The sequence below is a fragment of the Equus asinus genome, chromosome 17 (genome assembly GCF_041296235.1).
Source record: "Equus asinus isolate D_3611 breed Donkey chromosome 17, EquAss-T2T_v2, whole genome shotgun sequence".
In the NCBI taxonomy this organism is placed as follows: Eukaryota; Metazoa; Chordata; class Mammalia; order Perissodactyla; family Equidae; genus Equus; species Equus asinus.
Genome location: NC_091806.1, coordinates 48,391,702 through 48,507,292, shown reverse-complemented (window position 1 = coordinate 48,507,292; position 115,591 = coordinate 48,391,702). Strand labels below are relative to the sequence as shown.

The 115,591-nt window shown below is 59.6% G+C and overlaps 6 protein-coding genes across 28 annotated transcripts in view; 1 reads left to right on the top strand and 5 right to left on the bottom strand.

Annotated features, from left to right (window-relative positions):
• Positions 1–11,289: 11,289 nt before the first annotated feature.
• MRPL23 (mitochondrial ribosomal protein L23) lies at positions 11,290–20,589 on the bottom strand. 7 transcript variants are annotated; one of them, XM_070488401.1, is made up of 5 exons: positions 20,531–20,589; positions 16,663–16,785; positions 15,626–15,708; positions 14,883–14,956; positions 11,290–11,508 (listed from the first exon to the last, which is right to left on the bottom strand). In XM_070488401.1, the coding sequence occupies exons 2-5, from the start codon at positions 16,665–16,667 to the stop codon at positions 11,341–11,343; spliced, it is 330 nt and encodes a 109-aa protein (XP_070344502.1). In that variant the 5' UTR covers positions 16,668–16,785; positions 20,531–20,589; the 3' UTR covers positions 11,290–11,340. The 7 variants fall into 7 exon arrangements, with proteins under 7 accessions (XP_070344502.1, XP_070344499.1, XP_070344501.1 ...); XM_070488398.1 differs by lacking the exon at positions 20,531–20,589 and adding an exon at positions 20,082–20,365; XM_070488400.1 differs by lacking the exon at positions 20,531–20,589 and adding an exon at positions 19,821–19,922.
• A 17,973-nt stretch (positions 20,590–38,562) lies between these two features.
• Positions 38,563–57,766, bottom strand: TNNT3 (troponin T3, fast skeletal type). Of its 8 annotated transcripts, none has more exons than XR_011495226.1 (18): positions 57,665–57,764; positions 54,412–54,444; positions 54,243–54,256; positions 53,656–53,673; positions 51,944–51,961; positions 51,745–51,777; positions 50,591–50,611; positions 50,346–50,360; positions 47,253–47,271; positions 44,505–44,550; positions 43,530–43,646; positions 43,354–43,431; positions 42,948–43,061; positions 42,712–42,821; positions 42,415–42,505; positions 40,521–40,561; positions 39,708–39,846; positions 38,563–38,769 (listed from the first exon to the last, which is right to left on the bottom strand). XR_011495226.1 is itself a non-coding variant. In XM_014830195.3 (18 exons), the coding sequence occupies exons 2-18, from the start codon at positions 54,426–54,428 to the stop codon at positions 38,715–38,717; spliced, it is 840 nt and encodes a 279-aa protein (XP_014685681.1). In that variant the 5' UTR covers positions 54,429–54,444; positions 57,665–57,766; the 3' UTR covers positions 38,563–38,714. The 8 variants fall into 8 exon arrangements, 5 of the variants coding, with proteins under 5 accessions (XP_014685681.1, XP_014685690.1, XP_044605734.1 ...); XM_014830195.3 differs by lacking the exon at positions 39,708–39,846 and adding an exon at positions 47,937–47,969 and having other exon boundaries at positions 57,665–57,766; XR_011495227.1 differs by lacking the exon at positions 50,591–50,611.
• A 1,982-nt stretch (positions 57,767–59,748) lies between these two features.
• Positions 59,749–66,482, top strand: PRR33 (proline rich 33). 2 transcript variants are annotated; one of them, XM_044749795.2, is made up of 2 exons: positions 59,749–59,881; positions 63,730–66,482. In XM_044749795.2, the coding sequence occupies exon 2, from the start codon at positions 63,739–63,741 to the stop codon at positions 65,269–65,271; it is 1,533 nt and encodes a 510-aa protein (XP_044605730.2). In that variant the 5' UTR covers positions 59,749–59,881; positions 63,730–63,738; the 3' UTR covers positions 65,272–66,482. The 2 variants fall into 2 exon arrangements, with proteins under 2 accessions (XP_044605730.2, XP_044605729.2); XM_044749794.2 differs by lacking the exon at positions 59,749–59,881 and adding an exon at positions 62,582–62,892.
• On the bottom strand, positions 62,215–103,010 carry LSP1 (lymphocyte specific protein 1). Of its 8 annotated transcripts, XM_070488394.1 has the most exons (12): positions 75,006–75,101; positions 74,143–74,267; positions 73,799–73,936; positions 71,958–72,125; positions 70,075–70,246; positions 69,607–69,699; positions 69,322–69,365; positions 69,070–69,151; positions 67,651–67,785; positions 67,264–67,341; positions 67,008–67,110; positions 62,215–62,657 (listed from the first exon to the last, which is right to left on the bottom strand). In XM_070488394.1, the coding sequence occupies exons 1-11, from the start codon at positions 75,084–75,086 to the stop codon at positions 67,021–67,023; spliced, it is 1,206 nt and encodes a 401-aa protein (XP_070344495.1). In that variant the 5' UTR covers positions 75,087–75,101; the 3' UTR covers positions 62,215–62,657; positions 67,008–67,020. The 8 variants fall into 8 exon arrangements, with proteins under 8 accessions (XP_070344495.1, XP_014685674.1, XP_014685675.1 ...); XM_014830188.3 differs by lacking the exons at positions 74,143–74,267; positions 75,006–75,101 and adding an exon at positions 102,682–103,010; XM_014830189.2 differs by lacking the exons at positions 74,143–74,267; positions 75,006–75,101 and adding an exon at positions 88,010–88,502.
• A 9,275-nt stretch (positions 103,011–112,285) lies between these two features.
• TNNI2 (troponin I2, fast skeletal type) lies at positions 112,286–113,544 on the bottom strand. Its single transcript, XM_014830245.3, has 5 exons — positions 113,408–113,544; positions 113,194–113,322; positions 112,959–113,048; positions 112,681–112,857; positions 112,286–112,517 (listed from the first exon to the last, which is right to left on the bottom strand). The coding sequence occupies exons 2-5, from the start codon at positions 113,314–113,316 to the stop codon at positions 112,422–112,424; spliced, it is 486 nt and encodes a 161-aa protein (XP_014685731.2). The 5' UTR covers positions 113,317–113,322; positions 113,408–113,544; the 3' UTR covers positions 112,286–112,421.
• Positions 113,545–114,078: 534 nt separating this feature from the next.
• SYT8 (synaptotagmin 8) overlaps positions 114,079–115,591 on the bottom strand; it is an 8,159-nt gene continuing 6,646 nt past the window's right edge. For both annotated transcript variants that reach the window (XR_011495224.1, XR_011495225.1), the window contains exon 8: positions 114,079–114,187. The gene's annotated coding sequence lies outside the window, so the exon portion shown is untranslated. The remainder of the gene's footprint in view (positions 114,188–115,591) is intronic.

The window sequence follows — 115,591 nt, the reverse complement described above, 5'->3', positions numbered from 1 at the left end:
GAACAAAGAACCCAAACAATCAGTGCTGGACTTGGTTTCCCCTAGTGACGCAGACAAAACTAGCTGGTCCCCAACAGTCCCCACCTGGAACAAAGCCTCTGCCTCAGGCCTTAGAGCACACCCGGACCCCGTGCCTGAGCCCCTCCATCCCCCCCGCCCAGGGCCACTGCCTGGGTCACTGCTCCAGAGGGGAGCAGGCCCCAGGAAGGTGGGCTGGGGCCCCTCGGTGTGTGAGTCCAGACCCAGGGTTCCGGGACGACATTCCGGGGGAGGGGGGGTGGGAAGGCGCCTTGCGGAACGAATGGGCCTGGCTTGGGGGCAGGGGGCCCCCAGACTGCAGAATGCCGGCGGCTGCCCTCTCACCACGGGACACTACTGCCCCCGTCAGGCGGCTGCCCTCGGGGCCCACCCTGGTGACCCTGCCCAGCCCTGCCCTGAGTGGTCCCGGGACCCCGGCATCCTGAGGGGTAGGGACAGCTGCAGGAGGCTCACTGGGTCCCTGTTCTAACAGGAGACGGAGATCTCCTGGAGTCGGGGGTCTCGCTGGTCCTGTGCTCTGATGGCCTAAGAGCTCCCTCTCTCAACAAACCCCCAACATCCTGGGGGACCTTGAACCTGGGGCGGGTGGTGCCTGGCCACTCTGCCCCAGCCCCTGCCCCTGGGCATCTGCCCCTGCGTGGCATCCTGGCTCGGGGTTGGGAGGGGCAGGGACGGGACAGGGGCGCACACGTCCCAGGGCAGGGCTGGAGTGAGGCCAGCCTGTGAGCCCCTTCTCCCAAACTTGGCAGTGTCTCTCCACGGCTGTCACACCCGCAGTGTCACACCCCCTCGAGGGACGACCAGGAGTCAGGGGGCACTCTGTTGTGGGCTGTTACTGGCCCCTCCTAGAGTTGCTGTGGTAACAACACGGGGTGGCCGGGAGCCATGCCTCAGAGGTGACTAAGTGGGCCAGGCTGCCCGTTATAGTGCCCTGCACCCCCCGGACTCTCACCTCGCCCCCGTCCCCAGCCCCTGGCAAGAATGTTCCATGAGCCCAACGGGCAAGCATGTGGCTCAGCATGCCAGGCCCAGTGCGCGGGGCGGTGCCGGTACTCCAGAGCTCCCCCTCCCACCCAGGGTGTCCTATGGCCACCCTGCCCCTCTCGGGGTCTCTTCCTCATTGCTCTCAGGTCCCGGCTTCCTGGTGTGATAAGCTTCCTGCATTTCCGTCTGGTCCCTGTGACCAGACCGTTGGCGACGGGTGCTCTTCCTGTCCTGCACCCCACCCGCCCCAGCACTGCGCCCCCTACTCCATGGTCACTCTGTGACCTCGGTCCCCCAGCCACCCCAGTAGTCCCAACCTCGATGCTTAGGGGGCAGGGGTGTGACTGACCACCGCTTCTGCCCCGGACACATGCCCAGCACCCCAGCCTGCAGAAAGGGGACCAGGGGCAGGGAGGCAAATCCAGGAGGAAGTCGGCAAACATTAGAACGAGAGGCAGAGACGGCAGCAAGTGTCTTCGAGTGACTAGTGCAGCCCCTTCCAGTCCCTCTCCTGGGGGGCTCTTGGGGGGCCTTGCAGCCTCCCTGGTCTGGGGGTCCAGGGGCCCTTGGTCAGCAGCCCCTGGAAAAGCAGAGGTCAACGGAGTTCAGAAACTGCCATGCTGGCGGGGGTCATCTTGACGGATGTGCACAGCTGAGTCCCACCGCCCGAAGCTATTTCGGTTTCAGCAGGAGTCAGGCAGGGCTGGCACGCGGGCTTCCCGGCATCCAGGCGGGCAATACGATATTTTCAGATAAAGGGCATTCCTGGCGTCCCTCGTCACCCTCCTGGGGCAGCTGTCGGCTCCCCTTACCCCTGAGCCCCAAAGGAGGCTCGGAACACATAGTTTTCCCGTTTTGTACCAGCTGAGGGGCCAAGGCGGATTTATCCGGGGGGTGAGGCTGCAGGACGGGGTGAGCAGGGGATGTTCTGGGAGGTGAGGACAGGCAGGGACGGGATGGCAGCTGGTCCTAATCCCACTGGGCCTCCTTCAGGACCAGCCCTGCAGGGCCTCATGCCTGGTTTTTATTTTTAGGAGGCACCTTCTAGAACTTGTGCTGCCTCCACGCAGGGGCACAGGGACAAGCTCAGCATGGTCACGCGCCGGGCCACCCCAGGATCCAGGAGAGACCTGGGTGGGTCCCCCAGCCTGGTGTCTGGGCTCTGGGGACAAGCAACCCAGAACCTCGGGTGCTGGAGTTCTGAGTGTGTTTGCCCCCGACACCCTCAGCCACACCTGCACCCCAGCAAGGGCCGGGGGGGCCTCTCTTGAAGCCCCTCAAGGCCCAGCCCAGCCAGGCCAGGCGGCTCACTGCCCCTTTTTGCACACACCGCTCATCAGAAGCCCTGTGAGCACCCCTGGGGGCCGCCCGCAGAGCAAGGGGAGGGAGCCATTCAGAGCCCAGACTGTGACAGACACTTCCCCAAGTCCCCGTTAGCAGGGCCTCCGAGGGTTGAGAGGGGACATGAATTAGGAAGGAATCAAGTGACGGATGGCAGGGCTTGTTTTCTTAAACGGAAAGAAAAACAGCAGCAGGAAGGCCCCGAGGTCAGCCAACCTCCTGAAACCGGACGGGGGACCTGGGCGGTACCCTGAGCCCACGGAGCGGAGCCGGGACGGGGTGCTGAGCACGCGGGGCCCCGTGCAGGGACACACAGGCGCTGCCGGCACCCAGGGCCTCCTTTCCAGGGACCGGCAGGGCAGCAGGAGGCAGTGAGCGCATGGGGCTGGGCACGCGAGGCTGTCAGGTACATTAGGATGCTCTTTAAGAGCCGGATTGCCCAGGGCCTCGCTAGACGTCACACTTGAGGAGCAAAAAAGCCCTGGAATTGCTATGACAATCACCTGGCTCTGGAGTGACGAGGAACCTGGTGACGGGACGGCTCGCCATGGTCCCTGGGGTCCGGGGCCAGCACCAGGCGAAGTTTCCTGGGCCAGCAGGACCCATGGCCCTTCCGAGGCTGTGGCCGGATTTGGGGCCGCACAGGGCGGCCGCTGTGGGGGTTGCTACAGGGTGTGTGGTGCCCACCTCCGGCACTACCTCCCGAGCTTGGACAGTCTCCTACAGGGGTAGACGCCCCCGAGCCTCCCACAACTTGACTGTGTGACCAGGACTTCCAGCAGCCCCTGCTTCACGAGCTCTGCCACACCATGGCCATGTGAGGGAGCTCATCCCCAATCAGGGGCACCGTGCCCACCAGGGACACACGATGTGGCGGGATAGACGATGTGGCAGGCCACTTGGGCCGGTGGGGAGCGGGGATGGGCAGCCATGGGGACAGAGACCCAGGCTGGGCAGGAGGGCTCCAGGCCCTGCATGATTCCAGGACACACCTGGGTGGAGAAGAGGGCCCAGCATCAGGAGGACAGAGGTCCCAGGAGCCGGCCCCGATGACAGCCTTGTAGAGGGCATTCAGGGCACCTTCTGCCAGCCTGGTACTCTGTCTCCTCCTCGGCCAGCACTGTCATCCTCACACTTTAGACCAAGATGAGGCTGCAGCTAAGGCCCTCATGGTTCCCGGCTGCTCAGAGCGGGGACCAGGACACCAAGCCCTCGTGGCCCCACAGCCCTCCCTCCCTTTTGGAAGCCTCCACTGAGCCTGTCCTGTGTCCCTACAGCTTGTCCATGTGCCCAGGGCAGTGAGAACCCTCCTGCCCGGGTGGCGGCTCTTGTCTGCTTGCCACCAGGAGCTAGGTGGGGGAAGCACGCACCCTGGCCCCTAGAAGGCCTCACCCACATGTCACCCAAAACGCTCAGATGGGCCCCTCACCGTCAAGGTCCCCATGGCCTGCCGTCAGTCGGTGCTCTGGCCTTCTCAGAAACTGCAGGATTGCCTTGGAAGCCAGAATGGCAGGAATCTGGCAGGCCACCTTGCCCACCATGGCCTAGGCCCCACGGGTGACTTGTGGTGGGAGCACGAGGCTCCTAGGGGAGTTGGCGCATTAACAGCAGACCTCACCTATGCGCCTGGCCTACCTGCTCCCCCAGGCCTCCCTAATGAGCTTGTGTTCCCAGGCCCCTTTGATCTGGCCTTTAATGACCACCCCCTGCGGAAGAGCCCGTCAGTGGCCCGCTCCCACCCGGTGCCCTCGGAGCTCACTCAGGGGCTTACGGTGCTGACCCCCTGGCCCTGAGCTGGGGGCAGCAGGGCACTCGCTTCCATTCAGGGGGTAAGAGGACATTCTTTTCAGTGGTCTGGGTGGGGCGTGGCCAGGCCAGGCTGTCCAGGGTCCCCTGGGCACCTCCCAGGCCTGATGTTGGGGGTAATGAGGAGCCAGAAGGAGGGAGTCCCCCACCATTTCATCACAACGTGGAGACAACCAAGAGATATGCACCTGACCCCGCCCACTTGACCCGGGGAGTAGAACTCTCTCTGACATGGTTGGGGCCACGTGTGAACAGGTGGCTGGGATGTGCCCTCCTCTGGCACCTTCACCTTCTCTGAGCACCTACACTCGGCAGCCACTCTGGTCAGCGGTGCCTGGTCACCCAGCCTCCAGGTCCACGCGCCTGTCCAGTGGGGAGGGGCTGCTCCTTCGGCCGGCCCCTCTGTCCGTCGAAGATGTCCAGCCACATGAGGCCTGGGACTTCTCTTCCAGCTGTCGCCGTAGTTCACGAGTCAGGGAGTGGGGTGTGGGGTGGAGGGTGCACCGCAGGGGCTCAGTGGAGCCATGGAACGAGGCAGGAGCCCTCGGAGCTGCAGGAGCCCCGCTGTTTGGGGTCTCCCCTCCCCCCAGGACACTCCTCACTCACACATGTGCACACACACACACGTGCACACATGTGCGTGCACACACACCAGCGGGAAATGAGGCCTCTGCAGAGGGGCTCGCACCGCCCCCTCTCTGGCAGCGGGCGTGGGGTTTTATTAGTGCTACAAATCAGATATCACACAGTTTGGGGCTGACATGGTTTTTATAAGAATTATTTAGGGCCCTGGCCGCTGGTGAAGTCCCAGGGAGAACCTGGCAAGAAACACCCAGCTGTTTGGGCGTTGGAATTCCAAACAGTTCGTAAAGTGAAGGTATGAAAGGCCAGCACCTTGTTCTGTTTAAAGGGATGCTTCACCCCTGCCCTGGGCCTGCCGCAAAGGCTTCTGGGAGGCACCTCCCTCACCAGCAGGAAGGCGGCCGCCTGGAGCTACAGTCCCCGGGGGAATGCTGAGGCCCAGTCCCTCCCAGTCCTCTTTCACACTCCCCCCAGAGTCTCTTCAAGCTTCCCTCTCCTGGTGGTCAGTGGGTGTACCCCCTGCTCCCCGATGCTTGTCACCCAGTGTCCATGACCAGTCAGTTCAGCTGGCCACAGCAGCTGCTCTGCTCCAGGGCCAGGTGGCTGGCTCAGGGGCCACCCTCGGGTTGCCCCCTGCTGCCATGCGGAATGGCATGGGCCTAGAGAAGGACGGCGACGTGGATGGCGCAGGACCCAAACCTCCATACCCAGAAAAGCCGCTCATGTGCATGCCCGTCGGCGAGGGGGCAGAGAGAGCACAGGCCATGGGCTGGTTCTGTCCCATGAATGCCATGAGTGTTGATTCTGAGGACCCTGGAGCACTTCCTCCATTATCCCAACAGCACCATCTCCCCATAACATCGGAGTGTGCACCGTCCTGTTGCCATTAGCATTAGCACCCACGAGGGCCCTGCACAGGCCCCCGGCATGGGGACATAGGGCCAGTGATGTGAGGAGCCTCCCAGGACCCCAGCTGGCAGGGTTGAAGCGATGGGGGCAGTGGGGGAGTGGGTCAGAGGAAAGAGGGGCCAACCTCTGCCTGCAGGGCAGCCCGCTGGGCACCCTGACCGGCACTCACCTCCGGGATGCTCTCTGGGGAGCCCAGAGAGCTGTACAAAGGTGCGCCCCGAGTTCTGGTGCCTGCACAGAGGTGCACTGCCCAACGGAAGGAGAGGATCCGAGGGGAGCTCCTATTGGAACCAACTGGCCAACGGTCACCCAGCCTCGAGCTCCCCAGGGGAGTGAGCTGCGGACCCCTATCCATGCAGGGGGCGGGCAGACAGGGGACCCTCCTCCCTTGACTTCCTCTGAATTCCATGCGGAAGGGCCAGGGGGAGCTTTGGGAATCTTCCCCGTCTGAAGCCTCAGTGAGGTGGGATGGCAAGGATTCCAGAGGGAAGAATGAAATGGCCCACTCTGGGGGCCAGCCCAGCGGCGCAGCTGTTAAGTTCGCACGTTCCGCTTCGGCGGCCCGGGGTTCACTGGTTCAGATCCCGGGTGAGGAGATGGCACTGCTTGGCAAGCCATGCTATAGCAGGCATCCCACATATAAAGCAGAGGAAGATGGGCAAGGATGTTAGCTCAGAGCCAGTCTTCCTCAGCAAAAAGAGGATTGGCAGCAGATGTTAGCTCAGGGCTAATCTTCCTCAAAAAAAGAAAGAAAGAAAGAAAGAAATGGCCCGCTCTGTCCTGGGGGGTGAGGGACACCATCAAGGCGAAACGTACGACGTGTGCATCTGCTGGGGACCCCAGCGGAGGCCTTACAGAAAAGGGGAGAATGGAGCCATGGGGGGAGCCCCCCAGGGCCCCAAGTCTAAAAAGGCGGAACCAGGGACCCACCCCACAGAGCTGAGCCAGGCAGGGAGTGCAGATGTGTGGGGAGAGGCCTGGGGCTCTCCCCCGCCCCCCGAGGCCGGGCCTTGTGTGGAGGGAGAGCAGGCCGCTCTTTCTTCCCTCTGTCATAACGTCAGGGCTCTAGCATTCATCCGAGGAGGCTGAGGCCAATCGAAGCCAGATGTGGGAACAACAAAAAAAATGCTGATTATTTTGACTAGGAAAAGCCCTATTTACAAAGAAATAATGAAGTGATTTGGGGGGATTGTTGCTGGGGATGGCCTCAGTCGGGAAGAAGTAAACGCAGATGCTAAACAGGTTGCCCGTGGGCCATGTGGGGAACGGTCCTGGGCCGGCTGCTGCCAAGGCCGGAGGCCCTGGGTCCCCGCGGGAGGGGGCTCGGGGGTCTGGGGCTGAGCCCTATGGCGTGCAGCTCCCTCTGGGCAAAGGTGGGTGGAAACCTTGAGAGAGGTTCCTGGAAAGGAGACCCAGCCCCCTGAATGCCTTTGCCCTTTGGCCCGGGAAGCCTGGGCATCGCAGGGGCTGCTGGCAGAAATGGAGGGGGCTTCCCTGCCGTGTGTGCATCTGTCTGCCATGGGGGGAGTCCCAGCTCAGCCCTGTGAGAGCGTGGAAATGTGCAAAGAGGAGGATTCCCTGTCCCGAAGGGACTTCAGTCAGTTGCAAAGATGGGATGGTCACCCGCATGCACGGTGACTCAGGGATCGGCCTGAGGCCCCCTGACATGTGGGAGCAGTGCACATTGTGCACGGCCACACACGCGTCCTTTCACGGACGATCGGATGCACAAAATGTGGTCCATACACATGTGGAATATTACTCAGCCTTAAAAAGGAAATTCTGACACCCGCCACCACATGAACGGACCTGGAGGGCATTACGCTGAGTGAAAGAGGCCATCACAAGAGACCACACGCTGCAGATTCCATCTCTATGAAACGTCCGGAAGAGGCAAATCCACACAGACGGAAAGCAGACTCGCTTGGCGGGGTCTGGGGGTGGGGGGATGGCGGCGTGCCTGAGAAAGGGAGCTGCGTGCTTCCGGGCAACGTGCAAATGTTTTAACATCGATCACAGAGAGAGATACACAACTGGGAACAAACTAAGGGACGTTGAGAGAGCCCCTTTCAATGGGTGGAATGTAGGGTATATGAACTATATCTCAATAAATCTGCTTGAAACTAAGAAAAGAACTTCCCACGCCCAGCCCTTCCTGCCCTGTGTGGTGGGAGGGAGGCGACTGCGTCACGACAGCCGGAAGTCAGATGTGGCAGCCTCCAGCTTCCGTGGAAACAGGGATCGGTGGCAGAGGTGCCCAGCCAGGCACGTCACCCAGGCCTGACCCAAAGCTCGGACTCCCAGGGACAGGCCGGCGGGGTCTCCTGTCTGGTCGAGCTGACTTGCTGAATGCATTCACTCACGTACTCACTCACGTACTCATTCATTCATTCATTCATTCATTCCTTCACTAACAGAGTTTAGCATCACATGAAAGTCGGAAGGTGGGAGGGGAACCCCAAGATCAGGTCACACCAGAGTCACCTTCCAGGGACGTGATTTCTTCAGTTTCCTCTGCATTTTAAGACCTGGGGGTGTGGGACAAGAGGAACTCCTGTGCTCGTGGGCTTGGGTCCCCTGCTAGGGGCTGGGGGCCCTGTCGGGGCTGGGGAGGGCTCACAGAGGCCAGAAGACGGGGAGCCCCGGGTGGGCAGACGTCCTCTAATTCGACTTGGGCTCCAGGCTGCAGAAGCCCTGTGGGCTCTTCCCGGCAGAGGGGCCAGGCTGGGCGGGTGGGGTGGGGGCCACCTCCCCAGCTCGTGGGCTGTCACCTGCAGTCAGTTACTTAAGCGATGCCTTTGGAGCTGGGATGACAACGTGATGCAGCCTCGGGGAGGACTAGCGGGTCCTTGAAGAGGAAAACCAGACGCTGACAGAGAGACTGTGGCCAGATGGGTTTCCGCTCCATCCCGGTGGCCCTGGGCGGCTGGGCCTCACCTGGAGCTGCTGGGGGGTCTGGGACCGTCCCTGCGGGCCACCGAGCGGGGCCCGCTGCAGCCATAACTCATCAGCACAGAGCAGGAACGAGGCCGTCCGGCTCCAGCAGAGCCCGGTGCAGCCCCGAGGGGGCCAGGCAGGGGGCCCCTGCCCCTGCAGCCCCTTCCTCTGCCTGCTGCAACCTGAGTTGCCTGGGTCTTGCATTCCCCCTTGCAAAGTAAACAGAGCCCCCTCCTACACGGCACAAATGAACAAGGCAGGTGAGGGGGCGTGGGGGTGGCAGCGGGCAGCCCTGTGGGCTCTCACTTGCCTCCTTTGTCTGTTTACTTTCCCCCAGGAGCTGGCCCAGGGGCTCCTAGCGGGACCATCCACACAAGACGGGGAGCCCCCAGACCCACTGGGTCAGGGCCCCTCTCCCTTTCCTGGCCCCACGTGAGGATGTCCAGCAAAAGTGGGTCTACTCCAGTTCCCTCTGCAGGAGCTGACAAGCTGTTTGTGTCACAAGGGGGGTCTTCCCCAGGCGTCAGTGGGAGGATGATGCCCGCGCTAGGGGGCCCCTGGGAGACCCTCCTCTGGTCCCCAGGCGGGGGGAATCACTATGGGGTGAGGCTGCTGGGACCAGAAGTCTGGACTGCCATCTCCCAGCTGTTTGAGAAAAGGGGAAATGGAGTCACGGAGAAGCCAACCATGGGGCCCATTGTCTCCGGGGCAGAGACAGATCGCCCAAGACACTGGTCCTCTCCCTCCCCAAGCCTCAAGTCAGGGAGCGGCCCGGGAGACCGGGCAGCCTCTAGCCAGCCCCCTCTAAATGCTCTGTGCCTGGGCATGGGGGTGCAGTAGCCCCCCCAGTTGAAGGCCCCTTCCTGGATTCCTGGGCGTCCTGCACGGCAGCCCCCGACCCCATACTCCCTGTCCACCCGGCACTCCCTCCACTTTCCGCCCAGCCCTGTCCCATAGCGCCTTCCTTTCCCCCTGCCTCCTTTCCACCCTCACACCCACAAGGCGCTGGCGCTGGGCAGAGAAGGGGTTCTGCTGGCCCTTGGGGTGCTGCGGAGACCGGGACGCTGAGGCTCGAGGCCCCTTCCTGTTCCCCTGGCAAGAAGAGCAGCCGCAGCGGATGCCCAGGCCTACGGGGGGACGTTGGGAGCACAGCGAGGACAGCAGAGCCTTGGGTGGGCTGCGGGGAGGGTCTGCAGGCTGAGGCCAGCTGGAGGAGCTGGGGCTGTGTCCGGGGGTGCGCGGCGCGGTCAGCGCCGGGCGTGCAGTGGATGAAGGATGGGCTTCCTCTCCCAGCCTCGAGTTGGGGTCCTCAGGGCCGCAGGGCCCCATGAATTATTTCTCTAAGGAAAATACCGTTGACTCCGTCCTCCAGTCTCCTTCCGGACCTTCCCCGTCACTTTAAATCAACACTGAAGGGTGGCGTCTGCCCGGACCTTCACCCTCCAGGCGGAGGGGAGCTGCGAGGCCTACGTGACGGCGCTGACCCGCTGTCCTCGCTCTCCGGGTGTCCCTCGGGGTGGAGGGGGTGGCTGAGCTAGCTCCCCACTTCCGTCTCTCCCTGCGAGGCCCCCGGAGGCAGCCCCTGGCGGCGGAGGGAAGAGCCGGGGCTTGGCTCAGACCACAGCAGGGAGCACTCCAGAATGGGGTTCTGGGGAGCCCTGAGGCCTCGTGGCATCCGTGTCCCACCCCGGGGGGGATGTGGTCTGATTCTCCCCAGCACGTCAACAACCCTTTCTTGCTTGCTCCCCAAATCTCTAGGTCCAATCTCTCTCTTAGCAGCAAACCGACAGGCAGACTCCTTCACAAACTGTACTAACAAACCATATGGCTTTCACTCCTTCTACACACATTCACGGAGCAGCCGCCATGTGCTGGCATCTCCGGGGGCGCCCAGTGGGGCTTTTAATGCAAAGCTCGATTAAAAAAAACAAAGTAAGAGCGGCAGACAGATCTTAGGGACCTGAGATGCAGGGAACCAGGCCGCCTGGACACCACGGGACACGGCCATCTCAAACCCCACCTGCCACGGGCCTCTGGACGCCCTCTCCTTCCCCACCTCATCCGCTCCCACGGTGCTGATGACCACTGACCATGCTCCTGTGTTCGAGCCTTCGGACCCGGCACTTCCCAGATCTGGGCCTCCCAGCCTCCAACCTACGGCCCTCAGCTCCACGGATTAATGCTCTCTCCTCAAAACCACTTCCTGTGGTCCCGCCCCGATCAGAGACCTACCGATCGTGCCTAACTGGAACCTCCGTCTGGACAGGCTCCCTCCTACAGCCAGCACACGCACCCTGCCCTCTGCCCTTGACACGCACGCTCACCCCTCCTCACAACAGAATCTCAAGTGGAGCCGCTCACAATTACTTTCTGGGTGCTTTTCACGGGTGTGTCTCATTACCCCTACTGGAACAGGGTTCCTGGCCTGCCTGTCTGTCTTCGGGGGTCCCGGTCTTGCCTTAGGTTCACGGGAGCAGAGCCAGAGACATGGTGGTGCGAGCCCAACGGTCACCAGGGTCCCAGGGCCCACCCACTGCCCGTGTGCTGAGTGTACAGTGGCTTCCAGGGGGAGCTCGGCCAGGCTGCCACCGGCGCTCGGGTGGGGGGGGGTGGTGGGAGCCCCCACGACCAGCAGGCGAGGCCTCAGGCCTGCTGTGGGGAGATGGGGAACAGAGGGAACAGAGCCAGTGGTCGTCTCTCCACAAGCGAGATTTTTATTAGAGCTGTCAGAGCTGGGGCCCGTCACAGGCCAAACCAGTTGGGGACGCCCCCGCGCCGAGGGTCGTGCCTCTGCCTCTCCCTCTGCTCTTCCAGGAACTTGTCCTGGATGTCCTCGTCCACAGCGGTGCTGCCCTCACTCTGCTTCTTCTCAGGAAACAGATCTGGGAATGTGAAGGTCTGTCCGTGTGCCTAGGGAGAGAGGGCACATGCTCCAGCAGGGCCGAGCGCGGCCGCCATGCTTTCCGAGACGAGGGCTGGACAGACCTGCCCGCCCCCGTGCTGCTCCTGACCCACGCCCCACGCCCGCAGGACAGACAAGCAGCCAGCATCTCTGGAGCAATGTCCCTGCCTGGAAAATAAACATCTCGGCCGGCCCTGGGGCCCCTGGCTTTTATCTAGCAGCGGGAAACCATTACTCTGGGACAATGCCCCTTTTCATAGACATTATCTCCTTATGGAGTGGAGTCTGCACCGGGCTGGGGGCCTCATTAACAGCAGCCCAGCAAAGCACCCATCCACCGGCGCGGGGCAGCCTGGGCAGACCAGGGGCAGGAGCGGGCACAGGAAAATCACGTCTGGTGCCACGCTGGAACTTCTTCCATGCAAAATACCTAAAGGCCTTTACCCACATGAAACACCAGGCCTCCTCCCGCTCAGGGCTTGGCAAATAAAACGCATGTAACGTACAAAGAAATGTACAGATGCAGAGTCTATAAATCAAGACCGGCTTTGCAAGTTAACTGGTTTTACATCTTTCACTAAAAGTTCAGAGTGTGTCACTGTCGGCCAAATCCCAACCCGGACCCCTGAGCACATGGGCCGGGGTACCAGCCTGGCCCCCTAGTTCGTGTGGAGGAGGATCGCTTGCTCTCTGGGGACTTAAGCAACCATGAGGGGCCGTTTCAACTATTTGCTGACTCTCACGAAGCAGCTCGGAAGATAAGGGTGGGGAGGGCGGGCGCCGGGCGCTCTCAGGGCCGCGTCTGGAAACAGACACCGGGAAGGAGGACGGAGGGCGGCCTCCGTATCTGGAAAATTTTAATAAGTAGAATCAGTAAAGCGGGCTGGGTTCTTGCAGACCCTTGTTTTGTAAAGAAATTTGGATTTGGGCAGGCGGCCAAGCATGATCTGAAACAGCCCACGTCCTCCGCCCCGGGAACGAACGGGAGGTTTATAAACTCTGATTGCGGCTCGGGGTGCAGGCCCCGAGTGACGAAAAGCAGTGCCGGTGCGCGCGGTAGTCGGCCTGCAGGGGGTTATCTTCCACATTGCAAAACTCTTTTTTTTTTGTTGTTTTTTAAAATACCAGAGGGCAACGGTTTACATGCAGGGCTGACTGCCCAGAACGGGGGATTTATGTTTCATATATGGACGTGACTCTGCTAGATTTCTGAGGTGGGGGAACGTAAAATGACATTTTAAGACATAAATACAAAGCGGCGACTTGCAATAACTTGAGAAAAAACGGAGGAAGCCGGGGAGAGAAATGCTTCATTTCTCCCCCAAGACGAGAGCCACTGGTGGGTGTCGACTGAAGCTTCCCGGGGTCAGGCCCCGCTTCCCGGGGGGGCCCCTTTCTAGAGAACCCACCTAGTACTCTCACAAGTAAAACCCTCAGCCTTTCGAGAGAGGAGTGAGCGAGCTGACTGGCAGAAAGAACAGAAAAGGGGAAAAATGTCACGGTGAACAGCGAGGAAGCCGGCGGGGCCAGGCAGCCCTGAGAGCCCTTAGCCACTGTCTGCGCCCCAGGCGGTAGGGCCGCGCCGTCCGCCGGGCAGCAGCGTCAGCATGTGCTCCGGCCGCAGGTCAAGGCTTTTTCTGTCGTGTTGGGGACCGGGCGCCCGCGAGGGCCCGGGGACTCAGGGCCAAAGGGATGTTTATCAGGTTGTAGGGAAAAATGTGGATCTCCCACCATGCGGGCCGGGTTCTCCGCAGCAGCCAACTCAAAATAAATTCGGTAATTTAATTTGTCTTTCTGCTGGAGTCTCTGTGTGCTTTACAATTAGCTTTGTTGTTAGAAGCCCCAGGACAGGCCCAAAGGGACACATCGAGGGGAGGACGGTCTCAGTAGACGCGGGACAGAGAAGGGACGTCTTCAGAGGGGCAGGCACCTGCCCAGGGGGGCACACCCTGCTCCCAGCTGTGCCGCCTCAGCCCGCCCACCTCGATTTCAGAGGAAGAACCGACGTGGCGCAGCTGCAGATAGCAGGTCTGAGGGCTGCCGAGCTCGGGTGTCACGAGTGGGGTGGGGCCCGGGGAAAAATGCGAGGGCTCAGATGACTCAAAAGCCACTTGTAACGACGGCTTGCCTGCTGTAGGGCCTCGTGGTGAATGCCGATATATGGGATGTCAGCCCGCATGCCACGGCAAAGACAGATGGCCCGGTCTAGCACGGAGGACACGGGTGTCTTTATAAGGCCGGGCAGCTCTCTCCACCTGGATTGGCGCATTTTACGCACAGCAAATATCAGGCCAAATAATGACGGGAGCCCCTGTTCAGAACAACGGGGCCTGTTTTTCAGAAAAACTGCCCCACTGACTTGGTCTTTCGACAAACTGCCTCCTGACGCACAGAATAGGGCTGTGGCCGGGCTGTGTCCGCAATAACGCTACTGCCACCTAGTGGCCGGGCCAGCCGCCACCGGGCTCAGCGCAGGCTGTTGACAGGTTATCAGAAGAAATCAGAGGAAGCCCCCCACGGTTGCAAACAGCGGGGGGGGCTGTCAATGGGCCCTGTGGGCAGCTGTCCCTGGAGGGTCTCCACAGAGGCCACCCTGCCTGCAGACCACGACCTTGATGCCCACGCCAGCACCGGCGGCCCGTTCTCGGTTGAGAGCCAGTCTGAGAAGGCATATCTGGGGTCCCACCACACACGGGAAAGGAAGAGCCTGAAACAGGGCTTTGCAAATATGTGCCCTACTCTCCGCAGCTCTGGGTTTGGTCAGTAAAGGCTCAGAAGGGGTCCTGGCCCCTGTTCCCAGAGCCCCTGGCCAGGCAGGAGGCACAGTGAAGAGGACCTGGCAGAATGTGCTGGAGTCCCACAATGCAGTCCAGAGGGGAGGGGGCTCAGCCAGGACTCCAGGGCCCAGCAAACCGTCTGGGCTCTGAGACCGAGGCCCTGCGGCAACTTCTATCTCACAGCACTAAGGGCCTCCCGTCCGGGCCTGTCCAAGGACAGGCTCTCCAGGGCAGGAGCCTGAGATGGTCGGCAGGGTCTGGTTTCTGTCTGAGCCCAAACCCCCGAGGCCTGGGTGGGCTGGCCTCTGCCCACAGCACATTCAAGTCCAAAGGCACCACGCAGCCGGCCACCCAGAAGTTCCAAAATGCCCCATGCCCGTCTCCTCCCACGAGATGAAGTGTGCTTTGAACCCCAGCTCCTTTTGGGGTTCACGGTGGACTAGAACCAAGGGCAGGCTCTGCCCCAGCTGTGGACCTTGAGATCCTGCCTCTCGAGGCCTCCTGGGCCCCTCGGCAGCAGCTGATGCAGAAGCATGTCCTCCACCAAGGTCAGGGGAGTGACAACTTAGCCCGGGGCTCAGGACTCTGCCCCAGAGCTCACTCACCAGCTGCACATAGGCCACCTTGTAGTCTGGCTTTTTGATCCTGACGTTTCTGTGATCCCTCTTCCTGTTGGAACCTGTGGAGGGCGGGGGGGGGTGCTTTACTCCCAGCACGAAACTTTCAGTCCATCTAACCCAAAAACCCACTTTCTCAAGAGGGGAACATATAGGAGCCAGTGGGTCTCCCACAGACGACAGCACGTCACACCCTGAATGTGCCCGTTTCCAATGCACACACCACACTTGCAGAACAGGCACCAGGGCTGGAGACCTCGGCTCTGCTAGGAGCCCGCGTGTCTAAAATAACTCAGGAAACTGATCTCTCCTGTCTGTCGGGGCAGGGCCCTTGCTGGCCGTCCTCACTTCAGACTGAAGGTCGTCAGATTTACAACGCAGGGGGACAGGGTCAACAGGAAGGAGGGAGAACCGGTTGGGGGAATGAAGAAAGCACTCTGCTGACCCGACCTCCCTCCGCGGTAGAGGGGAAGCGGCTGCGTGGGGCTGGCGGGCTGGTGGGCGGGCTGGGGGCCCAAGGTCCTGGGCAGTGCTCAGAGCAGCCTGTGGGGCCGGCCCACCCGGGTTCCAGTCCCAGATGTGCCCTGGGGAGAGTGACCCCAGAAGGTCACCTCAACCCCTGGGCCTCAGTTTCCTCTTGTGCCAAGAACCAGACCCCAAGAAGTGGCTGCAAGGAGGACGCGGGACAGCCACATAGGGCAGCCTGGGGGAGAGCCCACCCCAGCACGCACCGTGCTGCACCCTCGTCCGCACGGCGGCCACGGGCACGTTGTAAATACGCTCTAGATAATTCCTGAGGTCCACCCTGGTCATCCTGCACATAGGAAAAGAAGGCTGAGATAAAAAGCAGCCCGCCAACGGGGGAAGAGGTGCCAGGCTGCGGGCCGAGGGTGGGAGGTAGGGGCACAGCCTCACCCCTGCGTTGGGGGGAGCCGGGGCTGAGGCCACTGGTCCCCGCCCAGCACTCTCCCGTCCTCAACACATCATGTGGGGTGACGGAGGGACCGGGTCCCCAGTTCCATTCACCCTCCCGCTGGCCCACGCTCATGGGGGCCAAGCTCCCAGACACTGCTCTCTCAAACACTGCTCTCCCAGGGGCAGGAACGGTCTGTGAGTGCCCCTGGCTGCCAGGAGGCCAGCCTGCTACAGCCAGTCCTGTCTGTAGCTGCCCGCCTGCCTGGCACGAGGTCCTCTCCTAGAAATGATGGTTGAGGCATTGGTGCATTCGGTCCCTGTTCCCTCCACACCTTAAAGGGCATCAAAAGGGGCCCGCGGCTCCTCCTGCCCCCTCCTCTGAAGGCTGAGAGCAGGCCCTTGGCTGACACAGAAGCTCGAGCCAACCCCCCGGGCCCCTGGCCTGGGACAGTCACATCCTAAGACTTCAGAGCAGCACCCTGCAGCGTGGGTGACAGGGCCATGTGTCGCTTTGTAACTGGGGGCCTTTGTGAAGAACCACCTGGAGGACAGAGGTTTGGGAAGTTGAGGGGAGCAGCTCTGAAGTCACGGCCCAGCCTCCGGAGAGAGCAGCCAGGCTCAGGCCTCGGCTAGACTAGGCCGCCTCAGGTGCAGGGAGCGGGGAGGCAAGCCGGTGCAGGCTCCTCCAAGGCTCTGTGAACACCAGGCCCTCAGTCAATATTTGCAGAGCCCGGAGCTGCCTGAAGGATTTTCAGAGCGGGAAGACGCCCCGCTTGTGAGCCGGGTTCTGTGACATGGCCAGAACTGCAGGCCCTTGGGGGTGCTCCCCAGCCCGGATTCCTGGGGGGCTTACTCCATGGGGATCCGGAACTGCACGGTGTCCTCAGGCTGGGCCGTGCCGGGCCGCACCAGCCGAACGAAGAAGTTGGTGCGGAAGACTCGTAGCTGGGGGTTGCCCAGCTGGTACAGTGGGTACCTGTGAGGGAGATGTGTGTCTGCATCACACTCAGAACACGGGACACCCCCAAAGACCCCCATCTGTTCACCCATGTCAACAGGGGCAGGAAGCAAACAGGGGCCGCTGTCCCAGGCCACTGCCCCGAGGTCCCTGCAGCCCCCTTTGCTCAGCACATAGTTCAACCCCGCGTGGGCGGCCAGTTCCCCCAACCCCAGCATCGACTCAGGGTACAGCGGGCCGTTGACCCCCAAGGCCGGCCTTTGGAAAAGGCCGATGAACGATTCAAAAAACAAACAGAGGCCAGCAGAGCGTGTGCCCACCCCAGCCCTCCAGACAGGCTGGCGGCACGGCTCAGAGACGTGTTTGTTCAAAGTGATGGACAAGGCACGCGGCCCCCGCATGGCTATCACCCTTCCCAGGCCGGAGCCCCACAGGGGGCAGGCCTGCAGACGGCACCAATCACCGCCACTCCCTTCTGCTCAGGTGAGGTGGAACCACACAGAACCAGCTCGCTGCTGACGTGAGCTTAACCCCGCAGCAGACCGGGGTCACTGCACTCTCTCCCCGAGGGTGGGGGAGCGCCACCTCCTCCCCCCGCCCTGGGGGAGTGAGGAATGCAGGACAAGAGGCTCAGGAAGATGGTGTTTGCAGTCACCAACCGCACTACCTCCCCCACCCCAAAAAGCCCCAAGCGAGCAGAGGCAGCTAGGAAGGTGCAAGTGGCCACCATCTGCAGCTCCGACCCACTGCCACCACCAAAGGGACCAGTGCTCTGGGTTGGGCTGGGGAACAAGGAGGACACATTGCCAAGTGCACCCACCCGGGCCTCGGGGCTGGGGTAAGGGAGGGGCCTGAGGCCTACAGGGTCTGAGAAGTGTCTGCCAAGAGCCCAGGGGGTGGATCTTGGTGGAGGGTGGGTGCAGGAACACAGGGTGCCATCAAGGGTCTCATGTGTAGCCCTGGTGACCGACGCCTGGCACTGCACATGGCCCCTGGTCTTGGGGGGCACCCAGCACTATGGCAGGGGTTCACTGAGGCCAAATCTCAGGCCGGCTCTCAGCCTCAACAGTGTGGGGAGGTTACGGGGGGCCGGGGCTCAGAGGGCCTGGGGGCACGCCCTGGAGGAAGCAGGGCTGCGTGGGAGCCTGAGGGGTTTGGACAGCACTGTTCAGCCTCCTGGGGAAGGAGCGGCCGGGGCTCTCTGAGGGCAGGGCTCGGGCCCCCTGGCACAGGCCGGGTCACCGGTAGCACCTGGGCCTGACGAACTGAATGGCTGGGTAACATCTGCCTGGGGTCTGCGGGGACCAAGGCAGCAGACGGCTGTCCCAGCAGAACCTCCTTGGGCGCAGTGTGACCACAGAGCTGGCCCTTCCGGGGCCCCGGGGGCATAGAGCCTACCTGGCTTTCCTCTCGTGGGAGTCTGGGCCACCCAGGGGGCTCCCTTATTCCTCTGGGGACCAGCTGCGGCACTGAAAAGGGGCAAAGACTAGGGCCCACTGGGTAACTGTGGAAATGGGGCCCTGGCTCAGACCCCTCGATCTCCCCGAGCCTGAGCAGTGCGCTCAGCTCGGGTGGAGAGAGGCCCAGTGTGTGGGGTTGAGTCTTGCTATTGCTCTCGAGTCCAGGGTCTCCCAAATCCTCTGTCGTGCCCCCAGGCTGAGCATCAGCCCCATCCCAAGGCCCTGCCTGAGGCCTGGACCCGTCCGCACTGAACAACCAGTGCAGCTGACAACCCTCCCTGGGTTCCAGAACGTGGCTCTCCTGGGCCTCTGGCCCACATCCCACTCCCCCATCCCATTCCAGAGGCCAGTACCATGTCAAGCACCTCAACTTCACAGATCTCAAGCAGACTCTGATTTCTCCTCCCTCCTCCAAACACAACCACCTGGCCCGCTGCCCCCAGCCCACCTCCCTGTGGCCCCGAGGGTGACTCACCCCTGATCCCACCCTCTCCCTCACCCCACCCGTCCCTCCGCCAGCGAGTCCTGTAAGCTCTCCTGCCAGCTCCCCTCCCACCTCCCTGGCCAGTGAGTGTCCACGTGGCCTCATGGCCCAGCGCTGTCCTGCTTTCTCTCCCCATCGCATGGGCCCCTGGCCTCGGGATGGCCTCACTTGGAGCCGGGTTCCTCGAAGATGAAGGGCGTGGGTCTCAGTGGAGGCCGGGCCTCACGCGCCCCACATCTCCCTCGTGCTGAGGGAAGCAGTGTTCCCGTCCACCCGTCCCTGCACGCAGGCCCGTGTGGCTGCGGCCTTTGCCCTCCTCAAATCCACACCCGGGCCCATACTCGCTCTCCAGGGGCACCTGCACGGGATGCACCGGCTCAGCGCGGCCACAACACGTCGCTGCCCCCAGACCCCCCCGGGGGCCAAAGTGCATCCACTCATTCATTCATTCATTCCTTCCTTCACGGGGTCATTGGTGTTCACCGGGGAGCATGAGTGTTTCCTGCCTAAATTTGGGGCGGACAGGCGGCGGGGGGCGAACGCAGCGCGGGACAGGGCCGGTAGGGGGCTGGGGGAGACGTCGGCACGGGGCCTGCACCCCTCAACACGACATGACCGAGGGTGGCCGTTCCTGTGCGGGGGGACCCAGGGACGTCTGCGGAAGCAGCCAAGTGGGGCGGGGACGAAGCTGCCGGGACGCCAGGCTCAGACCGCACGCACCCGCTCTGGGGCCCGGGGTCCCCGCGTGACCGTGACCGCGCCCCGCACCCCGACTCACAGCACGTTCCGCGCCATCGCCGCTTCCGGGGCCGCGGGCGGAAGGAGGGGCACGCACGGCCCGCGCGGCCCCGGGCACAGCGCCCCCTCGCTCCCGGGAGGACGCGCGCAGGCCCCCGCCCGGCCTGCACCTGCCCGCACCTGACGCCCACCTGACACCCACCTGGCCGGCACCTGACCCCTACCGCCCCGCCCTGCGTACCTGAGCCGCACCTGACCGCCACCTGGTCGGCGCCCACCCCCACCGCCCCGCCCCAGCACCTGAGCCGCACCTGACCGCCACCTGGCCGGCGCCTGACACTCCGCCCGCCCCACCGCCGCGCCCTGCGCACCTGACTGCACCTGAGCCGCGGACGTGACCGTCCACCGTGCCTGGCCCCCACCCGGCCCGCGCCGGCCCACAACCCAGTCTGCGTTTCTGGCCCGCATCCCCGCCCCGCACCCCACCCGCACACTTCCGGCCCTTCACTCCGGGTCCCGCACACCCCGGAAGCGTCCAGAACTCCCCACGCCCCGCCCGTGTCCCGCAGCAACCCCCGCAGTCCCGCGTGTCCCCCTCCCTCCCCCCAGGGCCCAGCACCCCGCGTCTGTACCCCTTCACGCCCCGCACGCCGGTGCCCAGTGCCCACACGCTGTAGGTCCCTGGGCCGGAGCCTGCCGCCCTCCGGGCTGGCTGCTGGCTGAACTGGGAGGCTGAGGAAGGCAGGGGGGAAGGGAGGGGAGTTTTCCTATCTCTGGTCTGAGGCCCCTCTTGCCACCTGGCCGCGTTCCTTTTTCCCTCCCTGGTCTGGAACCCCAGGCTCCCCTCCCAGCCCTTCTGGCCAGCCAGGTTGGGTTCCCTGTGCTGGGCCACTCTCCCCATCCCCTGCCACCCCTCCCAGGCTACCCCAGCCAGGCTCCTCCAGTGAGGCCACTGGCCTGTCCTAGCCTTGCTGCCCACTCCACCCCACCTCCAGCCTCCCCACAGCCCCCACTCAGGGGACCCCCTCTGTAGAGCCCAATTTGGAGCCCCCTGCTGCTCCCCCACAAACAGCAGGCCCACCTGCAGAAGGAGAGAGCTGCAACCTCCCCACTCCCGGGCCCCACTCTTCCTGGGTTTCCTCTACTCCCTGGCTTCCGGCCTCTCCTCAAATCCCTTTAGCTGCCTCTCCCGCACCAGACTGGCTTGTTCCTCTCTGCACTCCACAGTGCCTCAAATGCTCTTCAGAGCAGGGGGGACAGTGAAGAAGCACCTTAAGCAAGCTGCAGGGAGAGGAGGGACCCCCCCCCCGGAAGCAGGGGAAGGGTCTCTGCACTACAGGGTCTCTGCACTGCAGAGAGGCAGGGGGGCTGGCCTCTAGCGTGGGGATGGGAGCCCGGGTAGGGCGGCAAGGAGGCTGCAGCTGGTGGCTGCCCCAGGCTGAGAAAAGGGGGAACGTGAGGAGGGGCCGGTCCTGTGTTCCTGAGGAGCTGGCATGGGGATGGGCTGGGTGCCCTCCTTCTTGGTGTGTTTGATGACGGAAATGACATAAGTAGGTTCACCGAGGATGAAGGTCCTGAAGATGAGGAGTGGGCACTGGGGACAGGTTAGCTGTGACAGTAGGGGAAAGCCTGTCTGCTGGGGAAGGAATAGGGGAGAGCAGGGCTGTCCCCTGCTGTTCTCCAGGCCCTCTGTGGGGTGGAGGTGGTCCATGCTCGGCTTGGAGGGGGTCCATGGCTCAGTGTGGAGGAGGACCTGGTGGAGGGGACAGAGCTGCACAAGGGTGTGCCGGGGCCCATTGAGCCTGGCAGGTGACCTTGGCTGGGCCCAAGGAGAGGGACTGCAGGGGGGTGGGGAGAGAGATGGAGCTGGAGAATGGGGGTCTCCAGGGTTGGAGGCCAGTAGGCTGCTTCTTCCCTGAAGGTGTGAGGTTGCACTCAGAGATGTGGCCGAAAGTTGCGTTGAAAGTTGTGTGTGGCTGATGGGAGAGGGCAGTCGGTGGACTCTGTGCTGGTTTTGGTGGGCGCTGCCGCTCCAAGGGGAGGGGGAGGGTTCTGAGCAGGGACCTGAGGTCCTCAGTGAGGGTGGGGGCAGGGATGCGGTCTCAACTGTGCAGACCCACTCAACACTCAGTCCCTGCCTCTCTGATTATCTGCCAACTGGATTCCTCCCCATCAGGCCTGGGATTTCTGAGTGCCGAGGTGGGTCCCATGCTGAGGCTGTGACGCCTGGGGAACAGCATGTGGCCCTTCTCTCTTCTTCTTTCCCCTGCGTCATCAGATCCACCCCCATCACAGCTTTGCTTGCCCCAGTCCTGAAATCAACAGCGTGGCTCCACAGGGCTGGGCTTACCAGATAAAGTGGAGGATGCCCAGTTAAACTTGAAGCTCTGATAAAGGACTGTTTTTCTGTTTTTTAATAGGCTTGGCTTTTTAGAGGAATTTTATAGAAAAATTGCGCAGAAAGAACAGAGTTCCCAAATACACCCCCCTCCGCAGTCTCCGGGAAAATTAACATCTTGCCCTGGTGTCGCACATCTGTTACAACTGATGGTTCTATAGCAATACATTATTATTTTTTTGATGGAGGTAACTGGTTTATAACGTATAGATTTCACGTGTCCATCATTAGCTTTGGACTTCTGTATAGACTACATTGTGTTTGCCACCAAAAGTCTAGTTTCCCTGATACATTGTGATGAGCTAAAGTGCACAGTTTACCTTAGGGTTCACTCTCGGTGGTGTACATTCTATCGGTTTGGACACACGGATAATGACAATATCCATCATTCCAGTGTCACACAGAGTATTTCACTGCCCTGAGAGTCCTGTGTGCTCCACCTTTTCACCTCTCCCTCTCCTCTAACCCCTGGCAACCCCTGATCTCTTCACTGTCTCCATAGTTTTGCCTTTTCCAGAAAGTCATAGAGTTGGAATCATATAGTCTGTAGCCTTTTCAGATTGGCTTCTTTCACTTAGTCATAGGTGAAGGTCTCGGTCTCCACGGAGCACATGTTCCCGAGGGAGACAAATGGAACCTAAGTAAATAAGTGAGATACATCAGAGATACATACAGGGAAGGGTAACGGGAGGTGGGAGGGAGCTGCAATTTTAAATGAGGCAGTCAGAGGAGCCTCACTGAGAAGAGGGCATTTCAAGTGCAAGGGGACAGCATGTGCAAAGGCCCTGTGGTGAGCAGGCTTATGTGCTAGAGGGGTGCAAGGGAGCCCATGTGGTGCAGCACACTAGCCCTTGGCCCTCACAGGCCCCTGGCCACCCTGGGTGAAGGGCGCTTTTCCCTCTGCCACCTCCTCTTCATGGAAGGTCTCCCTAAGGGCAGAAGTGGTGAGCGGGGACTGGGATTGAGAAGGGGATCCTGGAGGGGCCATGGCACTGGCTAGCCCTGGGTTACCAGAAGCATGAGGGCTGGGCAGGGAGATGCCCGCAGACCAGTCTCTGGCGGCTCTGGGGAACCAGGGAACCAGGTTGGCAAGGGAAGAGGGAGCTGGGGAGCTGGAAGGGTGTGGGGGGCAACTGAAAAGCTCCCCCTTATCTTTATTGATAACTATGACTGATTCTGAACAGCTTTGTAAGAACAGCACAGCTATTGCTCCTGGCTCCCTACTTTGACTTCGGTTTGCACTGGGCTGCAAAAACCTGCATAACTATGTACGTATACCTGCCACGTATACGGTAGGTGTGCCCTGTGCGTGGGCAGGAGGCGGCACTGGACACAGACAGAGGCTCAGGGGCACTTTTATTTGCATACACGTGCCTGGAAATCTGCCTCCTCACATTGAAACCCCTGTGAGACTGTAAGAAACAAAGAATATTCTAGAAGGGGATGGGGTGATTCTCGGCACCTATAAGGGTTCTGATCATCACATTCTGATACGGGGAGAAGGTCTTCCCACACCAAGCAAGTCTCGGACACCAGCTGGGTGTCCTGCAGTTCAGCTCAGCTCTGACACTGTCAGATCCCACAGGTGAAGGGCTCGGTCCTACAAGCCTCACCCTGGTTTCAGACTCCAGCCGCGAGTCCGGGTTGTCATCTGTACTTCTGACCGAGTGGCTGTGAAGCCGAGGTTCCCACAGCCCCCTCCTCGGGTTCAGTTAAGTTGCTAGAGCGGCTCCCGAAACTCAGAGACATTTACTTGCTAGATCACTGGTTCATTATAAAACGAGGTAACTTGCAACAGCCAGATGAAGCGTGCACAGGGCGAGGTGTGGGGAAAGTGTGCTGTCGACTGAAATAAAGAGTCGGGTAAAGATTAATTAAAGGAGGTTATTTGATGATCAAGGCGAGGAACTCAAGGGCAGAGAAATAACTCCATGGGTGTTCTGAGGAGCTGCTCCGAGGTCTACAGGTCTGAGGGCAGTTTTTATTCTTTTTAACAAAGCAATGTTCATGCTTAGTTGAAAGGAAAGAAGTTGCACGTCGAATAGTCATCTGCTTCAAGGACAACAAGACCAAGAGCTTTCTGGCATACGTCAGCAAGGCTTGTGATGTTGGTGTTATCTGTGTGTGGAGGGAGGCAAGGACCGGGGTCCTCACGCTTCCCCTCAAATCTCTAAGAAATGCAGCTGGGAGATGTGGGAGCGAGGTACCCGTTATCTCTTCCTGCTGTGGGTCTGTCCAGCTGGTGTCTTCAGTCACGAGATGCGGGGTTGCAAGGTCACTCTAACAGGCCTGCACGGCTGCTCCCAGCACGGCCCGGATTTCTGTGCTGACTTTAAGCCTGTGCAGCTGGCTTGCTAGATATGCCTGTTAGAGCGGGGAGAGGGGTTCCATGCCCTCTCCGAACGCCGCTCTCCCCAAATCTGCCCATGTTCACCAGCCGGGAGCTCTGCCAATCTGGCCCTCTCGGGTTTTTATGGAGGCCTCATCACACAGACGCGATTGATTAAATCATTGGCCATTGGTGATGGATTGGCCCTCCAGCCTTGCTCCCCTCCTCAGAGGTGCAGGGGCGGCTGAAAGTTCCCACCCTCCGATCACAATTTTTTCCCCCAAAAACCAGTCCCCATCCTTATGGGGTTTCCAAAAGTCACCTCATTAACAGAAACCCAGTTGTGGTGGAAAGGGGGCTTGTAGGAGGAACAAGAGACCCTTGTCACCATCAGGGGTCTGAAGTAATTTCAGCAACTGAGGACGACAGACCAAATGTTCTAACTAAAGATGCTCCCATTGCTCTTATCACTCAGGAAATTCCAAGGGTTTTAAGAGCTGCGAGCCAGAAACTATGGACGGAGACCAAATATATATTTCTTACAAATCGCAATATCGCAGGCTGTTTTTGCAACATGGGAGATACCAAACATTTCTCCCAGGCAGCCCCTCCCGCCAGCCACTCCTGCCTGGGGCCTCCTTGCTTCTCACGGGAGAATTGCCTCTCCCTGCCACGGGTCCCCGGCCCCTCACCCCTTCCCCGGGCTGGGGCCCCCACTCCCCTGCATAAAACTCACTCGGCCTTTCCCAGGGGGGGTTGGGACCCAGGGCAGGCCACCCCCAAATATCCCACAATAGCTTACTGATTATTTTGAATTACTGTCAGTTGAGAAGCGAAAAGGGCATTCTGCCCCCCTGTCTCTGGTCCCCGTGCATGCAGGAAATAAATCTCCATGTGAAAGGTGCTCCCTGCATCCTTATCGCCAGAGCGAGGAGGAATTCAGGGCTGAGAAGCTGCATAAACAAACTTTGCTAATTTACTGCCTCAAGCCTCAACTCTGCTTAAATTCCTCCCTAATTACGTGCCTTGAATCTAAGTTTCTTTGTCCTGTCAATTCCCCACAAATTTATTGTTTCTTTGTGTAAAAGATATATATGCTGCCGGCTTTGTTCCCTCTCCCAGCATCATGTCTCTATGATCTCTAATACGTACGCATTCAACTGGGTGTTTCTCCTATTAATCTGGTTTTGCGTCAATTTTATTCTTAGCCCAGCCATAAGGACGCGAGAAGGGTGGAAAGGACATTCTCCCCCCAGCTCTGGACAGAGGTCATGCCCTGCACAACCCCCTCCCCTCCCCTCCTGCCTCTCTCTTCCTGGCTCCACTGGGCCTGGTTCCCTCCACCAGCTTTGTGGTTCTCACTGTCTGGGTCACGTATGTTCCCTCCGCCAGCTCTGTGTTCTCACCGTCTGGGTCACGTATACCCCTTCTTAGGGTAGGCGCCCTGGGTTTCTTGTTCCAGAGGACTGGGACAGTGAGCCAGCCCTCAGGGCCCGGGTCCCTGTGACCCTGAGTTTCGCTGGTGACCGTCCTGCCTCAGTGCCTCCCGCATGGCTGGGGTGGTTCCTTTCTGAATGGAAGGCTCGATAAATGTCAGGTGATCCTGCATGTGGCTGCTGGTCAGATTGGTCAGGCTGGCACTGGAACAGACAGGCCAGCCTAGGCTAGGGCCACAGGCTGGGAGGGTCCACTCACCCCTCCCCAGCACCTCGCCGGGTCCCCGTCCTGGAGGTCCCCACACGCCCAGAGCTGAGGTTGCCTGACTAGTACAATGGGACCAGAGTGGCTGGACATGCTGAAGGGGTGTCTGCCATTCATGTCCAGACCAAGCCCCCATGGGATCTGCCTGCCCTCGTGGTCCAGCTTGAGGATGCCACCCCGTGGGCTCCTTGGTTCCCTCCCCAGGGGCTCCTGGCACCTGCTTGGTACTGGATCCTGGCTTCCCTGAGGCACTGCTGGTCCCTGGAGGGTGAGAGGGCTCATCTCCAGCCAGGCTCTGACACTTGAGAGCAAATGGTCAGCACACTGTGAGCGGCCCATAAACCCAGGGGTCGATATGGTGTCTCATTGTGTTTATACTTATCTGGTTACAAGGGTTTGCACTTTCTTTTACATTTATTGGTCATTTGTATTTCTGATTCTGTAACTTCTCTATGTTTTTTACCCATTTTTTTCCTTTGAGGGTGTCTGATGGGCTGAACTGTGTCTCCCCAAATTCATTTACTGAAATCCTGACCCCTAGCACCACAGAATGTGATTTAGCGATGGGGCCTTTAAAAAGGTGATTAAGGTAGAGTGAGGTCACTAAGATGGGCCCTGATCCAGTGTGACTGGGGTCCTTATAAGAAGAGGAGATGAGGACACAGACACGCACAGAGGGACGACCCTGTGAGGACACAGGGAGGGGACAGCCATCTACACACCAAGGAGAGAGGCCTCAGGGGGAACCAGCCCTGCCCACACCTTGACCGTCCAGCCTCCAGGACCAGGAGACAATCAAAACCTGTGGTTTAAGCCGCCCGGTCTGGGAGACTTTGTTATGGCGGCCCTGGCAAGCTAACTAGGGTGTTAATGTTTTCCTTATGGATTTCCAAGTGCATTTGATGTATTAATATATTACCCCTTTGTCTGTCCTATTTGACTCAAAACATTCTCCTAGTTTGTCATTCGCCTTTTAATTTTTTAAAAAATGGCTCGAGTTGATGGCTTATGATAAACCGCACATCTAAAGGAGAGAGTCTGGTCAATTCTGACATACGTAGACACGGAGAAACCATCACCACCGTGAGGATGGTGAACTCACCCGTCACCCCCAGGAGTGTTCTGGGGCCCTTGCCATCCCTTCTCCCATCCCTCCTTGCCCCCCAGTTCCCAAGCAACCAATGACCTGCTTAGTTTGCATTTTCTAGAGTTTTCTATACATATACATGGAAGCATATAGTATGTACTCCTCTCTGCCTGGCTTCTTTCTCCCAGCATTGCTATTTTGAGACGCGTCCGTGCTGTTGCGTGCGTCGGCCATGCATTCCTTCTGATCGCACGATATGGATACAGCCGAATTTGTTTATCCATTCATCTGTTGTTGGACTTTTGGGTTGTTTCCAGTTTTTGACAATTAAAAATAAAGCTGTTATTTACATCTATGTGAAAGCCTTCGTAAGGACAAACATTTCCTTTCCTCATGGGGAAATTCTACAAGGAGAATGGCTAGGTCACATGGCAGGTGCATGTTTAACTTTTTGAAAATCAAGATACTGCCAAACTATCATTTTATATTTCCACCGGCGACGTGGAGTTCCTCCACATTCTGGCCAGCATCGGGTCTCAACAGTCTTTCTCATTTTAGCCGTTCTTGTAAATTTAGTGGTATCCTGTGATTTTGTATTGTGTTTCCCCGTGACGAATGGTATTGTGCATCTTCTCATGGACTGACGTCTGTTCATTTATCTTGTTTAGTCAACTGCCTGTTCTAATCTTTTGCCCAGATTTAAAAATTGGGTTGTTTGTCTTCTTATTAGTGAGTTTTAAGAGTTCTTTGTACAGTATTTTCTGGATCAGCCCTTTGTGACGCATAGACTTTGCAAAGTTTTGCTCCCAGTGCCTGTGTTATCTTTTTATTCTGTTTACAATGACTTTTGAAGAGCAAATTTTAAAGACTTTTGATGAATTTCAACGCACCCATTTGTTTTTTCAAGAGTTGTGCTTTTGGTGTTAGAAATCTTTGCCTAATCTATATTCGCAAAGACCTTCTCCAATGTTTTTGTAGTTCTGCCTTTATATTTTGGTCTATGATCCATTTTAAGTTAATTTTTGTATGTAGTATGAGGTATGCATCCAACTTCTTCTTTTTTGCAGGTGGATATCCAGTTGTTCCAGCATGATTTTTTGGAAAAGCTATCATTTCTGCCCACGTGTGGATTTATTTCTGGACTCTTTATTTTGTACCTTTCATCCGTCTGAACTTCTTTACACAAAGACCACCCTGTTTTTGTTACTCTAGTTTTATACTATTTCTTACAGTGGTAGCTCGACTTTATTCCTCTGTTCCAGGGTGCTTTGGCTTCCTTAGGCCCTTAGCATTTCCATCTGAGTGGCAGAATTAGTGTGTAAATTTCTACATAAAAAACCTGCCACGATTTTGATTGGGATCGCATTGAATCTGTAGATGAAATTTAGGGACGACTGACATCTTGACATCATTGATGGAGTCTTCCAATCCATGAATACTGCATACCTCTCCACTTGTTCAGGTCTCCTTTCATATCTCTCAGCAATGTTTTGTATTTTTCAATGTGCAGCTCTTCCATACCCTTTGTCAGATTTATCCTTATTTTTTGATACTCTTAGAAAGTGGTGTTTTTTAAATGTCAACATCTGATTGTTCATTGCCATGTTACGGAAATACCATCGACTTTGTATATCGATCTTGCGTCCTGAAACCTTGCTAAACTCACTTACTAGTTCTTGCAGCTTTTCCTGTAGATTCCATTGGGTTGGAGGATCAGGTTGTTTGCTAATAAAGCCCTTTTCCTTCTTTCTCTCCAATCTGTTATGACTTTTTCTCACCTAATTGCACCAGCGAGGACCTCAGCACACTGTTGAGTGGAAGTCTTGAGAGCAGACATCCTTGTCTTGTTCCAGTTCTCAGCGAGAAAACCTCATCTCTCACCATTAGATGCCCTTTATTAGGTGGAGGAAATTCTACTCCTAGTTTACTGAGAGCATTTTTTTCTTTTAATCAGGAATGAGTGTTGAATTTTCTCAAATGCTTTTTCTGTACCAGTTGAGATGATCCTGTGTTTTTTCTGTTTTAGTTTGTTAATATGGTGAATTACTCTGATTGATTTCCCAACGTTGTACCAGCCCTACATTCCTGGGAGAAACCACACTTGTCATGATGTATTATCCACTTTATATATTGCTGAATTCTATTTGCTAAACTTGTGTTTAGAAGTTTTGCATCTCTGTTTATGAGGGCTAGTGCCCTGTAGGTTTCTTCTGCTGACTTTGGCTTTGGTATCAAGGTCATGCTGGCTTCCTAGAATGAACTGGAAAGTATGCCCTCTTCTTCAATTTTTGGAGGAATTTGTATATAATTGCTATTATTTCATCCTTAAATGTTCAGTAGAATCTACCAGTGAAGCCCTCTGCCCCTGGGGCTTTTCCTGCGGGAAAGTTTTTAACTATCGTTTCAACCCTTTCATAGGTGTACGGTTATTCAGATTATGTATTGTTTCTTGACTGAGCTTTGGTGTTTTGTGTTTTTCAAGAAACTTCTCTATTTTGTCTAACGTTTCACATTTATTGACATGAAGTTGTTCATGATATTACCTTATTCTTTTACTATCTATACAGCCTGTAGTTATGTCACTTCCCTCATTCCTGATATTGGTAATTTTTTTTTCTCCATCTTTTCCCCATCAGATTGGTTAGAGATTTATCAATTTTTATTGATATTCTCAAAGAACCTAGTTTTGGGTTGATTTTCTTGATTTTTCTACTGTTTTTCTGTTTTCTATTTCATCGACTTCTGCTTGATCTTTATTATTCCCTTCCTGGTGCTTACTTTGGGCTTAATTTGTGTTTCTTTTCCTATGTTCCTTAAGGTGGAAGCCGAGGGCGTCAGTTTGGGCCCCTTCTTATTTTGTGACATAGGCACAGATTCTCCCCTAAGTTCACCCCAAGTCCTGCTGAGCTGCACTCTGTAAGTTCCCATGTGTTGAGTTCTCATTTTCTTTCTGTTGAAAATACTTCCTAATTTCCTTTTGATTTTTCTTTGACTCATGGATTATTTAGAAGCGTGTTATTTAGATCCCATAGATTTGAGAATTTTCCAAATATCTTTCTGTTATGATTTATTCTTTAATTCCATTTTGGTCAAAGAACATAATTTATGTGACTTAAATCCTTCTTAACTGATTGTCCTGTTTTATGACCCAGAACATGGTCTATATCGGTAAATGTTCCATGTGTCCTTGGAAAGAATGTGTCTTTGACTGGAATGCTCTATAAATGTCAACCAAGTCAAGTCGGTTGGCAGTATTGTTCACGTCTCCTACATCCTTGCTGATTTTCTGCCCACTTGTCCAATTCATTATGGAGAGAGAGAGATTGGCATCTCTGCCTATAGTTGTGGATTTGTCTATTTCTCCTTTCAGTTGTATCATTTTTTTTTCCCAGATGTATGTTTCGAAGCTCTGTTACTCCTTTTAACCTATTTGTGTCTTTATATTTAAAAAGTGTTTCTCCTAGGCAGCACCTCGTTGGGTCTTGCTTTTCAATCCAATCTGACCATCTCTGCCTCTAGAGTGGGCTGTTTAGACCCTTGGACAATTAACGGACTTACCGGCGTGTTCAGGAGCGACTCCATCATCTCATCCCCCGCTTTCTTCATGTCCCATCTCTTCTTTCCCCCCCTTTCCTCTTCTTCCGCCTTCTTTTGCACTAATCAAGAGTTTTATTTATTCCATTTTGTCTTTGTTGGCTTCTTAGCTATCACTCTGTTTTGTTATTTTAGTGGTTGCTTTAAGGGTTTTGGTTCGCAGCATTAACTTATCACAGTTGGTTTTGATTGATTGATATTTCTCCTCCTTATGAATCACATTTTCCTGCTCCTTCGCCTGTTTGATAATTTTTGTTCGGATGCCAGACACTGTAAATTTTCCCTTAGTGGGTGCGGGATATTTTTATATTTCTATAAATATTCCAGAGCTTTGATCTGGGATGCAGTTAAGCTATCTGGACGCAGTTTGATCCCTTCAGGTCTTGTTTTGCTGATTTGTAAGGAGGGTCTGTTGCAGAGTTCCATTCAGCCTTCATTATTCCCACTGCCGCCGCGGGAACTTTCCCAGTACCCGATGCCCCGTGAATTATCTGCTTTTCTAGTCCGCTGGGTGGGCACAGACCCTCTTCCCAGCCCTGTGTGAGCAGCAGGCCTTGGTTCCTCCAAGCCTTTCCAGTGGTTCTCTTCGGAGCCCTGGACAGTTCCCTTCCAGGCGCTGCTGCCCCGCTCGGTGCCCAGCAATCTGTGGGCCTCCAGGTTCGCCCCTGGGCTCGCTCTCCTCTCTGGTGCTCTGTCCTGTGAACTCTGTTGCCTGGTTTCCTTAGACCCCCAGCTCTCTTTCCTCAACTCAGGGATTCTGTTGGACTCCCCTCAGTTCCTTCTTCCTGCGCTGAGGCCTGGAAAGTCTCTAAAGGAAGCAAACAGAGCAATTGTAAGACTCAACCTGATTGTTTCCCATCTCCCGGGGACCATTGTTCCCTGCCTGATGGCCACTGTCTTGAAAAATACATTGTTTCAGGTATTTTTACCTGTTTTCTGTTTTTTAGGTTGTTTCAGGCCGGAGAATAAATCTGGTCCCTGTTGCCCCATCTTGGCCAGAAGTGGATGTCTCCCTTTTAATTGTGATAAATATTTTTTGATACACAGAAAAGTAAAATTTTAAGGAATGGCATTTAGTGAGCTTTCCCTTTCCACGATGCTTCCTTTGTTTGTAAGCTTAGAAAATTTTCCCCAGCACGAAAGCACATAAATGTGCAAGTACTTTTTTCCCTAGTTTTATTTCGAACAACTTTTTTTTTTCACATTGAACTCTCTAATTCTCCTGGCATGTATTTTTGTATTTGGCGTGGAGTGAAAATCTCATTGCCTTTCTCTCCTGCTCCATACATATCTGGTTTTCTTGACGTCCTTTCTTAAACATCCCAACCCCATGCCCCTTTCCCCCATTGAGATGCTCCCAGAGGCTTATGTTTACACGATATCGTGCTGATAAATATTGTAGAAGTGGAATAAATGTTACAATGTCAGAGTGGCATATGCAGAGTAACAAGGCATGATCTGTAGTTGATTCTGTGGCTTCGTAGCTATGTGACTTTGAGACCTTGCTTAACTCTGAGCTTCGCTTGGCTTTTCTGGAAAACGCAAACGCAGATGAAGCAGCTTCCCCTGATGGTTGGTCTGCGGGGAGCCCTCAACGTGCAGCAGCTCGATTACCTTCACTTCTGAAATCTGCTCTTAATTTTCAAAAATTTTTTGCTATTCCTATTTTTCCTTCTATATGAATTTCTAGATTCATCTTGCCAACTACGTCCCCACCCCGGCCCACCCCTCACCCTCCAATAAGTGCTATTAGAATTTCGGTTGAAAATCTGGCAAACCTACGCATTAATTTGGGAAGCACTGATTTTTGTAAACTCCCTCCCCAAGAACATGATATGTTTTTCCTTTGTTTCTTTTTTTTTTTCAAATTTCGTTTTTATGTTTCTCATTAAAGTTTGTTTTCTTCCTACAGACCCTGAACATTTCTTAAGAGGGTTACGAGGAAGCATTTTTAATGCCTTCTTTTTTTGTTTTCTTTTGTTTGAGAATGACATTTTTAAAATTCTACTTTATCTTCTAACCGGTCATTGCTAGAAAATAATAAAAAATGTTGATTTGAAATATGTGTTTTGCATCTGGCCACTTTCCTGAATCCTCTCATTTATTCTGAAAGCCCTTCCGTTGACTCTCTGGGGGCTCCCAGGAATGTGGTATTTTGGTCTCCTCCTTTCCAGAAGTTGTACATCTCATTTCCGTCTAACATCTTTCTCATTGTCTTCAGTTTCCAGCCCAGGGTTGAACATAATGGTAAAAGCAGGCACCCTGGCCTGGTTCCTGTCTCCGACAAGAATGTCTTCATGTCCCACAGCGTGCGGAGATAAAGGAAGTGCTTATTTATAGTTTTCTATAGTTTCATGAGCTTTGTTTTGTTGTGTTCTCAGAAAGAAAGATCAACTTTCAGCAAATGTCCTTTCCCTGGTGTTTAACGATTGTAAACTCTTCAAGATACCCAGAAGGCAATAAATAAAAATAGGAAGAAATTGCATCTACCCGCCCACCACTTGGCTTAAGAAATTCACCACAGTGACCCCGTCTCGTGCCCTGGGTAACTTTGCAATGGAACCCCCCGCCCTCCCGAAGGGGACCATTCATCCAAAATGGGTATTTCTCACATCCAGGTGTATATAATTTATTTTCATATTTGAAGAAATTTTATGTAAGTAGTATCATGCTGTATTTTTTCCTTGTGCAACTTACTCAGCCCCAAGGCTGTGTTTTAGGAACTTTGCCAGCGGTCGCTTATAGCTGGAGGCCATGTGTTATAACTGCATAGAATCCATTTAGGAATACACCACCATTGGCCAATCTACTCTCCTCGAGTTGAAGGTTTGGAACTTTTCTGACTGTCGTAGATGCCGACAGTCATCGGTACCCAGCAGAGGAGCCCATCTATCTCTTCATGCTGACTCGACCTGGCTGAACCCCTCTCCCGAGAAATCCTCTCCCTGTACCTTCTCCCCACGCTGCACGCGCAGTTCCCTTGCGGTGCTGGCCGCCTTTAGACTTCATCGTGCGCCATCTGCTTCCCAGCTCCCTTCCTTCCTGAGCCTGGACAGCGAGCTGCAGACAGGAGCGTTGGTAGAGCTAGGAGCTCCTCCGCCATGACACCATGTGCCAGGGCTTCAAAGTGTGCCTTATCCCTTTTGTTTCTGATGTGATTTGCCATCAAGGCTGCTGCATTGTATTTAATTGCCATTCCCTGTAGTCTCTTTCAACCTGGAGCAGTCCACCACTATTTTTTCTTTGGCTTTTAGTAACAGCTTTGAAGCGTCTAGGCCGGTTGTCTTAAAGAGAGTCCCACCATTGGGTTTGTCAGACAGTTTCCTCAAGATTAGACTTGGGTTGAACTTTTTGGCCCGAATATCGCCTCAGTGATATTGTGTCCTCATGGGGCTCATCGGCGGACACATGGTATCTGTCGTCTTGCTATGGGCGATGCTAGGATTGGTCACTCGGTTAAGGCCCTGTCCACCAGTTTTCTCTGTTTTCAAGAAACCTTTTGCACTTTGTAAATAAGGGGCCGGTGTTACTGGGGGACTGAATAGTCAGCCTCCATTAACTTTTCCCCCAGTCATTTTAGCAGCCACTCGTGCTCCTTGCCTCAGCCCACTGTGACACTTGTGGTTGCACGTGGAGCTTTTCTAATTCTGTCCCTCCATCTGCATTTATTCGCTGGCGTTCTCTAAAGACGAGCCTTTCCTTCCCCCACCTAACGGCCTCTTGGGCTTAAATCCGATTTCCCACTTCTCCCTCTCATCCATTTGCCAACCGTGCAGGCTCCCTCTGTGTGCCCTGCGTAATGGTTCCCTCTGCCCATTTTCCCATTCAACCGCTCGCCTCTCTCCCAGCGGCATCCTGAAAGCTCCTTACACATTGAACACAATTCTTCATCGGTGACGCGTGTCACAGAGATCTCCTCCCAAGAGGCGGCTTGCATTTGCACTTGGCTTAGGGATGGTGTCTCTTGACACAGAGAATTTACGTTTTTTTCGTTTTTTCACTTCACTTTATTCTTGTTGAATTTATCAATCTCTTGTTTTCCAGTTTGTGGGTGTTGTGCATCGTTTAAGAAATGTTCCCTGTTAGGAGAGCTTTCTGACACTCTCCTAGAGTTTTTTTGCTAAAGGTTTGGATGTTTTCCTTTTCAGATTTAGTCTTTCCCCGACTAGGAACTGATCTGCGGTGGCTGATGCGAAGGAGGACAGCTCTTGTGTTTGTTCTCAGTGGCTATTGCAGCTGGCGCGGCACCATCTTTTCCGTGTTATTCCTGGCACCGCATCTGCCACTCAAGGCACCCTACGCGTGTGGGGCTGTTTCCTGTGTCTGTCGGGGAGCCAACCTCCCAGCACCTTAGGGACCCACCGCACCCGAGCGGACGGCTGGTAGCACAAATCTCCAACTGTAGTCTTCTCGCCACACTCTCTTGGTTATTCAGCCCATTTCCTTCCATATGAATTTTAGAATCAGTGTCAGTTTACATATAAAACCCCATTGGAATGTAGTGGAGTTGCCCTGAATTCATAGATTCATGTAGGGAGAACAAACGTTTTCAAGATATTGCATCTTCCTCTCATGGGACCTAGTCACCCCTGCCAGTAACTTAGATCTTCTGCCACACTTTTCCATAAAGTTATTTTACTCTCTCTGTAATCGTCTTGCGCATCATCTGTTCGATTGATTCTTATCCTATATGTTTTACGTTTCTGTTGTAAATGGTGTCTTTCACATTGTCTCCTAACTCTCGACTTTTCTATCTTGTGCTCTCGTGTACCCGGACTGAACTCATCTTAATCCCAATAATTTAGAATTGTACCTTTTCTTGGATTTCGTTTTTAGACATTTATTTGGTTGTGGAAAATGGTAGGTTTTTTTGTTTTTAAGGGACTAATAGGCAAGAAAAGATAGTTTCTTTCTTGTCTACTAGTCCCCTTTTTAAAAAGTTTCTTTTCCTGTCCCGCAGCCCTGCCTGGGACGCCTGGACCATACTCTTGCTCCCCTCTGGGTTTTAAAGGCAATCTTCTCCCATTTTCCTCTTAATCATGCTGTTTGCTCTAGGTTTTTGGCAGATGCCTTCCTTGGGTTGAGAGAATTATCTTCTATCCTTAATTTGCTACAGTTTTCCTCATACGCTATGTAGTCTTTCATCAGTTTTTTTTCTAGCCTTTGTCAACTGAGGAAAAATCACTACATTTTAAACAGCGGATATTTATTTGAGCAATTAGCATGGCACTTCGGGAGATGAGGAGTCACGTAGAAACCCAAAACATGTCCCGCCAGGGAGCAAAAGGGCGTTTTAAAGGCCAAGAAGGGAGGTTGTCTTATAAAGAATTTTAATTGGAGTCGGAGGCAGAGAACTGGTCTTGGATAAACATTGATTGACTTATTAATTTTATCTTCAAAAAGCCCCCAGTCCTGCGTCTTCGTGATCAGGATGTCCGTTCTCCTGCTGACGTCTCAGACAATGGCTTGTAAAACAGCTGATGTTTTGGCCCAGTCCGAAGTTTTGGCCCAGTCCAAGGTTCAAGACAGCGAGCACTTTCTCCGGAAAGGCAGCTCCATTGCAAAATGGCTCCACTGTGGTCAATGTCGACGTCTGTAGAGTGTTTCTGATGTGTGAATTGCCACATCAGCCATTTTTCCAAGGTAAAACTGTCTTCTCATTGGAGAGGAGCCCCTTGGTCATGACGTAATTTTTCAGAATTCTTAGTGTTTTTTGGTGGGGAGATGTTTAACTGCTGGTTCAACGTCTTTAAAACGAAATCGGTTTATTCAAGTTTCGTACTTTGCCTTGGGTCAATACAGGAAGTCATATTTTCCCCGGAAGTTGGCCATTTTATCTAGTTTTCAAGTATATCATCCCAAAGTTTGTTATGGTGTTCTTCTGTTACCAATTTCATGTCCGCAACATCTGTCACGGTGGTCCTGTTTCCCTCCTCATATCGTTTCTTTGCGTCTTCTCCTCTTTCTGCATAATTATCATGCCAGATGTTGGACCATCTTATTAGTCCTTTTGCAGAACCAATTTTTGACTTTGTAGCTCTTCTCCATTGATTTTGGGTTTTATTCTATCTTCTTCTCTCTCTTTTTTTAAAATTATTATTTCCATGTTGCTCTTTTTCTTGGTTTTAGTTTTGGGTTCATTTTTCTAGTTTCTTGAATTCCAAGTTTAGCTCATTAAAACTTTGGGTCTTTCCCCTGCTTTCCTAAGACAAGCCTCCGGGCCCCAGAATTTCCCTGCAGGTCGTGTCTCGGCTGCGCCCAGGTTTCCTCGGGTCCCTGGCCTTGGTGTTCAGCTCTGAAGTGCTTCCTGCTTTCCGCTCCGATTTCCTCTCTGACCCACGGACAGTCGGCGTGTGTTTGCATTTCTAAACGTGTGCCCATAAGCTCCCTTCCTTAGGTTGACTTGGCTGCAGAGGGCTGACAGTCGGCTGGGACGCTCCTGTTAGAAGCTGGAAACTTGCTCCGAGTCCCAGTGTATGGTCAGCTTCTGTAACATTTCACACACTCTCTAGTTTGGAGGACAAGCATCCCGTCACCGTCCGTCAACATCCGTCGGCCAAGCCTAATTGTTTTGTCGGAATCTCACGCACCTGCCCCAACGCCCTGAGCATCCCGACCTATCAGGGCCTATGAAACGTGTTCTGCAGTCTCCACCCAGATCCCGGACTTGTTCATTTTCCTTGTTCTATTAAACTCCACTTGCTGTTAAACTCACATCACTGTGAATTTGCACAACTCTCAGTGAACTGAATCTCCCACCCGTGCGTGCAGACTCTCTCCCCCCAGGGCAGCTTCTGCCTCTGTCGATTCTGTGCTATTCAGTTGCCTTGTGAGAACAAGGCGATGCTGCGGGAAGGTGATATGGGGTCCCTGGATCCCAGGATTTGCTGCGTTAAGGTGCTTGTCCTGCGTTACTGCAATGAGGCAGATGGAGCTCACCGGCATGTTTATGCTGACTGTGCTGGGCTCTTTCGTGTGGAGTGGGAGTGCATGCACGGGGGGGGCATCTGTGTGCTTCTCTGTACGTGGGCGGGGGGCACGTGTGTGCTTGTGTATTTGTGGGGTATGTTGGAGGTGAGCCCCCACACAGGAAGCTGTGTTTGTGAGGGGCAGGGATATGTGCGTGTACGTTGGGGTGCACACATATGTGCACGTGCTCTCTGGGGGCCTGACTTTGTTGTCGGGCTGCCGGCACCCCGTGGTAGACCGGATGAGGACGCTCCCCATTTCCCTCGCTCTGCAGAGCCTTCCCGAGGGGTGGTTCCGGGCTGGAGAGCTTCCTCCGTGAATACCCTGCTGTGCAGGGCTCGACGTCTTGGTCCAATTTTTGTGATTTATATTTTCCATAATTCTACTTGGTCGGGAGTTTCGAGTGTGTTACACAGTTGGGCACTGTTCTCTCCTAGTATAGAAAGCACTCTGTTTGCCGGCCCGCCGCCCCTGCGATGGGCCTCTGCTCCTCTCCTCTGTGCGCGCAAGGCCTCAGAGGGGGCTCGAGGGGCGCACCCGGCTCTGCTGCGGCCCCCACATTTCCGGGGGGCGTTGGTGGAGTCTGCCCTTGGGCGCCAGGCCCCTCCTGCCGGACCCCCTCCAAAGGCAAAACTCTTCTGCCCCAAACCAGCTTCAGAGCTGATCGCGGTGGGGGGTGGGGGGGGCGCTTCTCGTGTGGAGTGAAGACCCCGGCTGACGTGGAGGACTGAGGGGTGTGTGGGCTTGAGGGGCAAAGAACAGAGGGGCTTCTAAGGGTGAAAGCCCGTGGACAGAAGTAGAAGGTGCTGATAGAGACCGGGTGGGGGTCCTGGGCCCCGCGCCCGTGGATGGCACTGTTGGGCCACAGCTGGGGCATCTCCCGTGACCCCTGACCCCTGAGATGAACATCCAGTGTCGCCTGGGCCCTGGAGGTAGAGAGCAGCCACCTCGATGTCCAGCCTGCCCGGTTCAGCCCCCTCCTTCAGCACCCCTCACCACTCCAGGGGCCCCATCCACGAGCCAGCGCACACCTGGTGGAGGGGAGTCTGCTAGCTTTATTCACAGACCCCAGGGCATGGGGGCAGCAGGGACAGAGACAAGGGCGGTGCTCAGGCCTGGCGTCCGGAAGCTGCCATGTGGGCTGCGCGGGCCAGGGGTCTCTGTCCTGGGGGGCCTTTTGGGCTGCTTTATTTCCAGCGCCCGCCGACCTTGCCCTTGGCGGTGGCACCGGCCTTCTTGCTGCTGTAAATGGGAAGCAAATTGGTCTTGAGCGTCAGGGTGTCCAGGACCCTGGCTGAGCCTACTCCCTGGACCCTGGCAGACCCCCAGCCTGACAGCTTTGCCCACCCAGGCTGCTGTCAGGGCGAGGGGCCCGGCCTGGCTCCCAAAGCCCCCGGCACGCATTCCAGCTCCAGTCCTATCAGTGGCGACTCACCTGTACCTTGCCCGGCTGGGCCTGGGCGGCTCTGTGCCAAGGCAGTTAGTGTGGTTAGGAGAGGGGCTGGCGCAGCGAGCCTGGGCACCCTTCCCCCTCCCTCCATTCCCTGCCCGAGGGACTCAGGGCACAGGCCACAGCAGACTTGAGGGGCCCGATTTGGGAAGACCCCTAGCAGCTGGGAAAGCTGTCTCTGCAGATGGCTATCATCTTCCCAGCTAATTTGGCCTCGTAAGAGTTTGTAGCACCCGCCTCCACCCCCCCCCCACCCCCACCCCCCCGCCCCGGGTTACAGCCTCCTGGAGGAGGAGAGGCTGGGGGCAGTGGGCTATTCTGGTCCTTCACTCCAGGTCGGCAGTCCCCGCCCGATGGACTCGGGACCTGGGAGGCCTTGGTCTTGCTCCAGAGTCGTGGCCTCTCGGCCACGGATCAGAGTTGGACCCCAGGGTCAGAAGGTCTTAACCCCGAGGGTTGGTGGTCCTCAGGAACCTGCCCCATCTGTCTGAGGTCCTTGGCACACCAGTGAGCCAGGAGGGAGCTGGGAACTGGGTTAGGGTGAGGTGGGTGGCCCTTTTTGGACAGCTTCTGGGTGCAGAAGGCCATGCGGTTCCCAAGGTTGGCTTCAGGACAAGGCCTGGTGCTGGTGGCCGTGCACGTGGCCCGTGTCCTTCTGCAGGAACCAGCTTGAGAATCTGACATGCATGCACACGCACACACACACACACACATTCGTACATGTGCACACCTTGTCGAATGGCCCACTCTCCAAGGGGACTGAGTCACCCTCTGCTCTGCACAGCACAGCCCAGGGAGGAGGGGGGTGTCACCCCCCTAACCTCTCCCCTCCAGGGAGGAGGAGGCTGGGAGCAGCAAGGAGGCAGGGGCTGGTGGAAAAGGGAGGAAAATCCCACTAAACTCCCCAACTCCAAGCAGTCCTGGGGACCCTGTGCTCCTTGGAGTGTGAGCCAGCCCTGCGACTGGCCAGGCTCAGAGACAGATCCCAGGGCAGGCGGCACAGAGCCCAGGCCATTGGGGTGGGTGAGGCACAGGCTGCTCTGGGCCCTTCTGGGCAACTGCCGCTGTGTGTCCCATGGACCCCGGGGGATGATCTTACAGACAGAGGGCTCACCGCCCTGAAGAACCAGTGATTCCAGCCAGGGTCTCAGAGGGGCTGGTGACAAAGCCCAGGCCTCCTGATTCGCTGTTCCAGGTCAGCTTTGTGGTGACATACTGCTAGATGTCCAGCCTGGCTTTGCCAGGCCACTCTGAAGGCTGCCCAGAGCCACCCACACCCTGGGGCCTCCTGCGGGGCCTGCCCCCAATCTGCCATCCTCCTGGGCTCTGGGGTAGGGGGAGAAAGGAGGCTGTGCGTCTGGGGGCACAGCGCCCCAACATGCTGGCACGAGTGGCTGGCTGGTTAGTCTTGTTACAGCTCTGCTGAGGGCCGGCTGCCACTGGGACTGGCTAAAATCATTGAGCACCCCCGGTGGGGCAGTGGCAGCCGTCCCCATGGGGCTGTGTGCCCGGTGCAGAGCATGGGACAGGCTGGGCTACTCACTGCTTCTGGGCCTGGTCGATGCGGCTCCTGAGGTTGATGATCTGCAAACAACACAGTTGACTTACCGTGGCTGGTCCGAGCAGTGCCAGGCGGGGCGTGGGCCGGCACGCCCTCCACAGAAGGCCTCAGTGCCTCACAAGGGCCACTCACTCCCTTACTGTGTCCTGGCTCCTCTGGATGGAGGCCACCGTCCCTTTTGGCTGGTGACTCTGACCTTTGGTGGCCTGCACTGGAGACCTGAGCCATGACACACAGCAGCTCTGGAGCTGGCCACTTACCTTCCAGCCCGCGGCAGGATGCGGGCAGCGGGCACGGGGCAGGAGGTGAGGCTGGCAAACAGAGCCACAGATTCTCCAGTGGCCTCTGAGCTCAGAGCCCTGAGGCCTCTCGCTTCTTGACCCACCTGCTCCCTCGTTCCGACCGCCCGGACGGGAGGCTGGGGGAAGGCCAGGCCCTTCCCCGCCTGCCCACAATGACAGCAGGTGGCCTCAGAAGCCATCGGGCTGTAGGCAGGAGGGAGGAGGCAGGAAGGCTCCTGTCATGTCCGTGCCTGCCGCTGCAGCATCCTCAGTGGCCCAGGGTTTTGCCATGCGAGAGGCTGGCCGTGCACCGTGCCCCACGAGCCTGGCCCAGGGCGGACCCTGGCTACTTACAACTTGGCCAGCATCTCCACTCTGGCCCGCATGTTCATGATCTAGAAAGACCAAGATGGTTACGGGGCTAGGGGCGTGGGCTAAGGTTTTGGGGCCCTGCTGTGTGCTGGGCTGGCCCCCAGGGGCCCTCTGTGGGCTGTCCACAGAGGTATCAGGAGACAGTGGCCCTAACTCAGCTCCGCAGACACGAATGGGGCCTGTCTGGCCTCTGTATGGGTGAAGCCCATTGCTGCAGGCCGGCCTTCCCAGGGAGCATTGAGAGAACAGCACTGTCGCCCATGCCTGGACCCTGCCCGCCTGCAGAGAGGCCTGTGCTCCTGGGGGCAGCCCTGGGAGGGGATGATGGTCTTCCTTCTGTTGGAGGCGAGGAAACTGAGGCACAGAAGGACCAGGCAACTTGACTAAGAGCGCAGGGTTCCTGAAAAGGAGCCAGGATTCTCCCAGCTGTCGATCCCAGTGCCCCGGGCACCCTCTGTCTCGGTGGCTGGCAGGGACGGCAGTGAGAGAGGCCCTGCGAGTGTAAACTGTCTTCCTTTGGGGACCCTGGAGGAGAGCAAGGGGCAGGACCCACGTCTCTGATGGCAAAGCTGGAGGTGTCTGCGTTTGCATGGAGCAGGTTGGTGGCCAGGACCGGTACTCCCTTCCAAGGTCCCATGTGGACCTCCCGGGGGACATGATCAGCATGTGCTGTTTGGAGTTGCAAGTCCCTCTCAGGCAACTCCAGGCAGCCACCCCCGGGGGAGCAAAGTCACAGACCCCAGCAAGCCCAGCCAGAACCCCTTTCCCAGCTACAGGGTTGGGGTGAGGAGGTAAGGATTAGGGGACCCAGGTGAGGCCCCCAGGGGCTCTAAGGAAACAGATGTCTTGGGCCAGCATGGCTGGGACGTGGGTTTGCAGAGAAGGCTGTGAGGGGAGGACGGCTCAGTGCCAGAGGAGGTTAGTGCCACCCTGGGGTGACCTCGTGACACTGGGGACTTTCTACAAGCCCCAGGCGCCTCAGACACTGGACCCCACGGCCACTCCGCCCTGCTGCTCCTTCTTGCCGGCCCCCAGAGCAGGGGGCTGATTGCTCATGGGCAGAGACCAGCCCAGAGGATGGCCCCAACTGTGGTCCCAGCAGGAGAGTGTCCTCGGCCAAGGGTCCATGGGGACAACCCGCATGGAATTCTCTGGGGCCCGGTCAGTGGGACTTGGGGAGGTGGCCGCCCCAGCAGGCCACGAGCTGTGGGGTCTGCACTCACATCGTATTTCTGGCGCTTCAGCTTCTCCCCATACTCAAACTTGTCAGTCTCCAGTTTGTACAGGGTGTCCCACAGCTCCTTGGCCTTGTCCCTGGGAAGATGGCAAAAATGAGTCGTGGCCGGATAAACCCTGGAAGGCAGGGCCCAGGCCACCCGCTCTCCTCCTCAGCCACCACCAAGAACGGGCCCCCGTGGCCTCACAGAGCGCCACGAGGCTGGTGGATTCAAGAATGCTCCTCCAGCGCCATTGGGCCATCGGGCCGCCGGGCCCCCTTCCGGGGTGACGCCCTCCCTCACCTGAGCTTCTCATCGCTGAGATGGTCGATGTTCAGCGGCTTGCGTCTCTCGGCCAAAACCTTCTTCTTCATCTCCCGGGCTGTCTGCTTCTTGCCTCTCTTCTGGTCAGCCTGAGGGGACATGGCAGACGGGCCTGGCCTCAGGAGGGAGACGCTCCACTGCCCAGCCCGAAGGCGGGTGGCTGGGGATGCACACAGATGTCAGGCAGTCCCCAGGCTCTGAGCCCCCGCACTCACCTTGGCCAGGTAGCTGCTGTAGTTGGCGCCCATGGATGACAGAGCCTTCTTCTTCTTCAGGTCGTCCTCAGCTCTCCTCTTAGCCTCCTCCTCCTCCCTCCGTGCCTTCTCCTCCTGTGGAGACCCCCATCCCCAAGACCTTCAGGGGTGGGCCAGGGCTGCCTTCTCTGGGTAGGCTTCAAGGACCTGCCCTGGGCTCGGAACTTTCTGGAAGCTCCAGGTTCTGGTCAGGGTCTGCCCTCTTGCAGGGGTTCTGCGGGACATGGGGAACTTAGCCAGTGGCTCTGGTCACTGGCCAGTGTCAGGGGGAAGCTCAGGAGAAGGAGTGTCAGAGACCCTGGCATTTCTCTGGGCCTGCGGTCATTGGCTCGGGGCCTGGAGTGGGGAAGGGGCGCCCGGGCCTCACCGCCAGTCTGTTCTGGCGCTCCCTCTCCTTCTCAGCGCGGATCCTCTGCTGTTCAGCTCTCTCCGCACGGCGCTTCTCCTGCGGCGGGAGGAGTGGGTCAGCCCAGCCTTGCCAACCCCGGGCTCCCTGAGAGTGACCATCAGCCCCTGCCTGCTCCTGGAACCGCCTGGACTCACAATTCTCTCCTTGAGGGCGACCAGCTCCTCTTCCTCCTTCTTCCGTGCTTCAAAGTGGCTGTCGATGAGAGCCTGCAGCTCCATGAGGTCTTTGTTCTGGCGCTTCTTCTGGATGTCCTGCAGGTGGGAGAGGACCATCAGTTCCCACTCCTCCTCTCGAACCTCGGCCCTGCCTGGCCCCCCTTACAGCAAGCAGCTCCTTCCCCTGCTCCAGCAGAGAGGCCCTGACTCCTCGGGCCACCAGGAAAGCTGAGAGTGGCAAGGACCCTTTGACCTCACCATGTCCCCATGGCCCCTGCCCTTCTGGGAGCCCAGGGGCTGCCTGATCCCTGAGCCACAGGACAGGAACAGTGCCCCCTCCACCGCACGGGTGAGTCCAGGTCCTGCTCAGCCTTAAGGTCATCAGCGCCTTGGTCTTACTTAAGGTCAACAACACTGACTCTGACTTGGCCCTGTCATCCTCCTCAGGGATGCCCTGCATGTGCCAGGCAGAGAGGAAACTGGTGAGTGAGATACTCTGTTGGATAGACAGATGGGTGGATGGGTAGATGGACAGATGGATGGATAGATAGAAGCATGGGTGAGTGGATGAGTAGATGGATAGGTGGATGGAAGGATGGATAGAGAGATGGTGTGCTTTGGCAGGTGGATGGATTATGGATGAAGAGATGGATGTGTGGGTGAATGGATGATGAATGGGTGGAGAAATGGATAGATGGATGAGTGCATGAACTGGTCACTGAATGAATGGATGGATGATGGATAGAAGGACGGATCGGGGGAGGAGGGAAGAGAGATGTCTATTACTGGAGGAATTTCCTCTGGTCCAGGAATGAATTAAAGCAGAATTGTCTGGAACCAGGAAACCCTAGCTCTGGCTTCTTGAGAGGAGATGACCTTGAGAAACCTTCTTCGGCTGGAGCCTGAAGGTTAGGGGTGGGGTGGAGGCTGTGTTGATGGGTCCCATAAACTTACATCGAAGTCTACTTTCTCCCCCTCCGGGATCTTAGGAGCAGTGAGTCTGAAGAAGAGAGAGAGGCTCATTAGCAGGGACAAGTGGAGACCCCACCTGGAGAGTTGGCCTGGCCCCAGGCGGACTCCCCCCCACCCCCCAGCCCTCTCGCCCTGCCACCTGGCACAGGGCGCTTTCCTTGGCCTTTGTTCCAATCTGATGTGTAACCCACCATCCCCAGAGGGGCTTGACCCCCTTGAGGAGGTTTCAACCTCTTAGTGTCCCTCTGTTTTACCAACTTTTGGACATCGCAAGGGCTGTTTCAGCCCCATCTGTCCAGGAAGGTCACCCTCGTTTTCTTTCTCAAACAAGCGAATGCGGCTAGGTCAGACCAGAAGGCTGGGTGGTCACCTCAGGCCCTCCCGGGGTGGGGGTGGGGCATTTGCCTTTGCATTTCTCTGGCACCTCTTTAATCTTTCTTTCTGGGGACCCAAAGGAAGGGGGAGGTTGGGCAGAAAAGCAGTTTGAAGAAGAAAAGAGGTCCCCTCTTGAATCCGGCTGTAACCATCCATCAGGGCTGCGCCCTCCCCCCAGCACATTCCAGATGGAGCCAAGAGGGAAAATAACAACAAGGATTTTTTAAAACAAGTCCTAGAAGAGAGTGGGACTGAATATCGATCAAAATGCTGGAGCGGGAAAGGATTTTCTAAACTCAGAAGGTCCCGCGAAGGGAAAGATGGCCAGATGACGCTACGCAAATGAAAAACTTATGTATGTGAAGAAAGGCAAAAATTGAAAGGGGGGTGAAAAACCCAGACTAGAAAAATATTTTCAGCAAATACAGAGAAGACTTATATCCTTATGCAAACCGATGATTAAGAAAACAGAGAAACGCCTCCGTGAGATAAATGGGCAGAGGGCATAAGCTACCAATTCTCAAAGAAGAAAGAGGAGCAGTTCACACACGAGGGAAGGCTCCCCTGGAGCAATCAGAGGAATGCAAATGAAAACAGCCCCGAGAGGCCTTTTCCCATCCATCAGTGGCCGAGGTGAAAGCCCGTGGCTGTGCTCGGGAAGACGGGTGTGGGGCGCGGAGCCGCTCACGTCCACGTAGGAGACCGCGCTGGCAGGGCTTGCGCGGAAAGCAATTTGGCAGTGGATGTCAAAAACTTCAGAACGTTCATAGTCTTTGACCCAGTAATTCCAGTTCTGGGAATGTGGCCTAGGGAAATAACCCCAAAGACAGAAACTGCTTTCCACCCAGCATTATTTATGATAGTAAAATATTGAGGCAAGTCTTAATGTCCCGCACCAGAGGAATGGTTAGGAAAATGACGGCTTGTCCAATGGACGGAATATTATGTGGCCATTCAAAATATTTAAGAAGACTATGTAAAAACATGGAAAAATACTTATGAATAGTGCTAAATTCTAAAAAAGCAGAATTCAAGTTTGTATAGACAGTACGATGCTTGAAAAACAGCTCGGAGCTTAAATCTGTTTTTCCGAGCCCGATGCATGGAAAAAGAGAAGGAAGAAATAAGCCTTTTTATTTCTTTCTCCTCTTCTCTGCAGTCTGGCTGGCTGGGTGGGAGAGTTATGGATGATTTTTTTTTTTTCTTCGTTGGACTTTTACGTATTTTCCAAATTTTCTTTAATGAAGTGTTTTATTTTCATAATGAAAACACAAACTTTTTTTTTTTTTTAGCTAGAAAATATCTTGTGATGGGGTAGCTTTATTTAAAATCGTTGAACTATAAAGTAAACGGGTAGAAATATGCCGGCCATGCCCATCCACGGTTCGGTCTCCTTCGGAGAATTGCGGACGGCTCCCGCCAGGGGCAAGGGCTGGCGCGTGCGCCCGCTGGTATCTTGGCCCCGGGCGAAGCGAGGTGCGGGCGAGACCGCACAGAGGGATAAGGGGTGAATCGCCGACAGGGCTTGTGTTTACTCATCAAAAACAGAAAAGTCGGAATCCCCGGATTAAAAAAAAAAATCTCTGAAATGCTCACAAGTAAGTAAAAGGAGAGAAAGATCCCTCCCCACAAGGATTCTGGTCCCCCAGAGGGGCTCCGAGGCCCCGGCGCCGTGAAAGAGGGTGGATCCTGGAATCCGTCGATTCAGGGACTGTTCTGAAGTGGGTTTTGTCTCCCGCCTGCCCCACCTTCACCTGTGTCTCACTTGGAGGGTCCTGGGAGACCCCCTCACAGCATGGCCGGGCTGGCAGGGTCCAGAGGGGGCAAGAGGGAGCTCCATGGTGCCTCCGTCTCTCAACCCCATCTCCCCTGCTCCTGTACCCTGTCCTTCCTGGGCCTGTAGCCTCCTCCTGCAGGAAGTCATCCTTGCCTACACTGGGTGACCCCGGGCAGAACCACACCCTACTGACCCTCCAGAGCCCTTTTCTGCCCTTCCCTGGAGGTGACCACCCAGGTGAGGTGTTACCCCGCCTGTGGGGGAAGGCACCAGCTGGCCCCAGTAATCCCATCCTCATAATGTGCCTTCCTCGAGGATCCAGAACTTCCAACACCAAAACCGGGAGCAAAGAAGAGGCTACTTTCTCCAGGGGTTTGGGTCCCAGTTCACCCCTCACTGAGCCTAAATGCATGGTCTTCCTCTGGGGGCACCCAGTCCCAGCCCTTTGGGACGTCGCTTCCCCAGGTGACCTTGGTCCCCATCCAGCCTGCACACTCTGGCTTTTCCTCCAGGCTCACCTCCCAGCCCTGTGCTCACCCCCCGACTCCACATCTGGCCTTACCCCGACCCATACTCACCTGGGTCTTGGCTTCTCCTCTGGTCACCGCAGCACCGGCATGGGGAGAGGGAGAGAGAAACGGGGTGAAACTCGGCGCCCACTCCTGCTGATGGCCCCTGGGGGCCACCCAGCCGGGGGCTTCCTGGGCTGCAGCCAGCAGGGCCACCCGCCTCTCCAGCTGAGCTCACCACCCACCCACACGACCCAGCAGGGAGAAGACGGTCTTGTCCCCACTCTGGACCTGAGAAAGTCCCTGTGGGATCTGAGAAGGAGAGCTCAGAGTGTGGGGACCAGGCCACTGGGAGGGAGAAGGGGTGAAGGGAAGGAGGAAGGAAGCCAGAAGTATGCATCCTCAGGGGACAGGGAAAGCGAGGACTGGGGTCGGGGGAGGACAGAAAGAGCCAAAGGAGGGTCTGATGGGGAGAGTGGAGGAAGCAACCCCTGCCGTCCTGGTCTGCTGGCCGCCCCCACTGACCACCCGCTGCGTGCTGGCAGAAGCTCGGGAGCAGGAGGGCACCTGCACAGCCCTGGAAATGCACGCCACCGCCACCGCCCTGAAAAGTAGCGAGGGAGCAGAGGAGGAGGACAGACAGACAGACAGGCAGACTGAGGGAGAGGGATGGAGAGCCAGCAAGGCAGACACCAGGAGGGTGGGTCCTGTCTGTCTCAGGGTCACTGCGGCTGGGGACCTGCGGATCCTTACCTTCCTCTTCCTCTCGCTCTTCCTCCGCGGTGTCTTCAGGGCGTAAGCGCACATGCAAGAGAAAAGCCGGCGAGGCTGCAGGGCAGCATGGGGGGCGCGAGCCGGGGGCGCAGGCATGGGGCCACAGGGGGCAGCGCCTGGACCCCCCCTCCCCTGGGCGCGTGTTGGCCTGGACCCCTTTAGTGCCCTGAGCTGGGGGCCAGAGATGTGCTGTCTGGGGACGGGATGGAGGGCTGGTGCCACCTCACTGTGGAGCGGGAGGGCCTGGGGGATACCACCCGACCCAGGAGGCCTGGCAGTGAGTCGAGGGACCTCAGCAAGCCTGCGGGTGCTGGCTGCTGGCTTCTGTGAGTCTTTCCCCTGGGGGTCGCCAGGTCCCACTTGGAAAACTGAGACCCTCCCCAACACTGGAGCCTTGGAGCTGGAGGCAGGCAAGGGAACCCTCAGGCCGAGCCCCCAGCAGCGGGCCGTGGAGCCTAGGCTGGCTCACCCTGGGTAGGGGGTGGGGGATGGCTCCTGACCTCCCTAGGCAGCCTAATCTCTGACTCTTAAGAGGTTCCTCTTCCAGAGGTGGGATGGGCTCCCCCCCAACCTCTCCCTGGGCCGCCTCCAGGTCTGCCTTGTGGTGGGTGGCCTGAGGTCCCTGCTGGAACCTCCAGACCCAAGACCAGGCCTTGACCAGCCCTGGATGACCTGGCCACCTTCACGTGGGGGCTGCTTCCTTTGACCATCCCTATCCCCCCGGTGCCCTGGGGTGGTCCTGGCTGGCCTGGACACAGCCCGGGGTCTGCAGCTGGTCTGGCCGGGCCTTGCCCTCCTGTCCCTCAGTCCTGCTCTGGACCCTTTGATGATGATGACAAGACCATCCACACTTCTTATGGCCCTCAGCTTGTCTGAACCCAAGGAGGCCCGGTGAGGAAGTGTCTTTGAGCCCCAGGCCCTGTCCAGGGGGAAGGGGGTCCAGCCTCATCTTCTCCCTGGCACCTCCCTCAGCTTTAGATCCCTCACTTGCTCAGGAACCTGTCACCCTCCCGCAGACAGCCCCCCACCCCCCTACTGGCTCTGCTCAACTTTGCAGGTGGGCCTGGGCCTGAGGTCGCCCTCTCCCCGCATGCCCTGGGGCGGGAGCTGCATGCTCTGGGATGCTGGGCGGCCATGGGGCACTTTAGGAGCAGGAATCTGGCCCAGGGGCAGAAGGAAGGGTTTGGTGATGGAGAAGAGGGGCTGCTGAGGTGACCCAGCCTTCTTCAGGGACCTCGCTGGAGGGGTACCTGGTGGGGCCGCCAGGCCAGGGAGGGCAGAGGGCGAGGGGCAGGCGAGAGCTGGAGGAGAGGGGGCCATGCAGCAAAGCCCCCCAGGCAGCTGGCTAGCGGGGGGGCGGGGGGGGGGGGCGGCCTCGAATCCCCCACCTCCTGTCTGTCTGTCACTCGGCTTCAGGGCTGGTTCCAGGGTGACCTGGTGACCTTGTAGCCCCTCCAGGGCTCCTCCTGGTTCCCTGTTCCCTGGACGCCTGCTGCCTGTGCAGCCCAGCATCCTCCACCCAACCCTCGGGCCGGCATGTCCCTTGTCTTACTGCGGCCTCGCTGAGGCCAGGGAAGGGAGGACAGACAGCTCCGGGGCTGTGCTCAGGGTTCAGGCCCAGCTGGGAGGCGTCGTGTGTGTGGAGGGGCTGAGAAGAGCTCCCCCACTCAGGCCCCTGACTTGAACCGCATTTCCTCACCTCCACCCCCAACCCCGGGGGCGGCCAGCCCTGCTGTGGGGAGGTCAGGCCCACCCAGGGGGCCTCCTCTCGACCGGGTGTGTCTGGCTCTGGCCCAGGCGATGGGTGGGATGCTGGGACCTGACTGATTGCTCGTTTGCACGCAAGGCCCCTGGCTGTTCCGGATCCCCGCCGTCCCCACCTCGGGCCTCAGCCTGACTTTCTGCTTCACCCCACTCGCCCCTCCACCCTCCCTTCAGCCTTACCCCCCTTACTTTCCCCTCTCTGGCTTGCTATCTGGGGCAAGGCAGAGGCCTCCTGCCCTGCCTCTCCTCCTCTGCTCTTCTCCACTCCACTCTGGTGGATCCGGAGGGTCCCAGTGGACCCCAGCAACATCCTCCCCCAAGGCCTGCACCCCTTTCAAGTCCTACACTGGGCTCTGCATTTGGCTTCAAGGCTGGCTGCCCCTGTCTTCCTGCTGGTGGCCCAGGAAGGGCCTCATCCCCCCACCCCTGAATGCCCTCTGTCAGGGGGCCCAGGAGGAAGCCTGCACCCCTGCAGCCAGGCCTGCGTGAGCCAACACTCTAGGTCTAACCTGTCCCCAGTCCACAGAGGTGGTGGCTAGAGTCACGCAGGGAGGGAGGGAAGGAGGAGGAGAGGACGGGAGGAGGAAGCAGGGGCTCTGGCCTTGGGGTGGGGGGTGGCCATACCTTCCTGGACCTCCTCTGCAGAAGCAGCGCCGTGGTGGAGAGAGGGGAGAGAGAAGCAACTGTGAGTCTCGGAGCCGAGACCGAGGACAGGGGCGGCGGGAGGGGCAGGGCGGTGGTCCGAGCAGGCCTGCCCGGTCAGTGGGTTACACAGCCCTCTTGTTCCCTGTGGCCCAGGGCTGCTGCTCACACCACACACGGCCGTGTGTGCACATGCATCCACACAGGACTGCAGTCATGGCACATACCTTGTACATGAACTTCATGGACTAGGATGGCCATGGAACAAGAGGCAATACCGCGGGTCAGAGGTCAGAGGAGAAAGGATCCGAGGTTAATGGAAACAGCCGGGTCACCACTCGGGAGGGTCAGTGGCCGAGGCCGAGGGGTGAGGAGTGTGCGGGAAGCGAGCGAGACACGGTCAGTGTTGGCCTGGGGCGCTATCACCCCCAAGTCCTGTCCTTGCCTTGCAGATGGGGAGGCTGAGGCTCAGGGGTGGAGCTTGCTTTGTGGTGACATCACTGCTCTGGTCATGAGGACATCAGGGCCCATGCCTTTCCTGCCACCTCCCCTGTTCCTGCCTGTCCTCAGGCCTCTGGAAGGACTTCCTTATAGGGGCTTATGGCTTCTGGCCTGGGCACAGAGGCCCATTCGTGGGGCTGTGGCCCCGTGGCATGGCACCAGAGACCCTAATGGGTGGGGCCTGTAGCCCAGAGGACAACCAACTTCCTGCCACCTGACAGCAGGGCACCCACCCCCTTTGGATCTTTCCCAGCCTCCAGGGGAGTGGGGATGCCGGGCGTTGGCCCTCAGCTGCTCTGTCCACCCATTTGAGCACAGGACTCCACACCCTCCCATCCCATCGTCCACCTGGATCCTGAGGAAGGAGCCCACGGGAGCAGTTTCGAGGAGTGACCAGGGAGTGGCCAGGGCCTCAGCTTGGGGCTGATGGCCCAGGCTCGGGGTGCAGGCTGTGAGGGGTCTTCCTCCATTGCCTCATGTCACCTGAGGCTTGGCCTGGGGCCCTGACCCGATCGAGGCGTCAGACACCACCATGGGCTCCCAGTGACCCGCCCTGGGGTGGAGGGCTCATTTCAAGGGTGGAGAGGCCAGGCCACATCCCACATCTGGTCCAGTAGTCCCCCCACTGACCCACTCTCCTTCTGCTTGGGGGTGACCCCCATCTGCAGCCCAGCCCATGTTGGGAGAGTGCCCAGCCCTCGGGGTGCCCAGAGCTCTGGTGAAGCATCGGCCATGGTTAGTGGGTTATGTTGGGGCCACATGTGGGGGCCCTTTGGCTGGCTGGTGCCTCAGTGCCTCCCTGTGCTCTCCCCAACCCGTGCGTGGGCTCCAGCCAGGCCCTGGGCCCCACATGGGGACCAGAAGTCCTGTGCCCTCGTACCTTCTTCATGGACTTCTGCAGGCGGAGGGGCGGCTGGTGTGCGGGTGGCAGGGAGGAGAGAGGAGAGAGTTAGGCCGGGAGCACACTGCACATCCTTAGAGGGGGCGGGGGCACGCTGGGGTCGCTGTGAGGGTGAGAGTCAGTGGGGGCAGAGGGGCTGGAGGGTGGTCGTGGGACTGGGGTCCTGAACCCCACTCACCTTCCTCCTCCTGGGCCTCTTCAGTGGTGGGAGCAGCGGGGGGAGGAGGGAGAGAGGGAACAAGGACAATAGTTAGTGGGGCGCACTGGGGGCGGCGGGGAAAGGAGGCCGGCCCCTTGGGAGAAGAGGCAGTGGGTGCTCTAGGCCGGGCCACGGAGAGGCTCAGGCCTGCCCTGCTGGCCGGCAGCGGCCCACCACCCGCTGCCCCCCGGCGGGGAGCCTCGGGGGCCTTGGGACCCTCAGGCCTTGGGCCTGTCTCTGCAGAGCCACCTCCTCCGAGGCCCTGGGAGACACTGAGCCCCTTGCCCCCGCCAAGGCCTGGACCCAGGCTGGCCTCAGGACCGTGCCGCCTGCCCCCTACACCGTAGTGTCTGTGCCCTGAGAGTCTCGCTATGTTTTGCTCTGTGGGAGACAGAAGAGAGGCAGGGGACAAAACCCGAGTGCCACAAGAGAACCCGTGCTGCTCGGCCGAACTCCCACCCCCGGGAATGTCCATGAGGACCGGGTGGCTCTGACACTGTGTGGGTCTTGGAGGCCATGGAGGCAGGGGCCCGGCTGGCCTGCCTTGTCACCTTCCCCAGGGAAGGGGCGGCTCCCCGAGACCTCTGCTCCGCTCAGACAAGAGTCCCTCCACCTTTCCAGCAGAAAAAGAACTGCTCTGCTCATGTTGTTAGGGTAGCAATGTTTTCAAAATATTTTCAAAACATAGCACCCAGAACGCCCCACAGGAGAAAGAGCCCGCCTGGAGAAACTGCGGGAAAGCGTTCCCAAGGCTGAGCCGGTGCCAGGGATTTCGGAGGAGCTCCCGGACGGGGACCGCCTCTCCCCATGGTGCCCAGGTGCGGCGGCTCCCCCAGCTCCATGCCTGCCCAGGCACGACCCGGAGGTCCCCACGGACGCCAGGGGGGAGGGAGGGAGGGCTCGCCACGTCACCCCTGAAGGTTACTGCCCCAGAAGGGAGGGGGAGGGATGGATGCTGAGAGAGACAAAGAGACAGAGAGATGATAGAGATAGAGACAGAGACACAGAGACAAGGAGAGACAGAGACAGAGAGATGATAGAGATAGAGACAGAGACACAGAGACAAGGAGAGACAGAGAGAGACAGAGACAGAGAGATGATAGAGATAGAGAGACACAGAGGCAAAGAGAGACAGAGGGACAGAGGAAACAGAGACAGAGAGAAGAGGCAGACAGACAGAGAGATAAGGAGAGAGAAGCAGAGAGAGAGAGAGACAGAGAGACAGAGAGAGAGAGACAGAGAGATAGGGCGAGAGAAACAGAGAGACAAGGAGAGACAGAGAGACATAGAGACAGAGAGAGAGAGAGACAGGGAGAGAGAGACGCGGGCAGGGCCTGCACAATCAGGCTGTTGATATTAATGAGGGTGAGAGTCATAACGACAAATCCCAGACAACTCCACACACCACGGACACAGCGAGGATGAAGTATTAATGGACGATGATGAGTGTAAGGAGAATGAATGATTATAATGAGAATCGATTAATGTCTATTAATCAATTAAAGAGAAGTTAGCAGTGATGACCAATGGGGATTAATGATGAGGACGATGGCCATTAATTGACGAGCTCACGGAGGCCCCAAGAGGCCCATGGGCATGAGGCTGAGCGCATCGAGCAGGAGAAGGGGCCGAGTTAAGGGGGGAGGTCCGGGTTGGGGGGTAGGGGCAATTCTGGGGGCTGCCAGAGTTACCTTCCTCCTCGTACTGCTCTGCAATGGGAGGGAACAAAGGAGAGGAGCATGTTAGCAGCCACCCCAGGAGCCAGGAAGGAGAGGAGGACCAGGCCCAGCAGGTCCATCCCCAGACAGTCCCAGATGGGGACCGGGGGTCCTCAGACCCAAAGGAGGCTGCCGGGTGCTGGAAGACGACAGGCCCTGACGATGACAGCGGCTTGTGGGAGGTCTGGGGCCCCAGACGCCCAGGGCCTACTATGGGGATCACGGCAGAGAGGGGCCAGGACCGGGAGGCCCCCCCAACCCTCCAGCTCTCTCGGGGCTGTGCTGCCCTGGATAACTCAGCAGTGCAGGCTAGGGGGTGTCCAGGCAGGGTCTGGATGGGACCATGTCTCAGGGATGGACGAGGTTCAGGGGCAGGAGTGGGGAGCCCGCTTGCAGAGGGAAGTTGTTCTGATGCCCACCACCAAACGTGGAAAATCTAGGGCTTCAGGCCAGGAGTTCCCAAGGAGAAATGTGCTGTGGACAAGTCGGATGGCCCTTCCCACCTGGGAGCTTTCTGTCTAGAGGTGGGTGCAAAGGGAGAAAAGAGCTTTGACACTCACCCTCGACGTGTTCACTGTAGGGGAGAGAGAGAGAGAGAGAGAGAGAGGGGAGAGTGAGGTGGGCTTTCCCCCTTGGGTTTCTAACAAACACCAGCAGGTCCTCTAGCCTCTGGACACGGCGAGGTCCGGGGGTCCCAAGGCAGGGTGGGGTGGCTAGGCTGGTACTCACACTTCCTCGTCCGACATGGTGGGTGGGCTGTTTCTGCGGGGTGGGGGGAGACCGAGACAGGAGTTAGGAGTGTTGCCTTGGTCCAGAAGTGCTGGTATGGGGGCTGGGGTGGGCTCTCGGAGCTGGGGGTGTGAGGGGACATTGTGGACAGGGGTCGAGGGCCAACTCTCAGGCCTTGGGCGGGCCCACCCCTGTGCTTGGGGCCTCCTCCAAGGCCCGAGGCCCCCCCAGCCCTCCTGGCCCCAGCCTTGTATCCCACCCGCCCCCCTTCCTGGCCTGGCTCCAGCCTGGAGCTTGGAATGCTGGAGCTGGATGGGATGTTGGAAGCGTGGCGTCCACCCCCACCCAGGGCAGACATCCTCTCTGTAGGATCCCTGAGGAGGGTCATCCAGAATGCACGGTGCTGGTCCAGGCCTGGAGGCCCATCCAGGCTGCTCTGGAGAGTGGAGCTGTCCTGCTGATGTTAACTCAAAACGTGCCTCCTGGTGGTCTCACCCCTTGAATCTGGGGGGAGCTCTCTGAGACCCCCGAGATTACGGAGCCCAGCTCCCCTAGATGGCTAGGCTGGACCTTCCCTGGTCTTCCCGTCCCACCATCCCCACAAGAGCCCTTCCTCCTGGTATGAGCCTAGCTCCCTTCCCCGACTGATGGTTCCTGCAAGGACCCCATGTTCTCTTCTGGGGGTGCCGAAGGGTCCCCTGGGTGGCCCTCTGTAGACCCCTCCTCCAAAATCACAAGACCGCATGAGCCATTCTGTCTCCTTGTCTCCCCCTTGCTCCACCGGACGGCAGACTGAGCCCGAGCTCATGGGGAAGTGTCTGGGCTATTTCTCTGTGGCCCCCGCAGCCCGGAGCCCATGCGAGGCACCCACGCACTGCCAGAACTGGATGGACAGCCCCCTCCCTCCAGCCCCATCTTCCTCCCTCAGCCTGCTTTCCCAGGCACCGTGGATGCCTTGAATTTGTCAACGTCTGTGGGAAGCTCTGTGCTGGGGCCTAGTTGCACGTGTCCAGGTGCGGCCGGCGCCAGGCCAGCCCGCTCGGGGACCGTTTTTCTGCGAGCTGGCCACCGCACACGCCTGAGGCTGCCGGGGCCTGGGAGCGCTCCGAGCAGCTGCATCAGAATGTTGGCCCGGGGTTTTAAAAAACAAAATTCCCGACAACATGTTACAGCTAACTTGAAGACAATAGTTATGGCCCCCCTAGGGAGCTTCGTATAAGAAAAACACAAGTTCATCACCTAAAAATGCGTTTACATCGCATTGCTAAGGTGGGAACAGTTTTCCAAAGTCTCTGTCAAGAATGTTGATTTTCCCAGAGCAATTTAAGCTCCATGCAAAATTAACCAAGACAGTTCTGTAACCCTCCAGGAAGCCAGGCAGCCCTTTCCCAGCCTTGAGTCTCTTCCCGGGGTTCTGCTGCGCCCTCAAGCTCCAGCCTCCTGCCTTGTCCACAGCTGGGGTCTCACTGTTCCTCATTCTGAACCTTCCTGGTGGGCTCAGCCCCTGGCCGCTGGCCCCCCCCCCCCCACAGCCTCCTCTCCGTAGGGTGGCAGGGGCGGGGAGAACGCCGGGCCTCGCCATGCTGTGCCCACCTCTCACCCTGCTGGGGCCCGACACCTGTCAGCCGCCTCAAGAGGGGGTGGTCCTGGCCCTCGCCCAGGGGTGGGTTATTTTTAAGGAGCCAGTGGCAGCTGAGGTGTCCAGAAATAGGCACCCGAATTAGCCAAGACGTCTCTACCCAGAAACCCAAGACGGTGGGAGGGGGCTGTGCGGGCAGCTGCCGCGTGTCTTGCCAGCCCCCCCCCTCCCGGCAGATCTCCCAGGCCACCCTGTGCTCCTCCGTCCTGCCCTCCTGCCTTCCGGGCCCGGGTCCGAGGTGGGCCTCCAGGAGTAGCTCTCGCACCCCTAGGCAAGGTATCCCCGAGGCCTCTTGTGATGCGAGGCAGCGAAGGCCCGCTCTCCAAGTGGGGAAACTGAGGTCCCTCCAGGCCCCTGCTCCTCCGCCCAGTGAAGCCCTGAAGTCAACACCTCGGGGCTACTCTGTGCCCCCACCCCCATGCCCACTGGGGAGGGGCCCAGGGTGGGCTGTGCTTGGGAGCAGGGGTGGCATTTCGACAGCTGAGAAGGAGGCCAGTTGTCCACGTAATGTTCTGCTCTCAGAAGGCAAGTGTGAAAATAGCCTCTGAAGTCAGCGCTCCTTGGGGACACACACCACCCCTCCCTCCCTCCTTCCCAGGTGACAAGAGGGGGGCTGGAGGAGGCAGGAGCCCCTGCCACTCCCTTGCTGTGGGCCCCTGACCACATCCCCCCGCTCTGGCCTCCATCCCCTCTGGCCGTGGCTCTTCTCCCATCTCGTCCCAGGATGGCCGAGGGCACCTGGTCTGGGGGACATCAGGAGGGGCAGCGAGCCCTGACCCGATGGAGGCGGGGAGGCTGGAGGGGTGTCAGGCAAGGACCACAGGCTGGCCTCCTGGGTGCTCGTGATCCTCCCACTTCGGGCAGAGGTGGGACATGTTTTCTGGGCAGGCAGGACAGAGGCCCAGCTCCCCACTCCTCCCTCTGTCTTGCCCCAGCCCAGCCCTGTCCACTCCTGTCCTTGACCTCTGTGAGCTGTCTCCAGGGCTGCTTGGGTCCTAGCCACCCTTCCCCACTGACCTGCTTCTGGGGTCACCTAGACAGCTGCCTGCCTTTGTTTTCATCTATGCAAATGGCAGTGTTGGAGACAATGGCCACATGGGGCTTCTGGGAGGAGCTGGTGGTGGCACCCCTCACCATAGTAGAGCCCCCGGGGAAATGCCAAGATGGAGGGGAGGGGGCTTAGCTGGGGAACGGCAGCCCCCCACAGCAAGCGGCCCTTGGAGCTTGGGCAGCCCCTTCCTGGCCTCTTCATCCGACATCCTCATCTCCCTCCGGCTGTCTACCTTGGGTCGGCCCCCTCACCCCTGGTCTTCCAGGGACCCCCCCCCCCCACCTTTCTCCCCTCTGGCCTCCCCTGCCCCTGTGTTCTGGTTTGGAATGGCTTCATTCCAAGGTTCAGAAAGTGTCCCCTCAATGCCAGCCCCCGAGACCCTCTGGGTCCTGGGGTGGCTTCCTGAGTGCTCCGAGCCGCCACGCCTGGTGGCAAGACATCAGAAGTATGGCATGAACCTCAGCCCCTGGGACCCAGAACGCACCTCAGGCGCCAGCCGGGCCAGGCAGCCAGCACCCCGCAGGCCCCGCCCAGCCTGAGCCAGCTGCTCCGGCCATACCCACCTGTGGCTGAGTCTGGAGAGAAGGGCTGGAGCTCCCTGTGGCCAGGACCGGCTCAGGCACTGCCCGCTGGGCCTCACACCCTCATGTTATAGTGACACTTGATCTTTCCCAGAAGCCCATTGGCCGGGGGCTGAGGGGCTGGGTGGCCTGGCACGTGGGGCGGGCGGGAAGGGCTGTGCCATGCAGGCCCCTTACCAAGTATAGGAATAGCAAGGAAGGAGGCGGCCCGAGGGGGCGAGGACGGGGGACGTGTCTGGAGAAGGAGGCAGGTCCTCCCTCCTCCCCCGGGGAAGTGTCAGCCCCTATTTTTATTCCCCCGACAGCGGGCGCTTCTTGATGGGCTGAGGAGGGTGAGGGAAGGTATTGGGTGGCCCAGGGTGCAGCCGAGAGCTCTCCTTGGGCCAGGCTGATGTCGGGGTCCCCAGAGCTGGGGCCCATCTTCCCCAGCCGAGCTGCCCCTTTCCTCAATAGAGTCTGTAGGGGGTCACACTCTGCCCCTGAAGGGTGTCTGCACAGCCAGGTTGCATTCCACGTCACCCAGGCCTGCGCTGCCCGGAGTGGGCTGAGGTCCTGTGAGCCCCATGGAATGGAGGGCTCGGTGAGTCCTTGACCACTCCCCCATCACATCAGAGCCCCATTTAAGGGCCAGACCCGGTTCTCCGGGCGGATGCCATTGGGGCTTGCAGAACAAATAGGAAGGGAAATCTCCAGTCCGATGGCTAGGGGGCTGGCACCTCCCCCAGGGACTGGTGCCTCCTAAGGCCAGGGTCCCTGCTGTCAGCCCAGCAGCTACCCATTTGGGGGTTCAGACCCTGCAGACCTCTCTCTCCCTACCCCTGGGTTCAGCGTGCCACTCACAGTGGCCTCCGCCGTGTGCCCAGGAGCCCAGCTTTTGTTTCCTTGGAACTCCAGGTGGCACCATCCAACAGGCAGACATTTCACCAGGGCCTGCATGGTCCCCATGCTCGCCAGTGAGGCCATGAGCTCCGATGGCCCTGCCTCTTGGATTAGGGAAACCGAGGCACCGGGTGAGTCGAGAACAGCCTGCAGGTTCAGGACAAGGGGTCTGCTGAGCTCGGATGGTGGGGTCTGTGCAACAGCCTGATTCAGGACAACAGCTGTTGGGCTGGTGCCCAGGATGGGGCAAGGTCCCTGCCCTCCAGGGGCTTAGAGTCAAGGGTGTCAGGATGGCTGGCAGGAGGCTCCCCCAGCCCCAGCTCCACCCCGGCTCTGTGCCTGCTCCGGGTCCTCAGGAGCTTCTGGAGGCTTCCATTGGTATCTCATCCAATCCCTACAAGTTGGAACTAAGGCCACAGGGACCCGAGATAGGCAGGGGCATGCCCACAGTCACACCGCAAGGGGAAGCAGGACCCCAGGCTGCGGCTTGCAGGACCGAGCCCCTCCCTTGCCTACCTCCCCAGAGCGCCTGGCTGTGGGCAGCCCCTGGAGGCCAGAGCTGCTGGGGAGATTCCTTCCCTGCTGGTCAGAACTCTGAATTTCTCTGGCCCAGTGCCTTCCCTTCCACCTGTCTAGGTCCTCGGATGGGTAAGGGTCTGCAGGCCACACGCACCCGTATGCTTTACTGGCTCTGAACAGCATTCTCCCCAGTGGGGTCATCTGTAGAGCTACTTCTGAAAAACACTCCTGAGCGGCTCTAGGGGGGCCACCTGGCCCATCACCTCCCCCATGGTGGGGGCTGATGTCCCTTCTCAGGCTGGTTCCTCTCACTCTGGCTCTGGTAAGAGACCTGAGGACAACCACCCTGCCCCGACCCCGCACAGACATAGATGCAGGTACCCATGTGGGGACAGGAGCCTTTGGCCCTGTGTGTAGGCCTGCTGGAGCTTGCCTTGGGAAGCTCCATGCTCATCAGTCCTGTTCCGACTGTGGATGCCCTCCCCCAGGGAGCTGCTGGCTGCTCGTCGCCCACGCCCGGGGTGTTCTTAGGGGCTGTGCCTGCAGGTGGCACGGCCCCTGCAGTGGCCCTGCTTGGCCAGCAGAGGAGGGTGCCTGCCCGCTCAGCAGCCTTGGCCTCTGGCAGGTGCACTCCTGCGAGCAGACTGAGCCAGACAGCGGGCGCTGAGGTCAGAGGGACTGGGCAGGTTTTATTTTGGGTATCGGCGACCTCCCCCTCAGGTCGCCAGGCCCGTGCTGCGGCCGGACGGCATTGAGCGGGCACTGCTGGACAGGCCATCGGCTGCCGAGGGCCTGTGGCAGGTAATCCACACTCGCCAGGCTGGGCCGGGAGGAGAGGGGTCAGGGCAGGGGCTCCCCTGGGGGTTGGAGGGGGCCTGGAGATCTGGGGTGGAGGCAAGGGATGGGGTGTGCGGCTGGAGACTGAGCTCATCCCCAGGAAGAGTTTGAGAACTGACTGTGCAGGGCCTCGGCCAGGGGACCACGGCAGGGGGTGGGCTTCAGAAGTTGGCAAAGCTGAGCAGAGCTGGGGAGCAGGGAGGAGGCAGTGAGAGGGAGCCCCCCCACCCAGCGTCTTGGCTCCAGCTCTCTGCAGGGGTGGTGGGGGAGGGCAGGGGTCTCTTGATCTGGGTTTTGGCCCCAGTGTGTGTGGTTGGGGGTGGTGGGGCCCAAGGGACCTTGAACATCTTCTCGGAGCCCTGAGCTGACCTGGGCGTCCATGCTGGTTCCAGCCTGAGCTCCCAGTCGGCCCAGCTTCTCAGGCTCGGGCTCTGCCAGGCCCGAGATAGAAGCTGCTGACACAGCGCTTGGGGGATGAGCCTTTCCCAGCCCCCATGGCTGCCGCCCCACACGCCTGGGGTGCTTCTGCGTGATCTATAGTCACCGGTTTGCTCTGTCTCCTGTGTGCGGGGCTGGCATTCAGTACCCAGGGCAGGGTAACAAGGGGGTGTCAGATGGGGCCTCTCAGGCAGGCAGGACAGATGGCAGAGGGACAGTGCCTGGGCATCCCCAGCCAGGTACGCCTTGGGTAGGGGCCCCTTTGAGCCTCTCAATCTTGCGGTGGGCAGGCCCTGACCCCCCAGGCGCTGAGAGGCGGGGGCTCGCTATGGCAGTGGGCGTCAGTAGTATCCAGAGGAGACAGACCCTGTGTCCTTGTCCCCAAAGCCAGGCCAGGGTGCTGAAGATCCGAGAGGGGCTGGGGCCATCAGGGAAGCATGGCTGCCTCCTGTCCTGTCCTGCCCCACTGCCTCCTGCCCCGCAATGCTGTCCACTCTGGTCCCAGCTCACTACCCAGCCCTGGACTTTGCAGCTGCTTCTGCCTGCTGCCCTCGGCTAATGTCCCATGTAGCTGGGTGGGAAGGGAGAGAGCACCGTGTCCCCTGGAGGATGTTCCCTAACTGGCAGAGCACAGCCCCAGACGCTGCCTCAGAGGTGGGCGTGGGTGAGGACAGGTGGCCATGGCTTTGTTGAGTTTTAACACTTCTGAGCTGTCCACACTTACTCCGTCCTGTGGGAGACAGGCAGATTTGACCATGAAAACTTCAGAAAATGGAGGCTCCGAGTAGAGCCGGGCCTAGAATGCCAAGGGTCCAGGGGGCCTGCTCTTCAAAGGCTCCCCAGGCACCGAGGGCAGCAGTGCTCAATGTCAGACCCGAGTGCAGGAGCAGGGAGTGGGGGAGGGCTTGGGAGGATGGCCCGGCTCTGTCTCCCGCTTCACACTCCGTCCATTCACCCACCCTTTCATTTTCATACATCCGTCCTCAAATTACTACTTTCCCCCCTCCCTTCCATCATCCATCCATCCATGCATCCATCTACCCACTCACGTATCCACCCACCCATCCAACCATCTACCCACTGTCTTGTGCAGCATGCGTTTATCTGACCGCCTCTACTTCTCTTCTCCTGTCTCCTCACTGTACAACTGTGTTTCTGCACATCTACCTCGCATCGCTTCTGTAGATCCACCCGTCCACCTACACATCTATTCTTTATCTATCCATCCCTCAATGACTCATTCGCTTGTCTGTGTATACATCAGTCCATCCACCTGCCCAACCATCCATCCGTTCATCCATCCACCCGTTCCCTCCCTCCCTCTATCCATTCATCATCCCCCCGTCTGTCATTCATCCATCCATCCCTCCATTCATCATCCACCCATCCACCCATTCATTGTCTATCCCTCCATCCATCCATCCATCCATCCATCCATCCTTCACTCATCTGTCTACCCACTAAATGTTCACTCAGCACCTCCTGGGTGCTGGGATGGGGGATGACACCAAGGTGGGTCTTGTTCTCAGGGGATGCACAGTCTAGGGGTACAGACCAGAAGTGCACAGTGGTTTGGGTGCTGTAAAGTTTTTATCAGGCCAGTCAAGGGAGGAAGCATCCTAGATGTCCTAGAAGAGGAAGATTGGACCCCACACAATGTGTATGCCCCAACTTAGGCAACTACACCTCAGACCCCAGAGTCTGACGCTGCAGAAGCCCATGGGACAGAACACAGAGTGTCCAGATCCGGAGCCAGAGGCCTGGGTCCCACCACTGTATGAGGGGGATGGCCTTTCCAACCTGGCTGGCCTGGCTCCCACGTCCCTCCCCCAGTTAGTGAGCACCAGAGAGTCAGCACATGGGGACACACGAGGAGCTTTATTGCACAAAATGGATTGGTCTGCAAGCAGGGGGCAGAGAAGGATGCAGGGCCTAAGCATCCAGCTCAGGTGTCACTGGCTCTTGACCATGAGGTCCCCCACAGATGCCCTCTCTCTGCACAGGCTGCACCTTCCTTGGGAGTTCTTGGCTTCTCTGGGGGAGGGGGTCCCTTTAGCCAGCTGCCAGCCTGAGCTTATAAGAGGCAGAGCCAGGCTGGGGGGGCATGGTCAGACAATGGGAGGGGAGAGAAGGTGGAGGGTCCAGGAGCAAAGAGGTGGTGGTGGTGGCGGGTGTTGGAGGGGCGTGGGCAGGCCAAGCAGGTGATGGAAGCAGCTTCTTCGGCAGGCCAGGGTGGGCATCCGGCTGGACTCTCCCCTGGGAGCACGGAGGGAGCTCAGCCTGCACTGCAGCGGCGGGAAAGCTGAAACACAGGCACGGTGGGGAGTGTGACGCTGAAGTGCCAGGAAGGCCACAGCCCTGCTGCCCTCCACACCCCCTCCCACCACCGGGAGCAGCCTCCACCCTCCAGCAGCCGGAACCCTGTGTCGGCCTCCACCTGGGAAGCCTGCTAAACGACCTGAGCTCTGCTTGGGACCCGAGGTGGAGGGAGTGCCGTCCATCACCTGTTTGCCTGCTAGCCTGGCAGGCCCCCGCAGGTAGATCTGTGGTTTCTGGACCCCCAGAGGTGGGCAGCAACTGAGTGTGAGCCCCCAGCAGATCTCTTGGCCCCTCCCTAGGCAGAACTGCTCCTGCCTGACAGAGCTGGCCCCAGGGGCAGCAGCCCCCAGGCCTTCCTCCTCCCCTAAACCGGCTGGCCTCTGGCTTGGCCCAGACGCCATTTGTCAACGTCCTTGCAAGCACGTGGCGCCCAGAAACCAGGGCGGGTGGCTTGGCTGGGACCACCCCAGCCGAGATGTCTGTGGGAACATCCCATTTAGCATAGGTCAGCAAAAATTGCTCCCACCTCCCGGCAAACCTACCTCTGATGATGCGGCCTCTGCTTCCCTGAGCCTCTGGCCGCCACCCTCACCGCTGGCTTGCAGCGGACGCGCCTGCGGTCAGGCCGGCGACGGCGTGGCGCCCCTCGCCGTTAGCGGGCAGGTGCTCTTCCTGTCCCCGCGGGCGGCCCGCCCAGCACGTGCCTCCCGCTTGGAGCTTGCCTGTGGGTCTCCCAGCCCAGGCTGTGCACGCAGCGGTGCCTGGAGCCAAGTTCCAGCCCTCGTCCATCACCCGCCGAGCCACTCGGGCCCCTGTGGGCTCGTTCCCAAACCAGAGTGATGGTGGGGCCGCCTCACAGTGTTGCTGATGCAGACAGACCTGCCTAGAATGCACCTGGCAGGTGCCGAGTGCTTAGGAAACAGAGCCTCTGATGGTCAGGCTGTGCCCCTCTGGACCTTGGGTCCTCCTGCACAACAGGGGGACCATGTGCCCCCACAGGGAGGGGGAAGGGAAGTGAGGAGGGCTGGCCTGACGGCTGCCCCTCTCCACCCCAGGGTGCAGCGATGCTCATCTCAGCTGCCTCCATGGCCCCTGAGGCAGTTGGCCCGTGCCCCCAAGGCCTCCCTGGACCCCCACCACCCCTCCTGCCCAAGCCGGGGAAGGACAACCTGCGTCTGCAGAAACTTCTGAGGAAGGCAGCCCGGAAGAAGATGACTGGGGGCGGGCCCCCTGCCCCACTGGGGGCTTTCCGCATCTCCCTGTCCCCTGTGAGTGAGGCCAGCCACGACCAGGAGACCACAGCCCCACAATCTGCCGAGGCCCCACGCCCTGCCGAAGCCCGGTGCCCTGCCGAGGCCCCACGCCCTGCCGAGGCCCCACGCCCTGCCGAGGCCCCACGCCCTGCCGAGGCCCCACGCCCTGCCGAAGCCCCACGGCCTGCCGAGGCCCCACGCCCTGCCGAGGCCCCACGCCCTGCCGAGGCCCCACGGCCTGCTGAGGCCCCGCGCGTGGTGGCTGCACTACCCCGCACCCCCCACACCCCCGTCATCCACCACGTGGTGTCCCCCCTTCAGAAATCCACATTCTCCTTCAGCCTCACCCAGCGCAGGAGCCTGGCCACTCACTTTAAGGCCACGAGTCCCCAGCTGGTAACTCCGGCCCCAGAACCCACGCGGTCCCCCAGTGGCTTCGCCCAAGTCTTGGCTCCTGCAGTGGGGGCTACCCACGTCAGCCAGGTGCACATTCGGCTGACGCCGTCCCCACAGGCTGGGATCTCTGAGCACCCCCAGACAGCCCTGGATGGGGGGCCTGGCAGCCAGGACCAAGACACAGCATTGTGCCTTCCTGGGGCCCAGCCCCTGATCCCAGTGGCCCATATCCGCCCACTGCCCACTGGGGTCCAGACTGCCAGTCCCTGGCCTGAGGTGTCCCCAGTGCCCAGGCCACCCCCTGGCTTCCAGGCCTCAGTGCCCAGAGAAGTCAGCACCCGGGTTGTGGTGCCCATAGCCCCCACCTACCACTCTCCAGGACTCTCGCCTTACAGGCCAGCCTCTGTGGCCCCTGATGCTGAGTGCACGGAGGAGCCCCCAACGACTGGCCCTACTGCAGTGCCTGAGCAGGTCTCCAGCCCCCACCGGGCCTCGTCCCCGACTCCACCATCAGGTCCCCACCCTTGCCCTATCCCCAAAGTCGCACCCAAGCCTCAGCTCAGCGGCTGGATACGCCTCAAGAAGCAGCTGATGGAGGAGCCCCCATTCCCGGGGCCGGAGCCGAGCCCAGAGCGTGCGGAACAGGAGGTGACCGTCCCCACCAGTCCAGTACCCCGGCCTCCTGTCTCCCGGGCCTCCAGAATGTGGGACGCAGTGCTGTACCGCATGTCGGTGGCTGAGTCCCGTGGCAGCCCGGCGGGGCCCAGGGACGGGGCGTGCACCCTGGCCGGCCTCGGCCGCCTACCCTTCCTCTGTCGGCCTCGCTTCAATGCCCGGAAGCTGCAGGAGGTGGCCACCAGGCCCCCTCCCATGAGCCGCCCTGTCCTGGAGTTGAGCCCCCAGCCCAGGAACTTCAACAGGACGGCGGCGGGCTGGAGGCTGCAGTGAATGGCTGGGGCAGCCCCAGGGCCCAGGACCATGGGGGTGAATACAAGAGGGACTGACGGTCTAGCTGGGAAGCTGTGGCCACTGAAGAGGGCACCAGGGCCAGATGGGGGCTGAGGGAACCTGGGGGTGCTGGGGTGCCAGGAGGGGCAGGTTGGCTGGATGGGGGCGTGAAGGTCCGTGGTGGGAGGTGGGACGAGGCTGGGAGCAGGTGGGGTTGAGGAGGAGGCGTGCCTCGGTGGTGTGGAGGGGTCTGCATGCGGTAGAGTGTGGGGGCTTTCGGGGTGAAGCCTCTGGAGAGATGGGAAGCACCCAAGTCTGTATGAGGCAGGGGGTTGGGTTGACTTGCAGGGCCGGGCCGGCCTGAATCTCGCACGGGGCGGAGGGCAAGGAGGTATAGGGAGGCGGCAGCAGCCCGCAGTCTGCATGGAGCACCTGCCTGGGTCTCTGGGGAAGCCTGGAGCCCCCGAGGGCTGCAGGTGGTGAGCAGTGAGGGCCGGACTCAGCCCAAGGGTGCTCTGCTCAGTGAACTCAGAGGCTGGACAGGACGGGGGCATTCTGGGGCCGGGCTTTGCGGTCCCCCTCCCTTCTGCCGTGAGAGATTCTGGGGATGGGTTTACAATTGCTCTGTGGAGCCAGAGGGGTCAGGGTGATCCAGTCACCCGCACTGTTAGCTGCATCCCAATGCTGGAGCCCTGACAGATGTGGGGAGCTGAGCCCCAGGCTCGGTGGGAGCTGGCCCTGCACCACTGTCCCTTTAGCTGCCCATCTCTGCTTCCCCACCTGGGGCCAGAGCTTGAGGGGTGCTCGCTGCTGGGAGAGAGAGGGGCAGGGCCTCAGCATCAGTCAGGACCGGGCTTCGATGGCCGGATGGGGCCTATCCTCAGACCTGGGGCTCGGAGAACAGCCCAGCAGAGTGGTTGAGGAGGGGCTACAGCCCAGCTAGGGGCGGTGAATGGGACCTCAGGCCTCATGCTGCTTTGGGGGCCGCTAGGCTGCAATGAGCTGGGGTCTGACTCAGGGCAAGTGCCAAGGCTCTGATGGGGGCCGGTTGCAATGGGAGAGGATCCGGAAGGACCTGGGGAAAACTCTAGCCCCAGCTCCTGGGAGCTGGACTCAGGAGGGGGAACAGCAGTCGGTAGGGGCCAGGATGTCACGGGTGCTATAAATGGATCCTGGGACCCAGGCCACTAATAAAAGTGTGTCTAACCACAGCAGCAGGTCACCCTTCTGACTCTTTGCCAGGTGATGGGAGGGCGGTAGAAAGTGAAGCGGTCCCCCCCGGGGGCAGGAGGGTAAGACCAAGGTTCTAGTCTCTTTCAGACCCTCAGTTTACCACCAGGTGGGGACCCCAGCTCCTGGGGCTCCATCCCATCCACTTCTTCCAACATAAGCTCTGCAGGGGCCATGACGACCTCACTGCCTAATGAGCCCAGTCGGGACATTGTGGCCCCCCCAGAGGGAGGTTTGAGCTTCCCCATGGAGAATGGCTGAGCAGGGTGCAGCCAGGAAAGTGACCAAATGTTTGCGTCCTGTGTAAGATGGGGGTGAGGGGTGAGAGTCTGCAGGGGGCTGGGAGGCCCAGTGGGGTCTGGGTTCTGGCTGACTCTGGGGCTGGGCATTTGGCCCTCAGAGGCTGCCCTGACAGCCGGTGATACGGACAAGCAGGCCCGCCACATTCCCAGAACGGCACATTTCATGCACAGCAAATCATGCTCCGGCCGCTGCCCTGGACTCACCGAGAAGGGCGGCCTAGGGTGCCGAGCCCTCGTCTACGAGCACCTTCTCATATTTCCCGTGTCCGGTGGCCACAAACTTGTACCTCTTCCCAGACGGGGTGCTCTGTTGGGGAAGGAGACCGAGAGCAAAGGTGAGAGCCGCAGTAGGGAGATGGTGCTGCCTCTGGGAAGCCCTCCCAGATGCACTGAAGACAAGCCCCTCTTGGCTCTCACCTGCCAGACCCTCCCTCCCCTCATCAGCCTATTTAGACCCTACCTTAACTGTTGACGACGTCTTGGAGCCACTTGTCTGCTCCCAGAGGCTTTTCTTGCTCATGTCTCCAGCTACAATATCCTGGGGGAAGAAGGAAGGACACGTCACAGGTACAGACCCCTGACCGGGCTCTCAGAGCCCTGGGCCCTTCTCTCCTGCCTGGTCAGGGGCCCAAGGCCTGCCCACCCGCCTCCTTGTGGGACAGCCCAGGGGAAGAGGCAGGAAAGGAAGGTGGCCCTGTCCACCTTCACTTACCCAACCAGCCTTCTGCACACAGCTTTCCACCCCTGGGCAGCCTGGCGACCCCAGCTCCCTCAGATGCCCCACTGCTGTCTGCTCAGACTTCAGCCTTGACGGTCTCCCCCTTCCTTACTGAGGAGGGGGTCCTACCTTGCAGGAGGGGGCCTTGGCGGCGGACTGAGCCTGCACCTCTCCCGTCTCCCACCGGCTCTTGGTACTCGCCACGGCCATACTGGGCAGCTCAATGGAGGGCTGGCGGGCTAGCTTGGGGGTCCGGCCAGCAGTCTGCAGAGGAGATAGAGCCCAGAACTGCTTTAGTGAACGGCCACATGGGCCATGTCAGAGAGGCGTGGTGAGACCCTCCAGCACACGGGCAACATCCTCTGTATCTTCACATTTCCCTGGGAGTGCTGTCACAACGCAGGGCCCAAGCAAGGCACTCTGAAAAGATGTGCATTTCCCTGTTGGTGTACTTGTGAAATCCCCTTGTTCTGGAGAGCACAGGTGATATGATGGGATACGAGACAGATGTGGGGCTATCCTCATGCTACCTATGGCATTAGGGCTGGAGGAGCATGGGTTGCACCGAAGGGAGTTGGTTGGATGGAAGAGTGATGGTTGTACGGAAGGGTATTGGTTAGATGGAAGGGTGTTGGTTGTATGGTGGGGAGTTGGTTGAATGGAGGGGCATTGGTTGTATGGAGGGGTATTGGTTGTATGGAGGATCATTGGTTGAATAGAATAGTGTTGGTTAAATGGAGGGGTGTTGATTAGATGGAGGGGAGTTGGTTGAATGGAAGAGTCTTGGTTGGAAGGAGAGACATTGGTTGGGTGGAGAAGCGTTGGTTGGATAGAGGGGTGTTGGATGGAGGGACATTGATTGGATAGAGTGGTGTTTGTTGAATGGAGTGGTATTGGATGGATAAATGGACACTGGTTGGATGGAGGGCTGTTGGGGGGATTGAGGGGTGTTGGCTGGATGCAGGGACATTGGTTGGATGGAAGAGTGTTTGTTGGATGGAGGGATATTGGCTGCAGGGAGGGCTATTGGTTGCATGGAGGTTGTTTGTTGGATAGAGTGGTGTTGGTTGGATGAAGAAAGGTTGGTTGGATGGAAGAGGATTGGTTATATGAAAGAGTGTTGGTTGAATGGAGGGACATTGGTTGGATGAAGTGGTGTTGGCTGGGTGGAGGGGTATTGATTGGATGGTGGTGTGTTGGTTGGATGGAGGGGTATTTGTTGAATGGAGGAGTGTTGGTTGAATGGAAGGACCTTGTTTGGATGGAGTGGTGGTGGTTGAATGGAAGGGTGCTGGTTGGATAGAGGAGTGTTGGTTGGATAGAGAGGTGTTGGTTGGATGGAATGGTATTGGTTGGATAGAGTGGTGCTGATTGGACGATGGAGTGATGGTTGGATGGAGCAATATGGATTAGATGGAGGAGTATCAGTTGGATCGAAGAGTGTAGGTTGGATGAGGCATTGGTTAGATGGAGGGACGTTGGTTGGATAGAGAAATGGGTGCATGAATGGAGGAGGGATCCAGTAGAAGAGGAGGAGTCTGATCATACCTCGATGGCTTGGGTGTACTGCTCCAGCCGCTCATCAATCTTGGAGATGGGCAGGGCTGGCTGGGACTTCTTCACACTGTTACTGAAGGACAGGAGAAGGGTCATGACTCAGGCCCCTCACTCAGCTTCTATATCCCACTCTGAGGCCCTGCCAGAGTTCTCTCAGGCCCCCGGATCTCAGCCCCTAGGCCCCTCTCTTTCAGCCCCTCTTGGAGAACCCGTTGTCCCAGGCTGGAAAGCAGTCAGACATACCTCTTCTTGATGGAGCGGTTCAGGGACTCGGTTCTGTCACTGAGCTGTGGAAGGTGGGCAGAGCCGTGAGGCTTCAGAGCCAGAGCAAGGCCCGCTCTCTATCCCCAAGCCGCTCCCATCCACCAATCCAACCGCCCATTGGTTTCTTTCTCAAAGATTTGCTGAGAGCAGGGCACAGGGGATAGCGGAGAGCAGGAGCGGATGTGTGGCTGCCTCTCCGGGGCTGTCATTTGCCCAGGAGTCTGGGAGAGAGGAAAAGGCGGCAGGCTTGGGGGCTTGACCTACTTTGATGCTGGGGCTCAGGGGAGGTGAGCCCTGTTCGGTCGTCTCCTCCAGGACCAAGGGGCTGGGTGCCCTGGGCTGCTGACATTTCTGGTGCTGGGAACAGAATATGAAGTTATGGGACTGGATGACCACCACCTGCTTTGCATCTTTCTTGCCCTCTGCCCTGCCCCCGCCCCACCCCCGGGAGCTCCTTCCCCTCCCTGGGCCTCAGGTCCTCTCCGGCCCTGACATGCTCAAGTTCTGGAATTGTCAGCAACAGGGACTGATGAGTCCAGGGAGTTATCACTCCATCACTCAGGGTCACCAAGCCCCACCATCCTCTGAATGTGGGAGCTACAAAGCCTACGGGTAGAGGGAGCTGGCTCCCTCTGGGCTGGTCCCATGAGGCTCAGAGAACATGCAGGCAGCAGAGACAGACCCAGCCCAGGGGTCGGAGTGTGCCCTGACCCCAAGGGGAGCCCCTGTCACCTGCTCCTCTGCCTCCTCAGCCTCTGCCAGGCCTTGGCTGGTCCCCTCTGGGCCTCTGGGCTCTGTCTCGTCCTGGGGATCTGACCCATGGCTCAGGCGCAACTCCTCCAGGCTGACCCCAGCTGGGCTCAGCTTGTCACCATCCTCGTTCCCGGGACCATGCTGGTGGGGCCTGCGGGCAGGAAGAGGGAGGCAATCAGATTGAATGCTATCTGATTGCTTGGTTCAAGTCCCTTCCCGTTTCCAAACCTCAGTTTCCCCATCTGTAAGACGGGGGTGGTCACACCAGTTGAGTGGCAAGGAAACCCGAGACCCCAACTTGTTTGGGGAAATGAGCCTAAGGACCTCAGAGCCGGCCCTCTGTCCCTGGGCCCCCTTGGAGAACAGTGCCCGCTGCTCCATCGCTGCTGGGCAGGCCTCTCTTGACTGAAGGGCACCCTCCCGCTGAGGGTAGACCCTGTCCCCAGGCTCTCTGCACGAGCCCCAGCCTCGTGTCCTGCTTGTCCCTGTCCTCTGTGGGCAGCCTGCTCCTGCCCTGCTCTGCATGGGGGCAAGTGGGAGTGAGGTGGGGTCTGTTGGGGGGGTTTGGGGGCCGGTCAGCTGGAGGACAGGCAAGGGCAGGGTCACAGCTGGGACCACATCTCCCAGGAGAGGGGCTGACCGCGGTGGCACTGGGGAGGGGAGGCCAGCCTGCTGGCAGCTGCGTGGCTCTGCATTTGAGTGGGACCGAACCTGGAGAAGAGGATGGGAAATTCTCGCATTTTCCATGATTTCAGGCCTCTTGGTGTTTGTGCCAGCCAAGACCCAGACCCACCGCCCAAGGTGGGCCGGGGTCTGAGCCAGCGGCAGACACACAGAGGCCCATTCAGCTGCTAGGGTGCGGGCCAGGCAGGTGCGGGGGGCAGGGAGGGGGCCGGCTCTGAGGATCATTCCGGCAAGATTCAGCCGAAGAGCGTAAGTGCCCCCTGCTGTTGGACAGTGGGGCCTGCAGCTGGCTGAGGAGGAAGGAGCAGCGGCCGGCGGGGCTGCGCCCACCCATGTCAACCCCAGCCCCAGCTCAGAAATGCAGACTGTGCCCTGACTCCCAAAGGCAGATGGGGAAACTGAGGCTTGGAGAGGGTAGTTAGTGGGCAGAGGGCTAAGCCAGGACCAGGCCCCAGCTAGGCAGCTGGCTCCTGGGGTGTGGGAGCCTGCTTGTGGGATGGAAAAGCGGTGGTTAAACAAGAGGAGGGGTCTGAGTGAGAGCTCAATGCTGCTTCAGGGTCTCGAAGGGGCTGAGAGGTGGCCCAGAGAGGGGAGAGACTCAAGTCTGGTGACAATTGAGGCAAAGAGCTCCTGAGCAGAGCGAGAACCCTGACTACAGTGGGCCCTGGGACACAGCCTGCAGGGTCCTGAGAGCAGCTCAGACCCCTGACTTGGGGTGGGTGAGGCTCTGGGAGCAGCCCCCCAACCCTGGGCCCCCCGGGTGCTTTGGCTCCCACCCCACCCGGGTTCAGACCGGCAAACACGTCTGCACATCTGGAAAGCTTGTCCCCCCAAGGCCGGCTCGAAGGCCGCACATCTGGAAATACCTGCTCCCCTCCGTGGGAATGGAGATCAGCCAGCCCCGAGGGAGGAAGGGAGGGCGGGTGGCGGGGGCGCAGAGCCTCCATTACGTAAGTGGGCTGCAGATGTGTGCTGATGTGGCAACACCCCGGCCTGAGGCCACAGCTGGGCTGGATGGGGCCCAGGGGCCCAGGGGAGCCCAGGAATGAGATTTCCTCCCCGCCCTCCCACAGCCCCTTCCCCGACCGCCATGCCGTCTTGCCCTCTTCCTCTCTTCTCCCCTCTCACAGCCACGGGGACATTTGGAGGGGCTGGCTGGGAAGGGGACCCCCACTTGCCTGTCCTCCTCCTGCTCCCCCTCCGGACTCTCAGCCCGAGGGGGCGCCCCGCCATCCACAGGCTCCCCAGCTCCGGAGTGCTGCTGCCGCTGCTCCGGCTTCTGCGACCAGTCACCGAAACCCTCATCCTCGTCCAGTTCGGGGGCCTCGGAGGGCTTCAGGCTGAGGCTGGAAGAGCAGCTCAGGGGGCTCAGGACTGGGCACCCCCGCACCTCCTCCCCTCTCAGACCCTGGGCTTCAAGTGGCAGCACCCCATGGCTGGGCTGAGTCTCCCCATTGTCAGAGAATCCTTGAGGACAGCACTATGTCCCTCCATGGCCTGGAGGAGCCTGAGGCCAAGGTTGTGTCTCACACCATTAAGCCAGGGCTCCCCTGTCAGTCTAGGGCTCCCAGAGAGCCGGACTGTGCCTCCCCCATCAGTCTAGGGCTCCCCGAGAGTTGGGCTGTGCCTCCCCTGTCAGTCTAGGGCTCCCCGAGAGCCGGGCTGTGCCTCCCCCGTCAGTCTAGGGCTCCCCGAGAGCCGGACTGTGCCTCCCCCGTCAGTCTAGGGCTCCCCGAGAGCTGGGCTGTGCCTCCCCCGTCACTCTAGGGCTCCCCGAGAGCCGGGCTGTGCCTCCTCCATCAGTCTAGGGCTCTCTGAGAGTTGGGCTGTGCCTCCCCCGTCAGTCTAGGGCTCCCCGAGAGCCGGGCTGTGCCTCCCCCGTCAGTCTAGGGCTCCCCAAGAGCCGGACTGTGCCTCCCCCATCAGTCTAGGGCTCCCCGAGAGCCGGACTATGCCTCCCCCATCAGTCTAGGGCTCCCCGAGAGTTGGGCTGTGCCTCCCCCATCAGTCTAGGGCTCCCCGAGATTTGGGCTGTGCCTCCCCCGTCAGTCTACGGCTCTCTGAGAGTTGGGCTGTGCCTCCCCCATCAGTCTAGGGCTCCTCGAGAGCTGGACTGTGCCTCCCCCTTCAGTCTAGGGCTCCCCGAGAGCCGGGCTGTGCCTCCCCCATCAGTCTACAGCTCTCTGAGAGCTGGACTGTGCCTCCCCCGTCAGTCTACAGCTCTCTGAGAGCTGGGCTGTGCCTCCCCCGTCAGTCTAGGGCTCCCTGAGAGCTGAACTGTGCCTCCCCCGTCAGCCTGGGGTCCCTGCGTGCGGGTGACAGCTCTCTCTGCTCTCCCAGCTGGGCCCCCAGGGCCCTCGCCCGTAGGCTCCTTCCCTGGACGGTAGGGTGAGCCCTGCCTTCTGTCCCCCACTGCAGGCCTGCGACCCTGGCCCCGGTGGGCTCCCCGCCTGCTCCCCAGCCCCTGCCTGGTAGGCCCAGGACCTGGCCTGAGAGGCCACGACCGCTACAGCACCCCACCCCGCCCAGAGCTGCTGACTAGGAGAAAATGCAGCAAGACAGGGCTGGAGGAGGGGGTACGATTGGGAAAACAGCCCAGCCCCTCCGCGGGGCCTCCGTGCAGGAGGAAACGAGCCGGCCCACGGCCCGCCAAGTTGGATGCGGCCTCCCTGAGTCACCGGCAGCGAGGAGCTTGGGCGGGGGGCTTGGAGGCCAGGGCCTCGCAGCTGGGGTCAGAGTCGGTCCAAGCAAGGGCCGGGACCACGCGGTGCGGCCAGGGCCTGAGTCAGCGCCCCCGGGAGGCTCACCGGGAGGGGTGGCCGCACATGTCTCTGGCAGGCTCCACTGGCACCCGCGCTTCGACCCTCACCCTGAGAACCCCTCTGTCTCCTGCCCCTGCTCCAGGGCTGGGCTCCTCCTTGGTGTCATCTGCTCTGGGAACCCCGGCTCAGGGCCCGACCACCAGTGTCCTCCTCTGCCCGGGGGTGCAGGACCAGGCAAGCTGGCTGGAGCTGCTTACAGTTTCTCCTGCTCTGGCTGTTCCGGGGACTGGCCATCTCCGTCCTCGTCCTGGGCCCGCAGCTGCCTGTCCCTCTCTCTCCGGCGCCTCTCCCTCGCGGCCTCTTCTTCATCTTCCACGCTCCACTGAGTGGTGAGCCTGGGGGCCACAGAGACAGTCACGCCACGGCCCGCATCCTGCCTCTCCCATGCAAGCCGGCCTCGAGGGGGCCACGTGGTGAGAAGGCTGAACCAGCCCCTGCCCTCTCTGTGCCTCAGTTTCCCCATCTTTATAGCCGAGGTCACTTGAGATGGTCATGAAGGTGCCCCTGGGTATGGGGTGAAGTCCTGGGGCTGTGTGGGCACCTGGATAGCACGTGCCCCCTGGCAGGAGGCTCCCTGGAGGGGGCTCCCGTGTCCAGACAGGCATGGAGAAAGCCGAGGATGGGATCAGATCCTCCGTTCTCTTCCACCAGTCTGGCTCCCTGGACCTAATCAGAGGCAAGACATAGGCCAGTGCGGCTTTGGCCCCTAGCAGGGAGAAGAGGTCCCTGGATGGGTGGAGAGCTGGCTGTGGCCACGCATCCCACCTGAGTCAAGTGGCTGTAGCTTCGGCCAATCGGGGACTGCCAGGCCGGGCTGGGGTCATGCCAGGAACAGACCCAACTAGGCAGCCACCTGCCTACCCCAACGACCCCAGCAGTGATGCTCCTTCCTGGTCCCTAAGAACACAGCACATTGGGAGAAGGTGACCCAGCAAGAGGGCCGGGGGCCCAGAGAAGAGGCCGCCTCCAGCCTGGCCCTGACCCCACAAATGGGGCGTCCTGCAGGGTCAGCTCACCCAACGCTGCTGCCCACCCTCTCAGAGCACTCTGTGCAGTTTCTCTGGGTTGTTTCAAAGATGGGGAAACTGAGTCCCACCGCATAGCCATGACCAGGAGAGCTTCTTCCCACAGCATGCTGACAGCCATGCTTGCTCCAGGTCCCTCCCTCTGAACTGCACAGGTCTGCCTGGGACGGGGGTCCAGAGCCTATGCACTCTGGCCCTGGCCCAGCAGATGTCGGACCACTGGTGTCCAGTGGGCACCACAGGCCTCGTCTGGCCGGCATGGCCCTGCCTCCCCCAGTTCCGCCGGAGCCAGAGAGAGAGCCCCCGGTCTCTGCTTCTACGGGGTTCACTGCCCCAAGCCAGGGTCTCAGTTCCTTCCTGCCCGTGTCCGCTGCCTGACCCCGCAGCCCGCTCCTTCTGGGCCTCCGTCCCCTGGCCGGGCTGGGCTGGCCCCGTGGTCTCGGCAGCCCTGCCAGCGCATGATCTAATCTCTCCTAGGCCTCCTCGGAGCCTCTCAGACAAAAGCCAGGCCCCTCCACAGCCCCCGCTGCAGGCCTGCTCCCCCCGCTGCGGCCACATGGAACTCCAGCCACGCAAACCAGACGGCCTGCTCAGACCTCCGCACCCCCAGTCCGCCCACCCCGCTCCTCAGAAGTGCCTTCCACTCCCACCCCCACGGGCCCCAGGGAGCCACTTAATTCCCCACACCTGGCTCCCATCAGGCGGCAGATGAGGCCCAGCCTCCTGCTCCGGGCCGCGGCTGGGGGGCCGCGGGGCCGTGTTTGGTTGGGGAGGTAGAGCTTGGGGTGCTTTCGGGGCTGTACGGACCGGGGGTCTGGGGTCCCTCCCGGCTCGGCACACCAGCAGCCCCTCTAAATGGTGGGTGGGAGCTCAGGGCTGCGTCCTGGGCTGCGGGGTGGAGAGAAGGTGCCCTCTCCTGGGATCCCCCCGCTGCGAGGGGGACCCTGGAGGGTGAGACTGGCCACTTTGCTGCCCTCGCTCCCGCGTCCAAGCCATACATGCCCACAGACGTGTTTGCCTTGCAGGGTTTAGGGGGTTTTAGCCAACATGTGGTACATGGGGGTGTGCGTGTGCATTCCTGTGTCTTAGTCTGCAAATGCTGGTAAATGTCCACGGTCATGCATGTGCTCACGGGCCTAAACCTCAGACCCCCTCAGACCTGGTCTCAGGAACTCTCACAGGCCGCTCTCAGACAAAGCAGCCACTCCCGCCCCCCAGACCTCTCCTCCAGGTCCCCGAGACCCTTCACCAGCACAACTGGGTGCAGAGGCCACATGGTGTCTGGTCACCCCACACATAGACATGTGCAATCCCCAGGGTCGGCACATATGGTGCCCTGTCCAGGCCATGACAGCCCCACGCAAGCCTGCACTCAGCTCCCGTCCCAGGCCCCACACGGGAACCCACAGCACATAGCCACGTGGCAGGAACACACATGTGCACACATGCTTTCTCTATGAGCCCCACACTCAGGCCCATGTAGGCACACACCCATGCGCCACACGTGGGCCCGACCACCTACACCATGCACACACGTGTGCACCCACGGATGTCCATGTACACATGCACACTCAGACGTGGGAATAGCTGAGGGCAAAACACCGACTCCAGTCCCCCCGGGGCGCCCCAGCACACTGTCACGGTCTCCCTTGCCATCACCCCAACAGCCCGGGCTAGAGGCCAAGTGAGTTTTCTGAAAACATCATAGCTGAGGGGCTGGCCCCTCCGCCAGTTGCCCCCTGCCATCCACACGTGGCTCCCTGAGCCCTCACAGTCAGGGAGCTTGGGGGGTAGAGTGGGGGTGCAGGGGCTCCCAGTGTCTCCCCCAGCCCCTATGCTGGGAGAAACCGCCAGCCCCTAGCCCCTGACCCAGGGCCCAAGGACAAGGAGCTGGCTCAGCCCCTTCCCTCCTCGCCTCCTCCCTTCCCGCCTGCCCCGGGATGTGAGTAATGCGGCCCCTCCTGGCCCCCTCCCATGACCTCACCCCCTCGCTGATCCACAGCTGGGCTCCGTTCTGGGAACTGAGAGGGGGGCGGCTCTCCTGGGGTGGGGTGGGGGCCTCTGGCCTGGGAAAGGCGCCCCCCCACCCGGCCGGCGGCCCAGACCCCTTGGCACGCTCAGTGGAGCTGTCAGGACGCTGGCGACGGCCGGGCCCGCCCGTGGCCCCTGGCCCAGCCCGCGTGCAGCTGCAAGGGATTTGGTGTTCCTGCGCAAATGCAATTAGGCTATTTCCTGTGTCTGTTCTGGCTCTGTGCACGGCCCAGGCTCAGCCCGAGGGGCTGCTGAGTGGGGCTTCGCCCTTCCTTCCCCGGGGTCAGGCTCTGCTGCGGGGCCTTGCCCCACCCGGGCGCACCAGCGTGCACAGACCCCGTCGAGCCTGCACAGGCTCACGGATCCCTGTTCTGAGTGGGTGGGGGTCCCCGAGTTCAAGGGCTGCCCCTTCTGGCCATGTCCACCCGCTACAGGCCCCCGATTCAAGACGCCAGCCCCTTCCTCTCCTTCCCCCGCAGCCCCCCAGTCCCCACTGAGGGTCCGACGGTGCCAGTCCTGAGCCCAGCCCTGCCAGCTGTCCCATCTCCTTCCTCCCCTGCCCATTTGGCTGGCTCTGGAAGGGGCATCAGGCCTCGGTCCCGCCTCGATTGTGCCCCCTACAGGCGGCTCGTGGCTCTCCCCTCCTGCCTCTTGGTGCCTAAAGATCAGCTCAGAGTCTCAGGGAAAGCTTCGGGCTCCACTAGGGGTGGGGGCCAAAGGGAGGGTAGCCGGGCCGGACCTGGCCTGTCACGGAGGAACTTTTCCTTTAGGCCCACAGACGACGTTCTTGGCCACAAGTCTTCCGGACCCTACTGATGGGAGCTGGCCTGGGAAGCTGGGCCTGGTCACCCCACCAGGAGCTGGGGCACCCGTCTCCCTGCAGACCACCAAGGTCTGCAGCCCCCTCCCGTGGCTAGCATCCGCAGGGGCTTATATGCCATTGAGCGGGATGGACACTTGCAGAGTGACCGGCCCCTCCAGTGACCACAGAGCCCGTGAGTGAAAGGACAGAGTGTGGAGGGAAGTGAGCCCGCCAAGAGGCCTCTTCAGCGTGGCGTCCAGGGGTGGTGGGACATCAGTGCCTCTGATCATCGTGGTCAGAGGGCAGCTCCCAAGGCCGAGGTTGGGGCCCTGTTGGGTAGCTCAGGAGAGGAGAGCAATGGCTGGGCACCACCCACGCCCCACCACTCAGGGGGTGCCTCTCCCTGGTGGTGCAAAGCAGGCCGAGGGGAGGGGCTTGCGGCGTGGCATTGCCAGGGCACCGGCTGGCACTCCTCCTTGCAGAGAGGCAGCTGGGGTGAGCCAGGAGCACACACAGCCCATGTGAGCCGGCGGGTGGCAGTGGGGTGGCTGCTGCAGGCAGGGGTGTGGGCACAGGAACTATGGCTTCAGAGAACCGGCCCCCCCACCGCCTTGGCACTGGTCCCACTCACCTTCCCGGCCCAGCCCTCCTTCCAGCAGCACCTTTCTGGGTGTGTCCGTGCCCTGCTGGGCGTGGGGGGGAGGTGACCCATTTCCAGTGGGCCAGGCAGACAAGCCCCATTGCCCAGGGAAGCCCAGGAGGCAACTTTGGTCTGAAAGATGAGCAGGGGTTTGTGGGCCCGGGAGAGGGTGAGGCAAGAGCGAGGACCGCTCGGCATGGCTGAGGCCAGGAGGGCGTGGCTGTGGGTAGGTCACAGCGGGTCCCTGCAGCCCCTCATGGGCTGCCCTGGCAGATCCCAAGCCAGCACAGGCACCGTCAGGTTAGCATTCTGGAAGGAGGCCCAGTTGGGACGAGAAGGGGAAGACACAGGGGGATTAAGAAGGAGAAGGGACAAGCCCGGATGGTGCAGCAGACAAAGGGTTGGCAGCCTCCAGATCTCCCTGGGTGTCAGTCCTGCACCCCAAGAGGGGAGATGTAGGGACCCCAGGAGGAGGCACCCAGTTAAGTGTGGCATGGGGAGTGCCTGGGGACCCCCGGGTAGACGGTCAGTAGGAAGGGACTGCAAGTGCAAAGGGGCTCAGGCTAACCTGGGGAGAGCCCTGGGGATGAGCAAGCCCTAAGGAGTCCGGGGGCAGCACCGGAGAGGGCGCCACAGCTGGGGCATCAGGCGCCCTAGGTGACCCAGCACAGGGTGTGGTCTGGGGCTGAGCATGAGAGCTTGGGAGAGGCTGGGGGCGCCAAGACCCTCAGGGCTCCAGACCCAGGCCTCCTCTGTCTCCTTCCATCCCTCCAACATGGGGCCTCTCTCCTCCCCAAGGGCTCCTCCAGGGCCTGGTCTGCAGGGGTGCACGGGGCTCAGAGCTGAGGCCCAGCCTCGGCGGGCTCCTGGACAACAGCCTGGACCGTCACCCCACCACTGGAGGCTCAGTGTCCCTATGGGACAACGAGTGAGCTGACCCGTGCCGAGCGCTCAGCTCTGCCCTGCATGCAGGAGTGCCAGCCTTCCTGACCCCTCCATCGCTGTCACTCCCAGAGGGGCCGCACTAACGGGGCAGGACCCAGGGGCCTGGGGCCTTAGGTCTCGGGAAGATCCCCGATGTGGAGCAGCTAAGCTGGGCTGTGGGGGCTATGGAAGGTTCTGACCAGGGAGGAGAGCGCAGGGTGGGGGCAGTTGGAGGCAGGCGTTGGGGGATGGCGCCTATTGTCATCCTCGGGGTGACCGGATGAGGCCCGCAGCTGCAGGGCCTGGGATGGAAGGGAGGGCTGAGTGGGGGGGGACTACAGAGCCAGTGTCAGCCTGGCGGTCAGTCACCCCAGGCGGAGGGAGCTGCCTGAGGAGGGGCCCAAAGGGAGGCCGAAAGGGCAAGAGAAGCCTGGGAAGCATCCCAGCCCCTCCAGGGAGAAGGGAGGCTGGGACCGGGGCGGGCCTGGGGCTTTGGTCTCTGACCCCCTTCCCAGGGTGAGACCGTAGGCCCAGCCTCAAGCTCCCCGGTGCTGCCCCACTCAGCAGGGTGAGAACCGAGACCCCCGCAGGCAGGCCCAGCTCCCGCTCCCCACCAGCTGGCACTGCTGGTAGACCTGTGCCCCCAGGAAGGAGGCCGAAGCAGCACCAGGGCAGGCCTGGCACACACCCTGCCACATGTACCTCCCTCTTGGCCCTGGTGGGCAGGTCATATCTGGGAAGCCCCCCTGGAGGAGGGGACATCTGTCTGCAAAGTTGTCTTCCTCCACATCTATGGAGAGGATGGCAACCTAAAGGGCACAGGCTGGGGGTGCAGGCTGGCCCCAAGGGGTGGGGAGAGAGGGAGTCCTCAAGGGGCCAGGCCTCCAGGGCATCCTTCCCGGTGCCCCGGGAGACAAAGGCACAGCCACAGGCTCCTGGAGCCCAGAGCTGGAAGGAGAGAGGCTAGCCCTATGTGCCACATGCCCATGGCCTGAGGCCAAGGCATTGTGGTTGTGGCCCCCAGAGAGGAGGGCAGGGATGCCCTGCCCCACCCAGGCCTCCAGCTCGCTCCCAGCCCCCAGGGAGGAGGAATGCCCTGTGACCTGGGCAGGCAGCCTTGCCTCTCTCAGCCCTGCCTCAGGGAAAGTCAGAGCAGCCTGTCCACAGGGGCCATTTACACCAGCAGTGACATTAGCCCAGAGCCCCGAGTCCCCAGCCTTCTGCCCAGGCGTCGCCCCCTCCGCGGGGCCCAGGTGGGGCCTCAGTTATCACAGTGTGGTCTCTGCAGGGCCCCAGCCGGGCCTCTCAGCCCCATGCCACCTCGTCTTCCCACAGTGGGGCAGCATCTGGGGCCTCTCATCTGGGAGGACTCCTAGCTGCCTGACCCAGAACCCCCAAAACAACGAACCGCCCCTTTGCATGTCTTTCCCGGCTGGCCCCAGGAGCAGACCAGGGAGAGGCGGCCTCTGTCCTGGCCCCCCAGTTACCAGGGACCTCTCAGGCCAAGTCTTGGCCCTCGTTCCATCCCCACTGGCCCCCGGTAGTCACTTCCACCAGCTCCAGACCCCACCCAGCCTAGGACAGCCCCACCGCCAGCCTTGAGGTGCCACTCAGTTCTCATCCCACTCAATGGGGCAGTCACCCCACCTTACAGATGAGGAGTGTGGCTGGGAGGTGACAAGTGCTGGGCCTGAGGTCTCCCAATGGGAAGGAGAGGCAGGGAGCCCTCAGCCACCCCTGCCACCGTCCCCAGCCTCCCTCCCTGGGCTGGGCTCCCTGGTCTCCTCAGTGACACCCCGACGTCAGCCACCTGCTCCATAACCTCTGAGGCAATCCAGGTTTGAGTTCCACATCTCCCTCACAGCCGGCCTGTCCTCTATCATCACAATTCCTCCAAACCCGTAGCCTCCCTGAGTCTTCCCCCTCCCTCCTCTGCCCTCTCTGTCTCCCCCTACCCTCTCCCTCCCTTCCCTCTCTGGCACTTTATTTTGCCAGGTGCTAGGGACCCAAAGATGGGTGCGATTTCTTCCCTGCCCTTATAGACCTAAGAGGCTGCCAAGAGAACCGGCGCCAACCCCGTGGGGTGGTTTGGGGGCCACAGAGAAGGCCCCGATTCCAAGCTTTGTTTTGGGGGGGACTGGCTCATAGGATGTCCCTACAGGGTAGGGGTGAGGGGTGGAGACCCGTCAAGGAAGGGAGGGGCAGCACACGGACGTGCGGGCATCTAGGAGGCGTTCTGGGGGCACTGCGACCAAGGGGACGGGGCAGGGCAGGGCAAAGCAGACAGAGCGGGGCCCCCACCACAGCCCTGCCTTTCTCCTTCCAGCCTCCCGGAGCCCCCCTGTGAAGCCCATCCCCTCCTGGGTGACCCACAGACCCAGTGGGCGCACCCTCGTGTCCTGACTCTCTCACCTTGGGGGAGAGCGGGGGGGCATCTGCTGCTATCGGTTCCCTACCCCCCACAACCTGCTCCAGACCCACCCAGTCCCAAACCTGCCCCCTAGCAGGAGCTGCTCCCCTGGGCGCCTGGCGCTGCTGCCCGCTGCCTGCACCTGCGAACGGCCCACGTAGGATGAGCAAGACCCCGTTCCCGGCTCTGGGGTGGGAAGGTCGCTCCTGGATAGGCCTGCCCCCATTGCAGCACCCGGCCTCGGGATCCTGCGAAAACCTTCACCCCAGACCTGGACACGACGGCTCCCTCGGGACCCACAAAGCTCCTGGGGGACCAGGCTCTGAATGCCAGCTGGGGCGACCACAGCCCAGGCCTGCCCATCACTCCACCTTGCCCCTAAGGTGTCCAGGTCGATTGGAGGGACCCTCATTGTTCACCCAAACAGCCCGATGGCAAGGGAGCTGTGACAGGAGTGGCAGCCACTCAGGTGCCTCTGGCCTGAGGGCATCCGCGACTCCTAAACCTTCCTTATGGGGCTTCGCCCACTCACAGATCTCCTTTTACAGCTTGGCTCCACAGACCCCCGAGCCTGGGGTCCTTGAAGACCCTGCCAAGACTGGAAAGTGGACACGTGGGCCCAGAGCCCCTCTATCCCAGGCTTCCCCTCGGTCTGGAGAGGCTGGGTCAAGGACCGTCCACCTCGGCCCCAGAGTAGGGTCCAGAACCGAGCTTGACATCCCACTGGCTAGCCCGTCACCTCCCTCTGGCTGGGCGTCCTACCTCTTGTGATGTGCTCCGTGGTCAGCCTCCTCGCCCTGGCACCATGGCTCTTCTACACCTCTGCCCGCATCTGCTCTGACCAGCCTGCCCTTTCAGGCACGGGGTCAGGAGTCAAGGCCTCACCCTCCTCTGGGTTCATCCTGCCTGTTGGAGCTGGCACAACTGTGGCTGGCGCTGGCCCTCTGCCCCGTGCACTGCACACGCGGGTCTTTCCGTTCTCCTCCGAGTCACTGACCACAGCGCTGCAGGAACCTGGCCCGAGTGCCGTGGCAGCCCGGGAGACCGCCCCTCGGCTCTCAGCATCCTCTGCCGCAGCCAGCGCCCCTGCCCACTGCTACGCCTACACGCTGCTCCGCTCCAGGCCGACCTCCCGGAAACCGGACAAGCGGGCTGACCACACGGCGCCCGACTGCCTGGCAGCCCCGCTGCGTCTCTGAGTCCAGCCCAGTCTCCTCTCAGCGCTGGACGGCCCTCCGGGAGAGCCGGGCGCTCCCGAGCGGGCTGAGACTGCCTGGCACAGCTCTCAGAGCGCTCCGGAGGCCAGCTCTGGCACGTTCCGTGACACGCGACTAGGGGCTGGCACCGGCTGAAGCCTCTGCCATCCCCTTCCCCTTTCTTCCTGCCCGGTGTAGCCAGCTCCACCTCACACCCTGAAGGCCCCACGTACGCTCTGTGCCCCGGGATTGCCGAAATGACTCTGGTCCTGTCGAGTCCTGGGGTCTGCACGTCGTTCCAGACTTGGCTGCCCACCTGGGCGGGAGCCGCAGCCTGACACCCGACCACCTGTCCGTCCGCTCCCGGCTCTGGCCCCCAAGCGCACGCGCTGCCGGACCCTCTGTCTGATGCCTCAGGCGGTTTCTGCCGCCCGGGCTCTGCATGCCCTTCTTGGCCCCCAGCCCCTTCTCTGAGGGCTCCTTGACCCCCAACCCCTCAGGACTGATCATTCCAGGAGGCGCTGGGGGGCACAGCAGAACAGAAGGAGCCGGTCTGTGCCACTGGACTGGCCCTAATTCAGCCTCCGTTGTGCCACCCCCTGGCTGTGGGTCCTCTGCAGACCCCTGCTGCTGGCGCCCAGAGCAGTGGGCAAGACCCCAAGCCTCCCTGGGCCTCAGCTTCCTTATCCACACAGACCGGGACGGGGCAGCCTCAGTGGGCCCGCAAAACTCACGTGAACGTCTGGGAGTCTCACCAGCTGAGATCAGGCACGACCTGCCCTGGGCCTCTGCCCCTGGGGTCCCAGCCAGGAGCTGGGGGCTCTGCCGGTACAGCCCCCTTTAAAGGGGCAAAGTGACCTGTCCACAGCCAGCACATGGCTCCTCGTGGCCATCCTCTCGTCACCCCATTACAGACGAGGAAACTGAGGCTGAGAGGTGCAGATTCTCACGGGGGCCACCCATAGCCCCCGAGGGCGGGTGTGGAGACCAGGCATGGCGGGAGCCCATTCAGGGGTCCTGATCCCTCCCCTTGTGGGCTTCTCCCCTTCTCCCTGTTCCCTTCTGCTGTTGCACTTGCTGGGCCTCACCTGGTCTGCCCTGCTCCCCTCTCCTTTGCCTGCCTGCCCCATCCTGTCTGCCCGGAGGGTCAGGAGTAGACGTTGGATGCTGCTGCAATGTCTCCCGGATTCGGCACCGCACCCAGGCCCTCGGCGTCCTCCCCGTCTGCTGCACGGGGACCTCGGCGGATGGTGAGCATCCTCATCTCCTGCCTCCTCTGTCCCTTCTCTTTTCTGCTTTCACTCTGCCCCTCCTCCGCTGGACCACCGTGCCCGCCGGTCCCCACTCTCCCTCTCTCTGCCTTCGTGAGGGTCCTGCGGCTCTCGCCTTCTCTCCGCTCTCTTTTCCTCACCTCTGTTTTCTCTCTCAGTCCTCCACTCCTTCTCTTTTCTCTCTTTTCTTCTCCTTCCTCCTCCCACCACCTGGTAGGACACATCCTGGGGTCAGGAGAGTCTCACAGCCCACAGGGCCCATGGTTCCCTAGCCCCCAGCCTCAGCTCCACAAGCCTCACCTCAGGCCCGCCTCTGGACCTCCCCTTGCCCGTCCAGCAGCTGTCCCTCACGGCCACACTCTCACCTTTCCAGGTGGGTCAGGGTCTGATCCCACTCAGTGCCCAGGGCTGGGGCCCTGCATCCTTCTCCCTGACGCCCAGGGGCCACCAAGAAATTCTCACGCCCCAGCGCCCACGTGCAGTGGGTGCCGGCCTGGCCCCTGGATACTTGTGTGGGTCGGCCTGTGGCCACCAACCTGTGCTGAGCCGTTCTGAGCCTGGCGAGGTGTTCCTGGGGGCTATACCCCCTCCAGCCATCCCTTGGGGCCCAGGAACCCCGGGGTGCTCTCTCAGGGCTCTGGCAGGGGCGTGGGGGTTGAGCCCCCAGGTGCCCGGTGCACCCCAGCCGTGGCTTGCTTGCCGCTCTGTCCTGCTCTGGTTCTCGGGCTGGGGCTGGAGCCCGGCCTGAACCTCAGCGCTCTGGGCTCCGGCCCTGACACCCTGCCCAGGGGGCTGGGCCACTCGGTCCCTGTACCCCCTGCTGCCGGCTCTCCCAGGCTCCTGGGGCAGCACCGGCTCTGGCCGACAGACCACCTGGTCCCGCACTGGCGCCACCCACCAGGCATGGGTGCTGCCAGGGCTTGGGTCACCCCACCCACCGGATCTGGGCCTTGGGTGGGCCCGAGGCAGCCACGCCCCTTTGGACACTGTGGTTTGGAGGCTTGGCTTCCGCCACCCCCCCCAGGCCAGCCCAGCAGGCTGCCGGTCCCATCCCTTGCCCTGCTGGTCACCCCGGGGTCCCCAGAGGCCTCCTGGGCCTGGCTGCCCAAGGGTGGGAGAGCCACGGAGAGCGCCATCCTCTCCTCGGAGGGCGTACACCTAGAGTGGCGGCAGAGGGGCTCTCAGCAACCCTCCTCCAGCTTCCAGAGCCTCCCCTGGGGGCCGGGAGCCCGAATGCTGACGAGGACCCAGCCAGGGTGACCCGGCCAGCCCCTTTGCTCTGTGCCAGCCTGGGCCTCACCTCACAAAGCCAGGCTCCCAAGGACTGTGGGACCAGGAAAGTGGCCGAGAGTCCAGGTGACCTCTGGAAGTGAGCAGGCCGGGGTCCCCTCGCTGCCCCCTGACTGCCCCTACGCTGGCCTGACCCAGGGTGGGCCTGGGGAGAGCCTGAGTCACCCTAGGCTGGAGGGGCGTGGCGAGTGGCTTCCAGCCACCTGGGCAGGGGCAGAGCAGGGCACACGGGCACTGCAGGGTGGGCTGTCAGCCCTGGGGTCTGGCCCTGCAGCCTGGAGCCTCATGCTGGGCCTAGACAGACGGGGAGATACAGGCGTCCAGGTGGCCACACAGGCCCTGGATAAACCAGATTGAGACGTGGAGGAAGATGGGCAGGGCACGGATGACTTCCCAGCTGGCCCATAGGGTCATTTTTAATCCGCTTAAACTGGATTCAATTTACACCACGGCCACTGCTGGCACCCAGCATGCCTCTCTGGAGCTTGTCACAGAGAGGGGTCATGCCCTGCCCCTGACGTCCCCCTTCCCTCCTCGCCCAGGCGTCTGCAGTGAAGGTTTGGGGTGAAGTGGCAGGCTCCCCACTCCCAAGGTGACCTGGGACAAGGCATCACCTCTCTGAGCCTGGTTTTCTGTGTGTCAAACGGGGACAGGGGGCCTGTCTGCCGGGGTCGGGGGGGCCACGAGAAGTTCGATCTGTTAGATGCTGGAGAGACGCTGACAACCGCGAGGGTGGCAGGAATGTCACCTGCCTGGCAGGGCCTCACGTGTCCCTTGGGTGCGTACTGCCCAGCGCATCACTGGGTCAGGGGCCTGGAGGGTGTGTGGGCTGGTGCCTGTCTGTGAGCATCACCACGTGCGGTTCTGTCGATCCACTCACGGTGGCTGGACAGCCATGCTTCTGTTATTCCTCGCGAAGGACTCTCCCCTGCACCCCGTGGCCCCCTCCTACCGTGGACATTTTCGGGGAGTTCAAGGGACACTTCCTTCTGCGCCTGCCCCACTGGCCAGCCACCCGTAGGCCCACCTGACCCCAGCTCAGTTTCTTGGGGGCTCACCCTGAGCCTTCAGCCAAGCTGAAGCTGCACCCTCCATGCTCCACTGGGGACCCCAGCATGCCCCTGCTCCCCAGCCTGGCGCTGGTTTGAGAACGGAACCAAAGCCCCAGCCGGACGGGCGCTTGTGGCTCAGGTCCTCCTGTGACCAGGTTCACGTGTGCCCAGCCAGGCCCTGGGGCTCTGCTGTCATTCCCGGGGGGGCTGGATGGTTCCCCACTTGGGCCTCAGTTTCCCCATTTGTTAAGTGGTGCTAATGAGCCCCAGGGACTGACCCGGGCGCTCCTCCATCCCTGGGCCACAGAGCTCCCCAGTAGGGGACACTGGTGACCCCTGGGAGGACATATCTCAGCCAGGCAGGGACAAATCCCACCTGAGATGCGTGGCCCGGCATGAGGGTCTTCTGGTCAGCCGTGCCAGCTGGGCAGGCCGGGCAGAGCCAGGAAGCGACAGGTGGCACCCAGGAGATGACTCAGGGCGGGGCTGCCTTCTGAGGGGGCAGGGGTGCCGAGAGGGAGCATGCCCAGCAGAGGCCCCCTCGAACCCGGCCGCTGGTCCCGACTCTGGTGGGGCGGCCCTTGGGCCGTGCCAGGGTGAGGCTGGGAGCGGGCCGTCATCCTGTGTCTGCAGGGACCGGGCCAGCCGGAGCTAGAGGGGCTGGGACTGCTCTCAGCTCTGCTCAGATGCTGCTGAGCCCACCTGCACGCCTCCTCTCTCCCAATGTCAGGGCTTGGGTAGACCTGGGGATGCTGAGAGAGGCCTGCCCAGCGGCCCAGGAGCTTGCAGTCTGCCTGGCATGCTCCCTGCCACCACGGAGACGGGCGGTAGGCTCACCAGGCCTGGCAGAGGAGGACAGTCCTCCCCACTCGGGAGAATTCAAGACAGACTGCTTGGAGGAGGCAGCATTTCAACTGGGCCTTAGATACCTGGAAGGGCTTAGGAGGAGGAAGAGCACTGCAGGCGGCTCAGAGGGAGGCAGTGAGTGGCCGTGTCTCAGAGTAGTAGCTCTGAACCTGCCTGTGGCCAAGCTCTGTAGAGCCTCTGGCCCTTTGCCTCTGCTTTCTTCACAACCCTGCGAGGCAGGTACCACCATACCACTACTTCATGGAGGAGGAAACTGAGGCTCAGAAAGGATAGGGCACTGGCCCGAGGCGTGACAACGCAGGAGCCAGGCTTCCAGCCCCAGAAGATCTGACTCTGAGGCCTGAGCACTCACAACGGTGCCACAGGGCCGCCATGCGGGGCTGGTGCTCTAAGGGCAGTGTGGAAGAGGTGACTGCAAAGTGCAGTTTCATCATCGTAAGGGGTGACTGGATGGTCCCCGAGGGTCGGCGGGACCAGAGGTGAGGCCCGGAAGCCGCTCTTGACTCTGGGCACGTGAGCCAGGGCGGGGCCTGCGGGGCCAGAGAGGGGTCTTCGAGCAGAGAGTGGCGCTGCCCAAGGCTGACGGTGCCGATGGGAGAGCAGGAGGTGGACGCGCTGCCAGGTGCAGGGAGGAGACCCAGCCCGCGGGCACGCACCCACACGGGTGTGCACACAGCGCAGCAGGCCTGGCGCACCCCTCATCCTGCCACGGCGCAGGGGCTGTGGGGCCACCGGGGCTGGGCCGGCCTCCTGCGAAAGGCTCGGGGAGCCTCACGCCCAGGGCCGGCCTGGCGGAGCCGCGCCAGCCCTGGCTCAGCGGGTGCCAGGCGTCTGTGGGTGGCGCTGGCACGGGCACCCCGCCCTGGCCTCCGTGCCCAGCCTGGGCCGGGAGGGACCTACCTCAGGAGGTTCTCCAGGCCCTGTCTGCTAGCATCCCTCCTCAGGAGCGCCGAGCTGCTCATGCTGCTGGCGGCCGCCCGCCTGGCCAGCGACCTGGCCTGACCCCAGCCCTGGGGACGCTGCTGCTCGCGCTTCAAAGGCTCCTGTCCCGCCGGCCCTGTCTGCTGCCCTCCTCCTGCTCCTCCTCCTGTAACTTGGACCCCCCGCTCCCCCCTCTCTCTTTCTTTCCTTTTCTTTCTTTTTTTCCCCTCCCTTCCTCTCCTCCGCCCTCTGTCCTGTCTCTCTACCTCCGAGCTGTCTCTCCCTCTGTCTGGCGTCTGGTCTCTCTCTGGCCCTGACACCCCCTCCCCTGTCTGTTCTCTCTGTCTGCTTGTCTGTGACCTTCTGTCTGTCCGTCCTGGCCCCTCTGGCCTCGGGGGTCTCCCTGGCTGCCTCCCCTCTGGGCGCCTAGGTGCCCTCTGGCCTGTCTCTGAGCCTTGCGGCCCCTGTGGGTCTCTCGTTGGACGCTTAGCAGCTGCTTCCCTTTTGTTCCCCCCAGCCCCTACTCCGCCCCCGTGGTCTCCCCACCTCCACCTCCCCCTCCTTCTGAGACTAGTAAAAATGTCAGAGAGAAAACCCTCCCAGCCTAGCAGCCTGGGGGCTTAGCAGGACCTGGAGGCCTGTGATGGGCAGCATGTTGCTGCCTCGCTCCTCTCTCGCCTCCCCCCAACCCAGGCGGTGGCTGCTCCCTGCCTCCCTCACTCTCCTTCATCTCACCTCCCCCCACTCTCAGGGGGCCTGGTGCCCCAAACCTGCCTCTCCATCCCTGGGCCTTGCCCCCTCGGCCTGGCCTGGCCGGCCGTTCTCTGGCCCTCTTTCGCTCTCCTGTGTCTGTCTTTGGATCCTCTCTCCCCCCTGCCCTGCCCCATCCTGGGCCCTCTGGTCCTTCCTGTGTGGGCCTGGTCTGCCTCACCTGCCTCGCTGGTCTCACACTCAGCCCCTCTCTCCTCTCTCTTCCCTCTGCTGTCTCTCTCAGTCCCTATCTCTGTCTCCCTCCCTCCTTCCTCCCCCTCCTTTTCTCTCCCCTCCCTTCCTCCCCTCCCTTCCTCCTCTCCCCCTCCCTCCTGGTTCTCCATTTTCCTTTGTTCATTCCCAGTCCTCTGCTCCTGTTATCACCTCAAGGGGGAGGCCGGGGCACCCCAGGAGCCTTCTCTGCTCCCCAAATGGGGAAGCTGCTGCCGCATCCCCAGCCCCCCATTAAACTGTACTGGAAGGTCAGAGTGGGGAGACCCCAGAGAGGCAGAGACGAACACAGCCTCTGCCGTTTGGCATCCCGGAGCCATGCTCCCAAGAAGTGACCGGTGGGCACAAGGTCAGCACAGTGCCCTAGCCAGCTGGGCCCCTTGCCCCTGTCTTCTGGCCAAGGCCCGAGGAAAAGCAGCCCAGCCCTTTGTTTCTCTGGTTGGGCTCAGTCCCCATGACTCACTTGAGAACACTCGTGGCTAGTGACTGGGCGAGGGGAGGGCCGGGCCTCACATTCACAGCGAGTCGCGGAGGGCCAGCTCCGTGCCAGTGGTCTTACATCCAGTGGGTCTCCCAGCTCACCAACGCTCACAACCGCCCCGAGAGGCAGACGCCACATCCGCATGTCCCAGACGGGGAAACTGAGATCCGAGATCACAGAGCTGGGGCCTGGCAGAGCCAGAAGCACAAGCCTCATCTGCCAACTGCTGGCCCCCCCCAGCCCTGGCCTGGAGAGGCCGTGTGCCTGTGAGCTGCGGCCTTTGCTGCTGCCCTCCATCCCCACAGCCACAGAGGAATGGCTTGTCGTGATTCCCAAGCCAGTCTGACTTCTGGCTGGGCCAGGCGCTCAGGGCCGGGAGCACCTGGGGGATGTGTGAGTGGACAAAGGGTGAGGTCAGGATCAGACAGAGGAGGGAACAGACGCACAAATGAATCACTGTGTGAAGACAGCAGGTGTTGAAAGTGTCAGCAACAGTCGGAAAAACTCCATGTGGGCCTGGAGATCTGGTCTGCGGTGACTCAGGTGGTGGCTGGCCAGGGTCAGAAAGTCTGGTTCAGATTCCCCCCTACACACACGTCATCTGGGTCCCATGGCCAGCCCTGCAGGGGGCCCACAGCATCTCCCTTCCCCCAGCACAACCCAGGAGGAGCCAGAGAATGCTGGTGTGCCACAGAGGGAACTGTACCCACTGCCCATCCGCAGCATCCAGCCAGAGCTGTGGGGACCTCAGGACTCTGGTGGAATAAGGAGGAGGAGATGGGGGCCACATGGCTGGACCTCAGGGTGAGCCAGACATTCAGCAGATCACCTAGCGGAAGTAAGCTGGTGCTTCATTTCCATCTCAACCTGCCCATCTCCTTCTTGCCTCTTGCTTTTAGTTCTGGGATCCCAGTCACAGATAGCCAGGAATGAAACGTGCTGAGGCATATTTTGGTTCAAAATAAGGACAAGTATTTCCACAGGGAAGAGGGCTACCTTGGGATGGTGGGAGTTTCCTGTCACTAAGAACTTAGAATTGCATAGTTATCTGTCAGAAATGCTGATGGGTGGGAGGTGGCAAGAATAGATCTTTAAATGCAGTGACCAGGATTCCTAGTTTTACAACTAGGGCATGGCCAAACAGGGACAATAGGGCAGAGTATTTGACGTCAACTGTACCATTATTTGTCCATCCACTCATGTATCCATCCATCCATCCATCCATCCATCCGTCCGTCCATTCACCCATCCATTATCCACCCAGCCATACATCTAGCCTCAGATCATCATCCTTCCGTCCATCCATCCTCTTTGTATAGCTATCTTTATATAAATATATCTGTATGTCTTTCCATGTATCATTTATCAATCCATCAATTTCTCAATATATCTGTTGTTTCAATTATCCATATAAACACAGCATATCCTTCCATTGATCCATTCAAGCATCCATCAATACATATATATCCATGTCCCGCCCCTGCCTTTGCATTTCTTCATGAGCAAGTATCCATCCACCTATCCATCTACCCACCCACTCATCCATCCATCCATCCGTCCGTCTATCTAAATGGCTTAATACATACAAAACACTTAGAAGAAACATTCAGCTAGCCATGCATCCATTTGGAATAGAATAACCACTCAATATATGTTAATTACTTTACCTATATACTAACCGTCTATTTGTATATCTGTTTGCCCAGTGACCCAACCAGTGAACTATCTGTTTGTTCTTTAATACATCTTTCTATCTCTCCAGATATTCTTCCACCCCTACTTTCATTCATCTCTCCAAATATTTTAGTATTTATCCATCCCATTCACAGATCCATTCATATATCTGTCTGTCCATCCACCCATATGTCCACCCATCTTCCCCTCATGCATCCAGTTGTGCCTAAATACATGTTTGTCCTTCCACATACATATTTGCCATCATTTTGCCCATTAAGCCATCCAAATGAGTAAATACTTAAAATAATTGCTGGAACATAGTAAACCTTCAATAAATATTAGTTACTATTATTTTCATCCATCCATTTAGTCATCCATCTCTCATCCGACCAACGGTTCGTTCATTCATCTCTCCATTTATCTTCATATATTCATCCATCTAGTCACGTATTTTTCAACAAATTTATTGAACAGTTACTGTATTAACTTTTTAGGTGCTGGGGATTCAGCATTTACAAAGTCCCTGCTCTCAAAAGGATGACATTTAAGTGGGAGCAAAAAAACCCCAAGTAAATATATACTGTAATAAATCAGATGATGGTAAATGCTATACAAAATATAATTCAGAGTAAGAGGACATAGAGTTCTGGAGGAGATTGATGTTTTATATATGATAGTTAAAGAAAACCTCAAAAGAAGGAATAAGGCTTTCCTCGTTTGCAAAGTCTCTTGAGAAAAATGACAGCTATATACATCAGTGGGAGAAAGTGTCCTGGGAAGAGAGAACAGTGAATGCATAATTCCTGTTTTAGGTGTGCTGTTCACCAAGATATCTCTTCAATAGTTCATCCAGCATCAAGCCTTATGTCTATTTACTCACTATCTATCTAAGCTTGCGTTCATCTGTCTCTTTCTATATTTGCTTACCTTACCTGTTCATCTAAATTTCTATCCACATCCATCCATACGTCTACCTGTCTTGAGAACCTTCTATTTATCTGTCCAGTTATTTATCCATCCATCTACCCATCCACCCTTTCATCCATACTTTTACTCCATGTGTCCATCTACCCACACATCCATCTATCCACCTACCCATCCATCCATCATCCATCCACCCATTCATATTTCCATTCCATATGTCCACCCCCAATCCTTCTATTCATTCATCCATCTCTCTATCCATCCATCCACCCACCCATCTGTCATCCATCCATTATTCATCAATTCATGCACCCACCCTTCCATCCATCCATCCATCCAAATAGACATACATATCTTCTTATGTCATCTTTCTATCCACCCATCCACTCACCCATCATCCACCCATCCATCCATACTTTTACTCCATGTGTCCATCTACCCACACATCCATCTATCCACCTACCCATCCATCTACCCATCCATATATCTATCCATCCATCATCCATCCATCCATCCATCATTCATCTACCCACTCATACTTCCATTCCATGTGTCCACCCCCAATCCTTCTAGTCATTCATCTATCCCTCTATCCATCCATCCATCCACCCACCCATCCGTCTATCCATCCATCCAACATCATCCGAAAAGAGACACATATGTTCTTTTGTCTGCCCATCCACCTGCCCATCTGCCCATCCATCAATCCAAGTAGACATATGTATGTTCTTCTGTTCATTCATCCACCGATCCACCCATCCATCCATCATCCATCCATCATTCATCAATTCATGCTCCCATGCATCTGTCCATCCAAATAGACATACATATCTTCTTATGTCTATCTATCCATCTACCCATCCACCCACTCATCATCCATCCATCATCCACCCATCCATCCATCCATCCATCCATCCATCCACCTACCCATCCAAATAGAGATACATACGTTCTTTTGTTCATCCATATCCATCCATCCATCCACCCATCCATCCATCCCTCCATCCACCCAACCATTCATGTGTCCATCCACCCATAATACACATATCATCCATCCATCATTTATCCATCCACCCACCCATCCATCTATCCATCCATCCATCCACTCATCATCCATCCGTCCTCCATCCACCCATCCATCCATCTATCCATCATTAGTCCATCCATCCACCCATTCATCCATGCATTCATTCATCCAACCAGCCACCATCCATCTACCCACCCATCATCCACCCATCCATCCATCCATTCATCCATCCATCCACCCATCCATCCATTATCCATTCATCCACCCATCATCTATCCTTCGATTTATCCATCCATTCACCATCCATCATCCATCCATTCACCCACCCACCCATTCATATATTCATCCACTCATTATCCACCCATTCATCCATTCATCCATCTACTCATCCATCCATCCATCTAGCCAGGGAGCCAGCCAGCCATCATTCATCCACTCATCCATCCACCCACCCATTCACCCACCCATCCACCCATCATCCACCCATTATCCACTCATTCATCTATCCATCCATTTACACATCCATCTATCCAAATAGACATACATATGTTCTTCTGTCCATTTATCCATCCACCCACTCATCCATCAATCTATCATTCATCCACCCACGCATCCTGCAAGCCATCATTCATCCATCCATCCATCCATCCACCCACCCATCATCTGTCTATTCATTCATCCGGAATCTATCCAACCATCCATCCATCAACCATCATCCATCCATTCATCCATCCATTCACTTACCCATCCATCCATCCATGCACCCATTCATCCATCTATCCATGGATCATCCACCCATTATCCACTCATTTATCTATCCATCCATTCACATATCCATCCATCCGTCCAAAAAGACATACATATGTTCTTTTGTCCATCTATCCATCCATCCATCCATCCACCCATCATCTCCCCATCCACTCATTCATCCATTCATTCATCCATCCATCCACCCATTCATTCATCCACCCAGTCACCATCCATCCACCCTCCACCCACCTATCATCTATCCATCCATTTATAATCCAATCATCCATCATCCATCCATTCATCTATCTGTCCATCCATCATCCATCCATTCATCCATCCATCCACCTACCCATTCACTCATCTATCCATCCATCATACACCCATTATCCACTCATTTATCTATCCGTCCATTTACACATCCATCCATCCAAATAGACATATATATGTTCTTCTGTCCATCTATCCATCTGCCCGTCCACCCACCCACCCATCCATCCATCTTTTATCCATCCACCCACCCAACATCAATCCTTCATCCATCCATCACCCATCCATTCACTTATCCATCCACTCATCCATCCACTCACCCACCCATTCATCCATCCATTCACCCATCATCTACCCATTACCCACTCATTTATCTATCCATCCATTCACACATCCATCCATCCATCCAAAAAGGTACACATATGTTTCTTCTGTCCATAGTCATCCACTCATTCATCCATTCATCCAGCCATCCATCCACCCATCATCCATCCATTTATTCATCCACCCACTCATGATCCATCCACCTTCCACCCATCCATCATCCATCCATCCATCCATTCATGCAACCATCCATCCATTATCCATCCACCCACCCATTGTCTATCCATCCATCCATCCACTCACCATCCATTCATCCAACCATACACCCATCCATCCACAAATCCACTTACAAGTTCATCTAATTCATCTACCCATCCATCCATTCATCTATCCATCCATTCACACATCCATCCATGCATTCGAATAGACATGCATATGTTTTTCTGTCCATATATCCATTCAGCCATCCACTCACCCATCCATCCACCCACCACTTATCCATACATCTATCCATCCATTCATCATCCATGCATTCATCATCCATCATGCATCCACGCTTCATCCATCCATCCATCCATCCAAATAGATATACACATGTTCTCCTGTCCATCCATCCAACCACTCATCCATCCACCCATCTATCCACGCACCCATCCACCCACCCACCCATCCATCCATCCATCCACCCATCCATCTATCTACCCATCATCCATCCATCATTTATCCATCCACTCATTCATCCACCATATTCCACCCACCAGCCAGCCATCCACCATCTTCCATCCATCAGCTTTCCATCCATTCCTCCATCCATCCACCCATTCACTCATCATCCATCCATCTAGAAAGCCATCCATCCAACATCCATTCACTCATCCATCCATCCACCTATCCATCCATCCACTCATCATCCAGCCATCCAACCACCCATCATCTATGCATCATCTATCCTTCCATTCAGTTGTCCCTACTTCCTACCTTTCTTCATCTACCTTTCCTTTCATTTATCCCTTTCATTCATTCGTTAATTTATTCATTCATTTTATTCTCCATTATTGAGTTTTTTTCTTTTCTTTTTTCTGTGACTAACACATGGTTCATTAACTTGTGGCCTAAGAAGAGAAGAGAAAAGACCCTCATGGCCCAGTAAGCTCAGTGCCCCAATAGAACCTAAATAGGAGCTGGAGAAGTAGGGTTCTATCCTCTTGTTCAGACATTCTTATCACCACCACCACAACACACACACACACACACACACACACACACAAATATACGCTCACAGGAGTATCCAATGAAAGGTGCAATGAACAGTGAGAGGGCTGGTGGCCCCAGTGGCTCCTGGGTGACTCTGGGTAGAGAAATGTCTCTGACGTCAGAGAAGGCAGCCTCCAAATGCTCTGAGCATCCATCTGTCTTGTGTGTACCTCAATCCAGCAAAGGGAGAGAGCCGGGGTGGCAGTGTGGTGGGGGTACTGATGAAGGTGGGATTTGGGGTGGGGCTAGGACCAAGAGAAAGGCTGAAGGCTTCTTTCTAGAGTCCTCTGGAATCAGTGGGCTAGATCCATCTGTCCCAAGTCCCATTTCTCTTTTGAGGGGAGGATACCCTCAAAAGGAAGAGGAGAAGGCAGCCTTGGGTTACCTCAGAATTGAAACCGTCAAAGAGCAGTTTGCATCTAGGAAGGAGGGGCGCAGACACGGGTGGAATGAGGGGGCTGTGTTCTCCCCTTAGCAGGAAGGAGCAGCATCTGAGATCCCACCTACCAGGGCTGGAGCAGGGCAGCCCCCCTCTCCCTGTCCTCACCCACAGCCCCTGTGGCAGCTGGGGAAGCCAAGACTCTGTGAGGGGAAGTGGGTGTAGAAACCCCCCACCGCTACCCCCCACTATTACTGTCACCCCTCACCCCCCACTACTGTCCCTGCTGCCCTCTGCATGCCCCCCCCCACAGAGCTGCCCTTGCTCCAGGCTCATGGCCAGAGGCCTGAGGCCCTCCCACTCCTGCAGGGGGAGGTAAGCTCCTTGGAGGGGGGCACAGACATTCCCTGGGTTTCCAGACAGCCCCTCCCTGCCAGCCAGTGGGACCAGACAGTGCTTCCTCCCCCACCCCACCAACTCCCAACTTCCCAGCTTGCAGGCAGTTAGCAGACCGAGTTTAGACAGGACTGGCCTGGCCCCAGGACAGGGCCAGGGGCTTCCCTCCACCCACCGCTTATCTGTCTGTGTCTGGCACCGCAGGGCTGTGCTGGCCGGGCAGGGTTAGGAGGCTTGACTTTCCCAATCCCCTAATCTTCCACAAACCCCACACCCCACACGGGTCCCCCAGCCCCCTCTCTCCAGCTTCGTGGGTGTGGGGGAGGGACGGGCGCTGGGCTGGCTTCTCCCGTCTGGATTCCCCTTTGGCTGGGCTGCCCCCTGGCCGCATACTCCCAAGCCGCATTTTCACCTCTCAGTCCCAACTCATCCTGGGAGGAGAGGGCCTGATTCTCTCTGCCTCAGGGCACTGAGAGTCAGGAGAGGTCTGGGAACTGCCCTTGCTAGTTGCCTTGTGGTGCCAGGTCCCCAGTCTCGAGAAGAGAAGTCAGTTAGAAGTCCCTGGAAAGAGGATTCCCTGATGTGAAAGGGCTGGGGGCTGGGAACTGGATGGAGCTGGGCTGGGAGAGAAGCTGAGGGTTCCTTTCTAGACGCCTCTGGAAAGAACCAGCTCATTCTGGAAGTGCCACGTCCCATTTCTGCTTTTTGGGGAGGTCCCTGGGGGTGTCTTCTGAGCTTGGCCCACTTCTGGGTGGACCTCGGGAAGTGCTGCCCCCGCGTCGCGAGAACCTCCGGGTGCAGAGCGTTGGCAGCTCTGTGTGGGGTTATCAAACACCTATGAGGGGCAGCCCAGCCACCCCTGTGTCCCCCTGAGGCCCTGCCAGGGCCCCAGCACCCCAACCTTGAGCCCACGGGGCCACAGCTCCCCAGGGCGGGTCTCTGCTGGGAAGCAGTGTTGGGAAGCATCTGCTCTAAGCCAATGCCGCCTGCACCCCTCCAGGCCTGGCTCCCGGTCACTCAAGACGGCTGCCCTCGGGTAGAACCTTCAGCACTTTTAAGCCTCGGTTTCTCCCTGTGAGACAGGACGTCCTGGAACCTGCTTCACGGGGCTGTACAATGAGAACCTGGGTGTGAGGGTTTGGTGAAGGCTGGCACGGTGGAGTGACGTGCAGTCAGAGTAGCTATGACTGACTCCAACCTTGCAGATGGGGAAACTGAGGCCTCGGGGGGCGGGGCTTGCTCACCCCAGAAAGTGTTAGTCTGGGCGTCAGCCGCCGAGGTTGGACATGCCCCCTGGGTCTCTGTACCCCATCCTCCTCCTCCCCCGACGCTCAGAACCCAGAGCCTAGGAGAGTGAAGCCGATGTTCACGGCCCCACTCCTGCCGACCGAGGACTCCGAGGGGCCTCTTCCTGCTGCCAGGACCCTCATCTTCCCAACTGAGGGCTCACCCAGTGCTCTGGCACCCTCTGAGGGAAACTGAGGCAGAGGCAGGAGGAGGAGTGCGTTGTGGAGGAGAGAGAAGCCGCTGCACCAGCCCACGGTGCCGCCCGGCCGGGGCCTGCCTGCTCCTGGTCCCTGAGACCCTCCTGGCTCTGCCCCAGGTGGCTCCAGGATTGTTTTGTGAGGAGGCGTTTGGGGACCAGGCAGGGAGTGGGGGTGAGGGGAAGGATTTCCAGCTTCCCCAGTCAGCAGGGGTGGGGGTCTGCGATACCCCGAGTGTATGTGAGGCTTCCTCTCCCTCTCCCCCACCCAACGAGGGACCGTGAGAGGGTCCAGATGCAAGGCGGGAGGAAGCCGGCGACCTCGGCCAAGAGGAAGGCATCCATCATCTGGGCTGAGCTCAGCCTCCCCCTCCCCTGGGACATTTCCGGGCGCCAGAGACCCCTGACCTGGGGGGAGGAGAAAAGGAGGCCCCAGGGGGATCCTGAGGCCTGACCCAGCTCTGACTGCCGCCTTCAGGTCTGGACCCTGGGTGCGGCCCCCTAATTCCTCCACCCTAACAGCCTGCTGCTGGCTGGGGCCAGGGCCCGACTCTGCCCGTGTCCGCCCTCCCTCCTGAGTGGCCTCTGGCACTGCCCACTGCTCCGGGCTGAGTGCCCTGGCAGTACCAGGTGGAGTCTGGCCCTGCTGGGAAGGCAAATGTATGGGAGGGCCACCCAGGAGCCTGGCTGCAGGGGGGTTCCGACCCGTGGGGTCCCACCCCTCCCATGCCACAGGCTCCTCCCACCCTCAGCTCTCTCAGGGGGACAGGAGGATGAGGGTTCTCAGGGCGCCCAAGGCCTCCAGGCTGGCTTGGCCTTTCCCCAGCTGCCCACAGCCCGGCAGGGACCTGGGGCCTCTCTCTTGAAGACCCTGGAGCCCAGAGGGCAAGGCCGAGGGTCTGCAGGGTCAGGAGGCCAGAAAGAGACCCTGCCCAGGGTAGACCCGCAGGTGGTCCCTGCCTTTCTCCCCTCTTAGCTGGGCACACGGAGAAACAGTTGAGGCAGTGTCCCTGAACCTCCTGTGACCGGGGCCCTGCCCTGCCCAGCAGCCGAGGGGGCAGTTAGAGGCCTGGGGACAGGAGATGACCGCTCACCCGACTCCTGACCAATCAGGGTCCTCCAAGGCCGGAGTAGCCAAGCCTCTCCTGGGGGGAGGGCAGGACCAGGGCATGACCTTTTGTCTTTTTTTTTAAGAAAATGATTTATTCATTTTAAAATCAGGGAATTGACATGAAATTAGCAACAGGAATACATGATTAAAAAAGAAAGACAGGAAGAAGTGCCCTGGTAAAATTAGGCTGCTGAGTGGCAGGGAGCAGGACAGAGCACGCAGCACTTCCAGAGCCAGGAGTCTGCATGGGGTGAGGGTTCAGGGCAGCACCGGGAGTCATCCAGGACTGGCTCTAACGATGGGCAGCAGCAGATGCTAAGGGAGCCCAAGGCAGTGGCCATCTTGGGTGGGCTAGACGAGGGTTAGGAAGACTGGAGAGGGGGCGGGGTGGCTGGGTCAGGCTGGGAAAGGTCTATGCAAAGCCTGCAGTGATTCTGGCACCTTCTAGAACTGGGAAGAGCTGGGAATGCCAGACCATTGTGGGGAAGTGAGATCTGCGTGGCTGGGGCAGGACTGGAGTGGACGCCTAGGGGTGTGGCCTTGCCACTTGGTGGTGAATGGTCCCATGCATGGGAGGACAGAGTCCAATGTCTTCACGGAGAAAGAGTGTGGAGGGCTGGGGCATGGAGACCACCGAGTGAGGTCATCCCCATCAACCAGTGGGGCAGGAGGGGGCTGGGCTGTGGCAGGGGCGAGGCCCAAGGGAGCAGGGCAAGCCCATCTGCAGGTGGAGCAGCAGGACTTCTGTCATGTGGGTGGGGGCACAGGGAGGACCCAGCCCAGCCGGGTCTGGCCCTGGTGAGGGTCAGGGTGCACATGGGCCCTCCAAGGAGTTGGGGGTCCAGGATTTGGACGTGTGGAACCCAGGCTCCCTGAGGGCGTCCTCCACCTCAGTGCATTGGGTGGGGGCTCTGCCCCACCGCCCCTTGGGGTCCGAGGCCCGTTGCTCCCCACGGGGAAAGACTGGGGATGGGGCCACGTCTCACCTCTACCAGGGAAGCCCCACAGAGACGTGCCAGAGCTCATGGCCCTGGCCCCGCTCTGTGGGATCCCACAGCTGGGCAGCCAGGCAAGGAGAGAGCACCCCAACCCTGAGGGAGGGAGGGGGTGCAGCCCAGCCTGCACATGGGCAGAGAGGGGAACCAAGGCCTGTCGAGGGCCTGTTGTTTGGGGACAATCCCATCCTAGGGCCCAATGTGAGGGTGTTGGCCCAATCCTGGGGCAGTCTGAGGGAGGTGGCCCCGTCCTGGAGCAATCAGAGGGGTTGGTGCACTTGCCCAGTTGGAGGGGCAGAGGCTGCCCTGGGCCCAGCATGGGGGGTGATGTCCTGAGACCCTGACGTCCCCTGCTCCGTGGGCAGCATGTGGGGACCGGGGGGCAGTTCTCGCCTGCTCTCCTCCAGCCACTGCCGACTCTGCCGAGCCCTGGCCTTCCTCGGGGCTCCTGGCTGGGGGCTTCCCAGGCCGCAGGTCTCTCCCTGGGCGTCGGGGACTTCTCACTCACCCTGGACAGGAAAATCCCCGGTTCCCTGAGTCACCTTCTGAAATGAAAACCCCACCCGGCCTGAGGTCTCAGTTTCATTCTGAAAGGTCGGTGTCACGCACCGCATGGGCGGGTCGGGGGGTGACGTCCGCGGGGCACCCAGGCTCCAGGGGCTGGGGCTGTGTCTGGCCAGCTCTCCTGCCCGAGCTCCTGACAGACCCTGCACAGGTGCAGCCCGGCCCTGGGACAGGCACCAAGACACCCAGGGGTCGGCCGAGCGCCGGCCCACTGCCCACCCGCCTGGGCCCCTGCTGCCATGGCCGTGCCCTGCTCCCCCAACCTCTCCCTCTCCTCGGCATGTGCGACAGCTGGGAGCGGAGGTCAAGGATGGGGCCAAGGAGGGAGGCGGGGGTGCCCGACCAGGCTGCTCAAGCTGTGCCCTTCTATGGGCATGAAGCAGCTAGAGGAGCATGGGAAGCCCAGGGCTTGGACGGCGCTGACATGAGGAGTCATTTCTGAGCAGGGACACAGCTGTCCCTAGTTGCCTGCTCTGTGCACAGAGCAACCTGCCTCCCCAGGGACGTGACGATCCCCAAGGGGCACAGAGACTGGGCCATGGCCTCTCATCCCTCCTCGGCCCTCATGAGCTCATGCTGGGCGACGGGTCCCATCCAACCCCTTGAGGGGCAACATGGCTGCCATTGCTCCGGCCTGGCACGCGCACCCTGACCCGGACTCAGACCCCAGCCTGCCTAGCCGTGCTCAGCCTCCCCAGCAGCCCAGCTCCCGGGCCCCTGGAAGCCCACACCAGGGCCCCATAGGGGATTTGGCAAGGAGAAGGTGACCGTCCACCTCCCTCCCCCACGCACACATGCACACGCATGCTCACACACGCACACACACAGCAGACATTTCTCTCCTTATCAATAAAGGCGTCATCGCAGGATCAGGTATGGCTGCCACCAGCCTCCAGAAGAAGAGCCAGGGTCCAAATGCACTTTGCAAGTCATCCCTGAGGTTGTGGGGCCCTGGTGACCATACAACCCTCCCATCCCCTCCCCTCCCTGCCCTTGGTGGCTCCGTCTCTATCCTTCTGGCTCTGGGCATCTCATCCCCTCTTGCTCCAGCCGGGGGCTCCTGGTCCTTGCCTTCTGCTGGCCTGGGCAGCAGCCCCACTGTTCCCCTTCTGGGCCAGTGGTCTCCATCCCCACATGGCTCCCCAACCCCTGACTGTTAGAACATCCGTTTGCCCCTCGAAGCCTCGCCTGTCCCCAAGACCCAACTACACCCACCACTTCTGGCACCTGCACCCTGGGCAGTCAGAACCCACCCCACCCCCAGCTCAGCTTGGATGCCGCCTGCCGACAGCGTTTCCCCAGCCAGGGACCCTCCTCCTCTGCCTCCCCACAGGCCAGGCGCCCAGCACTCCATGGAGCACAGCTGCCTCCCGAGCAGGCCTGGGCCCGCAGGGTCTCTGCCCAGCTCTGGCTGTGGTGGCACGGGTGGTCCTTTTTGCTGGCAACCCACATGCAGCACCTGCCCATGTCCCCCTCACATCCCATCCCCAATGGAAAGCGCCTTCTGGTACTCAGAACAGGCACCTGCTGGGCATCCTCGGGCTCCTCCATCACCATGGGAGGGGCAGTCTAGGGGAGGCGGCCCAGCAGGGCCTCAAGCTCAGGCTTTGAGAGTCCCAAGGCCGAGCAGTCCCTCTCAGCCAGGCTTCCTGGCCCAGGGCACCCCCCCTCCAGTCCTCGCAGCTTCAGCCCTGCCTGCCTGAGGCCTGGGCTCCTCCCCAGCTATGCAGGCCACGTCCTGGGGCCCTGCATCCGGTGTCCAGCCCTCCTTGTCCTGGGTTATCATCCCACCAGCTGGAGAAGAACCCAGCCTCTCCCAGTGAGGCCCAGCTGCAGAGGCAGACGGAAGAGGCGCCCACCCCTCCGTGTGGTGACACAGGGTCCCAGGAAGGCGCCTTGCAGCCTGTGTGCCGCCCAAGTCCCCCTTGGCGCCATTGGCTCTGGGTTAAGCGTTACCCTCGTATAAATGCAAACAAAGACTCCTGCTCGCTGGGAACAGACCACCGTGACGCATGAGGCCTCCCCCATGGGCACCTACCCCGTGGCTTCTTCCACCAGCAGCTCTTCCTGCTCCTCAGAGTCGGGGTGGCTCGGAGCCTCCGCCATCGGCCTAGCGTCTGGGCCGATTTCGGCTATGCGTGTGTGCGGCCGCTCAGCGCTTCCTTGGGCGGGCGGCGGGCCGGAGCCCCCACCCCCAGCTGGGTTTCACTTCCCCCTTCCGCCTGCAGGTTGAGGTTTGGAACATATTGGGGCTTAGGTTGGGGTGTTGTTTTTTAATCTGTTGGTGCAAGAGGAGAGGAAAAAAAAAAAAAAAAAAACCCCAGCCATCAGGAAGCGTTAAGCAAGTCGAGTTGCAGGGACTGGAGTGACAGAGAGGGACGGTGTGACGGCAGAGCCGGGGCGCGGGGGCCGGCACATGGTCTGGAGTCCTGGCGCCTGCACAGGAGACCCCACACTCTGCCTGGGTCCCCCCGCAGGCCTGGCCTCCAGGTTCACTTGTGCTGGCTGCTCCCTGAGTCTGTCTGCTCTCTGAGGCTGTCCCCCATGCCTCCATGTTAAGCATCTCCACGTCTCTGGATGGAGACCTTCTGGGTGCGTCACAGAGCACGGATGCACCCTCATTGCAGGCCTTGGGGCCACATCCTCAAGCACCCCTGTCCGATCTGTGCTCCCCAGGCAGCTTCTGGGGCCCTGTGTGAAATGTCCTGCGTCCTGTAAGCAAGTCTTGTCTCCATGCTTCCTTTACTCTCCCCAGTTGTTGGGCACCCTTGGTCTCTCTGCAGCCCCTCCGTCTGCCCCTCGACTCTGCCTCCCTCACCCCCATGCTCGGAGAGCTAGGAACTGACCACGCTGACGGTGAGTGTCACCAGGCCCTGGGGGACAGGGGGCTGAGGGACTCCCCTGGGAGGCACCAGCAAAACAGAGGGGATGGATCGAGGCCGTTTCCACCCTTTATAGTCCTTGGCTGCTGAGTGTGGCCAGACCAGAGGCTCAGAAATCAGTGAGGGCTGATGGGCGGTTGTGGGGGCTGGACCCCGAAGCCGAGGGGCCTTGGGCCGTGTGCCGTTTGCCATTGGGCCGTCGAGGTGGAGGACACTTCCCTGGCAAGACATGGGCTGACTCCTGGGCCCACAAGAAGGGAAGGGAGACCTGGGCCATCTTGCTCAGCCTTGGCCCTCTGTGGGCCTGAGAAATCCAACCAGAGGGACTTGGAGGGGGCCCTGAGGAAAAGGGGGCAGGAGAGAGGCCCGGGGGTGGGGGAAGGTGGCAGAGCTCCAGAGTGTTCACCCATCAGGGTGGGGCCCAACCAAGGGGCAAGCCAGCTTGGGGAAAGGTGAGGTCCCTCATCCTTGCCCACATACGCCAAGGAGGCTTCTCGCTCACCTGGGACAGGGGGCTTGGGGAGGGGTCCTGCCCCAGCCACCATGGGGCAAGGCCTGAGCAAGGGGAACCCACAGGGCCCTGCCCCTCCGGGATCTCAGCCTGCTGCCTTCTCTGTACCCTCTATGTTTCCCAGGGGCCACTTGCTGTCCAACCATGCATGTGGTGGTTGGACGTCCATCTGAGCGGGGGCCAGGCCTCAGCATCGTGGCCAGCGTCCCCAGGGCACAAGCCCTCCAGCTCGCCGGCCCCATCTGGCGCCTCGTCAGCGGATGTGACCCCTGGTGGACCTGACTTTCAGGTCCTTCCTCTGGCCTGCGGTGAGGTCGGCCCCAACATCACAGCTGAGAAGCTTAGGTGTGTCGCTGAGACAGGGGAGAGCAGATGGAGGCTGGGCGCCCTCTACACACTGCCTCCCCAACTGCCATTCGCTGCCTGAGGCTGGACCAGCTCCCTCCTTCACGGGGCCCGGTACAAAATGAACATGTGGGGCCTCTGTTCAAAAACCACGAAGAATTTCCAGAGAAAGCCAGGGGAGCTGGCCCCACCTGAGGGTAAACTTGAAGGCCCGGCCTGACCGGCTCACACACCTTCCTTATCTCCCCTGAGACAGAAGGGCTTGTGACCCTCCAAGCTTCTGCCGGACACCAGGGCCCTCCTGAGTGTTCCTGTCTGCCCTCTGCCTGCCCGTCCTCAGAGGCCCAGAGGCAGCCTGACACCTCCTGGTGGGGTGTAACTGGGTCCCCCCAAGTTTATAGGTTAAAGTCCTGACCCCCAGCACCTCAGAATGAGACCTCATTTGGAAATAGGGTCTGCGCAGATGTCATTTGTTAAGATGAAGTCACTAGGGTGGGTCCTAGGCCAGTGTGACTGTGTCCTTGTAAAAAGGGGAAACATGGAGACAGACTTGCACGCAGGGAGGGCACCATGTGAACATGAAGGCAGAGGTCGGGAACCCCATAGATGGCCAGGAAACCACCGGCAGCTGGAGGAGGGGCCTGGGCCAGAAGTTCCCTCGCAGCCTCAGGAGGAACAGGCCCTGCTGACACCTGGATCTCTGACTTGTGGCCTCAGGACTGGGAGACAGTAAATGTCTACCGTTTAAGCCACCGAGTCCGTGGGACATTGTTATGGCCACCCCGGGACCCTAATATCCCTCCCTCCCATGGTGTGTCCAGAAAACAGGCCCCAAAGAGAGAGGAGACACCTTTTTCCAGGAGAGTCCCGAGGGACGCTCTCCCCAGTGCTCAGCTCCCCCGACCAGTTCCAGGCCATCTTGCTGTTGAACAGTCCCTCTTTCCATCCCTCCAGCCTCTCTTCCCCTGTTCATCCCATTTTATGTGCTCAAATCTCTCGCATCTTTAAAAAAAAAGATTAATAAGGAAAACACCCTGGACCCGCCAGCCTGGCTGCTGGTCCTTCTCAAGCCTCTTTCAGGGCCAGCTCTTTGCCTCCTCCATGCCTAATCTCCACTTGGCTTGGACCAGCAGGCATGCATAAGGTGAGGGCATCCCTCGGGGCCCCCAGCATCCGTCCGGGCCACCTGTGCCCTGCTGGGCGGCAGGTTGAACAGAGTGGGGTCCTTCCTCTGGAGAGCTGAGTCTCCCCGAGACGCAGACACCCCCTGGTTCCTTCCCTTGGTGTCATTCACTCAAACTCTAGGGCCGGGGTGCGTGGGGAGGGCAGAGACCTTGTCTCATCCGTCTGCGCGCCCCCAAACTCTGGTGCAGTGTCCAGCGACACAGCGAATGACCAAGTGAAGCAACGAGCTAGTCTGAGGCCAGGGCGGAGCAAGCTTTGCTGGGAAGGGTTCCGGCACCAGAGACGCTGAGCCGAGCCCTGCAGGGTGCCGAGGGGCAGGCCAGGAGGAGTCTGTGTGAGGCGGGCGGGGCAGAGGGACACAGGGGATGCGTTGACTCTGTACTGTCAGTGGGACATCAAGGCAGACTGTCCAGGAGCAGCTGGGTCCATGGACAAGGTGGCCTCAAAGACTCAGGTGGGACAGGTGCCCCAGGGAGGGCAGTGTCAGGACCACATTCTCAAGTGACACTGGGGAGGGGACGGGTGAGTGTGGGCAGAGTGAGCAAGGAGGAGAGGTCAGGAATGGGGAAGTGGTCCACACATGGAACAGGTCAAGTCAGAAGAGAACAAGGCGTGTCTGACTTGGCGACTGGCTGGGGGTGGCCGGAGGGTGGAGGGTGGCTCCAGAGGTCTGAGCACAGGTCAGCCGCTGGAGGAGGGAGTGTCACGGGCGGTCAGCATGTGGGCCCCTCAGCCACGGGAGTCCCAGGGCCTGAGGGGTGGCAGAGGGCCTGTACCTGGGGTGGGGGGATGCTGTGCCCAGGTAATCAGCAAAGGCTGGGCAGAGGGACTTGGGGGCTCACAAGAAGCCTCGGCAGGTCGTAGCGGGGGACAAAGTGAGAGGCAGACAGACCAGGGGGAGAGTGTTTTGAGGATCCAGGAGAGAGATGCTGAGGATCTGAAGAGTGACAGCATGAGGGCTGGAGAGAGACGGGCTCGGGAATGTGACGGCCTGAGATGAGTCACCTAAAAGTTCTCTGGTCCTCACTCTCAGCAGCCGTGAGCCTGACCTTATTAGGAAATAGGGTCCTTGTAGATGATCAATCAGAATGAGATCGCTAGGGTAGACCCTAATGCAGTGTGACTGGGGTCCTTATAAGAAGAGGAGATGAGCACACAGACACGCACAGAGGGACGACCCTGTGAGGACGCAGGGAGGAGACTGCATCTACACACCAAGGAGAGAGGCCTCACGGGGAACCAGCCCTGCCCACACCTGGACCTCGGCCGTCCAGCCTCCAGGACTGGGAGACAGTCGGTACTGGTGGCTTAAGCCCCGTCTGTGGTCCTTTTGCACAGCAGGCCCCGGGACACTGACACAGGGCTTGTGTTAGTCAGGGAAAAGGAGACCAGCTGCTGTAACAAACAGCCCCACACTCAGGATCTGAGCCCTGCGAGAACCTTGTTCCCACTCCCGTCCAATTCTCAGGCCATGGCAGGTGGGGAGGGCCTCTGTAGTCTGCCTGGGACCCCAGGCTCCTCCTCCCCGAGGTCCTCAGAGGCCTGGCTGGTCCTTTGTATCCAGCAGGCAGGGGAGGGATGGGGAGACCATGGGAAGGCTGGGGGGCCCACGGCCAGGCCTGGACACAAATGTCATCAAGAACTCAGTCTCATGGCCTCATCTGTCTGCAAGTGCGTGCCAGGGAAGAAAAGGGAAGCAGTGTTGTGGGTGGCCCGCCAGCTCCGGTCACAGTGACCTACGAGATTCGGGGGCAAGGGAATGAGAAGCTGGGGTGCCTCGGGCACTCTTGGGGTCCAGGTGGGGCCACCAGCAAGCAGAGGCACGAAGCAGGAGCAGGTCAGGGTGGGAGAGGATTCTGGATGGGGAGGGAAACCCAAGCCGAGGCATCCAGGGCGGCTGTGTGGTCACAGGCCAAGCTCAGAGACGCTGGGAGGGAGGTGATCAGAGCGCCACCACAGCGGGGATGGGCGGGACGTCGGCACGCAGCTTCCCCTCTCTCCCTGCAGCTTCCTGGGGTGCATCGCTCCGGGGCGTCGCCAGCGTTGTATGTGTTCTGCCTTGGGAGGAAGGCTGTGGGGTTTGCTGGTTAGCCCCGTACCCCACTCCCTGATCACAGGCCTCTGGGAAATGTGTCCTGGAGTCCTGGCGCGGGCACACGAGGAGCGTGAGGAGGAAGCCACGGGTAGGGCCTAGGGACAGATGGGGACAGGGAGTCCACAAGGGAACTGGGGGGTGGACAGGTCAGACGGATGCCAGAAGAAGATGGACGGAGGGCCAGGTGGGGAGCCAGCCACACTGAGTGGACACACTGAGAGGTCAGGTAAGATGGGAGCCGAGCGGTGGGCAGTGGGGACAGATGAGGGCAGAGCAGATGACAAAGGTGCCGTCTGGAGGGCTCGCTGTGCAGCACATGTGTCCCCTGGGGTGTGGGCAGTGCAGGGGTGGGCAGAAGAGGTTGGGTTCTGCCCTGTGGCCTCTGATTTGAGGTGAGGACGACCCAGGTTACTGGGGGGGCGGGGGGTGAAAGGTCCCAGAGGGGATCTAGGGGCCAGAGGTGGGGGTGTGGCTGGTACCGTCTGCACCTGACCTGGTCTCCTCCCCGGAAAACGGGCAGCCACAGTGAGCTGAGCCTGGAATTGCCAGAAATTCCCTCTGGAGTGAGGAGAGGGCCGCAGGGCGGGAGGCCCCCCAGGCTGGCCTTCAAGGACTCAGAGGCCGAGGGTTTGGGCTGAGGCCCAGCAGCTTGTCGAGACACCGTGAGGAGGAGTGAGTGGGGGTCCGGGGGGAGGAAGGGGGACCTCAGGAACAGACATGGAGGCCCATGGATTGTCAGTCGTCGGGGGCAGAGGCAGGCCCGGGCCCAGACAGAGCTGTTGCTTGAGGACCAAAGAGGGGACAGACTGGACAGGTCACCAGGGTGAGGCTGGGCTGGAGAGAGGCTGAGGCACTGTGGGATCACAGGCCCTGCGGGTGGGGGTCCCAGCAGGCGGACTGTCATGGAGGAACTCTGTGCCCCTCTACCTCCACCCCTGGCCCTGCTCTGGCTTCCCCTGGGCCAGGGTGGAGGTAAAGGGGGTGGGGAGGCCGCCTCTGAGTCCTGTCCCACAGATACAGGGAAGCCCCGAACTAACTCCCATCCTAGTCCTCACAGCTCCACCCACTTCCAGATGGACCGCTGACTCCTTCCTTCTTCCACCACCTGGAAGTTGGCCCTTGCCCAACCTGTCCTGTCTCCTTGGCCCACCCCCACTCACTTAACCCCCTCTGGCCTCCTCCGGAGCCTTTTCAAGACCCCCGGGAGCAGGGTGCCATGTCCTTCCGCCCCCTCAGCCTGCGCTCCCCTGTCCTCACCTGCTGGCCCTGGCCCCTCTCTCGGGCTCGGCTCCTGCCTGCCCACACCTTGAGCTGCGCCGGTCAGCTCCACTCTTTCCTGGATTCTGCTTCACCTATTTTTGTGATTGCTTAAGAATTTTATTGTTTTGACATTTAAAGAAAAGGTTAATTTGGGGGAAATGATTTCAAAAGTACAGAAAAGTTTCAAGATGAGACAAAGAACACCACACGTCACCTGCTATCAGCGTCCTGCCCATTGCGTCATCGTCAGCCTGCTCTCTCTCCCTCCCTCTTTCTGTCTCTCTATCTCCCTCTTTCTCCATCTCCCTCTCTGCTTCCTCTCCGTCTCTCTGTCTCTGTCTGTCTGCCTGTCTCTCTCTCCTGATCCCTCCACTACTCCTAAAGACCTTATCGTCTAATTCCTAAAAACAGAGATGTCCTCTCGCCTACCCACAGCAGCCTCAGTCCGTGTAACTGACACGCCGCGTGTGTCTCATGTACGTGTCTGTGTCCTTATGACCCGCCCCATCAGTCATTTTATTCTATTTCTGTTGGTTTGGCCCACTTCCTTGCTCTGTCACACCAGGACATTTGGGCCCATCTGTGTACTTGTTACCAGCCCTCCACCCCGTGCTCAGTCCGTTGTTCCTCCATGAGCCCTGGTCCCCTCGTGGGAAGACGTTGTCGGGGACCCAGGCCTGGCTGCTGTTTGCTCCTTGCCTCTTGGCCTCGCAGCAGGCAGAGCAGAGAGAGCTGGGGCACAAACCAGCCCATGCGGCGGCGCCCCCCACCTACGCTCAGCTAGCCTCGCCCACCGAGCCCTCTTTCCTCAGCCTCCAGCGGCTCCTCTGTGCTCCCCACTTCTCTCTCCACTCGCCCCACCACCCTGGAGTCGGCTGCCTCCCCAGCCCGGTCCCAGCCACAGCCCAGCAGGGGTGCCCTGGGGCTTCCTTTGGCCGCGCGCCTCCCTGACCTCCAGCAGCGGCCCCTGCACTTGCGCTGTCCTCCTCCTCCCCTGCAGGGTCCCTCCTGGGCAGCATCCAGCTCGGGACTGCAAGAGTTGGCCTCCTCTGCCTGGTCTGCCCGTTGTCGGGACATTGCTCACCACTCACTTCTGAGGACGCCCAGGCCCCACCTCCAGCCGGGACCCCTGCACCCTGCTGCCTGTGTCTCTCTTCCCTGGGAACCTCCACGGTCCCTAAACTCACCTCCCAGAGTCAGCCCCTCCCCTGCTCTGGGATGCCTCCCTGGGGAACCTCCCTCTTCCCCCTCGGCCTAGGCCTGGGCGCCCCGTCTGCCTCGTCCGCCAAGTCCTGGGGGCTCTGCCTCGTGAATGTCTCTTGTCCACCAGCTGCCTCCCTCCCAGCAGATGACTGTGGCTCCTATGCCTTCTGCCCCCTCCAGCCTCGCCTCCTTACTGCCTAATCTCCACCCTGCACAGATCTTTCTAGAATGCAGAGCCTTCACCACGTGCTAGGTGTGGGGTTACCTGCTTCCCACCAACCGCCCCGTTCGGCCCTCCCTGTGGCTGTGTGGATGCAGCCTCCCAGCTGTGGACACGAGGGTGGCCCGGGGAGGCCAGTGGCAGAGAGAGGTGGAGGGGTGGAGCCAGGCCCAGAGCGGCGCTGGGTCGGAGGTTTGCTTGTTGGTTTGGTTTGCAAAGTCCTCTTACTTCATTCATTCATTCGCTCATTCATTCATTGGAAAATGTGACCAACACCCATAAATCCGCTATCCCGCCCAGGAATTACAATGCTTTTCCAGGCCTATGTGGACTTACGTGCTTCAACCATCTGCCCCTGCACAGACCCCCACCCCCGGAATCCCTATCTAGAATTTTGTGTTTGTGAAAATGTTGTGACATTTTCTTACCTTTTAATAAAAAGGGTCATTTCCCCACATAGTGAGTCTGCTCAATCAGCTTGATGGAGTCAAGTCCTGCCTGAGGGAGCTGGCCCCCGTGTCCCTGCCACCCCACTGCCCTTGGGAGAGGTTTGCCGTCCTTTCCTGGTGGACATGGCCCCTGGACAGCTGCCCTGTTCACTTTGCTGGGTCCACCGTGAGCACAGCCTCTGTCGCTGGGGGTCCTGGCCACCAAAACCTGTTCCTTGGGTTCCCTGTCTGCCCTGCCCGCTCTCGGCCGTGTGTGGGGTACGCCTCGGCCTGGACCATCCCTTGGTCCCCTGCACCCTGCCTACAGGAGCCGCAGGCCCGGGGCCAGGGGCTTTGACAAGACTGGGCCCAGAGCTGCAGGGTCGCCCACCCGCCAAGTTGCAAGGGCCTGCAGGGAGCTGTTCAAAAGACAAACCAGCCCCCGGGGCTGGAGCGGGGCCCCCAGTGGAGGGCTTGGGGAAGGCCATCAGGGCAGGCTGACGTCGGTCAGTCCCTTGAGGCAGCCCAAGGCTGGACGCAGCTGTCCTTCCTGTCTCCAGCCCCCGGCAGATCAATCGCTTGGACTTCCTGAGGGCAAGGGCAGGGTGGACAGCCACTCCATCATGGGGCCGCGGCCTGTCCTCCCCTGGATTCCCCACCAAAGATCTGAGCAGAGGGACCTTGGCAGGTCACTATATCATCCCTCACAAAGGAAGCTGACAACCGTGGCCTTGTGGTGACAGTCCTTGGCTGGGCCTGGGGTAGGGGGGGGACATCGTCCCTTGATGTGTGAGTTAGGCTAGAGCCTTGGAGCTGAGCAAAAAGGAGATGCAGGCTCTCCTGCTGGGCCAGCGTGGGGCCAGGTTGGCCTGTCATCAGTCCCCCATGGGGAGCAAAGACCCCAGTGCAGGCAAGCCCCTGTCCCCTGAGCACAAGCCACTCTGGGAGGGCCGCATGATCCAGGATGGCCTGCACGTTCCCCCCCATGGCAGAGTCTGGGGTCTGAGGAGGAACAGGCTGGGAGGAGTGGGGGACTGGCCACATTGCACAGCAGGGCATGCTGCGACAGGCCCCTCCTGGACTTGTGTCATGCAGAGAGGGTCTCTGGGTCCTGCGGGGCCCGGAGGATGACAGTGACAACACACAAAAGATCTCATTCCGAGAACAACTGCTCAGACATGACCAGGCCATCTGTCTCCAGGCCCTGCAAGGTCGGGCATGTCCAGGGCAAGCCCTGGGGAGTTCCTGGGGACTGACCAGTGACCACTGACCACACCAAGCAGGCCAGGGTGCGGGCTGCGGGGGAGTGGTTCCAGCCCTGGATACGGCCCTCTCAGCCCTGCCTGAAATCCTGACGCCCGTGTGTGACGCCCCATAGACCCCAACCTCGGGCTTCCCCGATGCTGACAGCACTGACGTGCCACCATGTGATGGCGCCTGCCCAGAGCGTGGCGTCCCGAGGTGGCCAGGCGGCCTATGGGTAGTGAGGCTGGGGCAGGACAGACCACGCAGGTCACGGGGCTTGGAATCCTTTATTGACAACCGAGATGAACCGGGTCCTCCTAGGTGGAGTTCTATCGGCCTCCCCTCCTGCATGCTCTCCTGGGAGCTGGGAGCAACGGGCCAGGCCGTGGTGGGCAGTGGGGGGCCTAGGACTCGGTCTCGAACATCTTCTTGCGACCCTCCATGCCGGACTTCTCCTCTATGTTCTTCCTCCAATCGCCCACGTCGCGAAGGTCCCGCTCCTGAGGGTGGGGCCAGGAGAGGGTTCGGGCCCACCCACCCCACTGGGAAGTCAGGGACAGCCCTCAGCCTCAGTTTCCCTTCTGTGAATGGGCTCCCAGGGCCAGGGGAGGTGGGGAGCCACCCTGCGTGCCTGGAGCCAGCCCGTGGGGGGAGGCCGCGTACCTTCTCGGTGTCCTCCTTCTTGACCTGCTTCAGGTTGGCGCGCAGGTCCATGCACACCTTGTGCTTGGAGCCCAGCAGTGCCTTGAGCATGGCGTCGGCTGACATGCGCACCCTCCTCAGCGGGGGCCTCTTGAACTTGCCCCTCAGGTCGAACAGTTTCTGGTTCATGTCTTCCAGCTGCGGGAGGGAGGAGAGGGCTGGGTGGGACCCGGGGGCCAGGCTCCCCACCCAGTCGGGCCCCCCCCCCAGCCCCCTGGCCCTGCCCCTCGACCCCTCACCTCCTTGGTGCTCTTCTGAACCTTCATCTCCATGTCGTACTTCTCCTCCTCGGCCGCGTCGATCTTGGCATGCAGCTGTTTGCAGAGCTCCTGGGGGTGAGGGCGGCGGGTGGGTGGGCGGCCAACCTGACGCCTGACTTCCACCTGCTGTTACCAGCTGCTTGCCCTCTTGACCAATGGGGAAACCGAGGCAGCGGGCAGGATGGCTGCTGGGGGTGGGGCGGGCCTGGGGTACCTGCACCTCGGCCATGGGGCCGGGGATGTGCAGCGGGGGGCAGTGCTCTGACAGGTAGTTCTGCTTCTCCGTCTCACGGCGGCTCTCCTCTTTCTCCAGCTCCGTGGCCGCGATCTGGAGCATGACGCTCTGCGGGGTGCGGGGAGCAGGGGTGAGGGGCCATGGGGCCCGGCCACACAGACCCCCGGGTGGCCCTCCCTGAGGCGGCACCTACCTTCAGGTGCTGTCTCCGGGCCGTGATGGCCCTGTTGCGCTTCTGCAGGGCAGAGGGGAAAAGGCAGAGTCAGGGTCGGCCTGGGGGCCCACGTCCTTTCCATGCTCCCGGCTGGGCTATGGGGGTCCTGTCCAGGGGACAGCTGAGACTGGGGGGGCTCCTGAGGCCCTGGGGGGAGCTGGGCCCAGGACACGGTACTGCATGGTGACCCTTTGCCCAGGTGGCACATCAGCCTTGAAGGCGGGGGGAGAAGAGGCTGCACCCCAAGACAGTGGGGATGGGTGAGGGAGTGGGGGTGCAGTAGTCAGAAAGAAGAAGCAACTTCCCCAGTGTCCGGCCGCAGCCTCACTTCCCCTGCCCCATGAGGCATTGGCAGCCACTTCCTCTGTTTCATGGGCGTCTTGGTGGATGGGGTGGGGCACTTTCATGGGGAGGCGGAGGGCTGGGGCATCTTCCCTGGGCCTCAGGGTCTTGAAGCTCTGACCTCTGACCCCTCTGGGGGTGGGGGTCCCATCCCCTCCATGTTTCACCCTAGGCAATTACTCACCTCCTCACTGTCCCAGGAGGGCGGCGGGATTGGGGAGAGAGAAGAGAGAGGTTAGGGCCATGTGCTGGGGCCTGAGGATGGGGCAGGTGGGGACGGAGGTGACCAGGGCGGCAGGGCCTCTGCTGGGGAGAAGAGAGACCCCTGCCCCTGGTGGGGGGGGGAGGGCGGGGCGGAAGGGGCCCCGGGCTTGGGGGTGACACTTACTCCCCCATCCTGAGTCCTGGGCTTAGAGCCTGTGGGAGAGAAAGTCGAGGAGGGTCAGGACCACAGCCCGGTCCCGCGTGGACACCGGCTGCCCGTGGTGGGGGACAGCACCTCACGCTAACCCGGCTCCCCAGCCGCCCCCCCAGCTCCAACCTCCTTGGAGGGCGATATCTTGGGATTCCCCGGAGTGAGAAGTAAGAGGAGACAGTGTTCCCAAAATGTCCCAGGCAGGGCCTGGAGCTGCTGCAGCTGTCCCCAAGGGAGGGGCAGGATGGGCCAGCGCAGGTGGCCGCCAGAGACACCCAGTTATTTTTAGCGCTGCTCCTTCGGCTTCAGGCCCAAGTGCATGTAAGGAACTGCTCCCCACTTTTGACTGGGGTCCCTGGACCCATAAAATCCCCTTCCAGTGTCCCAGATGTGAAGCCTGGCCATCAGGGGTCTCTCTTGGACCCTTGCCTCCCCAGCCCACGTCCCAGTGCATCTCCCAGTCACTCTCAGCTCCATGGAGTCCCCCCAGAGAGGGCTGTTGGCGGTGGCCCCCAGCCCCCAGACCCCCTCCCTGGGAAGTCCTCCTGCAGACTAGCTTGAGTAGTGCATCTCCCCAGCCTCGGCTGGCCTGGCCGGGCCGGCCTCACCTAGTGTCTGGGCAGCAGTGCTGGGAGCGAGGTCAGGCGGGCAGCAGCGAGTTGGGCTGGTGGGCCCAGGGGGAGGGGTATAAATGGCCTCCCCCAGCCTGGGCCCCATCTCAGAAAGGGCATGGAGCCCTCCTCAGACCAATGGGGGCACAGGCACCTCCCCACCTGCCCAGGCCGCCTGGCCCGGCCCCGCCGCGTGCTGCCATCCAGTCCAAGAAGTCTTGGTGGGGGGGCGTGAGGTTGGGTTGCTCTATTTAGGGCTCAGTGACGAGTTTGAGAAGCCTCTGTTGTTCTTGCAAGGAGCCCAAGGACAGCCGGGCACAGCCTCTCTGGGCCACGGTGGGGCGCACAGCTCAGGGGTCAGCTGAGCGTCACCGAGAGCCAGGCCCCACTGGGCCCTGAGTTGGGGTTCACACTGCAGTCCCCACTGGGCTTCCCTGTGGGCCCCCGGCTCCCTGGGCCTCTCCCTGCAGCTCATTGCAGCCCCGGGCTGGCGTCTCAGGCACGAGCTAGCCCGTGCCTCCCCTCTTCCAAACCAGCTCGGGGCAAGGCCTGGACCCCCAAACATGGCCTCAGGGTCTGTGGCAGTGGCCAGAGGTCTCTGGGGTGGGGGGCTGCCTTCCCCTGGACGTGACCCGCTTTCCTGCCTGAGAACAGGAGGTGAGGGGAGCCCTGGACAGACAGCCCCACCTGGAATGCCCTGCCCCTGCCCAAGGGCCCGTTTCCTGCGCAATGCGGAACTCGTCCTTCAACCTGAGCCTGGTGGCGCCACCCGCCTGGGAACCTCTCCCTGACCCC

Excerpts from the sequence above, each read along its gene's own strand:
- MRPL23 (XM_070488398.1), bottom strand. The coding sequence starts at position 20,350 with ATGGGGAGAGTGGCCCAGCACAGGGAACCCAACCTGGCTGGCCAGAAG. Across the intron at positions 15,709-16,662 it reads CAGTTCCGGATCCCCATGGA|GATGACCAGGGTGGACCTCA; the intron begins GTAAGCCCCCCA and ends TCCTATGTGCAG. Across the intron at positions 11,509-14,882 it reads AGGTGGCCTATGTGCAGCTG|GCACACGGACAGACCTTCAC; the intron begins GTGAGTGAGCTC and ends CTCTCTCCCTAG.
- TNNT3 (XM_014830195.3), bottom strand. Across the intron at positions 50,612-51,744 it reads TGCAGAAGTCCATGAAGAAG|TCCATGAAGTTCATGTACAA; the intron begins GTACGAGGGCAC and ends TGGCCATCCTAG. Across the intron at positions 42,506-42,711 it reads CTCAGCGATGAGAAGCTCAG|GGACAAGGCCAAGGAGCTGT; the intron begins GTGAGGGAGGGC and ends CCATCTTCCCAG.
- PRR33 (XM_044749795.2), top strand. The coding sequence starts at position 63,739 with ATGCTCATCTCAGCTGCCTCCATGGCCCCTGAGGCAGTTGGCCCGTGC.
- LSP1 (XM_070488394.1), bottom strand. The coding sequence starts at position 75,086 with ATGCGCTGGCAGGGCTGCCGAGACCACGGGGCCAGCCCAGCCCGGCCA. Across the intron at positions 69,152-69,321 it reads AACCGCTCCATCAAGAAGAG|TAACAGTGTGAAGAAGTCCC; the intron begins GTATGTCTGACT and ends CCTGTCCTTCAG. Across the intron at positions 67,111-67,263 it reads AGACGTCGTCAACAGTTAAG|AGCACCCCGTCTGGGAAGAG; the intron begins GTAGGGTCTAAA and ends CTTCCCCAACAG.
- TNNI2 (XM_014830245.3), bottom strand. The coding sequence starts at position 113,316 with ATGCTCCAGATCGCGGCCACGGAGCTGGAGAAAGAGGAGAGCCGCCGT. Across the intron at positions 112,858-112,958 it reads TTCAGAAGAGCACCAAGGAG|CTGGAAGACATGAACCAGAA; the intron begins GTGAGGGGTCGA and ends TCCCTCCCGCAG. Across the intron at positions 112,518-112,680 it reads AGAAGGAGGACACCGAGAAG|GAGCGGGACCTTCGCGACGT; the intron begins GTACGCGGCCTC and ends CCCCACCCTCAG.